At 50.4% G+C, this 120,446-nt stretch overlaps 1 protein-coding gene and 1 long non-coding RNA gene across 5 annotated transcripts; one reads left to right on the top strand and one right to left on the bottom strand.

Moving 5' to 3' along the window:
* The first annotated feature begins 13,903 nt into the window (after positions 1-13,903).
* Positions 13,904-15,565, top strand: LOC124968424 (uncharacterized). The gene is made up of 3 exons (XR_007105716.1): positions 13,904-13,997; positions 15,152-15,227; positions 15,486-15,565. It is a non-coding gene; the product is annotated as an uncharacterized LOC124968424 (long non-coding RNA).
* Positions 15,566-19,171: 3,606 nt separating this feature from the next.
* On the bottom strand, positions 19,172-116,774 carry Scn5a (sodium voltage-gated channel alpha subunit 5). Of its 4 annotated transcripts, none has more exons than XM_047530849.1 (28): positions 116,597-116,773; positions 99,424-99,748; positions 96,860-96,978; positions 90,310-90,399; positions 88,773-88,901; positions 82,177-82,268; positions 78,616-78,846; positions 77,123-77,186; positions 75,707-75,848; positions 74,986-75,183; positions 73,935-74,114; positions 72,945-73,316; positions 67,740-67,872; positions 67,113-67,351; positions 56,954-57,127; positions 55,303-55,659; positions 50,659-51,099; positions 49,134-49,295; positions 46,448-46,568; positions 45,388-45,542; positions 37,265-37,438; positions 33,318-33,440; positions 31,242-31,523; positions 28,727-28,780; positions 27,964-28,101; positions 27,191-27,295; positions 25,793-26,063; positions 19,172-22,704 (listed from the first exon to the last, which is right to left on the bottom strand). In XM_047530849.1, the coding sequence occupies exons 2-28, from the start codon at positions 99,694-99,696 to the stop codon at positions 21,464-21,466; spliced, it is 6,060 nt and encodes a 2,019-aa protein (XP_047386805.1). In that variant the 5' UTR covers positions 99,697-99,748; positions 116,597-116,773; the 3' UTR covers positions 19,172-21,463. The 4 variants fall into 4 exon arrangements, with proteins under 4 accessions (XP_047386805.1, XP_047386806.1, XP_047386807.1 ...); XM_047530850.1 differs by having other exon boundaries at positions 49,134-49,292; XM_047530852.1 differs by having other exon boundaries at positions 22,311-22,704; positions 25,789-26,063; positions 116,597-116,774.
* Positions 116,775-120,446: the final 3,672 nt, after the last annotated feature.

Raw genomic sequence — 120,446 nt, 5'->3', positions numbered from 1 at the left:
AGTTACCTCCTGTGCTCTTCATGGGATAGAGAAGAATGCTGATATTTCAGCTCAATAAATTAATGTCTTAGGTTTTTATTTCCTATGAAAGATCCTACCTGATCATTGTGAAAAATGAAGATAAGGTCTCTACCTTCTGTCCTGTTTACCCTGAGGCCCTGGTCAGAAGGGAAGGCTGCTCTGGAGGAACCACGAGGCTGGGCGGGTCCTTCTACAGAAGTTCCCTCTGTGGGTGAGGGGGTTCACTCCCTAATCTTTCTCGACCACCAGTGACACCTTCACACTCTTGTCTCTGGATTAAGGCTGTTTGATCTAAGGTGGGCTTTAAACAAGCTGCAAAGGTTAGGAGAGTGGGTGTGTCTTCCCCTAGAATACCTGTACACCTTTAAATAACTGTGCACCTTTAAACAACTGAAAACTTGTGTTCCTCCCGTAGGCCTTTGATTAGAGCCCAGCAGGAAAGACAGTCTGATCTGGAGGGAATGGCTTCCTGCAGAGCTGGGCTCAGCTTGCAGTCCTACACTTGGAATGATCCTGAGCGTTGCAATGTACGTCCCGTGTGTCCCCTGACCTTATCCTTGTGCATATGTGTCACTGACATCAACTCCATGAAACAGACTTCCCATGAGCAGCCCATCCCTGAATCTCTTGCACCTGGGGTCTACTGTTGTGTTCCCTGTTCACCCTCGTACCTTCCTCCCTCATTCTAGTTCATTCTGGTGGAGCTGATCAGGGCCAGCTCACATTGGGTACTCCTGCCAGCCTTCATGCCCAGCGTCTCCATCTGGACTGCTTTCCTTTTTATTTTTTTACTTTTAAAAAAATTTTTTGTTGTTGTTGAGAGACCTTTATTTAATTTATTTATTTATATGTGATCCTCACACATGCTAGACAAGCGCTGTACCCCTGAGCCCCAGCCCAGCCCCTGGATTGCTTTTCTTTATGTCATTGGAGATTGTCTTTTTCACCCCCACCTTCAGGAATCAACCCTCAGGTTATCTATCAGAAAGCGTTGGTCAAGCAGGAGGAATTGCATTTTGATGTGAACCCCCAGTAATTAGGGACTGTGGGGTTGTGGTAGTAAACTGGCTTCTCTTGGGAGGTCCTGAACATACCATCGCGTCCTAGGGACTGGTCTGCCCCTTAGTGCCCAGAGTACCTCTAGGGGTCACTGTGGCCTAATGGCACACTGCAAGACAGTCTTGGCTGTTGCACAGCTCCAGTGTAGAACCTGTAGCTCCACAAGCCATGAAGTACACAGCCAGCTTCAGATGCCAGGCTGTAAACTCTCAGGCCAGATGGAAGAGCGGAGGTTATCTCCTCCAATGGCCTTTTGCTTGATTCACACCAGAATAGCCTAGTAGTAGATTAATTTTCCCCAACCTCATTTTGAGGAATTTCAAGCATATAGAAAAATTGGAAGAAGAGTATAGCAATTGTACCTTCCCCTAATATTTTGTTTCATTTGCTTCCCCTTTTTTTTCTTGAACCAATTCTAAGTAATTTGTTGCTTAATTTGTAGTAGATGTAACACTTCTGTTTTTAATACTTCAACTTATATTAACCTAAGAACAAGGACATTCTCCTTATTTTCCTAAAATGTATTATCGAACCTAGGGAAATTACCAAGGATTCAATATCATCTAATAAACAGTTGCTATTAAAATTTGCTCACTACAAAATATCTTTTATACTTTCTAAAATGTAGGTTTCGATCAAGGTTTCTATTGTTAAGTCTCATCTCTTAATCTATGATGATCTACCTGGTTGGTGTCAGAGGAATTTTTAAGTGACCCTGGTGATTCAGATGGTCAACTAGCGTTTGGAGCCAGCCTGTTCACCACTCTGCCCCACCCTCTCCCGAGCATGCAGTCCCTAGTCGGGGGTCAGACAAGTGGTCTTTGAGCCCCTGAATATCTCTGAGGGAGAATGTTTCCATCCCTTTGTAGTTAAACTTAGCTGAATCCTTCTGTGTAACTCCTCCCTTCAATGGCAGGCCCAAACTGTCTGACAGAGTGGTTGGCACCTGCCTTCACCTGATAGTTCTTTAGAGAAAGGAAGCTCATAACGCTGTCGGGGCATCTCATTTCATGCTCAAGTGCTCATGGATTTCAGGCCCTTCACTGACATCATGATTTTATGTCCCCTCATGGTACAGCAGTCACGTCTGGGCAAAATGTTTAGGATGGGGGCTAGCAATGCTAAATTGAGTAGGGATTGAGTTCTCTTCTTAGGGACACTCTGCTCTTCTTACTCTACCATTGGTTCATGTGGAATTCACTCCAGCTAGCTGCTCAAGGTCTTTTTTACAGTGTCTGCTGTCAAATCAGTCCCCCCATTATGCACTTACGTAGTCAGTTTTTGGAACACAAATGTGGGATTTTATGTGTACGCCCAACTGTTAAGGTTTCCTCCTATTGTGTTTTCTACCCATCTTCGAGTGAGTTCACATTCTTGATGATCCTGATTTGGCCATCTGACATGTTAGCTATGCCTCTCAGCTTTGAGATTGCAGATTGTATAAACAGGCTTTCAGTGTGTTTGTTAAAAACAGTGAACAAGACAGAGCCAAGGAAGATCCCTCTGGTAAAACATTCATTATACACGGCAGCCGACATCTCACACCCTACAAGCTTCATGTGATAATGTGCTCTGGTAATTTCTATTAAATTCATTTGTTTCTTTAAAAACGCTAAGTTGACTGCAGAGTATAGAAATGAATCTCCATGACAGTTTGCCTGTGAGTCACTCTGGGGCAGGGAGAGTGCCTACTACATCTCTAGGTCCTCATGGCATGACTACGCCAATGCCTTGGATACCTGCAGCAGGGGGGGCGGCACACTTGGACTGGGTCCCTGTCTCATGTTCCCCCTCTTCAGTGTGGCAGCCTTGGCCAGTGACTTCATCCTTTTCAGGTTCCTCATCTAGGAACAAGTTTAGAATGACCTAAAGAGTGGTTGAGGATTGAATAGATGACATATGCAGTTTGGTGAACTCTTAATAAGTAAAAGCCAGTTATTAGACATTCCTGAGATTAATTATCAGGTGATTGATAAAAGTCATGCTGTCCTGAGAGGGTGAAGGACAAGGCCTGACCTTAGTACGATGTTAAGCTGTGGACCAGGTTGAAGCTGTTTTGTCTTCTCCCAAATCCTAAGACTTAGTATGATGTGCTGCTACCACTTCATCGACCACATCAGCCCTTTACAGTTTGTAAATCACTTTCCCAGCAAAGCTTATTCATTCCACCTCTTGGATAGGTGCTATTCATTCCATTTCACAAGTGAGGAAACTAAAACTCCAGGAATTTATCAGGGTTTTCAAGCACTCAGTGTTTACCCTCTACCCTGAAGGATACTTATTATTTCAATTTGCTTTATAATTCGGTCATTCGTGCATTTACTCAGTCCTGCAGTGCCCTGCTCTGGGGCCCCCATAGTGTTCTGCAAATAGTAGGTGATCAAATGTGAAATGTCTTAGAGGTACACAACAAGTCAGAAAAGTTGAGTGTATCCTGTCCTAACTATTCATTTTCCCAATGGGGGAACCAGAGATGGTTGGGACCAGGACCTGGCTCTGTGGTTGCGGGCAGATCTGTGAGTACAGCCAAACAGCAGGCCTATGTCTTGAATTGATAACACCAGGTACTAAGCTTTGCTGACAGTATACCTGGGTTTCCAGGGGACTTTGCCCCGTGTCTCCCACATTAGCTCTGTAGTCTGTGCAGTCTAGTCTGGTCTGAGGCAACCGGCCCGGTGGGAGGATGCGAGTCAGGAGGTGACAGTGTGCTGAGCAGGAGCTTTTGTGTGCTTGGGCCTAGGGGAAACAGAGCTAAAATTAGATCTTCCAGCTGTGTGCAGGTGTGAAACCCCTCCCTCTCCCTTACCCCCAACCAGGATTTCAGAATATATGTTCTCTTCCTCTTCCAGCCCAAGTTACTCCATAGGCACAAGATGAAAGATCTGTCTCTGGTGATGTCAGGATCCTTTTTACACAAATGTCCTCTAAGGATATGGGGGTGGGAACAGTTGCAGGCAGTAGCCTTGAGTTTGCTGAACTTTGCTACACTTCTGAGGCCTGGGCAAACTGACTTCTTAGACCACCAGGAAAACTAAGCAGGGCATTGAAGGGCTGAGCAAATACACAAATGACCGAATTGTAAAGCAAATTGAAATAACTGAACATCCTCCAGGGTAGAGGGTAAACATTAGATTGGGCACTTGATGTCACCACCCATGAGGGGTCACTGACTTCTGCTGACCTCGAAATTGATGTGCTTTGTGCCCCACTCACCTCACTTGAGAGAGAGCCTTGGCCCCCTTGCCAGCCATTGCAGTTCAGACACAGGTGCAGGCCTGGTCTGGGAGCAGAGATCCAAGAGTCCTGACCTGGGGGATCTTACTCAGGTGCGTGGAGCCCAGGGCAACATGACGATCATGCCTTCTCTCCTCCCTATGTGAGGCTAAAACTTGAATAGGCTATTACCGCTCGGGGATAAATGTGCCCGCCACCCTTCTTTACTATGCCCTTTGGGACCCTGCTCTTGTCCCCAGACTCAGATCCTTGCATGATTTTTGGTAAGCGGCATCTCCTTCGTCCCTAGTTTCCCTACCTGTAAAGAGAGGTATTGGGCTAGACGGTCTCTGGGGTCCCTTCCCATTTGGTGTCTTCATTGCACAGAGCAGTGCCTTCCCCTGAGAAAGGCAGCCTGCAGTGGTGGTTTGCAGAGGAGGCGTGGTGGGGCAGGGGCAGAGTGACCGAGGGCCTCTGAGGAGGTGTGAATGAGGGAGGCAGAGCAGGGCCGGTGTGGACAGGCCTGTCCCGGCCCTATCTCCTGTCTGAGACACCCTCTCCACACCCCAGCCCTGATAAGCGGGTGTGAGCCATGGCCGCCTTGTGACAGGCCCTTCGGCAGGGAGGGTGATGGTGGGGGTCCACTCCACTTCTGAATTCAGACGTCAGCATCTTTCTCCCCTCACCCCCATCTGCCTGCCAGATTAGACAGGCCAACCAACTAGGCATCCTCCCTGACACTCAGCCCTGGCCCTGAGACTTAGTTCCTGCTCCATGAGACCTGGTAGGCAACAGGCTCCTCCAGTCTTCTCTGGCAAAGTGCCAAACAGGATGCCCCCACCCCACCCAGGCCTGTTCCTGCAACCAGTGCTGTGCCTAAGGACTGGCACACTGCGGGCTGCTGCTTTTTGTTTTGGTGCTGGGGATTGAACCCAGGGGTGCTTTACCACTGAGTCATATTCCCTACCCATTTTATTTTTGAGACAGGGTCTCTCCAAATTGCCCAGGCCGAACTCTAACTTTTGATCCTCCTGCCTCAGCCTCCCGAGTTGCTGGCATTACAGGTATGCTCCACTGCTCCCGGCCCACCTGTGCTTCTTATCACTGGTGCATTTCAGTGGCTGGGTCCTCTTGTCTCCTTACCCCAACTCCTCAAGTCCATGTGGCCATCAGCTTCCAGCGATCCTCCCCCAGCTCCAGCTTTTGGGCTCCTACTCTGCCTGGGCCCACCCATACCCTTTCCTCTAAGTACCCCCACCAACCACTATTCTCCAGAAGATCAAGGCCCCTTATTTCTGGGTTTGTGGCCTACGGGTGCACAGAGACGTCTTAAAGGAAAAAAAGCTTGAAACTCAAGGAAAAGGAAGACAGATAGAGGCCACAGGAAATCCTCTTGTATTTAGGGTCTGCCCAGGCCCTTATCACCCTGCAGTCCAGGTCCCCAGACCTTAAAGCACTTAACTCTGAACTTCCTTTCACTTTCTGAATGAATGACTCTCTTCTGTGTTCAGAGCTGAAGATTTTTTTTTGGTTTGTAGGTTGCAATCATTCTGTATCACTCGTGTGTGTATGTGGGGTGGGGGGAAGGGTGCTTGTTTCCCTGGGTGTGCTCCTGTCTGTGGGTTCCATTCTCAACTTCTGCAGAGCAACAGAGCACACCAGCTAAGAGCACAGACCTTGGAGCCAGATGGATTGACCTGAGACCAAATCCCAGCTCTGCTGCCTTACCATGTGGGAAAGCTTGGACAAATAGTTTAACTACTACATGCCTCAGTTTTCCCATCTATAAAGCAGCAGAACTGTTGTAAAGGGTTTTGAATGGTGCCTCATACTAATAAGTACTGTGTAACTTTTGACTCATTATTTTTCTAAATTTCATTTTAATATAATGTCAAACTTACATGCAGAACGTTGCAAGAAATTCCCACGTCTTCTATGCACATTTGCCAATTGTTTATTTTTTGATTATTTAGTTTATCATTCTTTTTCCTCATATACACATATACATGTAATCTACTCTATATTTTACTTATGCTAAACATAGCATATCTACATATGCAAATGCACACATTTGTTTTCTATTTTTTTACGGTGCTGGAGATTGAACCCAGGAGATTGAACTCATGTATGTGAGGCAAGCATTCTATCACTAAACCACATCCCCAACCTGCACACAATTTTTTTCTGAATTAAATGCCTTTTTAACCCCAAAATGTGTCATTGTTCATTGGTAAAGACAAGGATATTCTCTTCAGTACCGCAGTCCATTATGAAAAGAAGGTAAGATTGATCTAGTACTGTTATCTAGTCTGCAGTTCATATTCACATTTCATCAGTTGTATACATCTTACCTTTTTTAAAAATATTTTTTTAGTTGTAAATGGACACAAGATCTTATTATGTGTTTATTTTTATGTGGTGCTGAGAATCAAACCCAGGGCTTCACTCGTGTGAGGCAAGCTCTCTACCACTGAGCTACAGCCCAGCTCCCATCTTACCTCTTTTATGTCTCTTTTTATTATTCAGTTTCAAGATTACCTGTTGCATTTAATTGTCATGTACCTTTAGCCTCTTTCATTCTTTGTGTTTCTTGAAGAGTGTAGGCCAGTTAGTTTGTAGAATGATGCTCTTAAACTCTGTTTGATGTTTCCTCATTACAATTTCAGGTTGTGCATTCTTGACAAGATTACTACAAAGGTAATGTAAATTTTTGAGTTACATCAGTAAGCAAGCCATGTCAATTTTTCCACTTGATAGAGATGTTACTTTTAAACACTTGGCGTTAGTGGCATCTGCAGGATCCCATGCTGGAGAGGAACTGTCTTCTCACATTTATTTATGTAATTAATACATAAATGTGATGGGATACTTCAAGACTGCTCCACATCAAACTTTTTCCCACTGGTTTTCACCCACTGGTTTTCACCCATTGATGGTTTTCTACTCCATCATTTCCTTCTAAACTTACTAGGTGTCCCAAACTGGGTCCTGTGTCCTTTGTCATATTTCCATCAGTCTTTGAGCACTTTCTGAACTTTCTGGCACAAGATATTCTAAGCTCATCTGATTTTTTTCTTTGCTGCAGTTCTGAATAGTTAACCATTTCACCAAGGAGTACTGGTTCCTTTTAATGGAGGATGGAATTAGAAACCAAGCTTTGGGTGCTGCGTGTGCTCATCAATACTGGCATGCTATTGCTTCTAGTTGACCACTTAAAAAATCTCTTTACTTAGATGTGAATGTGGGGGTGGGGGTACTGAAGAAAATATAACTTAGGGATGGAAATGGGAAAAAGGATCGAGATGAACTAGGTAGAGATCCCCCTTCTCCAGCTCTCTGGGTCTTTCCTGCCTTCTCTTTCCTTTCTTTCCCTCTCCGTCATGACCTCATCTCCCCTTTCTTGGTCAGAATTCCTCTGGAGGTTTCAGTGTGGGAATCTCTGAGGCCGTATCCCCAGCCACATGTGTGCTATCAGAGGCAGACAACTATGTGACCTTTGTGTGTGAACAGCCAAAGGCAAAGATAATTTACGAGAAAGCTTTTGCTTAGAACAATCTGGTGACAAGGTGATTGGGGAAGACACATTTGGAAGATTTCCACCTGGAAATGTTCCTTCTTCCTGCACGAAAGCACTCAGGCCAATGCCTGCGTGGAGGCTGGGGATGGGCCGCTGTTGGAGGTCTGCCGTCCAGCTGAGCCTGAAGGTTCTGGGGACCAGTCAGGAGGATTTAAATGCTGGCCCAGCTCACTCTCCTGTCCGCAGGAAGCAGGGACAGTTGAATGGCTTCCTTAGTTAGACAACTGTGGGGTGAGTGGGTAGCCTTGTCCTCCACTTAGTTAACTGTTTTAATTCTGAATCAAAGTTTTCTCTCCCTGAGATCGTGGGTATGCGAAGCTGGTCCCTGGAGCAAGTGCAGCAGTTTCTATAAGGACCTCAGAGTCCCTGGGAGGGAAGAAACAACGCCGGACTGCTGCTTCCTGGAATTGAGGAGCAGGAGATCTGTTGGCATGAAGTTGGGAGGGCACAATAAAGGCTTTGGGCCAGGGGGCTTCTGAAAAAAAAAATGATCTCAAGGATGACAAGAAAGTAGTGTGGTGACTGAGGTTAACAAGTAGGGCGAGGCTATTGTTGGGAGCTGCAGAGACTCTGCCATGCTGAGATTGTACCTGTGCTCTTGGCCTGGGACTGTGGTTATTCACAGGAGTGTCACCTAGAGATGGGTCAAACTGGGAGCCCTGGGCTCCCCTGGACTTTCAGGAATGGGACTGTCTTCTGGTAGCCTGGGCTGGACCCTGTGAGGTTGCAGTGAGTGTCCTCTACAGTGGCACAGCAGTGCTGGTTAGATCCCAACCCTAATTTTGTGTTTGGTTTTCTAATCAATTCAAGCAGAAGGTGAAAAGTCCCTCAAAGGAGGGACTGCATAGGTCATGTAAATTCTTGATTGGTTAACAGAAAAAATTAAAAGTGGATGGAGGCCACTGAACTTTGTGCTCAGGGAACAGCTCACACAGCTGCATCTGCAGCCACCAGAGGAGCCAGTGCTTTCCCCATCCCCAGCAGTTGAGCCTGCACTGCCAGCAACAGGCCCTGGGAACTTGCTTCTTTTAGGGCTCCTGCCGTGGGAGGCGGGATCTGGGCAGATGGGACCCTGAACTTATTCTTAAATGGAATAAGTCCCCAGTGGGTCATCCATTCACCCGTTGCCAAAGTTTAGTGGGGCAGATGGGAAGAGGCCTGAGGGACTGTCTGGAGGTGATCTGAGGAGGCCTCTTGTGGCACCTTCCTGCTATCCTAGCTGGAGCCCGGAGGAACCTCCTTCCCCACTGTCCAGTACTCTGCCAATTTTGCATCTGAAGTAGCTCCCAAGTTTCTCCCTCTCCACTGTCTCAATCCTGGTCTAAGTCACTCATTTCTCCCTGCAGAGGCCACCTGGCTGCTTTCCTGTCATTCATTCTTGTCTCCTGCAAACCTTTCCCTCAGAGCAGGGGGTGGGATCTTTCTAAAGTGCGAGTGTGATTAGCAGTCATACCCCTTGCCCCAAATAGTAAGAATGGAAGTGTAACAATCAACTCCTTCCACAGCTCTGCCTGCCTCGGGATCTCGGCACACGGATGCACCCACCTCAGGTCAACTCCAGTGCCACATGTTCAACAGCATTCCTCCATGACCCTGTCCACTGGATAGTCTTACTCATTGCACTTTCTCTTCCCTTCCCTGCCCAGTAGCTTAGTAACTATAGACATAGAGTGCTTTGTACAGAGCTTGAGGTTAACATGTCTCTCTACCTTGACTGTGAGTTACATAGGTCAGAGTCCATGTCTGTTTTGCTCATTGGAACTCCAGAATCTGTAAGAAGCAATGAGGAATGGGCGATGGATCAGTTTCCCCAGCTGGTTCTACTTGGCTGACTTTATTTGATGGCAATGAGGGAGGGAGGGAGGGGGCCTCTCTGACTCTGGAGCCTCCTGTCACTCACTCCAGGGGGGCCACTGGTGTCAGCCCAGCTGCCTGGGCTTTGACTCTGCTGCTTAGTACACATTTATCTTTCAAATGTCATTCTCTCCACAGAAGAGAGGAGTTGGTCAAGTGGCAGGTAGGGCTGGCAGGGGGCAGACCATGGCTGAACAGTGAGTCTATCCTTGGGGCTGCCTGGTCTTCAGTTGGGGTGCAGGAACAGACAGATTGGCTCTGCAGGGCTCTGTGGCTGAGGTCTAGAGTCAGTGGGTGGTGAGGGTGGCACTCAGGTGGTGGCTGGCCCAGGGAGAGGAGGACCAGGAGGGGCCAGGGTGCCAAGAGGCTTTTGGCGAGGGGTGGTAGCTGGGCAGGGCTGCCCACAATTGAGGAGGTGACAATGAGTGTGAAGAGCATGTTTAGTGGACTTAAGGGCTGGGAGGATGGGAAGGGCAGAGGCTCATCTCCCCCTGACCTCGCCTCTGCTCCTTGCCTCTCATCTTCCCCACCCTCCTGCTCTCTGGTCCTTGGGTGCCTCTGCTTCTCCCAGATCTGGTCTTCAAGAGCTCTGGGACCTCCAGTCCCTGAACCCCTCGGCCCTCCCAGCCCCTCAGCTCCCCGACTCACACCCCCACCTGACTCCTGCCCTGCTGGTGGCCTGGGCCCTGCTGAGTTGCTGTGCCCTTCTCTCATCACCTCCTCCTCGCTCCCTGTGGCACCTTGGCGCCAGCCCCAGATCTGTGTGCGCTGATTGCCCAGCACGCCTGCCCTCTTCCCCACCCCACTGGCCCTGAGGGAGGGGCTCAGGGACTTGAGACACTTCGCTCTTGGGTCCAGCTTTCCTGCAGAGGGTCGGGGTGGGTGAGGGTGGGTGAGGGTGGGGATGATGGTGGCCTGGCCCCCACAGAGCCGTGGAGCTGCCTGGGGAGAGGTCATGGGGAGTCAGTGGATGGGGAGAGCATGCTGAGCCACTCTGGGGCCAGGGAGGGACCCCACACCACCGCACTACTTTCCCCAGCCTCTCTGTGTCTCCCCGGTGTCACTGCCCTTCCCAGCTCTTCCATCTCCTCCATCTCCCTGGTCCTTACAGTTTTTCACGGTCCTTTTCATTGGCAACTGGGAAGCTGAGCCCTAGGCCATTCCTTAGGTCAGCAGTGGGGGATGAACCTCCCCTGCCGCCTGGTGTGTGTAACTCTAGTGCCCCACTTGCAGGTGGCTTCTGAGGTTGACCATGGGGCCAGGAAGAGACCTATGACAGTGGGTCAGTAAACAGAGTAATTCCAGGACTCAGTGGATGGAACTTAGAGATCGTAGCACCCCCAAACCCCTATAGTCATTTACAGATGAAAACACAGGGTCCGAAGAGGGAAATTGGATTGAGATGAACAAGTCACATAGGAATTAGGGATCATTGTCAACATTGTATCAAACATTTATCAAGTACTTACTGTGTACCAGGGGTTATCGTAAATTCTTTATTTATCTTAATTTGCACAATCCTCATGCTACCCTAGGAAGTAAGTGTTGTTATTCCCATTTCCCAGACGAGGAGACGGAGACTAGAACAGTGAGGGCAGTTTCATTTCCCCAGATCATACAACAAACCTGTGGCATAGCCCTGGGAGTGGTGGTCCAAGTATATAAGCATCTGTTGAGAGCTCTTTAGAAATAGAGGCAAACATTTCACTGAAGAAGATATAAGACTATCAATTAAACATTAAAATACACTCAGCATCATTAGTCATCAGGGGAATGCAAAAGAAAATTAGGAAATATACCTTCTGGAATGGCTAATGTTAAAAGAAAAAAAAGACTGATAATACCAAATGTTGGCTTGGATATGGAGCAACTAGAACTCTCATTGCTGAAGGGAAAACATACTGTATTTTTTTCTTAAAAAGTTTCATGTACACTTACTCATGGCAAAAACATTTGAGCTACCCAAATGTCCATCAGCTATCACACGGAAAGCAAACTGTGGTATCCATGCGATGGAATACCACTGGTTCCTTTGTAAAAAGGAACAAATCAACTCAGGTAACAGCATGGACAATGGCAAATGCGTTATGGCACAAAAGACTAAAGATGATATTGTTCCATTTATGTGAACTCTTCAGAAAAAGCAAGTCTAGAGGAACAGAAAGCAGAGTAGTGGTCCCCAGGAGCCAGGGGTAGGGAAGGGGTGGACTGTGAAGGCGGTGAGAGAGCTTCTTGTGTGTGGAGGTGTTATCTTATTATCATGGTGGTTATCCTGCTTATTCATTTGTCAGAACTTAACAAACTACATTTAAAAAGGGTAAACTCTCTGTTATATGTAAATTATACCTCACAAAATCTGATTTAAAAATAAAAACAGTCAGGCATGGTGGCACACGCCTGTAATTCCCAGGGCTCAGGAGGCCGAGGCAGGAGGATCGAGAGTTCAAAGCCAGGCTTAGCAACTTAGCCAAGCCCTAAGCAACTCAGTGAGGTCCTGTTTCTAAATAAAATAAAATTTAAAAAAAGGGCTGGGGATATGGCTCAGTGGTTAAGCACCTCTGAATTCCACCCGGGGTTCCCAAATAAATAAATAAAAATAAAAAATAAATTGAAACAGCCAACTGGTGAAATGAGAAGATAGGATTGTCAGGGTCAGCCTCATTGCAAAAGCGACATCTGCGAAAAGCCTTGGAGGAGGAGAGGGTGGCCAGCAGCTCCCCGGGGAAGAGCAAGCCAGGCAGAGGGAAGGTTCCAAGCAGAGCAGTGGTGTAAGATGATTAGATTTTAATGGTCCCACTGGCTGACCTGCTAGCAGTGGGGAGCAAGGCCCCGTTAGGAGGCCATTGTGAAGATCCAGGGGAGAGACAATGGAGCTTGGACACTGTGGTGGCAGTGGAGGTATTAAGAGTGGTTGGATTTGGGATATATTCTGAAGGCAGAGCCAACAGGATTTCCTGCCGGATTGGATGTGGGGTGTGAGACAAAGAGAGGAGGCAAGGATGACGTTAAGGTTTTTGGCTTGAGCAGCTGGAAATTCAGTCGGGCACCCCCCGTGGGCACTGTTGAGTGGTTTTAACCGTCTCCTGAGGCCTGTGGGTGAAGTCAAGATGGAGACAGGAGGGAGGGGCAGCTCGGCCTGCTACCAGCTCTGGGGCTCAGGGAACGGGCTGCACATTCTGGTTATTCCATTACCCTTTATTTATTGGCCTTATTGGCTTTTGTCATTTCCTCGTTGTCTCCTGTCTGGAGTGAAGGCTATAAATGTGATAGATTGACACAGGATACAGGAGGCCCAATTATCTCTGTTCAGCTGACCTCTCCTCTTGGGCTAGCCCTCCCCACCTTCCCTCACCCTAGCAGTGGCTCCTACAGCCTTGCCAAAGAGGCAGCCTGGCCCTGGCCTTCCAGAAAAATGGCTGCCCCTGGCAGGCAGATGGTCCCCAAGGAGAGACAGCTTTAAAGATGAATAGTGGAGGCAATCTCAGTCCCCTGTTAGTCGCACTTAATATCTCAGTGCACATAGAGGTGGCCACAGGGCAGGGTAGACAGGACAGGACATACTGCTGGTCGACCCACATCCGGGAAAGGGGGCTCTGCTGAGACCTGACACGCCTTTCTGGAATCTGAGCTGGCTTGTCTCTCCACAAAGGCTGGGATGATGGGGCTTTTTTCTCCAGCAGCAGGTGCCTGGCAGCTGCCTGGGGATGCCAACCCCGTGAGCTGGCATGGGAGGAAGTGCTTGTCAGGGTGGTCATTACACGTGTCAGGCTCAGGATGGCTCTGGCTAGACCCCTGTTGATCAGGCTGATTTGGGATACCCATGAGAGGGTGGCACCTCCCACTAGGTCCCAGGGGCCCTCTGGGATCCCCCCAGACAGAGCTTGGCACAGCCGAGACTTTGAGCATCATTTCTGAACAAATTCCCTTGCTTTACTTTCTGATGGTCCTCTGGCCTGTTTGCCTGCCTCTGTCCCTGGAAATGTCCCGAGGCTCTGGCCCCAGAGGGTTTGGGACAGGAAGGCTGAGATTCATTCCCAGGACTTCCGATATCCCCCTGTGCCTGACACAGACCCTGATTACCCACTGTGCCTTGCCTGTTCATGAGTGCCTGTGTGTGAGTCCACATGCATCTCCCCATCTGGGTGAGAATCTCAAATGACCCTGCGTTTGGCTTCCTTCCAGAAAAACACAGAGTGGAAGGTGGGCTGCTGGAGAGAGAAGGGAAAGGAGACGTCAGGGGACAGGAGGGATTCAAATGGAGAGGAGGATCCAGGTGAGTCTTGCAGAGTGGGTTGATGGATTGATAGATTTGTGTCTTCTGCAAAGCTTCCTGATGCCTGCTCTGCTGCGGGGCACTGCAGCGGGGTCTGGAGTCTGATCTGTTAACAAAGAGGCCTGGCCTGGCCATCCGTAGCCCTAGCCCCAGCGAGTGGCACAGGGTTGGTGTGCTCAGAGCACTGGGGTTAGGGTTGGCAGGTGCACAGGGACTGTGCCAGCACAGGCAGACTCAGAAGCAGCTGGTGTTGGGAGACAGCAGTCCCTGAGGCTTCCCGGAGCCCATCGGGGGTCTGCTGTCACAATCTTCCCTTGCTCTGGGTTGCTGCCCTTGTTTGCTGCCTCTACCTGTGGGAGTGCCTGGGCCTCTGTCTCCCTGCTCCTCCCAACCTCCTGGGCCTGAGTCTCGTGGCTGTCATGGCTGGTGGTGGAGGAGCTGCTGGTATGGGGGTAGGGGAGCTGCCAACGCTGTGGCTCCAGGGTGAGAGCTGACGTCTGTCCAGGAGCATCTCTCCCTGCCAAGGGCTGAGATCCTCAAGCTGCATGCCTTCCCTCTGACGTGGGAGCAGGCATCTGTCACTCACAGAGCCACCCGCCTGGACCCCAGCCTCACCCCAGCGTGGCCTGGGGTGACAGCTGCAGCATGGCCGAGAGCTCCGGCCTCCTCCCAAGGCCTTGGCCCCGACCACACTCCCTCCAGGTGAGCCTGCCCACATCCAAGGGGCAAAGACCCACCTCGAGCTCCCCGCGGAGGGGCCAAGAACCCCAGAGGCCAAGCCTTGGGTAGAGGAGGTAGTTAGTCGGGTCTCTTCTCTCACTACAGTGAGACCCCAACCCCTCTCAGCCTCGTGGTGGGGGCTGCACCTCATACGCCGCCTCCTGCAGTGCACATAGAAGACCATGAATAAGTTCCTAGCACAGGCCAGTCTCTGGGTGAGGTCCTGGCAGGCTATTAAGGAAAAACAGACATGGGCCTGACCTTGTGTTTCTTTTACATTCTGTCCTCTGGGGTTTCTAGTAAGAAATTCATTTGCCATCACTCACCGAGGTATGCACACAGGCCTGCCCCCAAGTTTTATATCTATCTGAAACAGCAGTTTCACAAACCAACACTCATCCCTCTTTTCTGTTCTGATGTTCTTTTTCAAAAAGCTGGTCACGGCCCACTACCCTGGGACACAGCCTGCCCCTTGAAAAGCCCTGGTCTGGTTGGAGGAAAAAGGCATAGGTAGGTGTCACAGGTGGTTAGAATGGACTTTTCCTGCCTTGATTTTGACCAAGGGACCAATGCCAAGTGTTCCAGGGTATCAAACCACATGTCTCTCTGATGCAGATTGTTTATAAGGGAAATATCAAAAGAAACAGTCACTTAAGTTGATAAAAAGGATTCTGAGAAAGCAGAGAAGGGCTGAGGGAACCCACACGTGGGTTTCTTTGGAGAAAACTGTCCTGTGTTGTCTCTATAAGGTCACCCACCCCCCCTTAGGTGCCAACATGGTGCTGGCCAAGCTTCTCTTCCTGATTTTACTCCTCATAACTTCTTCCCTCCGGCGCGAACTCGCACCCATTCAGTGCTTGACACCCCGCCCAGACCCCTGGCAACAAGGCTAACCCAATCAACCATCACCCCGTCCCCCAGCAACACGGCTCACCCAATCAGCTATCGCCCCGCCCCCCAGCAACAAGGCTCTCCCAATCAACTCTCACCCCGTTTCATGCCCCAACCAATCAGCCTCTTCCCGGCCCTATATAACTGTGTGCATTTTTAAAATAAAACGGGACTTTTCTGGTGATTAGCTTTGGACTGTGGCTCCGTGTGCTTCTTTCAGTCTGTAGGACCCCGTGACCTTTTCTTGGTGGGGGAGCTTTGGGGGGCATGTGCCACCTTCTAAACCCAGGTCTGGTAAGAGGATGTCAGAGAGGTAGGAGACATGATAGACATGAAGGACTGGACTTCTCTGGGCTTGAGATAGCTCAATGGATGCGTGACTAGGGTCTGACTCTGGCCCTGGCAACCCTGAATGAGGGTCGGGGGTCAGCTGCTCTGGGGGCTGGAGGTGCAGCAGAGTGTGCTGCTGTCAGGGCACAGGGACACGTGCTCCAAGTTTTTCCCATGGACCGGAGGTGGGCAGGCAGAGAGAAACCAGTGTGTGACACCACAGCATGGCTGCCTGGGGGAATCAAGGGTCTTGGCAGGAAGAGGCTGGGGGTTGACCCACGGGTATCTACGGGCAAGAGAAGAAGCCCCTGGAAGAGAGATGCACTTTCTTCCAGAAAGCAGGTTCAATAGGGAATCATTACAAAACCCCAAAGAAATGCCTGTGTGAGAATTCCCCCGATGGTCTGGCTGGCCTGGGGAGGAGAAGCCACTCAGCCACTCTGTCTGCTCAGGGTGCTGACGTTCTCAGCGGGGCTGAGACTGTATTTACAAGAAAAGTGACTGTTGACTGCTGTCGTGACCCAGGACTAAGAAGAAAAGCTATAGGATCTGCCTGGGTCTCATCCAGAGCCAGGGAGGATGCTCTCCACTGAATCAAGCTGAAAGGGACAGGGAGGGACAAAAATAAAGGATGGCGTCTCTCCCATCAGGGATCCCGTTTGTTCACATACCGGCTCTGCGAGCATTTGTGAGGAGGAACATTGGGTGCTGTGGAGCAAGGGATCAAGAAATGGGGAAGGGGTTGGGCCATGTCTGGGAAGATTCCCAGAGGAGGGGACATTCAGGTGAGACCTGAGGCTGGGCAGGAAGGAGAACAGTGTTCTGGGGAGAGGGAGTAGCAGCTGGCGAGGCTGGGGAGGAAGAGCCTGGAGCCTTTGAGGGGTTGGAGAGATGCGGTTACCGAGGTCGGCAGGGATGAGGCCTGGGAGGGATCGCCTTGATCCTGAGGCAACAGGAAGCCACCAAGCGGTTTTATCCAGGGCGTCATTATCTGGGATTAAAATATCACTCTGGCAGCTGAGTGAAGAGTTTGGAATGGATGAAGTTAGAGGAAGAAATTGCCCTGGTGGTCTCCGTGAGGCAAGACCTGACCTCTAAAAGGAAGGGGCAGCAACATGGAACCACGTGGTGGGATTTGGAGGACGCGATGAAGGTGAAACCAACAGGGGTTGGATGGGGGTGTGGCTGAGGGGAGCAGAGGGATGAGGGCGTCTGATGGGGTCTTCACAGCCAGGGCTAGATCAGAGGACTCAGTGTTGGACAGTTTGACCTTGAATGCTTTGCCGTTGCCCACGGTAGGCAGCTGGATGTGCTGGCTCGAGCGTGGTGGAGCAGCGGGGCTCAAGGTAAGGTTTGGGACTCTTGGACTGGGCATGTGGCTCAGTGGTGGCGTGCTTGCCTAGCATGCCTGAGTTCCTGGACTTGATCCCAGTGCTGGAGCTGGGGGTGGGGAGGGGGTGGTGGTGGTGAGATTCCAGTCGTCTTCAAACCCATGTTTTGAATATTTTTCACTCTTCCTAGGAGAGGGCCTAGAGCCCAGAGAGCTTGCATGTTTAGTGAGACCTGGAGGATATGCTCCTGAAGGAACTGAAAAGGCACAACTCAAAGGACAGTAGGAAGTGCAGGCCACAAGGATTAAAGAGGCAGACTGGATTTCATGCAAATACGGAAATTTTGTGAATCCAAACACAATATCAACAGAGCCAAAAGGCAACCCACCAAAGGGGAGCGACTACTTGCAGATGGTGTAGCTGGTAATGAAGAACTTCTAAAACAAAAAAACTGAACAACCTAATTAAAAAATGGCCAAAGGCCCTGGGTTCAAATCCCCAGCACCGCAAAAAAAAAAAAAAAAAAAAAAAAAAAAAAGAAAGCCAAAGGCCTTACATAGACATCTCTTCAAAGAAGCTATAAAATATGGCCATTAAGTATATAAAACATGTTCAGCATCAGTAATTGTTAGGAAAGTGTGATCGAAACTATAATGAGGTGCAATCTCATACCCATTAAAATGACCAATACCAAAAACCAAACAAATAAACAACAGAAAATGACAGGTGTCGTGAGGATGTGGAGAAATGAGTCCTTGTGCCCAGCAGGTGGGAATGTAAAATGGTACAGCCCCTGTGGAGAACAGCATGGTCGTTCCTCAAAAGATGGAATGGAATTACATGATCCAACAATTCCCCTTCTGGGTATACCCCAAAGAGTTGAAAGTAGGGTCTCCAAGAGATACTTATATACCATTTTCATAGCAGCCTTATTTATAACAGGTAGAATGTGGAAGCAGCCCCATTGTACATTGAGGGGTGAATAGAAACATAGATAAACAAAATGTGGACTATCCATCCAATGGAATATTATTCAGCATTTAAAAAGGAAGGACATTCTGACACCTGCTGATATGGGCATACTTGGAGGAGACTATGCTAAATGACCAGTCAGAACAAGACCAATACTGGGTGAGCCCACGCTTTCGAGGCATTTACAGTAGTCAAAAATCCTAGAGACAAAAATCCTAGATGATAGCGCGCACCTGTACTCCCAACAAATTGGGAGGCAGAGGCAGGAGGATGGCCAGTTTGAGGCCAGCCTCAGTAACTTAGTCAGATTCTGTCTCAAGAAACAAAAAGGACTGGGGACGTGGCTCAGTGGTGAAGCGCCCCTGGGTTCAATCCCTAGTAAAAAACAAAAACAACAACAAAAAAACCCCGAACAACAACAACAACAAAAACAGAAAGAGCATTCTAGGTTGCCAGTGGCTGGAAGGAGTGGGGACTGAGGAATTAGTGTTTAATGGGTACAGCGATTCAGTTCTACAAGATGAAGAGAGTCCTGGAGAGGGATGGTTGGTTGGGCAGGCAGCTGGGAGCCACAGTGGGCTGATGAGCAAGGGGGAGAAGAGGTGTGGAAGCTGGTGCCAGGTGTCACATGGGTACAGTCCACCAGCCTCACTCAAAGCCCCAGACTGTGAGTCTTGGAGGGCAGGGCTGGGCTGTCCTCTCATGGGGTCCATACTGCTGTGCCTGCACCCCATTTGTGCTGGTCGGGCCCATGCTTCTGGCCATTTTCCAAGGAATAGGATCGGAAGTCTTGGTGTTTGGCATCTCCCTTCCCCCACCCCAACACAATTGCTCTCTAGACTTTCTCAGGCCACGTCCTCCTCACAGCCTCCCTGAGCCTCTGCCACCGCTCCTGTTAAATTCCATCACAAGAACGGAGCCCAGACCAGGTCATGTAAGCCATTTATTGATTTGTTTTAAAAATATGTATTTTATTTATACACGAAGTTTGGTGAGAAGTGCTCAATTAGTTCAGACAACATCTGGCACTTGATGCATGTCCCTCTCTCCTTTTTCCTACTCTCTTCTTCCCTCCTGCTGGTCATTGTGTAGTTCTGGGAGAAAAAAAACGAGAGCCATGCTAAGCTAAGAAGTCAGGTCTACCTTGTCCTGCCCTCCGGCGTCGAGTCTGCAGCCAGCCCCGGAAACCTGTCGCAGGGCTCCCAGGCCGTCCATACACACAAAATCACAGTCTCTTTCCGGCCAGCTGGGCTGGCAGCCCAGCCTGCCGCCCAGTCACGTTCCCGCATGGGCAGCGGGCAGCGAGTGCCAGGGAGGGGCATTCACCTCTCCAAGCCTGGAGAGCAAAGCACAGAGAGCTACAAAAATAAATCTCCACTCACAGAAGTGTCACTGGGACAGTTAAAACCAAGTCCCACACTGGACTCAAAGGGAAAATGGGAGAAGTCTCTGGGGGGTGTTTGGGGCCCTGGGGTTGGGGCTGCCACCAAGGGAGCTGGGGTGACGAGAAGAAACATAATACTTTACTTGACAGCAGTGCCCCCTTCGGCACCGCCACAAGCGTGTGCCGTGAGCGTTGGGAACCTCCAGCCCTCCGACAGCTCGGCGAGGTAGGTTAGGAGCAGCCAGCCCAGAGCACAGGTGAGACTGAGGTGGCCTGTGAGCTGGATGCCCCCCGGCAGAGGGTGGCTCTGCTGGAGAGCTGGAATCGGGCAGCGGGGGGCCCCTGCCTGCTCAGGCTCGGCCAGCTAACCCTGTCACTAGGGTGACAGTTCCCTACGTTAAGAGATTTGCATATGCTAAATAGGATTGTCAGCAGCTGAAGAGGTCCTGGGGGTGATTGGACTAGTAAAGGTAGTTTTCCCTGAAAAAACCTTTTTCACAAGAGTCATGGGACAGCCTGGATCCTGCCCCGAGGAGGTCCTGTATATGGGTGCCACGGGTGCCTGGGCTGAGCCGGAGAAGCTGGCCCTGGGTCACAATGCTCCCTTTCCCAGAGGAGCTCATGGGTCCTTCCCCTTCTAGCACAAGAGAACCAGGCCTGACTGGCCAAGGGTCCCTTCCCTGCACAGGGCCAACCTACCCTCTCCACTTCCATGCCACTGCACCTGGAGACAAGCTGGGCACACACAGGAGCCCCTTCCTCATAGGGTCAGAGGAGAGCCTGGGAGATGGCAGCAGGTACCACATCTGGGCATGTTAAAGCCAGCGCCATGACTTGGCCTCTCTTCCCTTGACCTATAGGGCAGGGCCTGCCAGGTTCTAGGAGCAGGCACAAGCTGTGGAGCTGACTGTGAATGGCCGGCTCCCTTGTGCCCTGGGGCTTTAACATTAATACTCTTACTGGAGGAAAGAAAGGGCGTTAGTGCCAAAGTTCAGCTTGAGACCAAGGCCACTCCCTTCTGGAAGCTTTTCAGTTTTGTAGGATTAACCCTGCATAAGAAAAGGCAGGGAGGTGGGATATAGGACCCTGGGGACAATGGAAGGCCAGAGTAAGCCCCACTGACAAGAACCCACCCATGGGACCAGGAGGAAAGGCTGGTCTTCCTTGGGTCAGGTGGCTGCCTGACACTAGCCTGAGGGGAGCCCAGGCCCCTGTGGCCTGTGTCTGGCCTCCGAGTACGTGAGGAGTGTGTGCACATGCGTGAGTGGGTGAGGGGCTTTGGCCTTCCTGACACCTCAGCCCAGCAGCAGGGGAACCCCAAGCCTCCCCTGGGCAGAGAAGGCCTGTGGGAGCTGCACTGGATCCCACTTTTGCTTTGAGGACAGAGTTCTGGCAGCTCCACAGACACTCTTGTTCAGGGTTGAGAAGAGGCAGCATGAATTGCTGCCTTTGCCCATGGGAAAAAAAAAAGTTAGTTCTTTGCTCAAGTAAAAAAATATCAAATATAATAAATTTATGAAAGCCCATTCACAACATATACAGTCTGTTTTATATTTCGCCTCAGCAGCTGGGATGAAGTTGCTTTTCAGAGCCCCAGGGTGCTGCCTGAGCAGACAGGCCACTGGTACGTGGGGCCTCCAGGGACAGGCCTCCCGAGATGGTGGGCTCCTCCAACTGTCAACGCAGTGCCACAGAACTCTGCCTTGTGGATCCGCGGGGCTGAGACGCTGCTCACGCCCAATGCTCAAAGCCAAAAAGGCCCCAGCGGATGCTGGTTTTGACCGCATTCAGGTTTGTCCCTATACAACAGGGGATGTCCTGGCCAGCCGGGGCCAGGCTCACACTATAGACTCGCGGTCCCTGTCGGGGGAGGTGGGGAAGTCTGCGAGATCTTCACTGCTTCTGTAGTCAGACACCCGCACCTGGAGGTTATCGCTAGTGGCCCTGGTGACGCTGTCATAGGAGGGTGGGAAGGACGTGGAGGATATGGAGGAGCTGGAGGGTGGGCCAACGCGCTGGGAGAAATTCTCGTTCATCATGTAGGCGATGAGGCCCTCTCGCTCAGGGGCGTCCTCTTCGGAGAGACCACTGCTGCCCACCCGCTGACGGAAGAGGAAGGAGGCGTGCTTCACGGAACGCTGCAGCAGGTGCCTCCGGAAGGCCCGCTGGATGACCGTGGCTGACACCTCCTCATGCTTGCGCCTGAGTGTGGTGGTGATGGGCTCATAGGAGATCTTCGAGGGGTTGGCCGCCATGAACTTCTCCTCCATCTGGATCTTCAGGGCATCCATCTCCCCAGACTCCCCCAGGACCCTCTTGGTGAAGGCAAAGAGGATGTCCATGCAGTGGATCCGGTCCCCGCTCACCATGGGCAGGTCCATGTTGATGAGGCTTATCTGGTTGGGCTTGGCGATTCGGAGCGGCTCAGACAGGGCGTCAGCAAAGTCAGACAGGGCTGAATACTCGATGAACTGGGTGGCCTCTGGGTCGAACTTCTCCCAGATCTCATAGAACATGTCAAAGTCGTCCTCGCTCAGGGGCTCGGTGCTCTCCTCTGTGGCCACACTGAAGTTCTCCAGGATGATGGCAATGTACATGTTGACCACAATGAGGAAGGAGATGATGATGTAGGTGGTGAAGAAGAGGATGCCCACAGCTGGGCTTCCACAGTTTCCCCGGGAGCCATTGCTGTTGGGCAGATTGGGGTCGCAGTAGGGGGGTCCTGTGTTGAGGATGGGGCTGAGGAGGCCATCCCAGCCCGCTGACGTCGTGATCTGGAAGAGGCACAGCATGCTGTTGGCGAAGGTCTGGAAGTTGAACATGTCATCGATCCCGGCCTCCCACTTGACATAAGCGAAGTTGGCCATGCCGAAGATGGAGTAGATGAACATGACGAGGAAGAGCAGCAGCCCGATGTTGAAGAGGGCAGGCAGGGACATCATGAGGGCAAAGAGCAGCGTGCGGATCCCCTTGGCACCTCGGATCAGCCTGAGGATGCGGCCGATTCGGGCCAGGCGGATGACTCGGAAAAGTGTGGGGGAGAAGAAGTACTTCTGGATGATGTCTGAGAGCACGGTACCTGTGGGGAACAACAGAGATGGTGGCTGCTGGTGGCACCTCTGTCCTTCTGGGCCAGAATTACTCTGTACAGTGAGGAGTGAGGCAGAAAAGTCCCTTCCAGGAAGGGTGGGTCAAGTGGGTGTGCTAGGACCCTGCCTCCTCCCACCTCTCTGTGATCCAGGAAAGGAGGGTCTACATCCTTTGCAAAATGCCTTCTTGGCCCCTTTATTCCTTAACTTTTCAGGCTATCCCTGCACAACAGAGCTGAACTAGGCCTGTCTTCTAGATTGCGGGTTCTGAGGCCAGAGGGGACTTGCTCAGCATCTTGGCAGCCCAGCTTGGACAAGAACTCAGGCCACACTACTCAAAGTGAGATCTGAGGACCAGCAGCTCTGGTAGCTCCTAGGTACTTATTGGAAATGCAAAATCTCAGCTCCACCCCTAGCTGATTTCTTTTCAATAAGCCCAGATAATTTTTGTGCACGAGGGACAAGAAACAGTGACCTAGAATCAGTGCTCCCCTCACCATTCCAAGCCCCAGTGTCTTCTCTCAGCCTCTCTGTGATGGTTCCTGTCACTTCCCAACTCTGCCTCTCTCCAGGGGTTCCCATCCCTGTGTCTCTAGTGACTACATGGGTTTGGAATTTTAAGGAACACAGGTATAAACTGTAGAAGAAAGAATGAAACAACCTTGCCTCATATTGGTCCAAGTGACATTTCCAGACTCCTCATATAATAATAATGTTGCTGGCCGACACGTGTCAATAGGGCACTGGCCAAGCACTTTATAGCCATCATTTCATTTAGTGCTTCTCATCGCTCCGGGAAAGTGAGCTGACATAATCCTCCTCCCTTTCCAGAAGAGGAAACTGAGAGGCGAGGTAACTTAAGTTGCCATCGAAGTGAGAAGCTGGGATTTGACCCAGACACTTGGGCTCCAAGTTGACCTCTTAATCATGCCTCTCTGTATGGCCCAAGCTCCAAGACCAGCAGGTGATCCTGAAGTACGTGCTGCACCCCTGAAAGCCCTTCCTCAGTGGTTCCTTCCTGCTTCTGATGTCTTACCTTCTCTAAAGCTTCTCTCCAGCCTCATGAGGCACACTGCCATCCGCACTCCTGCCTGGGACTGAAGGGCATTCCTGACCCTGCTTCATGCTTTAACCACCTGCCCATCACGGTAGCAACTACTACCTGACCTGAACTACTGTTCAGTGCCTGAACTACTGTTTGGGTTCACCAGAGAGAGAAGGATGCATATGGCAGAAAGACAAAGGTCAGAGTTACCCCAAAGGCAGAGATGCCAACAGTGGTGGGGTCAAGAGTTTGGGCTCTGAGCACAAATGACAGAATAAAAGATATCAATAAATTAGACTTCATTAAAATTAAAAATTTTCATGCTTCAGTAAATACCAGCTCCCATAGACTGGGAGAAAATATTTGCAAATCCTGTATCCGATAAAGGACTAGTATGCAGAATACAGAAAATACTCTTATAACTCAATAATAAAAAGATAAATTTTAATGTGCAAAACATATATATATATATATATATATTTTTTTTTTTTTTTTTTTTTTTTGTGGTGTTGGGGATTGAACCCAGGGCCTTGCACATGCGAGGCAAGCACTTTAAAAACTGAGCTATAGCCCCAGCCCTGCAAAGCATATTTAAATAGAGATTTCTCCAAGGAAGATAAATAAATGACTAATATGCACATGAAAAAGTGTTTAGCATCAGTAATCACCAGGGAAATATAAATCGAAACCTCAATGAGATAGCGCTTCATACCCACCAGGATGGTTATAATTTTAAAAACACAATCACACATATCTGTGAGGAGGTGGAATAATGGGAATCCTTATATGCTGACAGTGGGAATGTAAAATGACACAGCCACTTAGGAAAAGTTTGGTACTCCCTCTGAATTATAGATTAGTGATTGCCAGGAGTGGAGGGAGAGGTGAAATGGAGAGCTACTAAGTGGGTAGTTTCTCTTGGGGTTGAGGAAAATATTCTAAAATTAGTGGTAATAGTTGCACGACCCTGTGAATATCCATTCATGCACCACATAACATTTCAGTCAATGACAGGACCACATATGTGACAGTGGTTCTATAAGATTCTATTGTCTAGTGATGTCATAGCCATCTCAGTTTGTAGTAAGTACATTCTGATGTTCACTCAGTGATGAAATTGACTAATGACACATTTCTCAGGACATGTCCCCATTGTTAAGTGATGTGTGGTGATATTAAAACACACTAATTGTATACTATCAACTGAATTTTAAATTAACTTTCTGTGAATTTTATGGTACATGAATTATATCTCAATAAAGCTATTATATAAAGCACTTGGGATCTGAGGCCAAACAGACACACCGAAGATTCTATCTGTGCTGTTCCCTAGTTGTATGATGTTCCTCCCTCAGAGCTGACTCTACAAGGTGAGTTGCATGAAGCAGGTAATGTCTGAAGGAAGCTGGCACACATCTTGGTGGACTCCAGAATTCTCCATTTCCACGTATTACTTTTTTTTTTTTGCGGTGCTGGGGATTGAACCCAGGGCCTTGTGCTTGCGAGGCAGGCACTCTACCAACTGAGCTATATCCCCAGCCCACCACGTATTACTTTTACCCTAGCAGGCCACCTACCTCCCATCCCTGGGGAACTCACCTCACCCTACACAAGTCTCTTCCTCCTTCAACCTAAGGTGGGGGCTTTCCTTTGGAGGTTAGAAGAACCACCACAGTGCCCACTCCCTCTTCTAGACTTATCCTTGAAGCTTTCTGGGCAACCAGAGAATATATTCAGGGTGCCCTGGAGGGTGGGATCAGAGAGAATACTGAGTTTTCTGTCATCTTGGATCCTTTGATTTAAGTGGGCCCTTCCAGACTTCCCCCCTCTCTGAAGGGGTGTGTGAGTTTGCATGTATCCATGTGTGTGTGTGTGTGTGTGTGTGTGTGTGTGTGTGTCTGTGTGTGCACCAAGGGGTGAAGATTACAGAGAAAAAAGGAGGAAGGAGCCTAGTGTTGGCATTAAGGAGACACCAAAGGGCTGGAGACCTGACCTGGGGAGGGCTTCTCTGTCCAGCTGACTTGCATACCTACCCACGATGGAGAGGATGACAACCACAAAGTCGAAGATGTTCCAGCTGTTGGTGAAGTAGTAGTGGCGCAGGGCAACCATCTTGAAAATACACTCGCCTGTAAAGATGGCCACGAAGAGCAGGTTGATCTTGGCCAAGATGTTGACCTTCTCAGGGCTTTGGTCATCTGTTTCCACCATCATGGTCACCATGTTCAAGCAGATGAGAAACATGATGGTGACATCAAAGGCCTGCTTGGTCACAATGTCGAATATGAAGCCCTGGTACTTGTTCTGAAAGGAGGAGGAAGTGGGATAAGCTTCCCAGACAGGCCGGCACACGGCTGCCATTGCTGCCCCTCACCCAGACCACTCATCCTCCTACTCCACCCTCTGGTGAGGCCAAAGCCCCCACCATACCACCATGATGAGTGCTGAGGAGAAAGTTGTTTCAGAGATGGAAACAGCTGGTTCTCCTGTCCAAACACTCCCTGGGCCTTGAGGAAAGCCCAGCCCTGAGGCTCCCTCCTCCACGATGTCTCCCCTGATGGGTCTTCAGGGAGAGATTTATCCCATCCTGAATTTCCTTAGCATGCTATTCATTGTGCTTCTCTTTGTTCCCACAGTCTGAAGGTCAAATTAAAACTTCAATCCTAATAACTGTATGAGACCTCAGATAAATATACTCTACTCTTTTTATGGGCTTGATTTTATTTACTCTGCCAAATAAAAGTATTCTGTATTTATCTGCACCTTTAATTATAAATCAGTCCAGATTATTTGGGGGGAGAAATAATATTATAATTATTAAACATAAACATACACACCCAACTAACCTAGGATAAAGCACGGTGAACAGGAAAGAATCAGATGAAAGTGATGAATGAGATTTAAGAACTGGGTTTGTCACTCATTAGATAGTGATTTAGGTTACATCACTTAATTATTCTGAGTATTTCTTTCCACTCATCCCCAACTTTTTCAGGGAATGACTTGGACGGGACCAAGAGAGTCAGCCTAGCAGAGAACACAGCACCCCCTCCTGGTTCCATTCATCAGGGGACTGAAATACAGCTCCCTGATTGTTCAGAGGGTTCCCAGGATGAGGCCATGAATGGAGGTGGAGCTGCAAAAGCTACCTGCTCTCCCTGGGGAAAACCTGTACCCCCTTAGTGTTAGGAGGGGACAAACGAGAAGCATATGCGTTCCTGTGAACATGTAGCATGGCCTGGAAGCCACAGCCTTCTTGTGCCTCTGCCAGCACCTGTGTGGAGCTGAGACACACACAGATGTCTGTGTGGGAGTACCTCTCAGCTGGCTGAAGATGATGAGGAGACCCTGATGGCTTGCTATGTGGCTGGGGCAGGCTGCCAGGGTTCCCCCAGAAGACCCTCCCCACTCTGCTGAGAAACCTGGCTCACCAGAGGCCGTGGGATGGGCTTCTGAGGCTTCTTGGAGCCCAGCTTCTTCATGGCATTGTAGTACTTCTTCTGTTCCTCTGTCATGAAGATGTCCTGGCCCCCTAAGTGCAGAGAGACAGGCACCAGCCTCATTTTGGGATTCTCAGAGGCCCAGCATGGAGGGCAATAGGGGTTTTGCTTCCTTGATGAGGGTGCTAGGGTCTGCCACCTCCTCATTTCCTCTCATGGTGCAGAAAGTATGTCTCTAACCTGCACCAGAAATTCTTCCCCAAACCTGCTTTTCCAGGATCCCTGTTGTCATTCACCTTGAGTTTTTGTTGGCTTTCTGAGCTGCAAATTCAATGCCCCCTATGACCTTTCCCCTTTCTCAGTTCAGTCTGCCCTGGGATTCTCTCTGCCCACCTGGTTGACCTGCAACCCAATCACGGCCCCTCTAATGGAGTTCCAGGAAAGACCTTGAGCCTCTGCATTTCTCCACGTAGGACCCCTAAGCGTGGACCAGGTGAATAGTCCCAGCTCTCACCCCAGCTTCTCCCAGGAGCCTCGTCTCTCAGGTAGACTAGGGCAGGCCTCTCACCAAAGCCCTTGTTACATTCTTACAGGCTGAGGCATACTATATTCATGGACGTCCCCCTACCTGATTCCAACGGGAGAAGGAAAAGGACCATCTTTAACAGGGGAGGTTAGATGGGCCCTGGAGCCAGAAGGCTCCTCCGTCCCTGGCACCCTGCCCTCCCTGCCTGGCCCTGGCGGGGAGCCAGTGCTCTACGTATCTTTTTCTTCTGCTGGTTAAAGTTGTCAATGATGACACCGATGAAGAGGTTCAGGGTGAAGAAAGACCCAAAGATGATGAAGACGACAAAGTAGATGTACATGTAGAGATTGTACTCCCACTGGGGCTGCTCTTCATACTAAGGGGGAGAAATCAGACAGGGAGGTCAGACAGGCCGGGCCCTTGGGGAAAGGCAGGCAGGGGCTGTGGCAGAGAGCCATTCTGGGGTTGGGGTTTGTCCAGAGGAAGATCACCAGTGCAGGTGTGTGTGTGCCTGTGTCTGTGAGTAGAGTGGGGACAGAGGTGGGTAGGACAGAGGTGAGGAGGGTGAATGGTCCAGGCAGGACAGCAGGAGTGTAGGGCTTGGGGCTGGCACTGTGTCGGCATGTGGCTTCAGTCTGTGGGCCAATGGGAGGTTGGAGTATATCTGAGCCTCTCTTTAATGAACTGTCAGTGTGATTGGGTGGGGCACAAGGACAAAGAAGAAACTTCATTTTCATCTCTGTTGCTTCTAGTCCATTCTGCTGGGGTAAGATCTGAGTATACTGTATTGTGTTTTGGGGACTTCTTGGGAGATTACCCAACTTTGCCTCAGAGCCAGGCCAGGGCATTCCAGGGATGCTGAAGCCCAGGTTGACACACTAGATCTTGTCCTTGCAGATCTTACCCTGGGCTTTTAGATGTGGACATAGATTCCCTGGTAGCTAAGCAAGTTGGAGCCTTAGGTGCCTCATTTGGTGGGAGAGGCCAGTGTGGCAACCTACCCCTCTGGAATCCACAGCCGCATACATAATGTCCATCCAGCCCTTAAATGTTGCCTACAAGAAAAAGAGAAGATTAAGAAAATCATTTAATTTCGCATCTTGCTTGAGTTAGGTAGGGCCCTTGTCTGGACAAATAAGGCCAGGCTTCTCCTATAAGAAGCAAGCAAGCCCCCATCACCTGTTCAGTAGTGTCCAAATGACTGGGCAGTCCAGGGAAAGATCTTTTTTAGGGTTAGGGGTGTGGGGAAGCAGCTGAGCAGACACTCCAAGGAAGCCATGTAGTGTGACGTAAGCCTCATGACTGAGCCAAGGGTGTGTCCTTCAGATGAGTACAGTTCAGATTCTAACACAACCCAGAGTTCCTAGGGTGGGTGTGAGGGATGGAGAGGTGGGCCTTGAGCTCCATCTCAGTTTAAGGTTCAGTGCGGCCCTGTTCAGGCACCTTAGAGAACCATGCAGAAGTTCCTGGAGAATCCCAACCTTGCCTCATACTTCAGGGGGTCCTTTTGCCAGTGGTGTGTTGGTAAAAGGCTAACAAATGAATTTCAGAAAGAAGTTCCTCGCTGTTGTATTTGCCTATTTCTCTGATACAAATATTCTCACCATGGCTGAGTTCAAGTTGCCAAAATGTTACGGAACACAAACACAGGAAGAGATGCACAGAACAGCATTACAACATTTGCTACTGTTTAGATATAAGAAATGAGAATAATTTCAACAGCACAGATGATAATACAAAGTAGTACTGAGATTTGAATATTATCTTTGTTTTAACATCATTTAGTTAATTATATGTTTATCAAATTTAATTTTTTTTTTTTTTTTTTTTTTTTTGCGGTGCTGGGGATTTAACCCAAGGCCTTGTGCTTGTAAGGCAAGCACTCTACCAACTGAGCTATATCCCCAGTCCAAAATTTAACTTTTTATAATGGCCGTGTTTAACCACCAGCTTGCAAAATTTCTGCAAATATACCAATCAGCTCTTGTGAACTGCCACAGGCTGGCCCCAGCTCACTACACCAAGGGAGTAAAAAGGAGGGAGGCTGAATGATGGAGATGGAGTCCCAGTGTGGTAAATGGTTGGCCCCAGGCTGGGCTGCTATGAAGATTCAGAAAGAACCCAAGAGACATGACCAACTGCCCAGAGGATCTCACTTGTGTTCTTGGCAAAATCTCCTGTCTGAGCCCCTTTCATGGCATAAGCTCAGTTACACAAACTTACTGTGTCTAAGAGTCCTCCTGAGACAGGCAGGTGCTAAAGTTTGGGTCTAGAAGGCCTCCACATGTCACATGTTAAAGGCTCAGTCCCCAGCAAGGTGCAATTGGGGGGGTGGTGGGATAATTAAGAGGTGGGGCCTAGTAGGAGACTTTCAGGTCACTGGGGGCGTGCCCTTGGCAGGACTGATAGAACTTCAGCCCCTCTTCCTTTCTTTTGCTTCCTGCCCATGCGGTGTGCAGCTTGCTCCACCACATAGCTCTGCCATGATGGGCTGCCTTGCCACAGGCCCAAAGGTAAAGAGGGCCTATAAGTCCATTATTTCAGGTATTTGTTGAATTAACAGAAAGCTGACTAATACAGCAGGCAGATGGGCAATCTATGCCATCTCTCTATGCCATGAGTCCTCACTTATAAAGAGAGGCTGGGAAGTGTTTTGGAAACTGTCGGGGACTTCCCAAGGTTATGAGGTGCTTGTGACTGAATTCTTCCCAGCCACAGAATGGTTCTGGTTGCAAAGGTGCGCAGTTATCAGTCTACAAAGGGGTTTTCCTTCCAAAGTTCTGACATTTGGAACAACAGTCACAAGGATGGACAACTCTCAGGGTTGGGCTCTAATCCCATCCTCCACCAACCATGACAGAGGAGTCTTTCTGGGCTACTAGTGGAACTTATGGGATGCATGAAGGTGTGAGTGGATGTGCAAACTTTGCAGGTGATACTCTGCTGAGTTTTCCTCTACTTTGGGGACTGGCAACAGGTGTCTGGACTTATGACTTGGTAGCAAGACATGTAAACTGAGGCTTCATACACTGTGCTTCTGTTTGCATTCCTGTTGTCAGAGTTAAGGGCAGGTTAATTTATGGGGTATGTAATAGCTACTGTATTCAAAAAATCAGTGGAAACTCTAGAAGGACTCTGTGTTTAAACATCACACAACTCACACATCGAAGACGAAAGCAAACATATTCTTTTAAACAACTCAAGAGGTGTCACTACCTTTTTTAAAAGAGGTGGTCAGAATCACAATTTTGCAAATAGTTCAGTATCTGGGGGAGCCTGTGGTCTTTTATTTTTAGCTAGATGATTGGCTGGGGAGTTGGTGCTGACCTGACCCCCATGCCCTACATCTTGGAGAATGTGACCTGCCAAGGAGCCAAGGCCCTGGAAAATCATTAGCTCCTTTTGGACCCTGTGACCATATGGTAAGGATCCAGTGGGGTCCCACCACCTCCACTCCCACCCACAGGGGTAAAAGCCTGTGTTGTTTGAAAGAAGTTCCTTCTTTCCAGGACTTACCACCTGCAGAAGGGCCAGGTACCCGGCCCCCACGTTGTCAAAGTTGACTTTCACCTTGGTCCAGTACAATTCGCCTGTCACGTTGAAGGACTCACACTCACTCTTGTTGTTCACGATAGTGTAGTTCAAAGGCAGGTCTCCCTCCGTCTGATTGATGCACCTTCCAAACTTCCCTGCGAAGAGGTTCACTCCCATGATGCTGAAGATGAGCCAGAAGATGAGGCAGACGAGGAGGACATTCATGATGGATGGGATGGCGCCCACCAGGGCATTGACCACCACCTCAAGTGGACAGAAAGGAGACTCAGTTCTTGGGGGTGCCTGGAACATATGCCCTTTTCAAGGCTTCTCACTGACTGAACTCCGGGGCTACAGGTGGCTGTGGGGTGGGGGTGCAAATCCTCCAGTCATAGGAGAGGCCATCTCCATGGCTAGGAGCCTTGGTGGGAAGTAAGGGCAGTGAGAGAGAACCCACTTTTCCTTTGCACCCTAAGTCTAATGCAACTCCAGAATACATATCTTTCTCTTTGGTCCTACCTTGCTCTCACTCATGATCAGGGTCTCTGGTAGTTGAGGAGGCCAGCAATATGATGGAAAGGACCTCTACGAATATGTTCCCAAGACATTAGGCCTCCTAGGAATCCCACTCGTTCTTACAGCCTCTAAGCTAAATTTTTAGTATATTTTAGAGTTGCTGCTACCGGGATGGAGGGGTGTTTTTCCCTGAAGTCTACACAGGGCACTCCCATGTGACGTGTCTGGAGGGGTCTGTGATAGTTCTCCAGATTTTGGTAAGAGCAGTGCTGGAGGGCAGGTGGCACGGGTACTCTCTGAGCCTCACTCCTTACTGAGGGGCAGCCTGACCCCAGGGAGCCCTCAGGCTCACAGCACCCAGGAGCGGACTCCCTGGCAGGTTTATCTGGGATACCCCACCCCACTCAGGGACCAAGTCCTCAGTTGACCATGAGCCAGGAAGATGTGCACCATACAGACTGGAGGTGAAGCTGGTGTGGGGTCCTAGGGTGTGGCCCCGAAGGTCCAGAAGCTAGGTTGGAAACGCTGCTCCCTAGCAGAGACGATGAGCCCCAACGCAGCTCTGAAGGGCACCGAGCTTCCTGGGGAGCGGGTAGGAGTCCTGGAAGTTTGCCCTTGGCTGGTTTCTGAGACCAGTGGCTACACCAGAGGCACTCCTGGCATCTACCACCTCCCTGTGTCCCTCTGGAATCAAATGTCCTTGCTTCCAAAGAGAAATTTAACTCTGGTCCGATTATTCACTTGTGAACGGGTATGTGATATGTTTCCCCAGGAATGGGGGATGTGGGCAAGGTTCAAAGCCACCAACCACATGGCAAGCTGTGCCATGGCGCCTGCCGGATCTGTGAGACAGCGGAAGTGTCTTCTGAAGTTACCCCAAATTGTGTATATTTTGTTTAAAAAAATGCACACGCCAATACACACATTCGTTTTCTTGCTATGTATTGTAGCTTATGTTCATTTGCCTTATAGACTCACATTCTTTGGTCATGTGTGATTACCAAAAATGCATCGGGAGTTGCACCAGGATCCCAGTGCAAAGGCATTAACACACATGTGACTCTTGCATTCTGCAAACTGGCACCTGATATGAGGATGCAGCACGCTTCATGCCACCTTCTCTCACCCCTGCCTGTGTCTGCCAGGAGGCAGGGGATGCAGGCCACATGCAGTGGGCACACACACACGGGACCCTGAAGCACAGCAGAAGTGGAGGGGCCCTGGGAGCCAGTGGGGCTGTGGTGTCACCAAGGCTTCTGAGCCCCAGTGAACTCTTGCCTCCTCTCCCTTGTTCAGTGACCCTGACCCTCACTGGACCCCACAAGACTGCAGGCAAGAGCCCTGGAGGGTGGTCTCTCTTAGCTGTCTGTCCCCTGGATAACCCCCAGACTCAGCTATACCTATCCTGGAGTTTCTGGATCATGCTCCTGCCAAGTCATGGAGGCCACTGTCCTAGCTTCAGCTGGTTCCCTAGCTGAGTCTGCAGGTCCCTCAGTGTGACTGCCTCCCGCTGCCTGGTGGGAAGGCAGCAGCTCCTCTTACCCTCATGCCCTCAAATCGGGACAGAGCTCTCAGTGGGCGGAGTGCACGCAAAGTCCGCAGCGACTTGATGGGGCCCATCTCGGAAAAGCCCAGGGTGTTGGCCACCAGGCTGACCAGTGAGACCTGTGGAGGAAAGTGGAGGGGAGGATGCGGGTGGCTCCAGAGACAGAGGGCAGGGCTTGGGCCCACGTCAGACAGGCTGGGGCCTCCCCATATCCAATCTTCATCATTCCCGGGCTTCACAGGCCTGCTATGCACTGGCCAGGTTTCCTAGAGCCTGAGAGGCTCGGGGAGACCCACGGGCGTCTTGTCTTTAGACCCTTCTAAGAGCTCACTATGTGCACTCCACACGCACGCTCTGAGTTGCCCTGAATTGCCTCTGAGTTGCCCCTAGTTGCATGCTGTTGGACTTGGTCACCCCTATCCTACAAGTGAGAAAACTGAGTTCCAAAGCCATCTGCTGCTGGGGCAGAGCAGGGACACAAAGCCTAGGTTTTGGGTCCCCATAAGCTTTCCTTCAAGCCAAATTCTAAGAAGCCTCTTGTGGAGAAGAAAGGGCAGCCCTGGGTTGAGTGTGAGCAGCTAGACAGCCTGAGGGCACTTCCCCAAAGCGGGACTTTGCAACTTGCCAGCATCTTCTAAGGAGCCAAGTGCAGGTGGGGACTTGGTGGCAACGGGAACCTTAGCACTCTGCTCCCTCTGCCCTGGCAGGGGGATTTTATCGCCCACCATGGGGATTTTATCCCTCTAAAGCTCTGGGGTCCTTCACTCCCTTCCTACTTCACTGCTGCCTGAGGTCATGGGCTGGAAATGGCTCTTGTCTGGCCTCCTCTGCAGGCACCATTCACTCCACCCTGGTGCTCAGGGGAGCCTGGTGTGGTAGGCGACCTTGGACAGGGACCTGAGTCCCACAGTCTCCTCCCAGACATGAAGTACCAGGTGGCAGGGGCTGGCAGAAAGGGCTTGGAGGAAGAAGACCCTGGGGTCAAGCTCTTTGCTGCCTCCACTCACCCCTTGAGGATGCTGCCTGCGAGTCCTCACTCCTGGAGAGACATCTCTCAGGGACCTCCTTCCGAGGGTGGGACCTCCAGAGCACCCAGCCTGGCCAGTCTGCCTGTCCTCTTTCTAAACGCCATCTGGTCACCTTTGTGCTTTCCAAAGCTTGCTCCACCTGCTCCATCCCTAACCTCCTCATCTCAGATGGTGACAGCCTCAACCTTCCAGCTGCCCAGGCCACAAGCCCTGGCGTCATCCCTACCCCCTCTCGGGTTCTGATGCCCTGTGTCTAACCCATCAGGATTTCCTGTTGGCCGGCCTTCAGAATTCTCCAGACCTCGAAACATTTCTCACCACGTCCACTGACGCCCTCCTGACCAGGCCACATCATCTCCCCCTGGGTCACTGCCAGAGCCTCTGACTCTTCTCCTTGCTCCCACCTGTGGTCCCCCTCCCCTGCTCCCAGGACAGAGCGACACTTTAAGAATGAAAGCTGGTCCATGTCACTCTTCCGTTCAAAGCCTGCCAAGGCCTCCACATTTCATTTTAAATGCAAGTCCATGTTTTTTCAAAGGCTGTTTCTCTTTTCCCCCCCATTTGTCCTGGTGCCTCATCTCCTCCCTTCCCTCTGCTCCAGCCACTCTAGCCTCCTGGCAGTTCCTCAAACATGCCAGGCATTCTCTTGCCACAGGGCCTTTGCACTGCTATTCCAATCTCTGCTTGGAACATTCTGCAAGACATCTTCCTGGCTAACCTCAACTTCTTTAAAATTTGCTCAAATATTGCCTCTGTGGGTCCACTCCTGCCAGAGGATTTAGCATGGCGACCTGCACCTTCCCTTCCCACCTGCCCCTGGTCTGGGCACTCTTAATCTACTTTCCCCTTCTTCCTTTTCTTCCATGCTACATATCACCTTCTGACATGAAGTGAAACAGACTTATTTCTTCTGCTTATTGTTTGTTGTCACCTGCCTCCAGGTGGGCAGGAGTTTTTGACTGTTTTATTCCCTGAGATCCCCAGAGCTCACAGAGTATTTGTACGTAGTAGATGCTCAACAGCATTTACTGACAGTGTGCGTGAATGGGTCCTGGAAACGTCCTTCCTGGGACTCTGATCCTGAGACCACCTTTCCTGGGTAGCATGGCCAGTGGCAAGAAAGCCAGATTCCAGCCAGCATGGTGGTGCACTCCTGTAAGTCCGGCAACTTGGGAGGCTGAGGCAGGAGGGTCACAAGTTTGAGGCCCCAAATCAGCAATTTAGTGAGGCCCTAAGCAACTTAATGAGACCTTGTCTCAAAATTTAAAAAAATACCAAGGACTGGGGATGTAGCTCAGTGGTAAAGCACCCTGGGTTCAATTCCTGGAGCCCATAAAAGAAAGGAAGAAAGAATGCCAGCCAGATTTTAGCATTTACTTCCTCTTCCCTACTACAGGTAAGGCCCCACCCTGCTGTCAACTCAGGTGCCTGCTCCTGGGCCCATTCTCCTGTCTTGGGCCTGAACCAGAAAGTCCTGTCAGCTCCCTTTACCCACCCTGCCTCAGCTCTGAGTTCCCCATGGTGGCAGTGGCAGTGGTGGGTGGCCTGTGGCTTGGGGGTGGACTTTCCCAGAAGTCTTTGCAGACGCTCTCAGCCTGCCTCGGGGGAGTTCCTCAGCAGGCCCAACTTCCAAAGAAGCTGCAGGAACAGCTGGCACGCAGCCTCCGGGGCCTCGGGCTTTCCCAGGGGCCCTCTCCTTCAACTTGCAGGGCTCTGAGGGTTGGACCAGGCTGCCCAGGGCTTCTGCAACTCTGCTCCTGCCCCCCCAGCATCACTCAACCTTGCACCCGCATCCTCTTGGCCTCTTGATGTGATAGAAAGAGGCTGGGACTGGAGGCACCAGCACCTGGGCTTGTGTCTTTGTGCCTATTCTCCAGCCCACAGAGCCTCCCCACCAAAGCCTCCCCACCAAAGCCTCCCACACAGGTTTGGTTGGCTCTGCCTGGTCAGGTTCCACTACTAGGGCTGAGTAGTGTGTGGGGACTGAGCACAGCCTCAGTCGCTTCTGTAACCACAGAGTCGGGGCTTCTCTGAAGAGCCCAGTGCCAAGCCCAGGAGTCACTCACGGGCAGCCCTGGCACCTTCTGGAAAGCCCTTTGCAGTCTGCAAATCCTGACCCCACTCTGTTCTATGGCACCCACACTGATCCTTCTGAGTCATTTGCCCCCACCCTCTGTGAGAGCAGACAGGGCTCTTCCATAGGCTGAGCTTGGACCTTGCTCAGGGGCCCTGTCAATCATTCTGACGAGTGTCCGGGGGCCAGGGAAGCTACAGGGTAGGGGCTCCCCCTTCCTCTGCTCAGATTAGGTGCTCCAACTAGGTGCTCAGAAGACAGGTCAACCTCATAGACAGGCAAGCCCTCGCAGCTACGGTGCCATCCAGGCAGCCACCCTTAACCCTCCTCCTCACGGGTGACTCCACCCCATCTCCTCTTCCCCAGGGGTCTTTGCTACTGGAGCCAGAGCCTCCATGGTGGCCTCTCTCCATCTCCTGTGTGGGCATGGAGGCCCTGCACTGCTGGCTGGCTGGTGGGCCTGAGCCACCTCGCAGACCCTGTGGGGAGGGCTACAGTACAGGCGTGTCTGCTCATCCCTCTCTTTTGGCCACCCCAAGAGAACAAGCCCCCCATTCTTCCCTGGCTCGTGCCCCTGCCTGAACTGCTAGTGAACGGACACTCCAAGAAACAGGGGCCTAGGTCTTCTCCTGCTCCTGCTCAAATGGGGGTTTTTAATGGCAGGGACCCTGAGGTCAGGGCCTGGGTCTCTCAGACGCATAGCCTCCTTCCCCTCTGCCTGCCCCACAGCACAGCTGAGCACCTCCGCTTCCGGCTGCTGACTCTTACCGCCCCTGTTCCTCCATCCCTCACTGGGCAGCGGGCCACCCCTCCTCTGTTCCCCACCTGTGGCCACACTCACATCCACAATGAGGAAGTCCAGCCAGCACCAGGCGTTGGTGAAGTACTTCTTGAAGCCGTAGGCCACCCACTTGAGCAGCATCTCCAGCACGAACACGTAGGTGAACATCTTGTCAGCGTACTCCAGCAGAACCTTGATGGTCTTTCGCTCCTCCAGATAGATGTCCTCAAAGGCCTGTGGGTAAGGACAGGTGGGCATGGGGTCCTTACCACTGCCATTTCCAGCCGGCAGGAGGCACTATTGCTAACAATTGCTGCTGCCAGGTGGGCGGGGACAGAGGTGACCAACGGGGTGTGGGGAGGTGGGGGGCCATTCTTCCTGTCAATGCTGGACTAGATTCCACTCCAAGGTGGGGGTGGGCCACTCTAGTGTCCTACAGGGGTGGGTAGGGAGCAAGTGTCAGTTCTGGTTTAGTGTGTGTTTAGGATTAACCTTTCTGAAACAATTTCCTCATGGAAAGCTTTTGCAGCTTTCTGCCAGACACAATGTACAACTGGTTTTGTATTCATTCTATTTATTTTGTGCAGCTCCCTAATTTTCATAGGGCATAATACTGGCCTCCAATTATAATAATGATTAAGTTTCCTGTTACAATAAATATGTCAACAAACAAAAAACCCACTGAGAGATGGTCTACAGCAGAATTTTAAATAAATGTTTGTAAGAGTGAAGTTAAGGAAGCATAGGACTAGATGGAGTCAAATCGCCTGTTATCCTCAGAATTGAGGAGGCGAAGTTTCCAGAATGCTGAGGTGGTTAGACTTTCCCCACTTCCTCATTCCTGCTGCCACCCAAGTTCCTGAGCCTACAGGGGCGCTCCCACAGATCCCAGCTGCCTTCTTCCACCTCCAGCCTTCCAATAAATACCTGCTCCTCTCCAGTTACTTCTCCATCCAGAGCACGCTCTGAGGCTCCCTAGCCAGGCAACTGAACGCGTCACTGAGGACTCTGGGGAGCAGCCTCCTTCTGTCACTCTTGGCCCTCCCATCTGACTACAGGGCCTCTGTGTGCTACACAGATCCACGGATCAATGCTGTTCACAATGCCCGGGGATGCAGTGCTGAGGCATGTATATGACTAAATGGGTCAATGTAGACAGCACAATGGTATAATTTGGGTTCCCAAATGGACTTTGAAAGTTGCTCACGATAAAAAGCAGGCATATATATGCATGTGTTAATTAAGATACTTATGTATATCTTAATACATGTATGCATACATATCTTAATTTCAGAATACATATATATGTATTCTGAAATAAAATGTAAAACTTAAATAATATAAAAATTATAAAAATTTTCAATTTCCAATTTCATGACCCTAAAGAAACCCCTGCTGACATTTAGGTGAATACTCTTTTTGACACTATTGATGTGTAAGTGTGCATGTGTACACCACATACACAATGCACACAGAATTTTATAAGATGCACTATTATTTTATAAGATACCCTAAATGTTTGCTTTGAAATTATTTTTCCAACAAATAATCTGTTAGGCGAACCTTTATTCACTTGGTAATGTGAATGCTTTATATAATACTTATCAATTTTTTAAAGAACTGCACATTTTAATATTTGCACATGCTACTATTTATTTAGCTAAAATCCGTGTTGGTGCACATTTCAGTTGTTTCCAGTTTATCCCGATAAACTGAGGTCAAAAATGTGTCAGATTATTTGTCAAGGATAAATTTCTAGAATTTAGGAAAAATCTAGAATTTTGGGGTGGGGGGCAGGTCGAAGGTGTGCTTTTGGTACAGATTGGGGACTGAGTTCCCAGAGGACAGTAATTTACACTCCATCTACAGAGCACCGAGGTGGCTGTCTCCCCCACTGCTCACCAACACAGGTGTTATTTATCCTTTTGCTTTTCCCAGACTAATGCATGAAAACTGTATTTCATTACATTTTAATTTCTTTTACTACCAGTAATGCTGACATTTTTCCTTTTGTGAATGGCCTGTTCATATCCTTTGTGTTCGAGTGTCCTGTGCATTTGGGCACATTAACTGTTTTTATACTTCATCCTACTTTGTTGTATGCCTTTGAATCTTGTTTACTTTTGTTTGCCCCACATCAGTATGGTTTATTAGTATAGTATTTAATATGGTTAAATAATTTGCTATAATTTTTTAAAGTTTTTTTATTTGTTCTAATTAGTTGTACATGACAGTAGAATGCATTTATATATTTTGATAGATCATACATAAATGGAGTGGAATCTCTCATTTTTCTGATTATACATATATATGTACACGAGGTGATAATGTCTGTTTCACTCTATTATCAGTCATATATGTACACGAGGTGATAATGTCTGTTTCACTCTATTATCATTCCTGAGTAAAAATCTTTGGTGTTCCAAGAAGCCCTTGATTATTCCAAGGCTAGAAAAATAATTTTTCTTTTTTTTTTTTTTTTGGTACCAGAGATTGAACCCATGGGTACTTCACCACTGAGTCACATACCCAGTCCTTCTTATTTTTTATTTTGGAGCAGGGTCTTGCTAAGTTGCTTAGGGCCTGGCTAAGTTGCTGAGGTTGGTCTCAAATTTGGGATCTTCCTGTCTCAGACTCCTGAGATGCAGGGATTATACGCATGTGCTCGTCTCCCTCCCCTTTTTAAAAGTTTTGTGGTTTCATTATTTGGTATTCCAATTTTAAATATCAATATGCTTCAGTAAAGAGTAAATACCTATTTTAACAAATTTTAAAAGTGATTTGACAATTTTCTCAACACTTTAATGAACCACTTAAAATCCTTGATTAGACCAGGGTGCATTGGCCCATACCTATAATCCCAGTGACTTAGGAGGCTGAGGAAGGAGGATCTCAAGTTTGAGGACAACCTCAAAAATTCAGTGAGACCCTGTCTCAAAATAAAAAATAAAAAAGGGTTGGGGTTGTGGCTCAGCAGTGGAGCACCCCTGGGTTCAATACTGAAAAAAAAAAAAAAACCCTACAGATTAGAAGTCGGTTTTATCATATGCTACATTTCTTTGTTAAATCTCCTTCAGTCCTCTCTCCATGTTTTTGTTTTGTTTGTGGTGTTGGGGATGGAACCCAGGACCTCAAGCCTGCTAGGCAAGTGATGTGCCACTGAGTTACACCCCTAAGCTCCTCTATGTGGTTCTGATGCTGTCTATTCCTGCATTAATAATTCACTAACATGAATTTCCTTGGAACTCTTTTGTAATTGTTAAGATAAACTTTAGCGGGGCTGGAGGTTGTGGCTCAGTGGTAGAACACTTGTTTAGCACAAGTGAGGTCTTGGGTTCGATCCTCAGCACCACATACAGATACAATGTAGGTATTGTGTTCACCTACGACTAAAAAATACATATAAAAAAGTAAACTTTAGCAATGTTTTGTCAAGTTCACTCAAGAAGTGTTAAAATTTATTGCTATTGCATTGACTCCATTAAATGCTTTAGGAACTAATGCAGAGTCTTCCTGAGACTGGGGTATGAATTCTTTTTGCTTTTTAAAATGCTTTAAGCAAAGGTTTATACTTTTTTCATGTACTTCTTTTATTTTTCTTTATATATATTTATATTAATATATAATATATATTTATATTAATATACATATTTCATATATATATATTTAGAACTAGGGATTGAACCCAGGGTCATTTAATCACTGAGGCCCACATTCCCAACCCTTTTTATGTTTTATTTAGAGACAGGATCTCACTAAGTTGCTTAGGGCCTTGCTAAATCACTGAGGCTGGCTTTGAACTTGAGATTCCTCCTGCCTCAGCTTCCTGAGTTGCTGGGATTACAGTTGTGCGTCACCACGCCTGGCTCTTATTATATTTATTCCCAGTTATTTTATGCTTACAGTGTCTGGCAGGTAAATATTTCAGAAATATTATTTGTGACTAAATGGTTTCTGTTAGTATAAAATAATAACAATAGCAATGATTCTTTGTTACTTTATAACTAGCCATATGACATTTTCGAAAGGTTTTACAATTGTTCTAGGTAACCATATTATCCACAAAACATGATATATTTCTATTACTTTTTAATTCCTTTTTATTTTTGTAGTATTGAGGATTGAACCCTGGGCCTCACACCTGCTGGGCAAATGCTCTACTACCAAGCTATATCCTCAGCCCCAATTTCTATTATTTTTAATTCTTGCTTTTATGCTCAACTGACTATATTGACTTCACATTCTTCCATTTTCCAATTTTTACACTGTGTGCTTAATTTTCTTGATTAATCACACTGAGGTACTTAAAGGCTATTATTAAATAATGAGCAAGAGCTAAAAAGTAGTTAAACGATCCTTCTTGTATTCTTAACCTTAATGAAAATGTTCAAGAGCTTTACTACTAATGATGATGATAGAATTTAATTTGAGAGTTTTTCACTAGATTAAAAAAGTATGCTTTATTTGTATTTTCACCAGAGTTTGAAATAGGCATTCATTGAGATAATTGTATGTTTTTTAAAATCTTTGTCCTATTCATATAAATAGATTTCCTAATATGCACCATTCTAATATTTTGGAATATAACTATGATATATTTAATCTTTAAAATATATTACTGGATTCTTTCTGCATGTGTCTTTTTTCAAGATTTTTCCATTACTATTTGTAAGAACAGAGTATGAAGTATGAAAACTGGTCTATTTCTTCCTTTGTGGTATACTGAAATTTTAAAAATCAGCATTCTTTAGCTTTCATAAAATAATTGTTATTCTTTCCATCTCTTTTAACTCCCTGGAATATTTTAAGTAGAATTGGAGCTATTTTCTTCCTTGGAAATGTGAAAATATCCACCTTTGGAGATGTGAGAGATGAGGTTAGCTAGTGGTTTATTTTATTATTTTAATTTTCAAGGAATCATTGAAATTTTATTTTCTAATTCAGTAATTCTTATGTTTATCTCATTAATTACTTCTCATGATTTAAGTTTATTATGTTATGTTTCTAATTTCTCTAATTTTGTTATGTTTCTTATTTACTTTATTTTTATTTAATGATAAAAGTGTTTATCTAAGAATTTTCCTCTTATTACAGCTTTGGCTGCATCCCACATGCAGCATTCTCAATGTTATATTCCAGGTGGCCCCATTAGGTTTTTCTCTTTCTCTATTTTTCTTTTCTTATGCTCCTAGGTTTCATGTAGACAAAGTTGGTGGAATAATAATCTTTGATTTACAGCACACCATCATCATTGGTCCATAAATGACCCTCTTTATTTTACTTATTTATTCATCTACTTATTTATTGAACATTTATGAACCTAGCACCAAAGTATTTTCTGTTTTATCCAAGGTCTGGTTAAGAATGACTTTTACATTTAAGTGTTTATTTTTAATCTATAATTTATTTATTATTATTATTATTTTGTGTGTGTGGTGCTGGGAATTGAACCCAGGGACTCACATATCTAGGCAAGTGCTCTACCACTGAGCTACAGTCCCAAACCCTATTTTTGGTGTTTCCAGCAGTTTCCTTATCTGTAAAATTGGCTTAGTAGTAGTAACCTACCTTTTTTTTTTTTTTTTGTGGAGGGGAGCAGGTTGCTGGGGATTGAACCCAGGGCCTTGTGTTTGCAAGGCCAGCACTATACTAACTGAGTTATAGCCCCAGCCCAATAATACCTATCTTATAGGCTTATTGTGAGAATTAAATGAGTTGATGTTTATAAAATGCTTAGAACAATGTCTGGAAATAATGCTATTTAGGTGTTAATTAATTTATTAGTATATATATTCTAATAAATTTTTAAATAATAATTAAATAAATAAATAAATAAATATATATAATTAAATATATATATATATACCATTGTCTTGTTCTTTCTACTTGATTTGTCAAAAACTAACAGGAGTATGATAAAATCTCCCAGTACTGTTGCACTTGCCATTTTTTCCTGTTTTTTCCCCAGTAGTCTTTGCTTTATATATTTCAGTGCTATGCCATCCTAAGCATTGTTCATTACAGTTATACTTTTATTGTAGGTTGGACGTTCATTATCTCATCTCAAACTTTTTAACTTAAATTCAACCATTTTTAATAGTAACAAACAAAACCTCTGATTTTTGTTGTCATTTTTGGCATTTGCTTGATACAGGTTGAACATCCCTAATTAAAAAATGCAAAATCCAAAATACTACCAAAACTTTTGATTGCTAACATAATTTTTGAAGTTTTGGGTTTGGGAACATTTCAGATATTGATTGGGTTAGGGATGCTAACCTGGTAATGTCTTTGTAAATGTTGTCAAATCCAAAAATATTCAAAATCTGGAATACTTCTGGCTCCAAGTATTTCAGATAAGGGATATTGAACCTGTAGAACTTTTATTTTATGTTTAATATTTCTGAGGCACCTTTGTTTCAGGTTTGTCATTCGAGAGCACATAGCTGGTGTGTATATGTTTATACTCCATAGTCTTTTTCTTTTAAAATATGAATTTTATCCAGTTACATTTATTATTAGAACATGTTTGATCTTGCCTCTGCCATATTATTCTGTTTTCCAATTTTATGCTTTATTGTTGCTTCTTTTCTTTCTTTTTTTTTTTTTTTTTTGTTGTAAGATCTGTTTTCCTTTTTTAAAAAACTTCCCTCAGCAATTTGGAAGGGATATAGTTTGCTTTCCGTTAAACGAGTTTTTAAACTTTAAATAAAACACTTCTTTTTCCCAATATATCATTGACATGGTTTTTTAACAACAGTGCTTGGCTCTCTCCCCTGATCAGATTCACCAGATGCTTGCCAAAACTCCTCCTCACTTACGCCAGGCTGAGATTTTCCTCCACAGCCCAGACTAAATGGCTCTGGCTGCCCTTGTTTGTGGCTGTTTAAAAACAAAACTTGTTAACATATTGTCAAATCATCCTTCTCTGGAACCCACAGAGATTTGGCTCTGGTTGCCAATGGTAAAACAGCAGGCAGACTGCAAATCATGGCTCCAGGCCCACTCTGAAATAAGGGAGGGGCAGTGTTGGGGGGCGGTAGTAGGACCAGAGGTTGAGATGGGACAGCCACAGTGCCTCCCTACAGGAGGTGGAGTGGAGACATATAGATTCGGATTAAAGTGCCCTTTGTCCCACTCTGTGGGCCAAAGTACTTCCTGTTAGTCCTTCATCTGTAGAGCTCTCACCTCCCCAATGACACAGGTTCTTGTTCCTCCTGGTTCGGGAACTTGTCCATTCTTTGAAACCCTTCTCCCTGCTCACTAGTACCTGCTAGAAACCTCTCCAGGGCTCTCCTGAAAGATCAGAGCAGGGTGCTTGAAAGCCAGATGGAGGAGCATCTCTGCAGGGTTTCAATACTCCTCCTGGCCTCAAAAGATCTCCCTGTCTTCCACAGTCCACTCCATCTGCTGCCTCCAGGAAGTCTTCCCTACTCGCTCCAGTTCCCTCTGCTCATCTCTCTCGTGTGCTGATTTTTGGCATCTCACACTTGCCGAATCTGTTTTCCCCAACTAGAGTAGACGCCCCTGAAGCCAGGGCTGAGGTCTCCTTTTCCTGTTGCTCCCCCATTGCTCACTGTGATAGATACAAGGAGAGCATAGAAAAGATCTATTGAACAAATGCAAGGTCAAGACAAAGGACTGTGGAATCTGACTGCCTGGGTTCAAATGCCAGATCTGTGGCTCTGACTGGTGGGAATCTGGACATATTACTTAATGTTGCCACAGAGATTTGTTGTGGGCATTAATGAAAATGTGTGAACCACACGGCCTAGCCTCCATAGAAGATGAACTGAGCGGAGCTACCACTGTTACCACTGTTAATAAAATGAAAACTGATGGTTTGAACTTTATTATAATGGCCAGATGGAATGCCTGATGCTCTCTCTACGCAGGAAGGTGAGTCACCAGAGCTCCAGTGTTGGGGGGCTGGTGATCTGGGGCAACCCATTTCTCTTTCGTGGAACTAGGAAGAGGGCTGGACACATGGTCTCTGCAATCCCTTCCTGGTCTGGCTTATGAATTTGTGAGCAGCATTCTGCTCCAGGAGCCTGGGGAGCACATTTTCAGCTGAGGTTCTGTCCCAGTTTCTGACCTGGCTTTCCAGCTGGAGACCTCCTTTCCCTGCCCTCCCCTCCTCCTCCAGCCCTCCCTGCCTCAACCCTGCATCCCCAGGAGAGTACCAGGGCTCCACTGCTAAGCAGGATCATGAAGATGATGAATGTCTCAAACCAGCTGTGCTCCACGATGCGGTAGCAGGTCTTGCGCAGTCGCCACCAGACCTTCCCTGGGGCCTGTGTGGTGTCCACTGAGCAGCAGGGACAGCGCCGGACACAGCCTATGGGGGAGGGTGAGAGATAGGCCCAGTTCAGGGCCTGTGAATGCCCATCACTGATGGCACAAGGCTGTGGAGTTGAGAGAATGATGGAGAGAAAGAGGTCGCAATGATGGGGTAAGGAACAGGGTGACATGGTGGGTGGGCCCCTGGGTGGGGGAGGGCTGTGGGTATTCCCTGTGGGGCCACACACTCAGCAGGTACTCTGTAGAGAGGATGAATGGACTAAGCATTCAAAGAGTGGGTGAACAGCCTGGTAGGTCTGAGCAGGGGCAAGACTGGAGTTGGCATGAGTTCCAGCTTATTCTCTGCTCATTTGGGACACCCTCCTCTAGAGAAATGTTCAGCAACTCCTAGGATACTCTGTTCCCAATCCTTCTCCATCTTTTCAGTTCTTCAGAACTTGGGGAATGGTAGACCTTTCTGTGACAGACTCTACTGACATGTCACATAAAGGAAGAAACCTCATTTTGTCCCCAGTTGCCCTCCAAATACACTTCCAATTCAGGAAAATTACGGATGTCAATTTTCCTAACACGGCTACGTGCCACACACGCCTTAAGTATTCGCCAAGGGCCTCCTATGTGCTGGGGCACCAGGGTAAGTCAGGCCCACTCCCTTCTGCAGTGGGGCATAGAGCTGGGCTACACACCACAAAGGCAGCGTCACCAGTCCTTGGTGCTGCTGCACTAAAGATGCCTGGCCCTGCACACCCTGGGCAGATGTGCCATGACTCATGTTGCTGGCAGATGGAGGAACTCCCCGGATCACAGAGGAATAGGGAGGGAGAGTGGTTCCAGGTCAGGGTGTGGGTGTGACGTGGCCCTGGGCTCTAGAGTTGCTGGTCCTCCTGTCTGTCCCCTCTGGGTGGGGCTGAGGATGGGGCAAAGGGCTTCCCAGAGGAGTACCTTCAGTGAAGCAGTCTTCTGGATCCTTGACGTCCTCACCCAGGTCAGGGATCTGTTCCAGGAGGTCAGCAGTGTTGGTCATGTCTGCTGTGCTACCCTCAGAGTAACTGTCCTCATGGGTCTGTGGGCAGGGGAGGTCAAGGGCATGAGTGTAAGCTGAGGAGCAGCCTCCAGCCTTGAGCCCAGAGTTGCGGGGAAGCTTGGGGCTCCCTCAAGGGAGGAGCCCCAAAGACCCCCTATTGCATACCTGGGGAATTTGAGGTTGGGGAGGGTGGGTGGGCACCTGCTGCACAGCCCCTTAGGGTCAGTCAGGGCTGACACAAAGCTGGACTCAGGGCTCCCGGGTCTGTGGTTCTGGTCTTTTGGGGTTTAGGTGTCAGAGGTGGTAACAAAGGGCTCTGGGAGAACACTGGGACAGGGACTGTATCTAGCTGGGAACAAAACAGACCCGGGAGAGCAACGGGGACACACATTGGAAATGTAGACACACATCCAGAACAGTCAGAACACGGTTGCGGGCACACACAGCAGCAAGTCAGACATGCAGAGAACAGGCCAGCAACCCAGCCCATGCTTCTTTCCCAATCCATATGGATGCTGGTGTGATGTGCAGAGCCTGGGGTAAAACTGAGAAGGTGCCAGAACCTTCTATTGACCAGGCAGGGAGTTGCTGCCCAGGCCTGATAGCTTTATGGTGCATGCATGTGGGTGTGCCCTTGTGTCTGTGCGTCACTTGTGGGCATATAAAGGTGTAGCAGTGGCCACTGCTGATCCTCTGCCCAGTTTCCCTCAACTAGGCCAGAGCAGCCATTTCTGGCTGCTGCGAGGACTGGAGGCTTAGCTGGCCTTTCCTCCAGAAAACGCCTGTTAGCCAGGGAGCCGCCATCCTGGAAGGGTCTCAGCAATTACCCGCTGAGTGGTCCACACCCAGAGCCTGACTAGCAAGACTATAGAAGGCCAGCCCCTACCTTTTGCTGGGACAAACACTTTGTTGCATTTCATGCTCCTGAGCTCCCCCAGGACAGGACAATGAAGGTGACTCAGTGAACAGACCTTTCACAGCTCCTTCCTGCGCCTCAGCTGCTTCTCCTCCTTCCTCCTGGGTTTCTCCTGAGAGCCCTCCCTTCACACACAGCCATCCCCAGCTCAGGCTCTGCAGCTGGGGAGTCCAAGCTAAAGGCAGATGTCATCAGGGGTTTCTCTGAAGAAAGGAAATCCCTCTTGGGCCTCACATCAGGCCAAGCCCACCTCAGTTGGCTCCACGTTGCGTCAGCCCAGGCCCACGCTGCTCCTGCTCCACTTAGATGCAGCTTTGATTCTCTGGCTGACTTCTTCATCCCTTCCTCTGAAAATCACTCAACTGATATCTCCACATCCTCTTGTGCATTTCTGAGGTTTGTGGTGGGAAAGGGCTAAGTTCCAGGGGAGGCAGTTGCTCTGGGTGGCCAGAGGGGTGAGGGTCTACCTTTTGTGTTCCCTGTGGTTTTGAAGGCTCCCTCCCCTCTCTCCCCTGCTCAGCTGGGCTATGAAAGGGGCGGGCCAAGAAGGCACTGGAGTTGCCTAAAATATATGGGCTGTCACGTGGGTGGACACCTTTTCAGGATCTTCCTGCAGGTGAGACATGGAAGTCCTTTCCTGGGGAAAACCCTAGTGCATCTCTTTCTCTCTTTCCCTCTCTCTTTCTGTGTGTCTCCCTTTTACAGATCCCATCATGAAGTGATCTGAAGAAAGGAAGACATTCAATACTTAAGGTCCACATGCTCTCTGGTGATTGTTTGTCCTTCATATCTTCCTGCTCCCATGCACCTTCAAGGCTCAGATCATCCAGGGGGAGGACTGTGACTTGCCCAGTGGGAAGGATGACTCCACTAGGCTCTCAAACTTCAAATTGGCTGTGACCACAAATCCTTCCCCAGGCCTGTCTCTCCGCAGGGAAAGTCACAAGAGCTGGGCTGAGGAGCAAAGTCAGGCTGCAGGACAATAGCACTGAGCTCTCTCCACTGCACAAGTGACTTCTACCTTTCACTTGACATGAGCGAAGCTGGGCAGCACAGTCAGCCATGCCACCATCCCTTAGCTCAGGAGCCACAGACTTGAATGACTATGGGGGCCAGGTAGGTAACCGTTAGTCAGGCAGGTGGCTCTGCAATAAATCAGAGACCTCTAGCCTGTGTCTGGGAGGTGGTGACCACTTTTCTTCAGCAGGGTGGCACCTATTCCAGTTCTTCAAGAGAAGCTAGAAATGCAGATTTTTACATGAAAGCTCTCAAATTTGAAGCGGTGGTAGCTGAATCAAAGTAAGACTTTTGTGTGTGTGTGTGGCCAGAACAAATCCCTGTGGCAAACAAGGTGAGCCTCCCATTTGTGGCCTCTGCTTTAGTGCAGGTGATAAGCAGCTGGTAATCAAGCTGCCAAAAACAGTTCTCAGAGCTCCCTGAAGGTCTCTTTAGATGGGAGATTCACAGGACAAATGTTTGCCAAATAGGACAAGAACACAGGAAGACAGTGAGGAGAGGGTGAGCACACGAAGGTGTTGGGTTAGTACTGCAACAGAGTCCTGGGCTGGCCACTTCCTGATGGCTGTCTCCTATCAGGACACAGTGCCCAGCCTCCCCTCTGCAGATGGGTCTCCCATCAGCAAATGCAGCAGCGCCCCGCCAACTTCAGGGACAAAGGCGTGCATTACCTCACTGCACCCTGGGGCCCGGGGTTCCGCTTTCTGTGGTTGCCGCCAGTCTGCCTGAGACACGCTGGCCTCAGCCTCGGAGGAGGCTGTCTCGGACACCTGGCTCCAGGCCCTGGGCTCTGGGTGGAACTCTGGGCCACTGGACAGAGGCTGGGATTCCTGCTGAAGAGACCCCAGTCTGTGAGTTGAGCCTACACACCATGTGGGTCTCCAGGGTCCACGCTTTGTGGGCTTCTAGTCCTACCCATGCAACAGGGGCACTGTCGTCTGCCCTCTTTATAGAGCCTCCATCCCACTGAAGACCCTCTCCCAGGGGCCCTGCCCAGGTGGGTGGGAAGCTCCCGGTAAGTCCAGGAGAAGGACCTATAAATCTCCCCGCTCCCGATTCCCTGGAAGGGTGCAGCTGGGCCATAATGCCCATCTAATGAGTGCTGCTGGCTCTGTGTAGGAAGGACATGCCGACCCCCTCCTCAGTTCCCAAGGCACCCTGGCTTGCTTGCGCGTTCTCTCTCCCTCACACTCACACGCATGCACACCCACACCCACACGTACACACGCATGCTCCCATGCTGGTCCCCGGGAGCCGGAGCTCATAGGCTCAAGAGAAGGAAAGGAGAAGGAAAAGGAAGGGTAGCCGCAATTCCGCTCCTGTACCGGGACGACCGGAAGCTGTGGTCCTGGCAACACCACGCTCCCCCTCCCCCAACTGTCACTGCCACTGTCCCACAGCCTGACTCAATGGGCCCAGGCTGGCCTCTGGGATCATAGGGAGGCAGGGGGAGACAGAACCAAGTCCAGAGCCTCAGAACAAGTTCCCCCCATGGAGAGCACTGCTCACCAGGTGAGGCACCCCCAGTGGTGGTCCGGAAGAAGCAGCCAGAATGGACTCAAGGAAATGGAGAGAACCATTGAACGCTGCTTGGCCTAGCAACCTAGGAGAAGCCACTGAAGGCTGGCTCGGGCCAAGGGAAAACGGAGGGGGAGGGCACTGTCTCTTTTGTCCAGACTCTGGTCCCAAGTGTTAAAAATAACAGGTCGGGAGATAAGATAGTGCTGTCTCTGACACCTCCGTCTTAGGGATGCATATTTTTAAATCTCAGTATTAGCCCTGGACATGGGAGGAGGAAAAGGGGCAGTCAGGAGGTCAGGAAACTACACCCTCCTTTGCCAAGACCTGCCATCTTGCTAGTCCTGGAGGTGGATAATGGCCAGGTCAGGGTGGGGTTGGGGGGCCAGGGGCCCTGGCTTTGTCTAGACACATGAGGAACTCCCAGCAGTATCTCTCCTGCTATGCCTCAGTTTCCCTGTCTGTATGATTGGTTGCCCATGACCAGCCAGGGCATGAATGGACAATAGGTAGTCGTAGAACCCCTCTGAGAGATCAGCCGTTGGGCAGAGGGTCTGTCCTCTACCCCCACCCTACTCCACTACTGGGGCAGTGTGCAGGGACTCTGAGTGAGGCTGGCTTTCCCAGACAGCAGAGCCTGTGGAAGAAGCTTCTGCAAACGTGTACGGCAGGACCCACCTGCTTGCTGGATTCTTCCTCAGTGCCCTGGCTGTTCTCCTCCTCCTCCTCCTGGTCATCTGTGTCTGACTCAGCCACAGCAATGGGCACACACACGGGCTCTGGATCCCCGGGCGTGCCCTGGCCTGGATGCTTGTCTTCCTCAAACCGTGTTTCTTTGCGGGTCGGTGGTGCCTTGTCCATCTCAGGGGGTGGTGGGGAGCTGGGGTTGGCAATGCAGCTGGGCAGCTGGCCGTGGGAGGCAAGAGCTGCGGGCTTCTTAGGTTTCTTGCGCAGCAGTCCACAACAGAAGTCCCAGGTGGTCCTCTTGACAAAGCGCAGGCCCCGCTGGATACGGGCCAGGGCCAGCTGGAGGTTGTTCATCTCTCCATCCTCGTCAGGGGCCGTAAGGTTGTCTGCACTGAAGGAGCTGAGCAGCAAGGCCAGGAAGAGGTTCAGGACCTGTTGAGGCAACAGGTCAGGCTCACCTGGGCACTGAACCATGCCATGGGCACTAAGCCTCAGCCCCAAGGGTAAACTCTGGGTCTGGCCCACATCCTAGCCCCCACCTCCATTCTCTTGAATGTGGAGGGTTTGTCTATAAAAGAAAAATAAATTCAAATTCCTCCTCCCAACAGCTCACCATGTAGTCTGAATTAAGGACCTTAGACTCAGGTCCTTCGTGTCCTAGCTCAGGTTCAATGGGAGAACCATGGTTCATCCCATGTCAAAGGCTATAGATGGGGATGAGACCCAGAGAGGGGCTTGCTTAAGGAGGTTGGTCAGAGCCTCGTCACTCTTCCTGACACTTCTGAACATAGGCCTCTCTCTTTCTGCTCCCAACTCTTCCTGCAGCATTGGGAGGGGGTCAGGGTGGGCATGGGATTCCTTTCTGGGAAATGGACATCCGGGAACAAGACAGATTCCCATCTGCAAGCAACCCACAGCTCGAGGCTTTCTCGGGAAAGGGGCCAGTGTGTCTTTGGTGAAGGAGGGGCTTGATCTGCCCGAGCTCCCTGCAGAAGCAGGCTCTCTGCTCTGAGACCTGTGGCTGATGTTATGGAAGCACATTCTACCTGTGTTCTAGGTCTGTGTTCTCCAGGCGAGAGACACAGGGGATTGAGCAGAGAAGAGAGTAATGATAGGAAAAGAGGCCAGGGAGGCATGAGAAGCCCTCAGGCATTTCAGAATAACCGTGGGGTCAGGCCACACAGAGGTGGCTGGGTCTAGGTTGTAAGGGTACCCCATGGGTGCTGTGAGTGGGGCCACAGAGCTGGGATGGGGGGCAGGCCTGGGGTTGGTGCTGGGGTCAGCCCTGGTTCTAAGGCCCATTCTGCTACCAGGGGTGAGTGGTTCCAGAAGGCACAGTACTTTATTCAAGTTATTTCTTAGGGGTTAGGGATGGGAGACTCTTTAAGGACAATCTGCATAACCCCTCATCCTTTGGATGGTTCTGGACAATTTTGTGCTATTAAAACATCCTGAAAATGGGAAGTTTTGTTTTTTTGCTAAGAAAGAAGATGTTGGCTGTGTGGCAAAGGGCTGGCCTGTGGTCCATTTCCCAGTCTCATGGAGGGTAAAGGAAGATGGTGGTGGACTTGTTGCACATGTGGATTGGACTGGCCTAAGAGCACCACCAGGTTGACAGCCCAGGGACATAATGTCCCCACTGAGGGCTTGATGTCTGCTCCTCCCAGCCCCCCAGGAGGGACTGCAGTTAAACAGGACCCTTGTCGCAGGTGGCTGGTAAAGGCGGGTGTACAGTGCTTATCAGAAATCCATCCTGAGCTCCTGCTCTGGCTTCCTGTAAGCCCCTAAGAGATGCCACACACCCCTTCCAGGGATGCCACCCTTGTCAGAAAGCTGGGAAGGAGATGTTGGTGAAAGTGGTGGTGAAGCAGGAGGCAGGCCTCTGGTCAACAAGTAACATGCATTCATGGAACCAGTACGGAAAGGCTAAGAAGCACACCTCTCCCCTGCCATCTGAGGGATGACCACTTTTGACAGCTGGAAGCCCTTTTAATGTTGTCACCTGTAATGTGAATCAGAGCTGCTGTTTACAACGACCTCTGGCATGGCCCCTGGCCTCTGTCCATAAGGGCCCAGGCACAGACTGCCTCTGTTCCTATTACCCTCTGTGGTCTCCCAGTCTAGCCCTCATGCATACCTGGCCCCACATCTTCTGATCCCAGGAGTCCTGGGCCCAGGCTGGGGGCAGGGCAGGAGGGCACCTGGAAGCCTTGTCCACCCACACAGGACCTGAGTCCTCCCTTGTCTACGTCTTTCAAAGTTCGGCTTCTTCCAGTGCTTCCCCGTCAATCATGCCGCGGCTCCCCAGCCCCTGCCTGATCATCACTTCCCATTTCAATGGCAATCTTGTTTCCACCCACGCCAGCCCGGCAGCGGCCCAATTCCTGAGGCGGCCAGGGAGGGGGCTGCGTGGGCTGGCGCTAGCTTCCCTCCTCCAGCAGCCTCTAATCTTCTCATCCCCAGGCAGATCCGCTGGGAAATGGCAGGGCTCTGTGTGAGAGGGGCAGCTCAGGCTGGCCCAGGGCTGAGTGCTCAGCACACTCGCATTCTTCTTAGAACAGACAGGGTCTAGCAGCCCCTGGGACTGGGCCAGGGGCTAAGTGAGGCTCTAGCCCAAGGGGCAGCAAAAAGAGCTGGGTTCTTTTGGCATTGATACCCTGGTTCCTCCTTGGGCTGTGAGCTCTACACTGGGGGGGGGTTTGACCACCGCTAGGCTTGTCCTATCCTATCCTGGTTAAGACACAGGGAGGAGAAAGCAGGCAGGTTTGGGGAAAGGCTCTGGAATCTATCACCCAAAGGCTAGAAAAGTGGATCTAAAACCTCTCTATGCGTGGATGTGACCCTGTGTTGCCCACAACAGAGACATAGCAGCAGCAGCAGAGTCAGACCTCACAGGCATGATGCCAGAGCATGTATGGGCCACCTGTGCACCCAGGAAGATGGCTTCGTGTCCACAATGGACACTGACTTGGGCCTGAACCAAAGACTCACCTCAACCTTGCCTCCTCCTAAGGTCCATCCTCTGACATTTAGACTTTGATCTCTCTTAAATCTGGACTTCTGCATGGTTTAAAGACACAAGGCAAGATCCTAGGACAGACAGGTGGCCAGAGGAACAAAGGCCTGGCCCCTCTTTATGAGCCAGCAGGAACTCCCACTGTAACTACTCAGGGTGGCTTAACAGGCTCCTACTGGACACCATGTGGTCCGCCACCAGTCCACACCTAAGCTCAATCTCCTCCGCATTAGCCGGTTATCAGGAAGACTCCAAACCCTCCTCCAGGAAGCCTCTTTGATTCCTCTAACTGGAGGGGAACATCCCCCTGGGCTCCTTTTTGATGCTCTGGACCATCTCCAACCCGTCTGAGAGTTATTTCAGGCCTGTTTGAACTCCCTGCCTCCCAATTCTCTCTGGGTAGTGGCCGTGTCACAGCTAGGGCTAGCTACCTTTACTTCAGTCTGTTCACTGGCATTCGGAACATTTTACATGCAACATTTTACATGGGCTCAGTGAAGATTTGCTAAACTTGACTGAAAATCATCTGGTAACTCATTGATAGTGACCGTAAAAGAATGTATAGATGAGTCAACAAATAAATGAATGAATAAAGTGAGTAAATAATGAATAAACAGGTAAATAAGTGAATGAATGAATGAATGAATGAATGAGCAAAATTCAATTAAGAGTGAGTGCATAGGTGGGCATGGGGGTGCATGCCTGTAATCCCAACGACTCTGGAGGCTGAGGCAGGAGGATCAGAAGTTTGAGGTTAGCCTGGGGCAACTTAACAAGACCCTAAGGAACTTAGTGAGACCCTGTCTCAAAAAAAAAAGGGTTGGGGCTGGAGATGTGGCTCAGTGGCAAAGTGCCCCTGGGTTCAATCCCTGGTACAAAAATAAATAAATAAGTAAATAAGTGGGTGGACGGATGGATGAGTCCATGAGTAAGGAGTGAGTAGCTAGCTGGATGGGTGAGACAGTAAATGAGTGAATAGAAAGGTAGATTGATGGATGGATGAGTTGGATGAATGAGTGGAGGGACAGACAGGTGATGGATGAATGGATGGATGAATGGTGGACATATCAAAGGATGAAGGTGTGTGTGTGTGTGTGAGTGTGTGTGAGTGTGCATGTGTAAGTCAGGGTTCATGGAGGGGTGTTTGATGGACAAATGAATAGATGGGTGAGGAGCGAGTGGATGGATGGATGAGTGAATGAGGACGTGGGGTTGAAGGATGACTGAGTGAAGGAGTGTATAAGGATAGAGAGCGGTGCATGAGTAGACAGACTGATAAGAGAGGTGCATGGTGGGTGCGTGACTGGTAAGTGGCTGGCTGACTGGATAGGTGAACGTATTTACAAGTAGGTAGATAACAGAATGAACGGGTAAGTGGGCGGATGAGTGGATGGGTGAGTGGAAGGATGGGAAAGCAAGTAGATGGATGAATGGATGGGTAGGTGGATGGATGAGAGATGGATGCATGGGTGGTTTGACAGACAGCTGGATGAGCAGGTGGAGAGAAGGAAATGTAAGTAAATGGAGAGGTAGATGACTGGGTTTGGGGTAGTTGGGAGGATGAAAAGTTGAGTGGGTGGGTGGGAGGTGTGCATGTGTGACGCCCTTGGCTGACTTACCACTAGGTTGCCAATGACCATAACAAGTAAGAAGACCAGCAGGCACAATGACTGCCCAGACACCTCCATGCAGTCCCACATGGTTTCAATCCACTCGCCACAGAGGATGCGGAAGATAATGAGGAAGGCGTGGAAGAAGTCCATCATATGCCAGCGGGGCAGCAGGCCGGAGTCACTGATGCGATGCCTCAGCTCGGAGTAGTTCTTGCCAAAGAGCTGCATGCCCACCACCGCAAAGATGAACACGATGATGGCCAGCACCAGCGTCAGGTTCCCCAGCGCCCCCACCGAGTTCCCGATGATCTTGATGAGTGTGTTCAGGGTGGGCCAGGATTTGGCCAGCTTGAAGACCCGCAGCTGTGGAGGGAGGAAGAGGAGAGGCCCACGTGAGGGGCTGTGGTTTCCACTACCCATGGACACCTTTCCCCTCCCCCAGCTCCTGCTTGAGAGCCCAGGGAAGCCTTGGGGGTCGCTGACACCCACCTCTCCCCAATTCTCCAAGAGCACACACTCGCACTCCATTCTCTCTGCATGACCTGAGAGTAGCCTGACTGGACTGTGCTCTGGGAGTCAGGTCAAGAGCTCCAGTCCATCTCCCCAGCTTAGCTCCTCTTTGTCCCCATACAGCTTCCTACCTGCCATGGTCTTACCTCCAGGAACTTCCCAATAGATGCTCCCAACCTGGAACATCTTTCCTCTGTCAGATCTGTCCTCAGCAGCTATCCTTCGGGCCATCTCAAACCATCTCTGACTCATACAATGACCTCCATCTCTCTCTCCTCTCAGTTATCACAGAGAAAGGGGGCACATGCTAATGTCTAGTGAATACCTACTATGTGCTGTGCCTGTGCTTAGGGTGCATTGATTCCTTCAGAACTCCCCAAACCACATGAAGTTGGCACTATTACTACCTCATTTGACAGATGAAGAAACCAACCCTTACACGTGGAGTAACTTGTAAACTCCTTGGCTCATGGCAATGGAGTCAGGATGATAACTCATATCCCCAGCTTCCTTTACTCACCCCACCACCCTGCCTTCCTACATCCCCCAATGGAGCCACCTACAGAGTTAGGACCTTCTGTAGAAAACCTGCCATGACCACAACTCCAGCCCCATGTCTGGACCTTTCAGGCATTTTGAGCTTTAAGTGTGGTTCACAGATGGGCATCTTTGGCATCACCTGAGACCTACTGAATCAGTCTCCGCATTTTAACAAGATTCCCTGGTGATTTGTGTGTGCACTAAAGTTTTAAAAATGCTCCCTGGATGAGTGATCAGCCAATCTGACTCCACCAGTTACTTCCCATGTGGCTTTGGGAAATTCATTTCATCTCTCTGAGTCTTAATCTCCTCATCTGTGAAATGGGGATGTGGTAATACCAGCCTTACTCCTGGATCCTACGAAGACTAAAGGGGCACTATGGACCATGCAGGGCTTTGCAAATCCTTAGGATATCACCCTGATTGCTCTTTTGGAAAGATGTCTCCTTCTGTCTCGTCCACCTTCACTCCTAGGTGCTAAGGGTTCTTAGCAAATGATTTTTGGCTGAAGGCATAACATATCAAAGCAGGGGCATTTGAGAGGCGACCCAGAGAGGAGTGTTCCCAGCCACCCACCCGCCCCCCTGCTGTGGATCCAGCTGGGTACCAGGCGAAAGGAGCGCAGCACCGACAGATTGCCCATGCGGCTCAAGCCCAGCTCCATGAGGCTAAGAATGACGATGATGCTGTCGAAGATGTTCCAGCCCTGCTGGAAGTAGTAGTAGGGGTCGAGGGCAATGATCTTGAAGGTCATCTCCGCTGTGAAGATTCCTGTGAAGACCTGAAGAGGAAGCAGGAATCGGGTTTCTGAGGTTTGGGTTGGAAGCCTGGCCTGCAAGAGCACTCTACTTCCTGACTCTTGCTCTGGCAGGGTCTTGCTCTTGCTGGCAGCTCTGACTTGTCATGGGCTCCCAGTGCTGCTCACTCAGTGCTGGCTCTCTTCTCCAGCCTGGTGTCCCAGCCCTCTCAGCTGCTTGTCAAGCATGACACCAGCCTGGGCCCACTGGGGGCTCTACAGACTCCAGTCTAAGAGGTACCTAGAGCAGGGGAGGCAGAAGTGGGTGGTGGTAACCCAGCCCCGGGCTCCTCCCAGCATGCTTCTCCCCGGGTAGCACTCCTGATGCTCATGATTCGGACCTGGCCCATGCTCTTCCTGATGCCCAGAATGTCCTCACTCCTTGTCCACATGCCAGCTCTTCTCACTGTCATGATAGCCACCTGCCATTTCTGAATGACTGGAGATGAGCCAGGTGCAGTACTAGAATACTCTGCCTGTATTGCTTCTTTTAATCCATTCAGTGACCCCATGAGGAAAGCATCATTGTACCCATTTATAGGCAAGGAAACTGAGGCACTGAGAGATTGAATAGTTGCCTGGGGTCACAAAGCTATCAAGTTCAGGAGCCAGAAGAACAGCCCAGGGCTCTTTTCTTCAAGTGTTTGAGCTTCCCCTCTCTCCAGGAGACATCCCTGAGTAGGAAGAGGCTAAGCTTCACCTGGTTTGTTGACTCATGAATCCCAAGCTGCCTGGCCTTGGCCACTGGAGCCTGTGGCCCATCATAGGGTGATGGGTCAGGCAGCCATGACCACAGCTAGCTGCCTCAAAGGCTGCCAATTGCTGTAACGGGGACACGGTTCCAAGAGTGGGGGATGTCTGGTGTGGGCATGGCTGGAGGGAAGTTGGAGGCCTGCACATGAGCCTACTTGGTCATGTTGAGGAGCTGGGGGCTATCCTAAGGGAGGTGAGGAGGCACTCGGGGTATTCTGGAAGGAAGGACTGTGGGCAGAGGACTGGGGAACCTTCTGGTTCTGCAGTAGCAGTGAAGACATGGGAGTTGGTGTCAGGCATGGCTGTCATCTCATTGGGGTCAACAATCAAAAGGGAGGTCACCCTGCCCTTGGCACCTAAGGGAACGCTGCACTAAAAGGAGAGAGAGAGGCATCTGCCAGTGGCCCCAGCATCTGCTGTCCCTTCTGCTCAGAAGAGGCCCTCTGGAAGTGGGCTTGGGGAGACACAGCCCTCATGGACCCAGAAGGAACTGTTTCTCCACCAGCCAGGTTCTTGGCGGGGCGTGGGGGACAAGGGGTCTTGAAATCGTCCAGCCTCTACCCAAATGCTTGGGTTGCCCCAGAAGCATCCTTGGGCTCTGCTTCTTCCCCAGGACCCAGGGCTATTTCTGTAGCTTCTCCGTCCCTCGGACCCCTTCTCCTTGCTCTTCCCTTCCCAGGCCTTTGCACTTGCTGCTCCCTCTCTCTAGAGCACCTTCTCCCTCATCCACAGGGCTCCCTCCCTTCAGGTCTCTGTCCAAAACACTCAATCCATGCGGCCTCCTGATGCTTGAAATCACGCACCCTCCAGCACACTTCTTGTCCCCTTCCTTGCTTTATTTTTTTCTTCCTCACATGCCACCATCTGTCAGCTGCACATTAATCAAGTCCCCTCTGTTCAGAATGTCCGCTTCTAGATAGCAGACTTTTCTATCTTACTAGACCTAGGACAATGCCCAGTATAGGTGGTCCACTGATATTGGTTGAATAAACAAGGGTTGGGTCTTTGACCTGCAGACACCGTGGTCACCTTATCTGGCACCACTCGGGTTCACTTTCCTGACTTCAGAAGCCTCCCCAGCCCAGCCTACGCCTCATGCACCTGTGCTCAGGGACCTCAGCCAGTAGTGTGCCCACACTAAGCTTCCCTGAGAGTCCCCAGTGGTGAGGCCTGGATTGTTCCTTTGAATCCCACCCTTTGTCTTCCCCAGCACCTTCCTGGGCACCTGAGGGAGGGTTTGCTCTTAAGGACGAGTACTAATACTCATTTCTGGGGACTAGAGCTGAGGAAAGGCCCTGCACTTAGGAATGCCTTTGGGGCAGTGATACAGGAAAAATTCTTTGGGTACCAATAGCATCTTCTGGGAGCTCTTTAGAAAAGCAGAATCTTGGATGATACCAGATCTGCTGAAATCAGAACCTGCATTTGTGCTAATTCCTAGGCCACTGGAAGTCTGAGAAATGCTGTTTTAGTAAGCATGGATTCCCTGACCTGAGAACCGGAATCACTTTGGGAGCATTGAAAATGCCGATGCCTGGATCCCATCCAAATGACTCCAGTTACAGGGAGTTAAAAAATGTCCCAGGTGACTCGAACGCATAGCTAAGCTTGAGAAGTACGTGAAGCCTGGGGCCTGCTCTTGCCACAGGATCACCCCAGCCGTCCGAAGGCCGTGTGATCACAGCTTATGGTTTAAGATGTGCAGAGAACGGCAGCCAGACCTGCGGTATAAAGCAGGGTCTGCCCTGTGTGATCTGGGGCCAGTTTCTCCATCTGTCTGAGCCTTGAGAGTCCCCATATGTAAAACGGGGATAATAATAACTCCACAGAGGTTTCTAAGAGTTAGGGCTAATGGATGTAAAGTGGACATTTTGTATGAGAGGGCAACTGTTATGACCATCAGCACATTTATTATGACTGCCGAGAGTGGCCAAGAGCGCCATGGGGCGGGGCTGCTTCAGATGGAAACCACTCTGCATGTTTGATAGGCTCCCTGGGATCCGGCAGATGGCTCTGAGTGTGGGGACCCACTTCCTCTGACTCCTGGCAGGAGGCCCACCATCAGTGCCAAGGGTGGCTTCCTAGCAAGTGGAGGGACTTCTGGGGATCCCCAAACTCTTCTTGACCTTGGCATGTGTCTTTAATGGGATCTACACACTGTAAACCTGCACTGAACATGTAATACCCCAGGTGCACCCTTCTGTGCCCAATATGCATTCTACAGCTTTGTTTCTTCTTCTTTTTTAAATAGCTGTGGCATATTCCACTGTAGGTGCCATAACCAGCTTAACCATTTTCTTGTGAATGAGTTTGGAAGGGTTCCCTCCTTTTCTGTTTCACAGAATAATTTGAGGAGTATTGGTGTTAATTCTTCTTTGAAGGTCTTGAACACATGAGCATAGTCCACTTAATATATAATTAATATAATTTAATATATAATTTTTCCCCTCTTAAACACAAATGAATACATATTTTACATTTATGTTTTAAAACATCTTTCCCAATTCTTTCCATAGGACAGATCTCTGGGAAGTGAATCGTGTAGTCAATAATCATTTGTAGTGCTTCCAACACACTGCTAAATGATCCTCAGGGGTAGGTTTTCACCAATTCCATGACCCACATGTGAGTAGCTGCCTCCCTGCTAATACTGGGTATCCTGTTCTTACTACCTTTCCTAAATTCAACAGGACAAGGCTATTTTGTTTGCTATTTCTTTAATTTTTTTTTTAAATTGCTTTCACTTGTTGTTCATATCCATTGCTTATTTTTCTATTAGGCTGTTTGCTTTAAAAAATATTTATCAACATACTTTATATATTAAGAATATTACTGTTCTGTCTTCTATATGAATTGCCATGATTTTCCAGGTTTGTCATTTATCTTTATGGTATATTTTAAATTATAAAATAAGGATGCATATTTTAAGTATAAAATAATCTAGTAGGTACCTTTGTACTCACCACAATCTCTGCCAAAAATTAACATATTACCACACTTGTTTCAAATCTGTTTCGTTTGTCCTCACAAAATAATAATAGTAAAGGCTTAAATAGCATTTGCCGTATGCCAGGGATTGTTCAAGTGTTTTACATATATTAAACCATTTAATTCTCACGATAAACCTGTGAGATATGTCATATTTATTATTAGCCAGGGAAACTGAGATACAGAGAAGTTAAGCCTCCGACCCAAAAGATGGCTTGGAAGGGTTCCCTCCTTTTCTGTTTCATGGAATAATTCCATGAAAATAATTCCATGAATAATTCCATGAATGGTGACTGCATTCACTCCAAGGCAGTCAGCATCCCAAGTCCGATGTTGATCATTCCCATACATGTTTTTACATTTTAAATGTACATAATAATATATTCAATTATTATATATTAAATTATATTAATTATATTAATTATATATTAAGTGGACTATGCTCATGTGTTCAAGACCTTCAAAGAAGAATTAACACCAATACTCCTCAAATTATTCTATGAAACAGAAAAGGAGGGAACCCTTCCAAACTTATTCTGTGAGGCTGATATTACCCTGACACCAAAATCAGACAAAGAGAACAAGAAAAGAAAACTTCAGACTAATATTCCCGATAAGCATAGATGCAAAAATTTTCAATAAAATTCTGGCAAATCACATCAAAAACATATTAAAAGGATAATGGACCACAATCAAGTGGAGTTCATCCCAGGGATGCAAAGTTGGTTCAACAAATTACAATAAATGTAATTTATCACATCAATAGACAAGAATCAGCTAATTGTCTCAATAGATGCAGAAAAAGCATTTGATAAAATATAGCACCCGTTCATGTTCAAAACACTAGAAAAACTAGGGATAGTAGGAACATACCTCAACATTGTGTAAGTTATCTAGGCTAACATCATTCTAAATGAAGAAAAATTGAAAGCATTCCCTCTAAAAACTGGAACAAGACAAGGATGCCCTCTTTCACCACTTCTATTCAACGTCATCCTTGAAACTCTAGCCAGAGCAATTAGATAGGAGAAAGAAATTAAAAGGATATGAATAAGAAAAGAAGAACTCAAACTATTACTATTTGCCTATGACATGATTCTATATTTAGAAGATGCAAAAAATTCCACCAGAAAACTTCTAGAACTAATAAATGTAGCAAGATATAAAATCAACACCCATAAATCAAGCCTGTTTTTATACATCAGTGATGAATCTACTAAAAGAGAAAGTAGAAAAACTACCCCATTTCCTTTTATTCTTAAGATCATGTTTATGAGATTTATCTATATTGATACACGTATATGTATTCATTTTAATTGTGTGCAGTATTTCATTGTATGAATACACAGTAATTTATTTCTTCATCCTTTTATGAATGGAGGAACATTTATGTTGATTCAAATTTCCCTATGGCTTATGCTGTCAAGAAATTTCTGCTTCCTTGTACAAAAGTGTGAGAGTTTCTTAGGAACATAAATTGCTGAGTTGCAGGTATACATGTCTGTTATGAACCAGATACTGCAAATTATTCCCCATTATGTACCAAATCCTTATTCTTATAGAGTTCCCACAGTACCACATCTTTGCCAACCATAGTTTATTTTATAGTCTCTCATAGGTGAGAAATAGTATATTAAGTTGCTCTAATTTTCATTCCTCTGTGTTTTCCTTCATGTGTTTTATAACCACCTGATTTGCCTGACACTTTATCTGTCCATTGTTATGGGTGTGTTTTTTTTTAACCAAAACATAATTTATTTGCTTTTGAATGGAATTACATCAATCCAGTGCTCCACTAATTTCTCATGGTAAAAAGAAAGTAGCGTCTAATAATGCAAAATGGCCTAATGGAAAGAGTATGAGTTTAAACCTGGCTATAGTAATTTACCATTAAATTGTCCCTCTTTCCCTTATTGATGTGTGAATATTAAATATTGTCTTAATTTCATGAGTTTCCATGGCTATCCAGTCAAATGCTTTCTCTAAGGTCAACTTCTAGTTTGTGGTAGTGATTTAACTTAGTTTATAGTACCATGTTGTGCCAATATTATAAATGTTCACACAGGTAAATTCAGCAATCTTTTCTTTAATGGTATAAACTTTTTGAGTTATTAAAGCATTTTCTCTTTATTTTATTCTAAAAGCTTTTAAGTTTTGCTTTATCATATTTAGGTGCTACATCAAATTACTCAGCATCTAATTTATGAATATGGTGTGAGGTAGGGATCTCAATTTATTTTCTTCCTTAAGAGTAACCATTCTTTCCAGCATCATTTATGGAATATTTCATCCTTTTCCCACTGTCTTATAATGTCATTTCTGTTAAGTCTCCAAATATGGATTCAAATTATAGCACTGGTTCATTTTTTTCTATCTCTATACAAATATTATAATGTTTTTAGCTTTATAATATATCTTAATATATAGAAGTAAATTCTTCATCTTATTCCTTAATTTGTCTTGATAAGCTTTACTTGTCCATATATGTTTTGGGATTACCTTGTCAAATTACATGAGATTTTGTTGGACTTGTACTGAATCTATAGGTTAATTTGGGAAGAATTGGTATTTCTACAATATTCAGACTTTCATCCACAGAAATGGCATATCTCTCTAATTATTATGTTTTCTCATAATTTCATATAAACTGTGCTACATGTGTATGTTAAGGGCTTTTTTGAGAGTGGATATTGAGGATTAATCCCAGGGGAACTTTACCACTGAATTACATCCACAGTTCTTTTTGTTTTTTATTTTGAGACAGGGTCTCACTGAGTTGCTGAAGAGGCCTTGAATTTGTGACCCTCCTGCTTCGGCTTCCTGAGCTGCTGGGATTACAGGTGTGTGCCACTGTGTTGGTATGTGTTAACTCTTAAAAGTTATGACAAGTGGATTTTCAATGGCTACTAGGTTTACACTTTGTGATAGTGAACTTGTACCCAACAATATTGCTGAACTCTCTTACTAGAGCTAAAGATCTCTCTGTAGATTTTCTTGGGTTACGTATGTAGACAACATATTGGAAAATGATGTCAGATCCTTTCTTCTATTTTCTCTGTTCTCTCTGCACTATACTCTGAGCAACTTTCTTAGATATAAATTTATATTCATTTGTCTCCTCAGCTGTATTCATATGCCATTGTATTTGAACACTAAGATTTTAATCTCAATGGCTATATTTTTCATTTCTAGAGAACTTATTTGTTACTTTTTCAAAATCATCTTATTTTCACTTCCTTCTCTCACATTTTTAGTTATTATATTCTTATTTTACCATTTCTATCCAACAGTTCTACTCTATGACATTTTAGAGGGTTAAGTCTCTCTGTGTGTGTGTGTGTGTGTGTGTGTGTGTGTGTGTGTGTATCTGTCTGTGTTTTTGACTCTTGCTCACAGTGGGATATTTCCTTAAGAGGTTTATAATTTGGGGAATCCAGCTTGGCCTGGGTGAAAGACATGTCCTTTCTGAGAAGTTCTGTTTGCCTCTTTCAGGGTCTCCAACAGATCATCCCAGGCACAGGCGCCAGGAGGGCTCAGGTATAAATTTGAACCCTGATTCTGTATAAGGTCAAATCCATACTCATAAGTGTCCATGGGTGACCTTTTCCCTCTCTAGCCTCAGCTAAGATAGGCCCCCTTTACCATCCCAGGGTCAGTGGGTAGACCTCTCTTGGTTTGCCATTTTACTAATTGTGCATGTGGTCACTGCTGTGGTTTGAAGGTCCCTTCCGAAACTCCTGTTGAAATTTAAGTGCCATTGTGTTGGTATTAAGAGGTGGGACCCTTGAGATATGATTGGGTCATGGGGTCACAGCCCTTGTGAATAGATGAGGACATTATTGTGAGGGTGGGTTAGTTATGAAAGGGGAGACTTTGGCCCCATTTCCTTTCTCTGTCTTTCTTGCTCTTTTGTCATGTGGTGCTTTCTTCCATGTGAGGACACAGCACAAAGGCCCTCACCATGTGTAATCCCTCAGTCTTGGGTTTCTCAGCCTCAAGATCCATGAGCCTGGGGCTAGGGTTGTGACTCAGTGGTAGAGCGCTTGCCTAGCATGTGTGAGGCACTGGGTTCCATCCTCAGCACCACATGTAAATAAACAAATAAATAAAGTTATTGTGTCCATCTACAACTAAAAAAAAATTAAAAAAAAATCCATGTGCTCCCCAAAAAGAAAATTCCATTTTTAGAATTTACCCCGTCTGTGGTATTCTGGGATAGCAGTGGAAAAGGGATGAAAGCAGCCCACTCCCCTGCCCATGGCTGCCAGACTGTGTCTTGGCTCCATGGCCATTACTCTCCAAGCCTCCAGATCTCTCTACTCAGCACCCACCCCAAGGCAACTGCAGAACCATTTCATGGGTTTAATGCTATGTGTGGCCTCTGAGCCCCTCTTTGCTCTGGGCACGTGGGGATTCTGTTATTTTCCATGTGCTTTATTTCATTATAGACTTTCCAGGTTATTCTGTCCATAACGTTATTGAGAACAGAAGTTTCAGTTGCCTTTTACCTTGGTTTATATCATGGACCAAAAAGTTAGTTGAAGCCATCAATCTTCTCTTTTACAGAATTTGTCTTTAGAGGCATGCTTGGAAAGCCTTTTCCAGTACCAAGATTATTTACCCATGTTTATTTTTGTGGTTTTGTTTCTTTACATTTAATATTTAAACCACTTACAATATATTAAATGCAAGAAACACAAAATCTTAGATATTAACAATAAAGCTATTCAAACAGAACAAAATAGAGCTATAACCCAACCGTATCTCTTGCTGCCAATAACTGAGATGCAAGTTTTGTACAACTGCCACTCAACCACAGCCTGATGGTCCAGGGAAGCTTCCAGAGCTCTGCATCACAAATGACTCAGTCCAACCCAGAGGTCACATTCTCATAAAACCACATCAACCCAAACCCCACATGACCACCCAACACCCGCAGCAGCGCCATGAGACTCCAACAGACTGAGACCGTAGATTTTACTTTTGTTTGCAAAGAGAAGAAGGCAAGTAAAATCACAGGCAAATGGGCTCAAAGTAGTGAGAGAATTGGAGTACACCCTGCAGAGAACTATCTAGGTTTGGAAAGTAATACAAGAAGAAAATCTTCATGCTCTACGGTGTGGGAGATCTGCTTGCCTCTGGGGGCCACCTGAGCAGTTGGGTCTGGGACGGGGGCCAGGTCTGCTGTAAGAGGGAAAGCTGAGACCGAAACTTGCACAGAACTTCTCCCACTGGCCTCAGTGATGATCCCCGGGTCATGCTGCTTCCTGAGGCCAGCCCTGCCCTAGGATTCCCTGGAGAAGGTCTGGTCTGTGTTCACCTGGCCAGAGCCAATATAGCCCGTGCCCGTGGGTCAGGAGGCACTTGCTACATGCCTGACTCCATCTCAACTATGTCACCTGTCCTGTCTCTGGGCCTCAGTTTTTCCTGTTTGTATGATGAAGAGGCAGGACTTGATTTTGTATCAAGAGAGAAAAAAAAAAATCAGAATAGAACATTAGACATTCTGACTTCCAGGTTCAGTCTCCATAATCACAACAATGAGAATAACCACAGCTATCATTTATTTTGAATGCTTATTGTTTATCAAACTCTGAGCCAAGCACATTATACACATTAACTTATTCAATCCTCATTAGCTTCCTATGAGGTTGATACTGTCATACTAATTTTACATTTATTAAATTTGACAAATACTTATTGGGCCAATTACCAAGACTAAGTAATTTGCTTGAGGTCTCATAGTTAGTAAGAGCTGAGTCAGAATTCAAATCTGGCTTTGCCTGGTTTACTCACTATGTCCAGCCATCCATGTATCTGTCCATCTCTCTGTTTTTCCCTTCCTCCATCCCTCCGTCCAAACATCTATCCATCCTCTCCCTGTCCAATGTCACCTATGCTCACCTGTGCAAGTTCTGACCATAAAATAATTGCTGCTTTTTGTATGCAGTCTCCTCCCTCTCTACTCATTTCAGACTTACCCCCAGCTCCCTGTTTTCCAGCCTCTGGGCATCTCCATAACCTTCCACTCCAAATCTACATCTCTACAGTCCTTAAAAGCTGACCCTGAGACCTGCTCCTCCCGGAGGCCTTCCAGGATGCCTCCCCTGCTCAAAAGACCCCTTGTGTTCAGGATCCCCTCCCCCTTACCCACGAAGGTCGCGCCAGATCACCCAGAGCCCCTTGCTCCTGGACGACTGCTGGAGAGTCGGCGGCAGGTGGCTCTTACCAGGTTTCCGACCTGCAGCATCTCCTCAAACTCGGTTGTCATGTTGTAGTGCTCCAACGCCATGAAGAGCGTGTTGAGCACGATGCACATGGTGATGGTGAGGTCGGCGAACGGGTCCATGACCACGAACTTCACTTTCTGCTTGATGGACATCCACAGCGGGCAGCACTCCCAGATCAGGTAGCGCTGGGCAAAGCGGTTCCAGCACGGTGGACACTTGCGGTGAGACTCCTCCAACTCTGGGGGACAGCCAGGGAGTTAGCTGGGTTTTGTTGTCTGGGTCATGCACATCTGGCTGGGATGGATGTGGGTTGCCAGGAATGTAGGAAAGGCTGGGCTGGATCAGGAAGGGCTGCTTGGGGTAGGGTGATTCTAAGGAGACTGGGTTTGCTTGGGAGAGTCAGGTATGCAACAGGTAAGAGCCTGGGACACAGCAGGACAGACGTGGGCATGCCTAGGAAAAAACAAGACACCGGAGTACAGGCAAGCACATTAAGGCTGCAGAGGATAGAAAGGCTGCTGATGGACTTGTCCAGCTGTCAGATGGAGGAGGCCCGCACAGGGTGGGATGGAGGTGAGGGGCCTAGAGCAGAAGTGTGGAGTGTTTGCATAACACAGGGCACTGACCTTCCAGAGCACTGGTGAGAACACTGACAGCGCTGAGGGCCCGCTGCCGTGCTCCCGGCTCCTCAAAGCCATCAACGCATGGAGCCTGGGGCGTCAGCATCTGGGGTCCACCTGGCTCCTCCGATGGCGTGGTCTGGGGGCAACCAGAAGAGAGGTGTCAGCCTGGTTTGGGTGGGGGGTCCTGCTCCCAGCTGTAGTCCTGCCGGGCCTGGGGTGGCCCGTCCAGGCTCAGGCTGGGGAGGTTGCAGGGGACAAGATGGAGGTCTTGATGGGATATTAGATGCTGTCCAGCTCTCTCCAAGCTAATAACTGCCCTGCTTCCATGCCTCCTGCCAATCATTATTGCCTTCATTTTTTTTTTTTTTTAATTCTTCACCACCTCTCATTGGCAGTGATTCTTGAGTGTGGTCAGGAAAGCACAAGTACAACACGGGTCCCTTCTGTGCCAAATGCTGTCATATACATTAGTACCTGCAAAAGTGATCTGGGAGTCTTAATTGACCACAAGCTCCCTGGAGTCAAGAGCACAAAGAAGCTGGAAAAAAAAAAAATCTAACATGCTTTAAGATGACATCAACAGAAGCAAAAAACAATACTGCTTAGATGTGGCTGGTAGGAGGCCATGTATTTTGTGGAGGCAGTTTGACTCTATCTACCGAGAAAATTTTAAATTGGCCCTGCCATTCCTTGTCTAGTAATCTAACTTCATAAATAATTATACACATGCACCCAAAATATACATAAATGATGTTCATGGTGGCACTGTTCCGAATACCATAAAAACAAAACAACCAATCAATAGGAAGAATATGAAAATCAATTATAGATACAACCCGACTCTGGACTCCAATATAGACAATAACAAGAATGAGGTGGTTCTGTGTATGATCCCATGGGAGCATCTCCAAGACAAACAGTTGGAGGGAAAACCAAGACGAAGGTCTGGAAGATAAATACTGACTGTTAAAGTGGCGATATCTGGGGAACTGGATTGGGGGCAGGGAGCGGGCAGAAAGTACCTGTTCACTTTGTGCAGCTCTGCACAGCTGGACTTGTTTCCAGCATGCACACATCATTTTTATAAGCAAAAGAACCAGGCCCGAAAATAGAGATGCCTGGTGTATGGAACTGGCTGGCAGGTGGTCCTCAGGCTTACACAGAGCCCCCCAGAACCCAGGAGGGCTCACAAGAACTTCATGTCAGCAGGGCCCTGCACAACCACGGTCCATGAGCTGGAGCTGGGGCTGCGGAGGGAACCAGGTTGCTCAGCATGCACTAGTGGAGATCTGTGTAGGGCAGAGGGGAGACAGGCAAGGGCCACTCAGCGTGGCAGAGCCAGGGTGTGGGGTAGGTTCCAAAGAGATCTGGGTTCAAGTTAAGTTCAATCTTCACAAGTGGTGGGACCTCTGTGAAATGCGCCCAGGGAAGGAGTGAGCTGCCAGTCAAGGAAGCATTGGAGCAGAGGTTCTGGAAAGGGCTGAGGTGGCTGGTGCCACAGTAGGTTCAACAACCATTTGAGGGTGGTGAATCCAGGGGAGTTTTATCACTGAGATCCCCAGGCCTTTTTATTTTGAGACAGGGCCTTGCTAAGTTGCTGAGGCTGGCCTCAAACCTGTGATCCTCCTGTTTCAGCCTCCTGAGTTGCTGGGATTACAGGCATGCTCCACTGCACCAGCTATAAATTTGGCCACTTTAACTCATAAGCACATTTAAGTCCTTCCAACGTCTCTGCTACTTTGTTACTATCTCTGATGGTTTGAGTTATCAAGCAAGTATTCTCTCTTTCCCTTTCTACTATGGGTGAAGGAGACTTTCCTGCCTCAATGAAGCAGACTTACTTTGGCCAAGGGGCTTGTAAGTGGATGCCATGTGAATAGAAGCCTAAAATATGCCAGTGCTGTTTGCCCTGCCCTTGGGCTCCAGGAATCCTCTGTGAATCCAGTCATCTACCCTTCCAGCCCAGGCCTCAGAACAAAGACAAGTGGAGCAGTCCCGACCTAACCCACAGTGTGAACAAATGGTTTCCAAAAGCAGAGTTCCCCGGCCCAGCTCAAACTAGATGGACCAAATCATGGCCAACGTGCAGATAAGGAGCATGAGAATTAAGGCTTATTATTGTCCATTGACGTCTGGCACTGTTTGTTACACAGCATTATGGTGGCAACAGCTGACTGATAAACCATCCTAGTGTGAGCCATCATGGTCTCTTTCACAACTACTGCAATGGCCTCCTCACTGGTCTCATCTTCTCTCTTTTCCCTCATGGCAGAAAGGGATCCCTACAAAAATGAACTGGATAATACCACTCTTCTGTTCAACCTCCCCCCCCCTCTGCTTCCATCTTACTCAGAGTATATCCAAGCTTTTCTATGACCTACGAGGTCCCGCGTACTTCAAATCCTAACTCCCCAAACTCATTTCCTGTCCCTTTCTGATGTTGCTGTCACACCTGGCTCAGCTGGGCCTCTTGTCCCTTCAACATGTCAAGCCCATTCTTCCTCAAGTCTTTCCTCCTGTTTCCTCTGCATCTTTGCGCCTGGCTCCCTAAAACCCTTTGCCTGTTGGTTTAAAGGTCTTCTTTTTGAGAAGGCCTTCCCTGAGTGTTCTCACCTACAGCCCCCAACCCCAACGCTCCCCAGCAACTTTCTGTGGTGACCTGAACATATTTATCAGTTCATGGTCTGTTTTCCTGACTCCAGATGAACTTCATGAGGGTAGAGGTCAGGTTTAATCTATTCACAGCTATAAAACTGGAGCCCCAATGCCACCTGGCACTCAACCCAGCTGGATGGCACTAGATAGATGGATAAATTAGTTGGGAACCAGGAGGCACTGGTTAGATGTCCAGCTCTGTCCCTAACTTGCTAGATGCAAGATGAAGTTCTAACATATGGAGGGAGAAAAAGTGGCTATTTAGTGTACTTCCCCTGACTCCATCTGGCCCTCTGGACCGGCATGCTCGTACAGATGGGGACAAAGTGAACCGTCACCCTTTCCCCCAAGTCTGGATAAATTGAACATGAGTCCTTGGTGGCCTGGCCCTTTCTCCCCCCTCCCACCCTGACCACAGAACTAGGCAGCAGCCACTCACTGGGGACCAGTGGAAGCGGACAAGGAATTCCCAGGGGCCTGCCGCCTGCTAATCTCTTGGACTTTTCAAATGTCTCCATGTTGGTCGATAATTCCTTTAACTTTGCAAATGACCCCGTCTTGGCCTGCTAATCCCTTTAAGGTTACAAATGGGCCCTACAGAAGTGAGAATGGGTGAAGTCAGAGTTCCCGGTAATGAAGTGTTTGAACTTAGATTCCTCCCGACATGTGCTGCACAATGAGATGATTTTCTCCCTAATGAGATTAGGAAATTCTATTAGTGTTCCAACTTGCTACCCCGAGGCTGAGGCTCCTGAGCTGGACCTGCCTGCTGCATGATGTTCCTGGACGCCAGACACCCACCCTCCAGGTGATGGGTCCAGAAGCTGTTCTGCCCCCAGGAGAACCACAGTTCCTCCCCCGCACACACCTGCCCCAGGTGCCCTGCAAAGCACCCCAGGAGGCTTTATTCAATAATACCAATGGCAGATAGTAATAATAACCACTTTGATCGGGAGCCAAGAACGGGCCTAAGCACTGCTCTGTTTTAACTCTCCTGGTCCTCACCACAACCTGATGACATTATTAACTTTTTAAAAACCTTTATTTTATTTATTTTTATGTGGGGCTGAGGATTGAACCCAGTGCCTCACACATGGTAGGAAAGCACTCTGCCACTGAGCCACAACCCCAGCCCTGACATTATTAATTTTATTTCCACTTTACAGGTGAGGAAATTGAGGCACAAGAAGATTAACCTGTACAGTCCCACCGCGAAAGTAAGTCTGTGCCGAGTACAGGGGACCATCCAGTGGGGGGCCCTCCCTCTTCAGGCTCACCTCCACCACCCTGACCAAGTCTCCCGGCCAGTCTAGTCATTTTTCCCTCAGAAAGCTGGCCTGCCTCCATCCCCTGCTGGCCTCAGGTCTGAGTCACACATTCAGCTTGTTCCTGGGCCCGCTGTTTTGGCACTGTGATGAGGGACAGAGATCAGTACAAGGATACTGAACAGCTGATGGGCAGTCATCAGTCTGCCTGTGGATCTGCTGATTGAGTGACCAAATCTCTCAAAGGCCTTTCATGATCTGGATGGTCCCTCCCCAACCCCTCTGACAGTGACCCCAGCCTCCTTCCTTTGCACCTCTGTTCCAGGCATGCTGGCCTCATGGCTCAACAGCCTAGGTGTGCTTCTGCCTCAGGGTCTTTGCACCTGCTATTCTTTATGCCTGGAGCACACTTCCCCAGATGACAGTAGTGACAGTGTCACTATCGTGTTCTAGTATCTAATACGTTCACATAGTCTGCAGGGCCTTGCCATATTAGCCCATGTCATCCTCACAACTTTCCTGAGATGGGTATTTTTTCACCCATTTTACAGATGAAGACACTTGAGGTACAGAGAAATAAAGTAACTTGTCCACAGCCATCCAACTGGTCACCTATGAGTTAGGATTCAAACCCAGGGTGTCTCCAGAGCTGGGGTGCCAACCACTCTACTGTACCACCCCTCCTAGTTTCAGAGAGCAGAGTGGCTCTTGGTCTTCTCCCAGTCCTTGTTCAAATGCCTCTTAATGAGTGGGGGGTTCCCGCTCCCCTATTCCTGCTCCAACCCCACAGCACTTATTACTTGGGCTGATACTGATTTGGCACTGGGTAAAGTACTGCTTATTTCCAACTGGGTGAATAATCGTTACCCAGCCCCCTTCAGGGTCCCCTTGCCACCCTAGCCCTTTTCCCAGAACCCCTGGGATGGCTTGTCCCTGACCCTGCAATCTAAAGAGCGATCACATGGCAGAGCACAGGGCCTCCTGGACACTGGTCGTGTACTGTTGTGACATCTCGGTGCCTAAACCTTACCACTGAAATATTTCAGCCTCATCCTGGTTCATCACCATTACGCACTTTATATACATTTACATACACCATTCTTCTTTCTTTGATCTTTGTCGGTCTGCCCGTATTGGCATGGAGGCGCCACACAGGCAGAGATGTCTTGGTAGTACAGCACGCAGTAGGTGCTCCGTCAATACCTGGCCAGTATTTTTGGGCCTGGTGCTGAAGGGCGGTTTGGGAGATCAGATCTTCCCTGGGGCCTGCATTGTGGGGCTGGCTCACCGTGTCTGGGGGGCGCTCCAGCATCATAGGGCGAAGCAGACGGCTGCCTGGGGACGTGGCCTCTGGGTCCCCTGCCCCCAGCAAGGAGACCACCCCGTTGCAGTCCACGGTGCTATTTCTTTTGCCATTGAGGGCGTGGCCAGGAGCTGAAGCCCCAGGACTGGGCTGTCCCTGGGCACTGGGCCTGCGCAGGGGCCAGGGCACCAGCAGGGACGTGCGGTGGCTCTCGCTGTCCCCCGCCGTGCTGTTTTCATCATCTGCAAAGTCGGTCTCGGAGCCCAGATCTCGCCGGCGGAAGGTGAAAATGCTCCCGCGGCTGGAGCGAGGCCTCACAGAAGTCCTGCTGAGGCCGTGGGCAAGGCCGAGGCGATTCTGAGGGCACAGGGAGCGGGGGCGTGACCAAGGCGGCTCCTCACGCGCTCCCAGCCCAACTCCAGTGCGCGGGGTCGGCTGGACTTGTCGGAGCACTGGGGGCTTTTGCCAGTCACCCAGGAACTGGGTGGGCTGAGCCCGAGGGTATTCAGAAGGGGCTGTGAGGGTTTAGAGGTATCCTGCACCTTCGGGCATCTTTCCTCACCTCAAGTCTATGCCTCTGGGGCTTTGACCCTGAAGTTCATCTGGGCCTGAAGGTGGGGCTGAGGCTGGGAAAGGGGAGGAGGAGGCAGGAAGCTCCTGGTGTAGACAGGCCAGCCTGGGGCACTCGGTCATGTTCCTTCACCTGCATGGCATGTCCTTGGGCTCCTACCAATCTATACTATGTGAGGACCCACCCATTGTCCCCATGAAGGAGGACTAGACACCCAGGTCGAGGCTACTCTAACACCCAAATCTAGTCTGTCCTCTGCCCAGGGCTCCTCCACACTAAGAATTTCCCTGGGAAACAAGAACAGGTGGAAGGGGGTCCGGGGATGCCTCAACCAGAGCCCCAGCAATATAGCCATCTGCAGCCAGATCTACCCTGCAAAGGCTGTGACCACAGCTGGGGTTTACCATTGCTCTGGGACCATCTTCCGAGTCAGATTTGGGGAACCTGTCATCCCCGCACTCCTCTGTCCCCGAAGACAATCGTTTTCTCCTCTTGCTCCTTCTCTCGTGGTTGGTTACTGGGGCCAAAGGGGACATCTCCAAGGAGCTACGGGACACAGTGTCCACACCCCTGATGGTGAGGGCCTAGAAAAGAGTGGAGGAAAGGACATCTCAGTCAAGTCATCGAGAGACTTTGTGCAGCCTCGGGCTTAGGTAGGCCAAGAACTCTTAGCAATTTGGTCTGCCCCATCAGTAAATGGACGTGCACCCTCAACCCCAAACGGGGGCATCTGGAGATAGTCTCAGACCAAGTCAGGGTGTTCTGAGAAAAATCAAGATCCTTGAAGGAAGAAAGGAATGGCTGCAGTGGGCAGCTCTTGGAAGAGGTGAGAGTGGGACAGGTGGAAGGGATATTGATCCCTTCATAAGCAGAGGAAGTAGCAGAACTGAAGGGCAGTGGATCAAGAAGAAGGTTCAGCTGGCCAGAGGATGCTGGAGGAGGCGGCATGGGGCAGTGAGAAGAACAAGTGGATGCCTACGATCTGGCTTATGATAAATAGCTGGCTCTATAACAGTCTCCTCCAGTCACCATGTGGAGGACAGTGGGCAGCCAGAGAAGCATTGCCAGGGCTTATTTTCTGAGTTGGCTCAACCTTGAGCCTTCCTTACTACCCAACCAGAGCTATCACTTGACCAGGATAAACTATGTCCATAGACACACATATCTCTTTATCCAGCATGTAATGTGCTCACAGGGACCACTTTACCCAGCATGCACCATTTTTATCCAGCTGGCACCACCTTCACCTGGAAGACATGATGGCCACAGAAAACAACTTTACCCAGCAGACACCACACTCACAGGAAATACCTTTACCCAGAAGGCACTGCTTTTTACCCAGTGTGCACCATGCCTCCAAGAACCAGCTCTACCCAGCATGCATCACACCTCCAGGTACCTACCCATCAGGTGAGGGCTTGACCTGGAGGCTCCTTGTCTGCACTGCTCACCCACCTCATGCTCTTTCTTGAGCATCTCCATGGCCTCCTGGAAGCGCTTTTCCTTCTCCTCCGTCTCTGCAATGGTGGCTTGGTTTTGCTCTTCATAGGCCATGGCAACCACGGCCAGAATCAGGTTCACCAGGTAGAAGGAGCCCAGGAAGATGACAAGCATGAAAAAAATCATGTAGATCTTCCCTGCGGACCTCAGGGTCTGGAGGAGCAAGGGTAAAGAGGTCATCCTCACTGGTGCCCCTTCTGGGTTATGGCATTTCCAAGTGACGAGACTGGTGTGCCAGGGCTTCAAAGAGCCAAGCCTGGGGGTCGGGGGGAGGTACAGAGCATGCCCCACCTAGAGAGAGGGCCATTGCTAACCTCCAGAGGAGAATAACCTACACACAGGACAGAATTCTACCTAGAGGGAAGCAGACGTCCCACCTGACTGGGGGGAACAAGGTGCCCACACAGGAGAATGTTCCACCCTAGAAGGTGGAGGAGTATCCCACTCTCAGAGAAGAGAGAGTCCTATATGAAGGGATGGTTACTTGGTCATCAGCAAGAGAAAGTTTCTTTGCTTGCTGAGCTCCTGTCCCTTAGATGCAAGTGTCGTTGTCTTCTGTCTCCTCCGCAGCTCTCACTGGGGGAGGTGCTGGGGCCACTTCTGGCTAGTCACTTGTGCAGCCTGGCTCCTGAGCCCACACCTGGCCTCCCTCTGCTGGCCCGGGGAACCCACATACCTGCTGGTAGAGGCGCTCCCAGCAGTCCTGTGTCATCAGGCGGAAGAGTGCCAGGAAGGCCCAGGCGAAGGAGTCGAAGCTGGTGTAGCCGTGGTCAGGGTTCTCGCCTGCCTTTAGGCATCGGTAGCCCTCGGGACACGTCCTGCAGTCAGACATGCACTCTGTCCCATTCTGGAAAGGGTCCTCTGCCCTTGAGACCCTTGCTGGGCCTGGCTCGTTTCCCTGGGCAGCCCAAGGTATGCCCCACTGCTCGGTGAGGCTGAGCTGCACAGCCCTGGGGCTGCACTGCTGGGTGCGGCCTCCACGCCTCCACCCCGGATGGACGCCATCTCCTTCTTCTCTCCACCTGTCTGTGTTCTCTGAGGCCTACATCCAGCCCCTCTCCCGCCCACACGACACACTGCTGCTGTCGGAGCTGCCTCTCCCCACCAAGCGTGAGTGCTAGGGTCTGGTTGATGCTCTTTCCTCTGCCTGGCCATCCCACAGGGGTGGTCACAGCATGGGCACCTGGGGAGGGGTACAGGAGACTTAGCTAAGCCCAGGGTAAAGGCAGGGCGGTGGGGTGGAGGAATAACCCTGGGGAGGACAGGCTGGGCCTAGCTGTGTCTGCAGAACACACCCATTTACATCATGGCTCACACAGACGTTTGTCCAGTGAGGCAGATGCACAAGTCATGGAGCTGGAGGTGGGAGACTCTCTCCCAGAGAGGTGGCCCTGGCTGCATTCCTGTGTGTATGTGTGTGTGTGTGTGTGTGTGTGTGTGTGTGTGTGTGTGAGAGAGAGAGAGAGAGAGAGAGAGAGAGAGAGAGAGGGAGATGTGGAGGGGTGCACTTGGCAGGGGGAGGATGCAGACAAGGGGGTCTGTGCCTTGCTAATGTCCTAAGAGCCTCATCTAGGGTTTTAGGTGAGTCCCTTCACTTAACAACCCATGGCCCAATCGCCTTGCCCCAGACCCCAGTGTGCTCAGAGCCCTGGAAACTGCACATGGAGTCTGGGTGTGTCTGGGGACCACAGTCAGGTGCAGCCAGGATCACGTCCTGCTTGGCCTTGAAGAGGCCAGGATGTTGGGGGAGGACATTCACCCCTCTGGGGCAGATGAGCAGGGAGGGAGTCAAGCCTGGGGCAGAAGGTGGGCCCTGCGGAGCTGATGGAAAATAAATGGAGTCAAGCTTGGCCCCTGCAGGGCCCCCATCGTCAGGGCTCTCTTGGCTCTCCCTGTCCATCTGTCCCTGACCTCTCTTCACCAGTTGTCTCCTCTGTGGTGGGAGTGGGTGGGGAAGCTGCCAGGGTCCTGGCAGGGAAGGAAGACAAGGGACGACCTCCCTGTCCCCAGGACGGGACACACACAGAGGGCACAGGCAGTCGAGAAAGCCAGGAGACAGCTGGGAGAAGTGCCCTGGGTGGGTGCCACCTACCCGGCGTCTGAGCTGTTCCCACACAGTAACACGTCAGAGGTGCCATTCTTGATCAGGTAGTTTTCTAAAAGGGAAACATCAGAAGGTGAGAGGCACAGTGGGCAGCCCCCGGGGTTCCCAGAGATAGAAACTTCACTGGTGGCTGCTTTCTGCTTTGCCCTTGCTGTGACCACTACCCTTGGCCTGGTCAGGCCCTGGGCAACTCTAGCTGCTTCCCTGGCCTCAGTTCTCCTCCACAGACGTTCCCCTGTTAGGGTCCCTGTGCTCTAGAAGACACAGGAAGGCCTGGGCAGGGCCTCAGTGGTCCCCATAGGGAGCTTCCCCCAGTCACTCAGGGGGCCAGCAGGTCAAGAGAGGCCATGAACCAAGAGGCAAGGGCCTGGGCAGAGTTCCAGCTTGGCTGCTGAGTCACTGCACAGCCTTGACAGGCTACTGCCTGGCTCTGGACCCTCTTCCACTGCATAAAAGGTGGAAGAGATGCCTCCCACAGTCACCATGGAAACACTGGTCTATTCAGACAGGCCTAGGGCTGGACCAGGTGAGACTCAGGACACGTGCCCTGTCCCCTCCTCACTGAGGCCATTGTCAGTCCCCATCACTCCCCATTACCTGCCTTTGTCTAAGGCAGCAGTTGTCAAAGTGTGGTCCCCAACCAGCAGCCTCAGCAGCATCTGGGAACTGGTTAGTTACAGCACCCCAAATGCCAGCCAGACCTACTGACCCAGAAACTTGGGCTGGGACCCAGCAGCCTGTGTTTTCTGGAGCCTTCTGGGTGCCTCGGGTGTATGCTGAAGTTTGAGAACCACGGCTAGAAGGCCACAGCTGACCCATAAACACATTTACTCATTGATCTTCTGTCCATTTCTATTTAACAGAGTGGCAAGCTGGCGTTCATGTAAGCGGCCCTAACTTCAGAATGGCCCTCTGGGTGCTTGTGGCCTGGCATCTGGCCTTGCCCCAGTGTCTCCCTTTGATCTAGATTGATGGCTGTAATCCAGAGAGGCAGTGGACATCAGCCTGGAGGATGGAAGTGTAAACCCTAGGACAGTGAAATGAGGAGCCCCCACAATTGCACTACAATCACCCACTTATTCTCTCATAGGGTTCTGGGGTACAAGTGCATGGAATCAGCACCAGGTAAGGAACACTGACATGGACTGGAAAGTCCCCACACCAAGGAGGTGGGGCTCTACCCTGAAGCCTCACCAAGGACCCCAGCTCCACATGGTTCCCTTTCCCTAAAGTGACACTCCTCTACAGGTCTCAGATTAAGCTCCTGGTCTCCTCACCTTCCTAGGTCAGCCCTCCTTCCAAACCATCTAACTCCATCCTTCCTATTTTTCAAACCTCATCTCTCTGCCTAGCCTGGGAACTCCAAGGGCAATCTGTCCTTGTAAGGCCCTGGGAGCCTGCCCTCTGGTGAGGCCCATGTAGCAGATGGATAGCCTTGATGGTCTCATTAAGTGTCCCCAGGTCACAGAGCCAGTCCACACCTGGATCATTGAGGTAGAGGTCCAGCGAGTCCCAGACCAGGCCGTCGGCCTCCACGGAGCCGTTGGTGCCATTGAGCTCCGTGAAGTTGCGGACGCACTTGTGCCTCAGGTTGCCCATGAAGAGCTGCAGGCCGATGAGGGCAAAGACGCTGAGGCAGAAGACCGTGAGGACCATCACGTCAGCCAGCTTCTTCACGGACTGGATCAGGGCCCCCACAATGGTCTTCAGGCCTGGCAAAGGCGAGAGAGGTGTAGGTCACCCGTGGGCACCCTGCTCCACACTCCTCTGGGTGGGAGCTAGGCCTCCCCGGGCCCCTGAGCACTGGGGTGGGGTCAGGGAGGGCAACTACAAAGTGGAGACAGAGTGAGGGAGGTTTCTAGACCTTTAAGACCAAAGCCCCCTTTCCTTAGCTGCAATTCTGTCCTGATTGCCTCAGGTGGGAATCCGGTCTAGTCTTGTATTTTTAATGAGGGACCAGGTCCTCTTTACTCTCCACTAGCCAAATATATGAAATGGTATAGAAAGTGCATCTTCTTGATAACTCTGGATGGTTCCTAGGTATGTGAGGACTGGTCCTGGCCCTTTTACTGTAGTCCATGGGAAGAGACCCAAGTCCTGGCTCACTCCAGAGGAATGTAGAGACCTCGGCCTGGGTGCCGAGATGGTGAGAGAAACAACTGTCTTGGTACCTGCTACCCTGCTGAGGTAGAGGGTTCTCCTACCCCAGCAGGAGGTTCTCTTTGATGACACAGGGGGTTTTGATTATTTAGAGGCAATTAGGGAACCCAGGATCTGGGGGTGGTCCTGGGCTAGTGTATATGTGCTGGGAACGTGAGGGGACAGGTTTGGCGGGACCGTGGTGGGTGATGTCCTAAGAGGCCTGCTCTGGCTTGGGCCCATATTTGGGGAACAGAAAGGGTTGACCTATGTTGTATCTTCCCTATCTGCTTGTCCCTCTGGGACCCTCCCAATACCTCCCATTCCCCAAAGCTGAGAGGAGAGGCTGTGGTCTGTTAGTTGCACAGCCCAGCTCCCTGCTGAAGCCAGCACCACACAGCGGGGTGACAGAAAAGCATGTGTAGACGCGTTCAGTCCGACCCTTAGCTCTAGACCTCGGACAAGTGCCAGCGGAGCGCCGGGAGTGGGGGCCCCTCTGCCAACAGCGGGGCCCCGCCCCCGCCCATGCGGCCAGATCTCAGATTAAGCTCCATCCATCCATTGTCCAGCCGGTTAAAGTGTTAGAAGCACCTGTGGCTACTGTGCCCAAGGCCCAGAAAGGAGGCAGCGATGGGAGGCCATGGGAGAGTGGTGCGGCTATTACTGCTGCCTGCCCCGGGCTCAGGCACCCCGCACTCTGTGGAAATTGTCCTGGCAGATGTTGGCAACTGTGGGGACAGTGGGTGGAGCTGGCAGGGGTCTGAGCATAGAGTGGTGGTAGGATCCCCCAACTCTCTGTAGTTTAGCGGTTATCAGTAGGAGAGGCCCTGGGATCCCCTGTGGGACATGTATCCGGGCTGCTCCCTCAGCCTAGAGACACTGCTCGTATCTTGTGGGCAACAAGTGAGGGCTGGTAGGCAGCAGCTTGAAAACCCAAAATGCCACTGTTAGGCTGACGTACTTTGGAAAAATACTCAGTTCGTGGATGAGGGTAACCCACCCCTTTAAACCTGTTTCATACCAATGATGGATTTCACTTCTGGCAAGAATGGCTCCAACCGATTCACAGGACTCTTTCTTCAAGGCCCAGGAAGAGGAGTCCTGAGGGTTAGGAGGGAAGTCCTGCTATCACAGAAGTTGTGACAGGGTGGGTGGGAGGGCCCTTGGGAGAACCTACCACTCTGACTTCACTCTGGTTTTAAAGAAAAGGAAACTGAGGTCCAGAGAGGGCTGAAGCTGTGAGGGCTTGGTCCTGGGGAGTCCTCTTGCGTGCCACCCACAGCTCTCTTCTGATGACCACTTCTGGGGTCTGTTCTCTGCTGCCTTGGTGAGCTGCTGGTGGCCTTGAAGAGAGCAGTGGTCTGGGCTGGGGTCAGTGGTCTTTCTCCTTTTCTCCAGGACTGAAATATTTTCCTGTGCAAATCTTTCTTTTAAAATAGACCAGGACATGGCTTTTTGTAATTACTGTGGTTCATCTACTCTGGGGTGGGAGTCCCCTGTGAGGTTCCCTGGGAACCTGGAGGACAGACTGGGAGGCTTCTGAGCACTTAAGTGTGTTCCTATCTTAATGGTGGCCTCACAGGAGTGGCTGAAGGGTGAGTGTCCTACCTGCTACTGGCTCTTGGTAAGAGTCTGGGTCACTCTGAAGGGCCCAGAGGAAGAGGTGAAAGGGCCCTGTGCCCATACCATGGTGGCTTCAGAGACCAGGAGGAACATTCTGAGGCTTAGTGTGAACACAAAATAGTTGGGGGTTCCTCTTACAATATAATTAACCTGACCAGGGAACTCCCAGGGCAGGGACTTCAGAGCAGGGCTTCTGACCCTCTGGGGGCAGTAGCAGATAAACTCTTTGGTAGATCTGGGAACCACCAGTGTTCCAAATCAGAAGTGGATGTGATCATCTAGTTTAACTAATCCTTTCTTGAGCTCTGACCTGCCTGCAGCCACTTTCTTAAAGGAAGAGCCTTCTCTGGTTCTGAGTGTAGGAACATTCAGAGAAGGCTTTGGAAGGAGCCTTTGGGCACTGTCTCTCCAGAGCAAGTTCTTCATAATGGGGATCTTTGTGAGTTTGGCTCTCATTACTCTGGGGAGAGTGAATAAAGACTTGGGGTAAGAGTCCCCTGGGTGGTACTCAACTTCAGCACTAGCATCTCACCCAACTTGGCCCTCAAGACTTGGCCATCTTTCAGTTTCATGAATGAATGGGCACAGTGGTTTCTAGCAAGACCTTCTGGGCTTAGATTTTTGGTGCACAATTGCCAACATCTGTCAAGGAGGATTTCTTCCCGGGTCTACCATGCACGGTTTGCTAAACCTCTACCGCACCATGCAGCGAGGGCTGTTAGACGCCATGGCCCAGTGATGCCTGTCCACAGAGCACACTCCCTTCCACCAAATGGGGCTGAGGTTCCAGCTGTGCACCTGTCACCAGAAGGGGCACAAGGCTGGGAAGGGGCACTCAGCCAAAAAAGACGGTGCCAGGGCTTTCCCTTTTGATCTGGCTGCCGATGTGGATTCCCTCAAACGAGGTCCTTTTGGTTTCCCAAAGGGGATGGACGCTTCAGCCTAAAGCAATGTATGTGCAAGCTTTTAGCTTTGCAAGCAGCTGAGATCAGCTGGAAGAGAAATTCACCCTTTGGAGAAGAGTCTGGGTTCAATGCAGGCCTTGTGGTGGGGTGCTCCGTAGCCCCTGGTGTCTGAGAGTGAGCCAGGCTGGCATGGGCAGCCTGAAGCCCATTCTGAGACTCTGGGGGGACAGGTGCATCCACCGCTTTGAGCTCTGGGAAGAGGTATTCTGGTGACAGGCACATTCACAGGGCCTTCCTGAGGGTCGCCTTGACTCCCAGGTGGTTGGAAAGTCCCAGGCATGTCCCTCCAGCCTTGGCGTTTAACCTGATTTTCACCTGAAATGACTGATATAGTTTTCAGGGCCCGGAGGACTCGGAAGGTGCGTAAGGCTGAGACATTGCCCAGGTCCACAAATTCAGTTGTATATCTGTAACAAGGGAAATTCACACACGAGACAGTGACAACACGCCAATAGAAGACACACGGTCATAGGAGGAGAAGGGTGGGGGAGACAGAGAGAGAGTCACTTGTAGCTGAGATCTGAGAGGCAAACCTGGGCATCTTACCTGGGATAACTGAAATAGTTTTTAGAGCTCTCAGGACTCTGAAAGTTCGAAGAGCCGACAAATTGCCTAGCTTTATATTTTCTGATACATACCTGCAGAATCAAACCACAGTTATTGGGAATTACAAAGCAGAACCTCAGCCTGCCCTCCCCAACCAGCCCTCTCCCTTCTCCCTGTCCCTCAGGGGAGCTGTGGATGGCCTGGGGCCTCCTCTTGGCTTTCTTCCTGATCTTAACTCTCCTGATACTGGACCTGGGCATGGGTGCCTCAAGGATGTCCATACAGCGAGCTCACAGGTGACTCTGTCTGTGACGCTCCCATGAACAACTGGCACTAGGAGGCAACAACTCTGTCCCATTCTCCAAGTCACTAGGGACTGAGATACAAAACTGTGTGACAGGTCTGAGGCTTGGGCCATATCAGAGTGAAGAGGGAAATTGTATCCTGGGAGGTAATATTGGAAGCAAGTGGGTTCCTGGTGCTGATTTTGTTCTGCATCTTCTGCTGTCTGTCATCAGCTTGTGCATGGCTGCTCTGACCCAGGAGACCCTTTGGTCCTGGCTGAGTCACCACAGTGGGGTGGCTAGGTCTCCAAGGCTGCCCACTTCCTGTTTCCAACTATGAATCTCTCTGTGCAAGGAGTGGTCAGGAGGCACTGATGTCACAAGGTGGAGGTGGCATGAGTACTTACTGGAAAAAAGAGTCCCAAGATAGTGACATTGAAGGGAAAGGAGGTTTCCTGACTATCTGTTCTTTAACTACTCAAGGCAATGGACAATCCAAGAAGAGAAAAGAGCAGAGAGGGTCCCTTGGGTGATGTCAGTGCCCCATCATAGGCTCATCCTTGTCTCCACAGGAGTGACATCAGGAGGTGAACAGCTCTCATGGTCTGTCCTGACTGGGTCTGAGTGATGGTCCTCAGGGTTGAGTGGCTGTGGGGCTCCCATCTAGAACCTGGACAGCTGTCCATCTCTGGCTCCAGAGTCATAGGAGGCACTGGTTTCTTGGGGGCAGGAACCTGCCCATGCAGAGTGTGAGGACATGCAGTGCACAAGTCACATGACCAGATGGATGTCTGAGAGGTAGATGGACAGTGTGTGACCAAAGCCATTGGGACAATGGCAAAACTCCAGTGATATTTAACCAAAGGCCTTGCATCCAGGGTGTCTGACATTTAACTGAAGGTGTCCAGTGTTTAACCAAGGACATTGAACTCAGGATGTCTGATGTTTAACCAAGTATTTCTGATCCAGGTGTCTGAATGATGTCAGACCCAGGACACCAGCCCTGTGACACTGGGCAAGTGTCAAGAGTAGCCTGACAGTGTGCACTCATTCTGCCAAACAGCCTGGGCCTCCAGGCCCCTATATTCTACTCAGACACTCTGAATTCCTCTTGAGGCCATTCTTCTTTTGGCAGGGACTCAATGTCCTGGTGTCGCTGGGTCAAGCCCTGACACTAGGCTGACACTAACTTCCTCTTCTACTCGTGGGGCCCATCCATCTTCATAGGGCCCTGTAGATGGGCCTTTCCCTCCTCACTCACATATCCTTACAAAGAGAGGGAGTCAGTAGATACATCCCCAGAGCTTTTCTGCCTCTGGCGACACCAGACCCTTCCTGTGGTGTGGTTTCCATTCCTGGACTCACTTCAGCTTGTAAACTCTGATGTGGCACTCAGACGCAACCCCATCATTCACGGGGGAGCAGAAGTCACCTCCCTTGTCCTGGCCCATGTGTGCCTGTTAATTTGATTCAAATTCCTTCTCAACTTTTGAGAGCCATTCCACGGTCCTCAATGGTGCAGAACCCAAAGCCTCTGTCCCACATTCTTCTTGGAGTCTCTGTCTAGATATGGTGTTGCCAAGGGACTGTGAACTTCAGCATGGAATATTACCAATGCTGCCATCTCACAGAAGCCGTGGTTCAGCCCCCCAGAGGCTGTGGGCTCAGTGTCCTGCTGCTGGTCTACTGGGTGGGGCTTAGTACAGCAGATTCTCTCATTCAGGACACTGGTTTCGAGGCTGCTCCTCTGGTAACGCGGAGTAAGTGGAGCACTGTGCAGGTCAGAGAGGGAACAACCACCCTTGCTTCTCTCCTCCTGCCCGATAGGCCTGGTCAGTCCCCTGGTGTCTCCAGCGAAGACCCTGCCTATCCTTACCTACCTCACTTTTAAGATCCTCAGCACAGACAGTACCTGCCCTCCACTCATCATCTGCCTCCTCAGCAGCTGATGCTGAGCACAGAGAAGCCAGGATCCCCAGGTGACAAGGACGGGCTGGTGCTAGAGCAGGGAGGAACACATCTGTGCTCCTGGCAGGCTTCCAAAGCTGGCCAAGTGGTTGAGAGTGGGAGCTGGGCCTGGTGGTGTGTGTGAGGGAGAGCAGTTGTGTTGGGGGGAGTCTCGAAGGAGAAGGCAGGGCTGGGTGAGGACATCTGGGACCACGTCGATGAGCGGGGACCTGCTGGCTGTTGCACTCTGTCCAAAACTCGGCATCTGGCTGCCTCCCATATTGGGACCCCAGACCCCACTGAGGCCTCTCCTGGGGCCCCTGAATAATGCAGGGCAGGAGAGGTTCTCTGTAGGGCAATAGGGCCAGCTTCAGAGGTGACATGGGTAGGCAGTGTGGGGAGCAGCAAAACCCTCCTCCAAGTCAGTCTACTCCTCTGCTATGGCCAAGCAACTAGCCAGGGACAGACAGCTGGGGTGAGGCTGTGGGCCCTGCCTCAGAGGAAGCAGAGGTGGCGATGAGAACGCTACCCTGTCACACCAGCCCCAGCACAGCGGGAACCTTTTTGGAGGTCAAGAAACCATGAGGAGGGACAGATGCTGCCCCACCCCTGTCTTGAGATGGCGAAACCCACACTGTTAGCAACTGCGGGTGACTGCCTCCCCTCCTCTCTACCCTCCCTCCTTCCCCTCCAGGTTTGGTTTCCATAACAACCCCAGAAGGTGGGAGGCTGTGCTAACTAACAGGTAATGCCCAGCCAAGAGGGGGACCACAGGAAGAGCTCTGGCTGGAGGGTTGCAAGCTGAGTCTGGCAGGCTTCCAAGTACACCCCATTACCCCTAAATTGGGTGGTGAAGGGCATCAGGTTGATACCTGCCCAGAAACATCAGACACAGGGATGCTTCTCCCATCCACCCCTGGCCAGGAGGTAGGACACTTGGTTCTAGTTGCAGCACTGCTGCTGATTCATTTGGGGCAAATGGTAGATTCTTTCTGAGTCTCAGTTTCTCCATCTGTACAATGGAGGGTGGATGGAGAGTTTCATTGAATTGAACTTTTCTGCCACCCAAGACTCCTTTGATCATCCTAGTGCCCTATGGTATGGAACCATTTCATCTGTAACAGAATGCACTTCGGAGGCAGGCATGAGTTGGATTTTGTCAGGCAGAATCACTGTCAACCAAAGCTGTGGGGCCAGTCCAACCAAGAGCACAAAGCTGAAACTCCAATGGGTCCACACAGACTCATGGAGAGTGAGTATTCCCTTGCTGTGAGATGCTCTCCAAGCCTCTGAGGTCTTGTTCTGCTGCCGTGCCTGGTTCCGGTGTAGTGTTTGGCAAGGAAGGTGATTCCTTTACCTGGGGTCTGAGAGTATCTCTGTGGTGACATTACTTTGTTGAGGCTCCAGGATGGTGAGGTAGGAAAGGTTCAGGCAGATACTAATCCCTCTCCTGCTTGAAGCCCCCTTCCTTCTTTGTCACCTGGCCCACAGGGCCCTGTGGATCGCTGCCCCTGGCTCATAGGGCACCCTAGGGCCACAGCCCAGTCTGGCAGTCATACTCCGTCCCCAAGTCAGTGCAGCCTCCCAGCTGTGACACAAGGTTCTCCCTGCTGCAAACCTCAGGCAAGTACCCCATTCTCGCTGATGATCCTGCTTATTTCACGGAGAAAATAGAAGCAATCAGAAGAGAAGTTCCTTCTCTCATCATCAACTCCATCAATATATCTCCATCTCCACCTGAGATTCTGCCTTCCCTAGGCTGAAAGTCAACCTTCCACCTAGGCACTGGATTCTTGCTCTCTCCGGAAGCTCAAGGGCTTTGTTCCTGCAATCTCCACCCCTTGCCTACACTCTCAAATGTCCCCTCTCTAGGGGATAATTTCCATTAGCCTACCTTCTTTTAAATTCCTCCCTTGACCCATATTTCCTTTTGGCTACCATACCATTTTCTGTTGTTTTATAGAAGCCCCATAAAAATGATGTCTATACTTCCATACTTGCCCTCCCCATCTTTCTTGAACCCTCTTTAACCAGGTATGTGTCCTTCCGCTCCACAGGAACCTCTCTTTTCAAGGACTCCAATGACCTTCCTGAACCCAACAGTCCATCCTTAGTCTTCGGCTTCCTCAGCCTCCTCCAGGTGTGCTTCAAGTTGGACCATGGTCCTCAGATGTCTTTCTGGATACCACTCTCTTCTGGTTCTTCTCTGCCTTCACTGGCAGTTCCCTCCAGTCTTCTGCTTGATCTTCTTCTTTCTTGACCTCAAGAAGTTGAAGTGTCCCAGAGTACAGTTCACATGTTCTCTCCTACATAACCTCACCTGGTCCTGTGGCTTTATATACCATCTGGATAGCCATCTCCACCTTGGACCTCTTTCCTGAACTCCAGATGGGAATATCCAGTTGCCCGCTCAATATTGCATCCTGATGCTTCTCAACATATTCCAAACCAGACTTTTGATTCTCTTTTTCCCTCAGTCAGTGACTCCCTTCAATTCTGCATTTCAACAAAGGCTAACACCATCCACCCAGACACTCCAACCAAAGAACAATAGCTTGATCTTCATACTTCATCCAGAATTTGACCAGATCTCCCATTTTCTGGGACTCTGGTCTCAGTCACTCTCCCCTCTCCCTTGGTTACCAAAATAGACTCCTAACTGCCGTGTCCTTTCACCATTCCCCCATCCAGTCTGTGTCCCACACAGTAGCTGGGGTGGACTCTACAGAATGTATATCAGGTCATGGGTCCGCCTGCTCTTATCCTCCAGTAGCACCCATCACTCCTGGCTCTTAATATGACCTATGAGGATGGTGTAACATGTCCCCCATCCCACCATTCTGCAACTTCATCTCCCACTACCCTTTCCTTACTCACTCAGCTCCACCTAAGCCTGGATCTACACTAGGGCAAGCAGCAGTCTTGCCTCAGTTTCCCTACCTGTAAAATAGAGGGCTGGAGTGAACTCACAAACAGCATATCCAGAAACAGAGGTTCTGATGCATTTTCTAAAAACCAGGATCTCCACCAAGCTTGAAAGTGTCCCATCATCAGAGTTCAGCCTCCCTCTTTGCCCTGTCTGTCCCACCACAGATGGCTGAGCTCAGGGTTGCCCATGTCTGGGGTTAAAGACTTTGTCAAGAATAGGTGAATTCAGTGAATCCAAGAATCTCAGAAAGTAGGAGTTAATTGAGCCTCTGATCCCACCAAGCATGACACTGTCCTTTTACATGTGGGGAAATCAAGGGTTTGCCAGGGTAGGAGTAGAACCTTATCAGTTCTTTCCTTGCTGAGATGCGGTGCTCAGCCCTATACCTGCTGAGTCCTCAGCTTGCAGAAAGGGTTGATGGCTGAGCCCTGATCAGGATTTCTGCACGGCAGGGTCATTGACCTGATCGGTTGTCCCATCTAATCCCCGAGACATCCTGGACAGAGCACTGCCCTAACACTGACCCCTCTGCAAAGATCTCCTGGGAAAGGAAGTGAGGCCTCATCTGGGGTTGCAGCAGGCTGGGTCACGATCACTTTTTGGTGAGTTCCCTATGCATCCTTGGCATTAATTTTCTCATTAGCCCCCTCCAGTCTACCTCTCTGGCGAGTGTGAGGATCCACTGGATTGGATCAATGGCCGGGTGCTTTACAGTGTGCCAAAGGCAGGGCCTCTGAATGGAGACAGCAGATGCCCTTGTTCACCTGGCACAAGTGCCTGGGGGTGTCCAGTCACTTCTCAAGGCTCCTTTACTGTAATTTCATTCTTAATCACCTTGGAATCCAGGTCACTGTTCACAGTGGGCCAGGGATTCAGGGCTATAATATTGGTTTCTTTTGGTAGAAAGAGAAGAGGATGCTAAAACAGAATCTTAGTAATGTCCCTTGAGCATGGAGCTGTCGTGGCCCCTAGACATGGAGCCCGACCACTATGGCTGCCTGAGCTATTGTAGATCTGCTTTTCCCCACCAGGATGAGCTGAGGGCCTCTGCCTGTCCTGCTGCCACAGTAGCAAGGCGGGTTGCTCCACAACCTGAGTGCAGAGTTGCAGGAGGACTGCAGTGGGGGATCCTGGGTGGGGGTGAGTGCAGAGCCCACAGTGTGGCCTGGCATGGCACAGCTCGGCACAGCATGCAGGATACTTACGCCATGACAATCACACTGAAGTCCAGCCAGTTCCATGGGTCCCGAAGGAAGGTGAACGCGTGCAGGCAGAAGCCTCGAGCCAGAATCTTGACCAGAGACTCAAAGGTGTAGATGGCAGTGAAGGTATACCTGGGGAGGAGAGGCGAGTCGGGGTTCTCAGGGAGGCTGGAGCCCATAGGCTAGGCTCACCAGGTTCCCCAGGTGGTACGAGTCACAAGCAGTGCCTCACACCAGGGGCTATTGTGTCAGGCTCTGTACAATACCCTGTGGCAGAGCTGAAGTTGGGGACTGCAGCTGTTCCAAATATCTGGCTAACTAATCCATCTTCCCATTTATTTTTTTGAGTGCCGGCTTTGTGTCCAATGAACTTTCCATCTTCTCTCTTGGTTGTCTTGGTATAAGAAGATCCCTATCTATCTCCTCACCCTAGCCCTGGGGGTCCACGTGCACAGGCATATGGCAGCCACCAGTTCTGCACCATGGGACACCATAGACAGGCAGAGTCACGGCCTCTCACCCAGGTATATGGATCTTCAGTAGCTAGCAAAGGGAACCTGTCCACCCTCAACTGCCTACAAAGTAGGTGGGTCCAGCTGTCCACCCTGGACTTGAAGGGTGTTGATGTCCCAGTGTATGAGGCTGGGTGGGAGCTACTCAATCTGCTTGGGGAAACTTGCAGAATCTGCAATGCCTGGATGCTGGGACTGTTTCACAAGGCTAGAATGGGAGAGGACCACATCTCAGGTCTCAGGGCAGCTGGACACAGCCCTGGCACCTTCAGCACATCTTGGTCCTGTGTAAACATGAAGAATAACCTGGCAAGTCACTTTTGTAATGAAGGGTGTTGGACATTCTGCGGGTCTCCTAAGAACAGGAGCCAGGTGCAATAAACTGCAAAGTGTTTAGTCAAATGCTTAGAACCTTCTTAGAAACTTTTCTTCCCTTTAATTTGGGAAGGAAAGGCCAGAAGCACTTTTCTCAAACTGTGCAAATGGTTCTAGAAGGAAGGACTTGAAAAAAGGCAGCAGAATATGGTACTGAAATGGGAACAGCTCTGGCCTTTTCCTGCTGCCATGCTGCCTCACTGCATGACATCAGGCCAGTTACTGCTCCAACTGAGTCTGCTCTTCTGTCAAATGGGGACAGGGCCTGTACTTACACTGTTGGATTGCCAGAGGGTTGAGGGATATGATGTTTACTGTTCTTTTGACAGTGCCCGGCATGTGCTAAGTGCTCAATAAATTACTCTTATTATTTCAGAGGCTTCTCTAATGCCATCAAGTCTTTTTAGGGGTTGACAAGAGAAGCTCCCCACTTTGCCAATCAGGGGAACTTCCTCCCCTGAGGGCATAACTTAAAGCCAGTGCTTGGCAGGATTGGAAAAGGCAAAAGAGGAAGAAAGCTGGTTCAAGCCTGGAGGTGGGGTGAACTTTGGTTCTGAACACAGTCCTCCTCTGGAGTGACTTTAGGGACCATGGCATGGAGTGGAAAGGAAAGGGGTGGGGCCAAGTGGAGGACAGGTGCTGAGGATACTTACTCGACATACTTGGTCCACGGCGGAGGGTCATGCTGGGCCATGAACACGCAGTTGGTCAGGATGGTGCACATGATGAGCATGCTGAAGAGCGTGGCGCGGGGGTCAAGGAAAGCTGTGGACAGAGGGCCAGCCACACCACCACCACCGAGGGTCGTGCCCCTGGGGCTGTCCCTGCCAGCCCCGTGCTGCCAGATCAGTGAGAGAGACTCCACGGGGACACACTGGGGCTGTGACCCATCCATGCCAACGCCTCTCTACTGAGGCTGGTCTCTGACCACTGCCTGGCACTTGTTGCTGGACCCCGTCCTGCTCCACAGCCCCTAGCAGGTACCAGATACTTGACACCACATTTTTGGCAGGGTTCTCTGTAGGGTGCAATATAGAAGAAAGGGAGGAGGATGGCAGATCTCAGACTTCAGAGATTTTACCCAGTTGTGTGAGAGGGAGATGGGTATTTACAAACTGCTTCTTGGGGTGGGAAAGGCCAGTTGGGCAGGGTCGGGCCCTTAGTGCCCTCCCTCACTTCTAGGGGAGCAGCCCAGGTGGGCTTTTGCCTAGGAGCACTCTGCTGCCAAACAACTTACTTCTGGGATCCATAGATCCTGGGGAGCAGAGGATGCTTCCCTGGCTGCTTCCTCCTGCTGTACCTACTCTTCACTCTTGTCCTCTGTTCTGTCTAGAAAACTCCTTCTCAACAGAAAACTCCCAGCTCCCAGCAGCCTGTCCCAACTCCTTGGCCTCAGCACCCCCAGAACATCAGGCATCCCCCTTTTAGCCATCCTCTCTTTGTGGTTGCTCAAGGAATGACGAAGCTCCTGTCTCCCCACCGGAAGGGGAACTCCTCAAATACCAGGATAGTGTCCTGGACATTCTTGTGGGCCCTGGGCCTTATAGCAAAGGCCCCAGGCTTTGTGGAACCCCTAACCCTGGCTGCTGTTTCAGGCTAGACAGGGCTCTTGCCGACCTCCTCCACCCCTCCCTCATCTCTGCAAAACCTGCAGAGGAGCAAGGGGCAGAACCTGGGCCTCATGGGGCTAGGGGACTCTCAGGGGCCTGGCCATGGGCAGGAGCACTAAGCTGGCTTCACGAATCTCCTCCCCAGCCAAGTGGAGAGGTACCTTCCACTCCCTGTGGCTGCCCCCAGGCTCACGACACCATGCCCCAGCCTCAGCCTGGAGCACACAGCTGCCAGAGGCAATTCCCACCGGCAGCCCAGGAGCGGCAGTAATTGAGCTCCAGGGGCTGCCTCTTTCCTCCCTTGCACAGCGCCACTCACCTGGTGGGGCGGCCCCTGCAGACAGTGCTGGGGAGAGGCAGGCAGCCCTCATGGAATCTAACCAGGCAGATGCTCTTCCCACCTCCTGTCCTCCTTCTAGGAGCCCAGGCAATCAGGAAGCCAGCCTCCAGGACCCAGCCTCCAGGGCATAGTGAATTCTCCTATTTCTCATGGGAGCTGATTGGGCTTGGTGAACACCTCTCAGCCAATCAGGGTTGGTCTACAGGAATGCTCAGCTCTGGTGCCCTCAAGGAAGCCCTTGCTTCACCCTGGCTGGAGGGCACCTCTCCAGGCACTGGGGTTCCTCCCTCAATGGGCATCTGCCCAGCTCTCTGCCTGCAAGGGTCTCCATGGCCAGGCCTAGCTCCTCTTCCAGCTTTCAGAGGTGGATCAGAAACTCACCTTAGGACCCTCCTCCCTTACACATGTTCCCGCACCCAGGCCACATTCCAGAGCTCTCCTCACTGGAAAGACAGTCAACAAACTCCTTAACCAGCTTTATTCAGCCCACAGATCCACTGCCAAATGGCCTACTGAGGATCCAGATGATTCCTGAAACAGGTAGGTAACGGTGCCAAGAGCAGATACTTATTGAGCCCTTCCTGGGAGCCGGACTCCGCTCTCTGAGTCCATTAACTAATCTGATTCTCTCAACAACCCTATGACAACCTGTCTCCATTTTAAGAGATGAGAAAACCGAGCGAAAAGGTTAAGTTCCAGTTTACTATTATAGGCAGAATAATGGTCTGCTTAAGGTTGACCACTTCTGAATCACTGGAAACTGTGAATATATATTGCAAAAGTGATTTTGCATATATGATTAAATTAAGGATCTTGAGGTGTAGAGAGATTATCCTAGATGCTCCAGGTGGGTCCAATGTAACCACAAGAGTACTTATAAATGAGGGGAGCAGAGGGGTGAGAGTCTTGTTAAAGACACAACTAACCATTGCTGGCTTGAAGATGGATCGGGGGCAGGTCCTGATCCATGGAATGTGAACAGCCTCAGAGGATGGGGAAAAGCCTAGAAAACAGGTTCTCCCCTAGAGCCACCAGAAAGGAACACAGTCCTACTACTGATCCTTGATTTTAGCTCAGTGAGAACCTCCAGAACTGGGGGTGATGAAGTGTGCTGTTTCAGCCCTCTGGGTTTGTGGCCATCTGTTCCAGCAGCAACAGGAGACTACTGTATACAGTGCAAAGCTGATGGGGGTGGGGCCGGCCCTGAGTCTCACTCTTCCTCCTCCCATTAAGGCCTCACCTCTGAGGCTCCCTCTCTGTACAAGGACACCCAGAGTCACCTGGTCCACTCTCCTGTCTCCGGACTGATGGGCCTGCGTGAATCACATGGCTTCAGGCCCCTCACCTGCCAAGCAGGTATGCTAGTCCTCACCTGGTCTCTGTTGCCCATAGGAAGTACAAACACCAAATGAGGCGAAGGGTTCTATTAAGAGTGAGGAAACTGACAGCGGGAGGGAGGATAAAATGGAGTGTCATTTTAAAGAGCAAACCTCACCTGAGCACGAGTGCCTGGCCCTGTGTGGGAGACCACAGAGTCATTTCCCTGAAAAGTCCCCAAACGGAACGTTATGAGAAACCAGACACAACTCTGGCTGGGCTGGGCAGGGAAGCTTCTGGAGGAAGCTTAGTTAGGTACCAAGGCTGGCCACAACTCCTCCATCAATCAGTCACCCAGCTAGCCCGGGGAAGCAGTGGGGACTGAGGACTGCCAGACCCTCCCTGAGCAGCCGGCTCCTCCCAACTCTAGGTGGCTGCTCACTGCTCTCCTTAGAAAGGAGTCTTTGCCCTTCTGCAAAGAGCAGAATGGTGGATAGGCTGCCCGGGACCAGAGGACTTGGCTGGACACACAGAGGGAAGGGAGAACTCTAGCATGAAGGCTCAGGCGAGAGCTGGGCTCAGAAGCTGGTCCCACGTGGCAATCACAGGAGATGTCTGTCTATCAGGATTTTTTTGGTATGTGTAGTGCTGGGGATTGAACCCCGGGTCTTGTGCCTGCTAATACCATTGAACTACATCCTCAGTCTTCTCAGTTTTGTCTTTTCTAGACCCAGTCATGACTTTGGAGTGAGATGAGGCAGCTTCTCATCCCTCTGCCACTTGACTGCTCAGAATCTTGCCTGGTTTCCTGACCTTGAGAACAGCACTTACACTATTTTCAGTCATTCCTCTGTGTGTGTGTGCATGTGCGTGTGTGTAAAAGGTGTCTTCCTACCTGAACTGAGCCCCTAGTCCATGTGAGTCTGCCCAAACCATCCCGGGTCCCCCATGGAGCCCAGCATGTGGCCAATACCAGACAGATGAGTCAATTGAAAGCCTGGCCAAAGCATACCTGTTTGCACTGCCTGCTAATTTCAGGCCGATGATCAAGCTGGTCCTTTGTGTGGGCAGAGGCAAAGGCCAGCTCTCTAGGTCTGAGCTCAGCTGAACATCTTCAATCCTGTCGTGTCATTGTCCCCAACACCCACTCCCGGTCTCATGATTAAAATACCAGCAAGGACTGCCAGCACTGGTTGTGGGGAATGCCTGAAACTTCAAATCCCAGGGAGTCCAAAGACTTCTAAAGAGAAGGGAATTAACCATGGGGGTATTTTCAAGAGTGTGTGCTATTAAACAAACATGTATGCGGGTGCCCATTGTGCGCGTGCACACACACACACACACACACACACACACGTACGTGGTTTGATGGTCCATTTGAATCTGGTAGAGAAATGTGGGAGGGTTTTGTGAGCAGATTCTGGGCACCCAGGAAAGCAAAACTGCTTCTTGTTGTGAATACGAGGCCTCTCTGAATGTGACTGCTGTGGAATTTGGAGACCAGTAGGTTTCTTTTATTTAATCCCGGCAGGAATACATTTTGCAGGATTATTACAAAAATATGTAAGAAAAAGTAATTCTATGTGCCTTATTTACTTTTTCAGCAACTTCCCAGGGACGTGTTGCAAGTGCAGAGCAGAGAGCAAAGCGAAGGGGAACAGCAGCATGTGGCTAGCCGTACCTCTCTGGGGGCCCCTTGGTTGTTACAGGGAGCAGGTCTCCTCACCAGGCCATGTTCCTGCCCTCTTCTAAATTTGCCTTTGCCCTGCCTGCCCTTTCCAAAGAGCCTGGCATGGAACTTAGCCCATGCAGGGACTCAATAGATGTTCGAGTGAATATAAAAACTTAAGCAGAGTGAAAGTCCACAATTCAAAACATGAAATCTGACTGCTCATGAGAAATGCGCTGTGACTACCAATGGGCACAGGGGTTCTTTTTGGGGGTGATGAAAATCTCCTGTTAATAGGTAATGGTGATGGCTGCATAAACTTATGAATATACTAAAAAAGCACTAAATTGTGTGATTTAATGATACATCGTTTGCTATAGAAACTTAGATTTTAAAAAGGAAATGTGGGAAAAGCTTGTAGATTCCTAGGCCTTGCACTGGTGGTTCTGGTCTGGAAGGGCCTAAGAATCTGCCTTTTGAGCAAACCTCCGTGGTGCCGCTGAGGTGGCCCTCACATACTGGCATTTGGAAGCAACCACCTCAGCAGTATGCTCATGAGGTCCTTGCTAAAACACAGGTTCTGGGGTGGGGCCTGCGATTCAACAATTCCTACAAAATCCCGGTGATGCCGATGCTAATGATCAGTACCGCACCCAGGTGTGCAGCTCTCAAGATGTTAGGGCTCAAGGCGGCAGAGGGGCAAGCCCCACAAATCTGGGTCCCCTTGGTCCCCCAATGCCCACTGAGCCCACTAGATGGTGCTGGTGAGGGCCAACAATGTGCTCTCATCTCCAGGCAGTGGAGGGCCAAGACAGCCACTGGGAACCCAGCACAGGGCCTCCAGGATGCTGATCCCTTCCCTGGGGCAGCTGCCTTGGGGGAGACAGGCCGGCTCAGAGTTCTTAGGATTGGTCTTGCCAGGTACAATCAGCACCGCATAGACTCAGAGTCACTGCTCAATGGACCCGCTGGCTAGGCTGGGGACTCCACCATCCCCACTGCCTCCTTTGCCTGCCCATCTGTCTCCCTGACCTGTCATCGGCCCTGTGGCCCAGCCCAGCTCCTGGCAGGGGCTCTGGGATTGCTGCTGCATCCCTGGGGGTTCTATGGCTGCCAAACAGTGCCGGGTTGGTTAGATACCTGGAGGAGAAGCCCCAGGTGAGAGCTGGAGGATGCTTTCAGGGAGGCCACGCCCTTGGAGTAAGGCCAGAGCCAGGCTGGGAGCACAGAAGGAGCTTGTCTTTCCTGCTGCTCCACTCTCACTCCGCTGTGACCACAGTCTGGCAGGAATGACAGCTATTTGTGTAGCTGCCCTATCACTCTTAAGGGGACTGTAAAATTCCCAAGGGGAATGGCCATTCCAAGAGGAAAGCCGTTGGGGACCTTGGGGAGCTCTGCTGGGCCAGCTTACCAGACCCACCAGCAGGCAGGCCACTGAGTCCAACAGCGTGAACTCGCCCTGGTCCATGCCTCTCCCTCTTTGAGGCTCTGTCTATGTGTGAAGCCTCTTCTCTGAAGTTCAGAGAGCAGGCGCTATTAGTGCCTAGCGGCCCAGTCCCTGTGCTGCCTGAACGAGGCCCCTCTCAGGCCCAAAGCCAGTACGGGGCCCTCACCCCACTGCAGCACTCCGCTAGCTCTCTCCGCAGGCTGGAGCTTTTTTAGGCTGTGGTTTATGTAATTTAACGCTAACCAGAGTTCTTTGAGATGCTCTGAAACTGCAAACATTTTGTCAACACCTCGTCCAAAAGCAAGTGTTGCCTCCCTCGAAAGATGCCCACGTGAGATAAACTGGAGGCCTCTTTACTGGGAAATGGCTTTTCCTTGTCCGAGCCCGGGGAACCTGCTTGAAGGTCACTGCATGTGGGTGAGATGGTAGAGGGCCCAGGGGCCATGGTGGGTGGGAACGTGTGGAGCCAACATTGGAGTCAGGGAATGCTCACGGGTCTCATTTATTCTGGGGTCTTTCAGGAGCTTAACTTCTGGGATGCTCTTCTCCTAAAGAATCAGGAGGATTTCTCAAACTTTCATATGCCCAAGAATGCCCTGGGGGTCTTGTGAGATGCTGGCTTGGCAGGTCTAGGGTAGGGTCAAGGTTCTACGTTTCCAGTCAGCCCTTAGATGGGGGCTGAGCTGCCTGAGGAGCAGTGGGGAGTCAGCCCCACCTTAGGATCTAAACGAGGATAGGGGCGGGTGGGGGCAGCACCCTATGCACATTCCCAGTGAAGGCCCCCTGGATGCATACAGCAGGGATTAACTGCAAAGGATATGAATGAACCAGAATCTTCACTGCTGCTCTGCGGACAGGGTGGAAGGGGCTGAGGATATACAAGGCATTGGTGGCACTGAACCGGAAGATGGTCTTGCCTTTATTCAGCACGATGAAGGTCTGTGGACAGAGAGCCATGAGAGGTCAGAAGCAGCAGCCCCTTGGCCCTGCAAAGAGAGGCTTTTGGGGGAAGCTGTCAGAGCCCTAGGACTATGGCTAGCTAGGGAAGGAGGAGAGGGGGTGAGGGAAGGAGGAAAGGATAGCCAGCGCACCCAGCAGGTTCGTGGCCACCATTGCCTCACCCATGGGTGAGGTGGGCAGCAGCCTCATTAAGGGTAGGGTCAGGTTGGTTGAGACTTAGTTTAGATTCAGGATTACAGCACCAAGAAGGGGCTTTCCACGGTCTTTGCCCAACTATTGTCACAGCAGAGGCCCAGACCTGGGATGGTTCCTCCTTCCCCTTCTCCCTCCACTGACTCTTCCTGGACCTGCATAGCTTCCCTGCCAAGCTCCCTGGGAATGAGAGTATGGCTGGGGGGCTGGATCAGTTGGGAGGACATATGGCTAAGGAGGAGGGAAGGGGAAAATACTGAACCTTCCTGGGATAGCTTTCCCTGAGACCCTGTCTCCTGGAGTTCAGGGCAAATGACAACCTAGTGTCTTCCTCTGGGGAATCATGAGCAGCTCAAGGGAACCCCATCCCTTGGCTTCTAGAAGATCTCTGCCTACGGGCAGAGCAGAGCAGCAAGAAGTGAGGGAGCAATGAGTGCTGAAGGTGGAGCCATGAGCACAGCAGGTGAGAGTCTGGCTCAGTAGCCCAGAGGACAGAGGTCTTCCCAACCTGCCCAGGTGTCTGATGGGCACAGCTCTGGGATCTCACTTCTCCAAGGGCTGAGCTGGTGACACAAGGTTCCAGCTCATCTGGGCTGGGGAGACATGTTGGTCAGATAGATTAGAACCAAACGTTCTGCTGCACTGTCTCCATCAGCCCACCGGCTGCCGGCAGAGTGGTCAGGGGATCAGCAAGGAGAGATAGGAAGTTCAAGGCCAGGACCACACCTGGAGCCACTATTCAAACATTCCCAGACACAGGGACAGAAAAGATGGTGTTCTCAACTCCTCCCAGGCTGACACCAGTCTCTGAAAGCCCACCCCTAATCCGACCTCATTCAGGTTCTTCTGCCTGCCCCAGCTAACTCCAACCTAACCACCATCCCTTGGCCCACGGTGACCTTGACTCACTACCAGCTGTGGCCCAACCCAACTCCAATTCTTACTTCTAGCTCTCACCAACCATGACATAAGACCACCCACCTTCCAGCCTAATGATCCTGACCCCAGCTATACCCATCCCCCAACCTTCACCCCACTTGAGTCCCTTGGAACCAAGGGGAAGTTCATCAGGTCCTCCCTGGGAGCAGGCCCAGGTTCAAGGTCTCCTTTCCTCCTGTTTAGGTAGACTGGGGGAGGGGACTCCCTCATGCACGCCTCCATTCACATATGCTTTCGTGCACACACCACGGCATGCACTCAGCACTTGCTGACGTAGGCATTGGAGCTCACACCTGCCATGTGCTCACACGTGGGCACACTGACCACACTTGCCCTGTCTGCCCTTCAAGTGCCTCCTCAATCTGAGACTGACGGCAGAAATGGGAGCAGCCACCGTCGTCCTTGGTACTCGGCTTTCTGGCAGTTCCCATCCTGCCTCCCTCCAGGAGTGAGGCCTGGAAGTGTGGGCAGCGAGTGGGAGTCTAAGCCTCTGAGGAGTCCTGTGTGCCTGTCGTCTGGGTGGGTGCAAAGTGGGGCACATGTCCTGACGGAGAATGCCAGGGCAGGGCAGGGCAGGGCAGGATATCCGGATGGGGGAATTTAGCTCCTGGGTAGAAGGGGAAACTGGAGTCACCTGCCCTACTGGACAAAAGCTGCTTCCTCTCCCTACACTCAGGAGCGTCAATGGCAGAACGACTCCCCCACCATCCTCCGCCCCCAGCAGTCCCACCCTATTATACCCCTCCAGACTTCCCAGTGGCCTTCATGGCCCCACTGCAGGTCCACAAGGCTCAGGGGCTGTGTCTGTGGCCCTGCCTGTGGGATTCTCCAATGCTTGGATTTCACGTTGCCAGAGGGGTGGGGTTTTGCACTGTCCCTAGTTAGTAGAGGTGGCCGCACCCTATGCCCTGGGCCCCTCACTGGATCCAGGCAGAACCTGGGGCTTGGTTTCTACTCACGTGCACACCTCCTGATGGGGAGGACTCTGAGGAGTCCCCGGGAGGTGAACACCCAGTCACAGGTCATTCTCAAAGGAGGCCTGGAGGCGAGATGTCAAAAGAAGCTGCTCTCTTTGTTTCATAGCACCAGACCAGCAGCTTGGCTGCATAATGCCTGTCTTTATTTTAGAACTCCAAAACTAAGGTGACTGGAATATAGATTGACAGTGAGTCATTCTCCTAAAACCCAGGGGAGCTTGCCCCCCACACGGCCCTACAGAGGCAAGGGCTTCTCTCTTCTGCTGTACTGCAGGGAGGTGCACGGAAGGGTGGGGGTGGGGAAGGCGGCAGTCACCTTTTGGGTGCTATAGAAGGGGTCCAGGTCCTCCAGGGGCTCCCCAATGAGCTCTCGGGGTGGGTTGCCATAGAGATCCGGCAACTTTTTGGAGGCCTGCAGGTCCAGCTGGGGCCGGGGAGCCTCTTCCTCGGGCAGCCCCTCCCGGCTCTCCTGCGAGGTGGCCGAGCCGCGGGCTTGCTTCTCCGCCATGCGTTTCTCGATGGCTGCCAGGGACTCCCGTGTGAACCTGCGGAAGCTGCTGGTGCCCCGAGGTAACAGGAAGTTTGCCATCTTCTCATCCTGCTTCTGGGGCACAGGCTCTCCTCAGGCTGCGTGGGGGAAGCTGGAAGACACAGACAAGGGGCCTGATGGGGTGCCAGGGCCAAACCTGTGACGAGTGGCTGTGCAGGTGGAGCAAAGGGCCTGACTTGTAAAGAGGCTCGGGACCCCAGGCTTCCAACCACAGCACGGGCACACTGGCTGACCTAGCCTGGGTAGACCCAGAGCCTATGGAGTACTGGCAGGGAGGTCACCTCCCTGACAATCCTAGATGCAAGCGAGCATCGCGGCTCCATGATCCTGTCCCATGCAATACAGAAGGAAGGTCACTCTATGAGGCAGGGATGGGGTCTGCCATCTTTCTACCCCAGATCCCTGGCAGAGCAGGCCCTGAACAAATGAATGACTGAAAGAACACTTTTAGTGCATTAGAAGGTACCAAGTCCTGCCTCTCCTCTCCAGGGGTTGTGATGTCTGGTCCCCCACAGCACCAGGTGTCTACATGGGGCACAGTGGGCAGATCTCATCTGGGGCATCAACTGATGTGACTTCTGCATTTGCCGTAGGAAACCCAGGAAAATCCTGTGGATTTTTAGAAACAGTTGGGCAACAACTTGGGAGCTTTCCTCCAGATGTTGGCAGCCTGGTGTACACAGCTGTGACTAAGCCCCTGCTGAAGCTCTCAAAGGAATCCCCAAGATGCCACATCCTCCCAAATACTCTGCTGCCAAACATGGGAACTGCTGAGGGAGGACCTCTGGCTCCTCATGTGGCTTCTTGCTGTCCTCCTCCCAAGTGGACAAATAAATACCAATCCCAAGGGACGGCAGAACCGGAAAACGGTGACCACCATCCACTAGTACGTCCAGCCAGCACATGCGTGTGACGTCAAACCGGGAGAATGTGGCCCCGGGTGGCCTCAAAGGATCCAGAACCTGGTGTGAACGTACTCTGCCAATGACAGCAAGGCAGAAGAATGCATTCCCTACTGCCCCACCAAAACAGGATGTGGTCAGAAGGGCTCCTGACTGTGACACCAAGCCAGGAGGCTGTGCTGCTAATTACCACATCAGACCGGGAACGCCGGGCACCAGCTCAAGAGGGCAGGATGGACACCTGTCGGAGATCTCTGCCAGGACAGAATCCCTTCCTGTCAACCAAAGGCTTTGCCCTGATCTTACTCCTGCAAAGCACGTCACCCATGACCCCATGAGCTGCTGCTGATGATGAAAGGCCCGGACTTGGGGCTGCCCTGAGCACCATGGGTTGCAGGCACCTGGCCAAGTGGCAGGTAAGCAGTGAGCAAACACAAGACAGCCTGGGCCTCAAAAGGGTGCCTCTGGTCCCTAGGGAAGTGCAGCCTGGAATGTGTGGAGGGAGGTAGAGGGCAGAAGCCATGGACCTAAGCTTTGAGAGCTCCCCCATCCTCTGCAGCCTTTTGGTGTTTCATTCACATGAAGTTAAAGGAGCATCTCTGTTAAAAATAGCAGGTGAGGGAGTAGGTTTCCACTTCATAGAAGCACTTCCCTGTCTACCTTCCTTCTCTGAGTGAACACAGAGACTTCTATAACCCTTGTCACCAAATGTGAATTTCACCTTTCTTTTCCTTAGCTGGGGAGAAATTTGGGAAATTTAATACTTTCTTTGTACTTTTATTCACTACTTGGTTTTGTTAATGATGAGTTTGCTAAAACAATAAGGTCATTATTCTTTTTTTTTAAATAAAACAAAACAACAACAAAAAACCCAGGCTGGTTGGCAGTAGCCCCTAGCAGGGCAACCCTCTCCACGTGAGCAATCACTAGTTCTGTATGTTGGGAAGCCACTCCTTAAGCTTGGAATTGTTTGTTAAAAATAGTGCTCTCTGTCTGACTGTATCCATCTGTGTACATATGCCTGCAAGGGTTCTGGAGACACGTGAACACCTGTGGATGTGCACAGGCTCACTGGTACACACGGGCAAAAGGTGTGTGTGTGTGTGTGTGTGTGTGTGTGTGTGTGTGTGTGTGAGAGAGAGAGAGAGAGAGAGAGAGAGAGAGAGAGAGAGAGAAAGCTTGCACCTGCACATATATCTGTTCTAGCAAAGATGTGTTTGTAATTTGTATTGAAATAAACGATCCATGCAGATAGGTGCATGTTAAGTGTACAGGTGGATGAATTTCCACAAACTGAACACACCTGGTAACCAGAACCCAAAGAAAGAGATGGTTCCCAGCCCCTCCCTCCTGGGTTCCCCTCCAGTCACTTAACTACCCTACTTCACCGAGGGTAACCACCCTCCTGACTGCTAAGGGTATGGATGAGTTTTGCCTGACTATGTAGTTCAGGGGCTCTAAACAGATTCCTTGGAGGGATGGGGAACAGATTCTGGGGAGAAATCACATCTCCTTCTTATTCACCTTCAACTCAAATACAGCATTTCTTTCATTTATGAACGTAGGCAACAAAACAGAGGGTTAGCAGTATCTGTGACCAAAAGAAGCTGCAGCTTCCTCTGATCCATCACAGTGGCTGCTAGTATCTCAAAAATTATTCATCACTACTTTAAAATTACAGTACTTAGACCGGCAGCTCGATCTTATTTAAGACATTAATAAAGAAGCACACACATTATCGAAAATTGGTTCTCAAGTGTTCTGATAGCTGCATTCAATACAATTGGTTTCCTGTGTATTTTATTCTGTGTCTTTTTCTTGAAATGCGTGATTCTGAGCTGGGCTTCACCACCTGCCTTAGTCCCTGCTCAGTTGCTGACCCTTGGGTCCCCTCCTCTGCACCTCACTGTCCTTATCTGTGTACTAAGGGAGGAGAAGGAGGAGACCCTCAAAGTCCTCCCTGGGATTCTCTGATGTTTCACCATGCTCTCCCCACCCCCTTCAGCTTTTCCCCTGGCCACCCACTGGCTGTCATTCGGACTGTGTCCTTTCTGGGCAGGGATGGAGAATAGCACTGAAGGTTGTCCCAGGAGGAAGCCTGGCCTGAGGGCCCCAGCCTGTGCCCCCTTGGGCCTGACAAATTCCATTCTGAGTCTTGCATTACCCCTGTGGGAGAGGCAGAGCAACCTCAAGGAGCCAGGCCCCGGGTCTTAGGAGACGCACAGAGACCATGGGGCAGGTGTGTAGGTTCATGTGCCCAAGTACTACCTCACCCTCTTTAGTTCCCCTCCACTGGAAACCCTGACAACGGGGTCCTGGGTCCTGAGAAGGGTCTTATTTCAGCTGGCCTCCAGCACAGCATCCACACTCTCAGGCCCTTGGCCTGGGAGGGGTATGGGCCTCCTAGGGAAGCAGCTGAAACCAGATTCCAGATGAAGTTCCCTGCTCCCCAGCAGCCAGGCAGCTTCAGGTTCCAAAGTAAACCTGCCAAGAGCCTTCTTTGTCTCTGGCCACTCCTGGTGGGTGGCAGGATCCATTTCCCCCTTGTTCTCCTGTTCCCTGCACCTGGCTCTGGCCCGGCCCTTCCTTCAGCAGCCCTGGGCCCACACCCTGCTTTGGCCACGCCTGGCTGAGCCCCACTGCAGGGTTTCCAGTGATGTCAGGGTGAGAAGGGCTCAGGAGGCCAGAGGATGCTCAGCCACGCCCCTCAGGCCTGGGAGGTCAGACCTGTGGATTAGGAAGGCTGCAGGTGGACCCCATGTGCAAGCCTCTGTCTGCCAGCTCCCGCCACTCTCCTCCCAGAGGCTAGCTTGGCACGCTGCTCCCCTGGCCCAGGCCAGCTTCTCCCCCTGCACCAGCTCGATGGCTGCTCTCTAGGCTGGGACAGCTCTTCCATCTGACCACTCTGCCTGGGCCGGCTTCCCCAGTCCTTTCAGCTCACTCTAGGGAAACCCCACTCCATCCTGCCCCACGTTCATCTACCTCTGGTTACTGGGCACATCCTTCCCTAGGTCTCACTAGCTCTGGAGAGTTAGCGAATCTTCTTTCACAAACTGGTTCCACCTGACGCCCTTTCTTCTAACTCTGACCACAAGCCTCCAGTCCCACCAATTGTTATCACTTCCATCCCCAAAGCCACTGCCCTGGGACAGGCCTCCTCACCCTGCCTGGACCACAATCAGTGCTAACCACTGCCTTTCTCTTTCCTTCCACTCCACTCTGTGACTCAAACATTCCCACTCTCTGGGCCCTATGTGATCACAGAGTTACCTAATGCTCTCCTCGCCACCAGACCTCCTCCAAGACACCTCTGACTATCCAGCCATCCATGGTCCCCTCACTACTCTACATCCCCACACCCAGCCTTTGCCCCTTCCTGGTCTGGCCTCTTCTTAGGGCAGGGCAGGGAATCCCCCTAACCTGCTGGACTGCAATATGAGTATTCCCATCAAGGCAGAGATGACCATGGGGACAGAATACTGTTTACAACAGGAACTGGCCTCCTGGACTGTCTTCTCAATCAGCCTTGCTGAGGTGGGGCATGTAGCTAGTGACCCACAGATGGGGCTTACAGTGCCGTGACATGGAGCACACCAGCCGGGCAGTCTAGAGTGCAGCCGTGAGCACCATCCCGGGTGGGAGACTGATGTAGAATGAGTAACTTGTCCAGATTTGCCTGGGACTTTGGCAGTTTTAGTACTAAATACCTGCATCCCAGGACATCTCTCAATTCTGGGCTAAACCAGCATGGTTGGTCACCCCAGGGGCCAAAAAGGAACCAGCTCTAGTCTTCTCTATCTCTCTGAAGCCCCTCCCTGCCCACTTCAATCCCAGATCCCCAAGGCAGGCACACACCAGCGTCCTGAGTCACGTCTGGCATTTTGGTCGCCTTGGAATCAGAGCCTTTGGAACCCAGCATGCAAAGAATATTCTTTGCCATGTAAATTTATGCAAAGCACTTGTGGAAGTGGCTCCCAGGCTTCCTAGGAAATCTCTGCTGGCTTCCTCTACTTTGGGCTCCTCTCTCCTGTCTGGCAGTCTGGTGACTTTGGACCTGGACACCCACCACCCTGGCCCGCAATCGCATCTGCCTCAGGACCAGGCAAAATGCCTGATTCTGTGGCACTTCTCTTCTGCCTTCTCCTGGCTCCTAAAGAAGAGGTTCAGGGAGAGGATGTGCATATCCTGGGAGCAGGTACTCACCCACCCAAGGTGGAGGTCAGGGCACCAGTGACTCCCTGGGTACACCCTGGTCATATGCCACATGTGAGTATAGAGTCCTGCCTTCTGCCCAGGTTGATGGGACACACTGAGAAGATGGGCACTTCTAGACTGACCACGCCAGGGACAGGAGGATGGAATTGAGGGAAGTCTGACAAATCATCCACAGGATCCCAAATACTGACCTGAGAACTAGGAACCTCCTTCACTCTGGGCCCTCAATGCCTGAAATCCCATGAAGATGTGGAGCCCTTGCAGACCTCGGGCAACGTCATGTCTTATTTGAGGAGAACATGGTAACGAACGCTTCAACTCAGACTCATTTGATTAACTGAATGATTGAACATTTACTTAGCATCCTCTGTGAGCAAGGTCCTACACAGGACTTCACAGAATACTTTTCTTCTCTACGTGATAGATCCCAAATCAACAGGTGGTGATGAGGAAATGAAGTCAGCAGAGATTCCACGCATACTTGCTGAGAATGGCAACGAGGAGACACCCTGGGCCAGAGAACTTGCCCCTATGTCCATCTCTGCCTCCCCTTCTGGTCTCCCACTTCCTTCTCTTGAAGATTTCCTGTCCTTCTGTGGGATGAGGAAGTGGTTTGGGCTGTGTCTTGGAAGCCAGTGAACCTGGGCCCTGGCCACGTAATGGCCACGTGTTCTTGGGCAGGTGAATTGATTTTCTCCAGCTTAGTTCTCCCATTTGCGAAGTGGGGTTTTTAATAGTGCCCACTTCACAGGACTGTTGTGAGGCATAAGTTTATTGATATTTTTCCAGCCTTGGCACACAGCACATGTTCACTGGATATCGGTTGCTATTATCATTGTGGTTATTGCTGTCATTACCACCATGTGTCACTTCACAATGAAGATACATTCTGAGAAAAGCATCATTAGGCATTTCTGTCATTGTGTGAACACTGTAGACTGTATTTACACAAACCTAGATGGTGAAGGTCAATCATTATACACAGCCTCTCCCCTACTCCTCGACCCAGGTGCTGGGATTGAACCCAGGGTCTCGCACAGTTAATGCACACACTGTACCAATGAGCTGCACCCCCAGCCCTTGAACCTCCTAATGTGGCCTCTTGATACAATAGAGGAAATAAACGAGAACTGCATAGCATAATATGGCATACTGTTTTAGGGTAATCTTTCTCTTATAAGTAGAAGTTCACTCTAAAATAATGATAAAAGTATGGTAAATACCTAAATCAGTAATGTGACCCTTGGCAATCAAGTGTCATGCACTGCACATAGTTGTATGTGCTGTACTTCTATGTGACTGGCGGTGCAGTAGGTATTGCGTTCTGTAGTCTCTCTGCACATGTGACGCCGGGGGCTGCTAATGCAACGTCTCCAACACCACTAGGTGATAGCTATTTTTCAGATCCATTATAAAATCCCAGGACCACCACCATTTATGTAGTCCGTCGTTGACACTGTTATACAGCACATATCTATATTATTATTCTCATTTGAGATCCAGCTCATAGGGCCTTCCTTCCACACCAGCCCTCCCAGCCTGGCTGGCTCTTTTCCTGTCTGTGCTTCTGGCACACTTGAATTCCCATACCCATTTCATTGCAGGGTAGATTTACTTCTACATATGCTTGCCCTCTTGGTATTTGTACTGAGCCCCCTAAAAGGAGCCCAACCCAGTGAAATACCTGTAAGAGTCTGATGGATAAAGGCATGAACGAGTGCCAGATTAAGCTTCCTGTGTCCAGCCACAAACCCACACTGTGACCCTGGTCTCCTTTTTGAACCTCAGTTTCCCCAACTTTGAGCTGGGGTGGATACTGATGAAGGGCTGTCCCCGTGCACTGCACTAAGTGCTATTGTGGATCACTTTATTTCAACCATGCAATAATCCTAGGAAGGGGAGAGTGCTTATTATTCTCCTTTTACAGATGGGGAATCTGATGCTTAGTGAGAATAAGTCAGTGTCAGTCTGTTTGAAGTCTAACTATTGCATTGCATGGCCTGTATCTCAGAGGGCACAGAATTGGGATTACAGGGCCTGGCTTACTTGTGGCCACCAGCTGGGACTGAGCAGGTCTGGAACACCCCCGATTCCAAGGCTAAGAGTTGGCTACTGGCCTCAGCAGAGGCTGGCCTGGCCCATGCCCATAACTGGGCAGAAGCTCCCAGGGAGACCTGGCCGATTTCTGCCCATGCCCAGAGTCAGCAGTTTTCTGAAAGAAAAGATTCCCTAGCAGTTTTCTCTCCAGCTCTGGCACTGTCCAACAGGGCAGCCACTCACTCTGTGTGTGGCTACCAAGCAATTGGAACGTGGCTAGCGTGGATGGAGATGCACTGCTGTGACCCCATACCAACTGTGGAGGCTTAGCAGGAGACAACGAATGCCAACTAGTTCATTAATAATTTTTTTTTGGTACCAGGGATTGAACCCAGGGGTGCTTAACCACTGAGTCTCATTCCCAGACCTTTTTATTTTTTATTTTGAGACAGGGTCTCACAGAGTTGCTTTGGGCCTCGCTAAGTGGCTGAGGCTGGCTTTGAACTTGCCATCCTTCTGTTTCAGCCTCCTGAGCTGCTGGGATTAGAAGTGTGGGCCACCATGCCCAGCTCATTAATAATTTTTAATACTGATTACAACTTAAAGAGCTAACACTAAACTTGATAATATACTGGATTAAATAAAGCTTGTTAAAATTGATTTCACCTGTTTCTTTTTACTTTTCTAAATGTGGCTGCTAGAAAATCTAAAATTACATGTGTGGCTCATATTATATTCCTGTTGGAAGCCACTGCCATAGCGTTTGGGCTATCAGACCCTAAAACAGTATTGAAAGCCACCTGCTCTGGGGCCTTGACTCACGCTGGCCTCTGGAGATGAGGTGGGGGTGGGAACATAGGAGGGGGGAAGATGGGTTGAAGAAGAGTTGTCCAGGCAGACCAGGAAGTGGACACCCTGGTTTCTGGCAGTGGCTGTAGAGGCTCAAGCCACAGGTTGGGGTGGTGCAGTGGAAGGGGGAGGGGTCTACAGCATGTTCAGACCATCCTTCCTGCCCAGGCAATTATCTGCACTTCCCGGCTCTCCTCTCCGGGGTAACAGCTTGGACAAAGGCTCCGTGGGGGTGCCAGCTGGTGCTCGTGGCCTGTGCATTCAGGTCCTTGCTCCCAGATCAAAGGCACATTGACATATCCTTGCACAAGGGCCTCAGCTAACTGGCTCCCTGCAGGCTGTATTCCTTTGAGAAGGCACAAGCCTTAACCCTGTCCGGTCCAGAGCCTGCTGGAGCCATCTGAAGGGGCTTTCCTTCCGTGGATCCAATCCTACCTCCAGCAATCTTGGGGAGTCCTGCAGAATCAGCCCCATCCCTCTCTGAGGCGAACACGCCCACCCCAGAAGCTGGGGATGCCCTCATTTACACACATTTGCATCTCATTTATTCCAACACTCAGGATGGAGCTGAGACTAATTCAGCAGACAGGAAAACCCCGCCCACTTTAGCCCTGCCAAGCGATTCCCCTACAGGGATGAGCAGGGGGCCTGGAGACCAGAGTCCTCTCCAGGGGTGGAAGCTGAGGAGAGAACTGGTCAGCTCCAGCCCTGCATTTAGTCCACTTCCTAAGGACAAACTGGTTTGAGTTCCCCTCAAGGGCTGCTAACCCCCTTTTCTCCTCCTCACCCCTTTTTCCCACAGCAAGCATGGGTGTGGGGGCTTGACAGCAGCTCATGCACTCCATCCACCATTCAACAGTGTCTGCGTGCCAGATCAGGGGACCGCAAACTCCCCAGGTGGTCAGGAGCCCCCTCCACAGGGCACTCAGTATCCTCTTCCTCCAGGCCCAAGTCTTCCCTGTCAGCCCCTTTACTGATCCGTGCTCAGGGGATCTACCGTGTGCTGGGTGGCACCGCACCTTTGCCCAAGACCCAACATTGCCAGGTCCTAGGGCTCCAGGATGGGGACCTGGAGGATCTAACATGCTGAGACCAGAGTGGCCCAGAGGTGGGGAGCCAGCTCGGCCATCCAGGGGCACTTTCATTCCAGACCCCAAACCAGGTGTCTACACCCACACAGCACACATAATCAAGGCCAGAACTGTTCCCAGCAGAGAGATGCCCCCCAAACTCTCTCGGCACACTGGTGCCCACGACGGCACTCAGCATCCTGACTCTCTCTAGCCCAGTTCCTTCCAACTCATTTTTCTTTATACCTGAGCTGAAAAAAGGCCTTCACTGGGGAACTGTGTGCTGATGCCATGGCAACAGAGACATTTATGAGGCACCTACTGTGTGCACTGAGGGAGTGAGTTGTGCCCCCAGAGAAACCTGGGAGGCCTAGCCTCTGGGGTCTCTCATCGCCTAGGAGATAAACCAATCCAAGACATTAAATCTCTGTCACAAAAATGTCCATGAAACAGTATACCTCAATATGCAGCCCCTTTTTCTTAACATGGTTTAAAATTAAGGTATAATCTAAATACAAGAAAATGCACAGTTTAGGTATATAGCTGGATGAGTTTTGATGAACACATATACCTGGTAACTGCCACCATGATTAAGATAGTAAACACTCCCCTGACCCTAAAAGTCCCCTTCTGTCCCTTTCAGACACCTGCTCTGATTTCTAGTTCCACAGATGAGTTTTGCTTGTTCTAGAACTTCACGCACATGGGCTCTTTTGTGTCAGGCTGTTTTTGCTTAACATAATGTTTTTGAGATTTTTACTTTTCATTTTTTTGCAATGCACTGTGAGCACCAGGGACTCATCTGGGGACAAGTTCTTAATTGGATCATAAAAAGCGAGGACTGGAAGGGACCCAAAGTCCAGCTATCTCTGAGGACGGTAGGCCCCCAAGGATCCTCAGAGAGTGTTTTTTTTTTTTTTTTTTTTTTTTTTTTTTCCTTCTCCTTCCCTCAGACAGTTCTTGAAGCGGAAGTGCAGCAATTATACCTCTAATAGGCACCCGGGCTCAGGCAGCGAGTGGGGGCTTTCCCTGGGTTTCCAGTTCTGTTGGCAACTAGCTGTCGCTTTATTTAACTGGCAGTCTGTGCTGAATCCGACCCAGCACAGCGGCGCGGTTGGAGCTGCAATCGGCCTGCGGCTGAGAGCCTGTGCATCTTCCGCTGAGGTCTACTCCGGGGGTCAGGCCTTTGTCCCTCAGCCTCCCTGCATCCCCACCCCCCACCAGCTGGTGTCCCCTGGGTGGGGACAGCAGGGAATGGACTCAGGGTCTGGGGTCCTTCCTGGGAGTAGCTCAGAGGCAGCAGAGCTGAGCAGCCACCTCTGCTCTGAGGGGCTAGTCTGGGTCCCTTTCCTGCTCTTGGTTGAGTTGAGGAGGAGGCTGGGGCTTTGAAGGCCAGCAGGCAGTATTGATTGGCTGGGCTGGTCCCTCCCATGGTCTGATCCACCCCTTAGATCACCCCGGCACGTCCCCGCCCGGCTCCAGGTGTGGGGGATGGCTAATGTAGCCTGCGAATGGATTTGGTGCCTGAAGTCAGATTCCCTCTCCTGCCCTGCCATCTCTTTGAAAACTGCCTCTTGAGCCAGCCCCTTCCTTCACTCAGGCCTTCCCTTCGAGGAATCAATAACCCGCCAGAAAGGCCTTTACCACCCTCTTATGCCAGGAGGAGCCTTTCCACTGTTCAAAATCCATTCCCAGAAAGCCCAGGCTCCCTGGGCAAAGGGCGTGGCCCTGGGCTGAGCTCCGCCCCCCGCATCCCCGTGTGACCTTGAGCCTACCGGGTGGGCCGCACCGGCCCTCAGCCTCCCAGGGGTGTAAGGCCAGCAGCGAAAGCAAGCCTGCGAGCCGGTGGGGACAAGGACAGAGGATTCCGAGTGGGTGAGGGACCTGCCGGGGCGCACACAGACGCCTCTAGAACGGCTCCATCCTTCCCCTCTGCTAATACTCCTGTGGGCACTCTGACTTTCCACTGCCTCCCTGGGAGATTTAATCAGGAGGAACTGAAGAGGAGAGAGAGAACTCAAGCCTCAGAGCATAAACACTCTCCCGACAACAGGCTCAGAGACAATCGGATCCCTTTCCAAGCCTTGTGCCTCCTCCACAGCTCGATTCAATCCCACCTCCTCCAGGAGGCCTTCCTGGCTGCTCTGAGCCACACCGACCTCCCACCAGGGAGGCCCAGCCCCTAACTTTGAGCTGTCCTGGGCAGATCTCTTTCTGGCCCATGGGGTAAACCTGGGAGGACTCGTGGGTCCTCTGTATCCTTGTCTGCCCCTCCAGAAGATAAAGAAGAGATAAAGAAGAGAGGGGACTGGACAAAACAGGCTGACAAACTATCACATCAGACTGTGGTTCCAACAGTCACAACTACATTTTCTGTTGGGGGCGGGTATATGAGCCCCCCTTCAGGAAATGAAGTTGTCAGAGGCGGCTTTGGTACCTGGCTCCCCAGTCCACAGTGGTGACTCTGCAGGGAAGGGGTGAGGGCAGACCCAGCAGAGGAGGTGACACAAGGTGCAAAGAATCTATGTCAGATGTCCCCAAGGTTGTGCCAGCTGTGGTGCCGTCCCCACAAAGCCTGGTCCTTGGACTTCCTCCCCTATCAGGGGGTCCCAGGCCTCAGGATTTGACCTGGGGTCTCTATAAATAGTGCCATTCCATATTGATCATCTTAAAAAGACACGGTATGTTCTAGGCCCACGGAGAGGAGAGTTGTGTCTAAAAATAGACTCATTCCCAGGAACGGCTGCCAGAGAGGAGAGTGGTGTAAGCTGTGTGTAGCCGAAGGGGCAGTCCACCGAGAGGGTGGGGGTTAGGAGTAAGTCACAGCACTTCTCCATCCCCACCCCATCTCCTCTGCTCCTGCCACAGCAGCCAGCCCACTAGCTGGTTCCTGCCTCAGGGCCTTTGCACAGGCAGTTTCTTCTTCAAAATTCTTTCTCCAGATCTCTTCAGCATTGTTTCTTTCTTGTTATTCGGGTCTCAGATCACTCTCCTACTAAAAGAGGCATTCCCTGGTCAACCAGTCTAGAATCATCCCATTCTCTCCAAACCCTATTTCATTTCCTTCACAGCACTTGTTACTAAAATTATCTTCTGTACCTATTTGTTTAGTGATAGTCTGTCTTACCCTACTACATGTATAAACCTCATGAGAGCAGTTATTGTATCTGTTTTGGATACTTTCTAGAACCTTCCACGGCACAAAGTAGGTACTAAATGTCCCCTCTGGGCTCTCCCTCATCATCCCAGGCTGAACTCTACTACATTAGGCCATCCTGGGCTGGAAGAAGGCAGGGGCATTCATCCCAGGCTCACTCTGCCACCTCTGCCATCTTGGTAGTTGCTCTGCTTCCTGGCTGCCCAGTCTCTGTCCACAGGAGCTCTCTGGGCTTCTCCTCCCTCTGCCTCCTCTGCCACAAAACTTTTACCCCAGCCCTTCCACTCCCAGATCTGTCACCCTGGATACCTGCCCTAGACAACCTCATCTTGTCCCTCTGTCTCTGAATACACGTTTCTGGAATACTCATCTCTTCCCAGAGCAAGGACTCCTCCCGTGTCTGCCCTCATCGGGAACCCACCATTGCAACCTCCCTTTTGGGGTTCACTTAACTAACCCTGGGCCTCCCTGACCGGTTTCATGGACAAACGACGACAACCGAACACCCCTCATGCTCAATTTTAAGCCACAGACGTCGGGCCCCTTGCTCTGGGGGAAAGGCATTTTCCCCTAAGTGCCTGCCACAGACGGGCTGCAGGAACACACCTGTTCACGTCGGGGTTTCCCTACAGCCCTCCCCAGACCCCACCTCTGGTCCTCCTCCCTCGTCAACCATCAGGCCCCTTGAAAGTGCTGTCTCCACGTCTCCACCTCCTTCTCACTCCTCAACACGCTCCCTCTGGCTTCCCTTCCCACCAACTCACTCACTCATTCACTCATTCACTCACTCACTCACTCATCATCGAGAACTGTCTGTCAGGGAGGCACCACGTTCTGTGGCACTGAGAGTGGACTTTCTCCTGCCAAGGTCGCTAGCACCTTCACTGTCACTCAGTCTCATGGGGACTTCTTTTTAAATCACTCACTCTTTTTTATCTATCCATGAACTTTCCGGAGGCATTTTAAAAAAGTTTTATTTATTTATTTATTTATTTATTGGGAATCGAACCCAAGGGGTGCTGTACCACTGAGCCACATCCCCTGTCCCTTTTATTTATTTATTTATTTTATTTTGAGAAAGGGTCTTGCTAAATTGCTTGGGGCCTCACTAAGTTGCTGAGGCTGGCTTTGAACTTGCAATCCTCCTGCCTCAGGCTCCAGAGCTGCCAGGATTAGAGGTGTGCGTCACCCATGCCTTGGCCTCCAGAAGGTATTTTCTTAAGTCTTTCAGTAGGAAAGTCAGGGGACTCCTAGTTTTCCTGCTGCCTCTCTGGTTGCTCCTTCCAGCCTTCTTTGCCCACTTCTGCCTCCAATGCTGAAGTGCTTCTGGGTTCTTGATTCCAGTCTTCTTCTTCTCACTCTCTCCACCCCATCGGAACCACTTGGAGGCTTTCAAGCTACCGATGCCCAAGCTCCACTCAGAACAAATGAACTGGCATGCGTGGGGGAGCAGCCTGCACATTTTAATATACAGCTTTTCAAGTGTGGTGAATGTCACCAGGACTGGAATCAAGCACTCTCCCTGGGCAATCAAATTCACCACCTCTGCTGGCCACTCCAAGTTCCCACCTCCAGCCTAGATCTCCTTCTGGAAGATGCTTCCTTCCTGGACTTGCCCTCCAACTCCCTGCCAAATGTCGGCATTGCTCCCTGGAAGTACTACAAGCTCAAGGCAGAGGCTGAAATGTCACTTTTCCTTTGCTCTTTACCAAGTTTGTCAACCCAGACTTCGTTTGCCCATCCCATTCACAGGGTGATGTGGGGACAGTACACCTCACTGGGTGAGCCATCAAGAGTCAGGGATGGCAGAGAGCATATTCCTCAGTGGAGAAGGAAGATGGCTCTGACACCTGTGGTAAACTGCCTGTCACCTTTCCTTCAACTGAAAGACTTTGGATGGCACCTATGGTCTGCACTGGGGAGGTGGCACATTGCACAGCAGACACATCGACACCGGGGCTCAAACCCAAGGTCTGCTATTTAGTAGATGTGTGACAGTGAGCAAGTTTGGGCCTCCAGTTTCACTATCTGCAAAATGGCCATTATTGTTGTCCCTGCTGCCAGGGTTTACGCACAGGAGATTCAGTGGATGAGTCTTATAAAGTGCGCAGCATGTTCCTGGCCCAGAGAAAGCACTCAGTGAATGTTACTATTTTTAGTACCATTACTGAGGATAAATTCCCAATTCCTGAACAGAGCTCAGGAGGGCCCCCGTGACCATGACCTTGGCTTTTACTCCGCTCTTCTCTCCCTCAAGTCGAAGGACCTGTCACTCCACTAATAACTGTGTTTTTTCACATCTCTGCACTTTTGTACATACTAGTTCTGGTGGCTAGACTGAGCTGGCCTCACCTTAAAACTCCTATTCACCCTTCAAAACCCAGGTGAAAAGTTATTTATTTATTCTCTTTTCCTTTCTTTGAGACAGGGTCTTGTGAAGTTGCTTAGGGACTCCCTAAGTTGCTGAGGCTGGTCTTGAACTTGTAATCCTCCTGTCTCAGCCTCCCAAGTCACTGGGATTACAGGTGTGCACCACCAAACCCTGTTTGGAAGGTTATTTTTGTTAGAAAGATAACCCTGACTTTCCTGTTCAGAGGTAGTCACCCCTCCTTTGAGTGGGCTCTGGGAACACACTTCTATCATTCTATCAAATCCTTCAAACAACCTTCCCAAGGTTCAACAGGAACTAGTCTCCTGTGAAATCAAGACTGCCACTTATCACTATCCCAGGCTGCCCTCTGGACTCCCTGCTCTTTGGATCGATTGGGTACCAGCCTCTCCTGCTCCCCCATTCCCAGCTGTCTCTGGTGCTTCCCACCATTCCTTCAAGCTCGTTCTTCATGCCGAGTGAGTCAATCCTGGAATTTTTCCAGAGTAGCTTTGATCACCACACAACACCAGGCTGAGCGGCCTGGAGTGCAGCAGCTGCCCATGCCACATCAGGCTGAATGTGGTTCTCGGCACCTTGGGGACAGTTCTCTTTCTGCTCAGATCCTCTTTGGTCAGTTCCAGGCCCATTTGGCCCCCAGGAAATAGATTTCAAGGACTCTTCACTATGAGTGGTGTTCCCAATCTAGTGCTTTCTCTGTGACCTTGGATAAGTCCTTGACCCCTCTGGGTTTTGATTTCCCCACTTTTACAAGGTGGTGGTGACAGGGTTAGATGAAAAAAGTTTAATGAGGCTCTTTTCAGCACTTCTTCCATTCTAGCGATGAATCTCTGCTCCACACCCTGGTTGTCCGCTGACCCTCCATTCTGCATGCTCCTGAGATAGCAGCCTGTCCCACCCTAATGCCACCTTGCCACTCATTACCACCACTCATGTGCACCTACCTAATTCTAACTGGGAGGAGGTAAGGTCAAGGAGACGGGAGTGGAGGGCAGCACTATGGGCCCTGGCTCTCCTTGGCCTGGACCTTTGCTGCTTAGGGTCCCTCTAGGTCCTGAGGGATGGTAGGAACTTGGGAGAGGGCTGTGGTGCCCTGGCATAGTGTGGGTCTGAGGCATGCCTGTCTGGATGGTTTTGTCTTCTCTCACCGGGAAAGGTGCTTGGAGTCTCAGACATAAGCAGAGCTAGGGAACGCAAAGCCAGTCCAGGACCTCAACAGGATACCATGGCCCAGCCAGACTCAAGGCACTAAGAGGAGTGAGTTCTGCCATGGCCGCCACTGTGCCTGTGCGCTGCCCTCCAACAGGTGTCTGCAAGGCGGGCCTACAGCCAGGGCCTTGGCCCCAGCCTTGCCCCCATCACCACCACCACCACCGCCGCCGCCGCCGCCGTCGCTGCCGCTCCCGCCGCCACCCACACCTCTGCTCCCACCAGACCTTGGCCCCTCAGACAAGGCTAGGCACTTCCACTTCCTCCCAGGGCGCCACCAAAGCCGATCAAATAGCACAGAGGTCGAGAGCCGCCTCCTGTCACGGAGCATCAGTCTGTTGGGGTCAGAGCTAGGAGGGCAGAGAACTCTCCCGAATCTCAGCACCCAGAGATCTCTTCGCTTTCGCAGGGCAGAGATCAGATGGCAGGGATGCAAGTACTTTGGGGTGTCAAAGGGTACCGAGATCTCTTCGTGCTCCGAGCGCCCAGAAATGGGGCACACACGTAGATCTCTCCCCTATTAGAGCTCACAGAGATCTCTTGTCAAGACGTTCAGTGATCTCGTCCAACAGAGAGAACAGACCCAGCGGACCGTTCTCCTGGGCCCCGAGAAAGGGTGCTTGGCCTTCTCCCCCATTCCCAGTACTACTCTGTCAGCCCCCTCATCCCCGCTCTCTGGAAACACATTCATTGCGCGCCTCATCGCCGCTCTGACCTTGGGGTCTCCGGCCTCGGGAATCCGGGTCCCAAACCCAGACTGTCCCCGAGCCTGCGCCAGGGATGGCCGGGAAGCCGGGGCCGGAGCTCCCCCTCCCCCGGCCCTCGACAGCGCACAGGGAAACCCGGAAGGAAAGGGAAGGGGAAGGGGGCACGCGGCGATCAGAGACGCCCCCCGGGGGTTCCCCTCCAGCCAGGGCGATCTGCGCCCCTGCTTCCCCGCTTCCACTCTCTGGAGGAACCATCCGGGAGGGAGCCGCCGGCCGGACCCTGGGCAGGGGAGGGGGCGCGCAGGGGCTGGAGGCTCCGGCCCTCGGGTAGGAAAGTTGGGCGGCGGCAGGCGGAGGGGGCTCCGGCCGGGCCAGGGCTGCCAGGAGCCGGGGCGCTCGCTCACCTGCTGGTCCCCCGGCCCGGCCCCGCGGTGGGCAGCTGCGGCTCGGCGCGGACTCGGCTCGGCACGGGCTCGGGGCACTGGGCTCAGGCTCAGCGGCCCCGGGGGCGCGATCCCCGCATCCCACGGGCGCCGCCGCCGTCTCGGCTCCGCGGCTCGGCTCGGGCTCCCGGGCTCGGCGGGCGGCGCGGGCTCGGGCTGGGGGCGGGGTCGGGGGCGGGCCCCGCCTGGGCTCGGCCTGGGGCTTGGGGCCCCGGGCTGGCTCCGCCCCAGAGCGACGCGCCCGGGGCTCCGCACGTGGCGCTCCGCCCGCTGGGAGGGTGAACACGCCGGCACTCGCCGGGGCGCACACCCCCACACTGACCCGGGGACGCCCTGCCATAGACAGCCGCCCACGCGGACACAGACAGACACACGGACACAGGCACACGCTGGCGTACGCACACTGACCTGGGGACGCTTCGCCACAGATAGCCACCCACGCAAACACGGACAGGCACACGCCGACAAACACCGGCAAGCACCCTGGCGCAAGCGGGAGTGTGTGTACACACATATGTCTCCTCGCTGATTTAGGGACCCTATGCCAGACACCCATCCACGTGGACAGACACACTGACATCCATGCTGAGACAGACACACTGACATCCATGCTGAGACAGACACACATCTGCATACCTGCACTGACACCCACACGGAAACAGACAGACACATCATTGACACACACTGACACTGAGGCAGACACACACTGATAAACTCAGTGACACCCACCCAGCTCAGACATACATCCACTGGCACCCTGACACACACACACAAAGAACCACACTCTCCTGGAGACATGCAGTTCAGCACAGAAAGCTGCACAGATACCTACATGGACACACTGACACACATGTGCTGACAGAAGCAAACACACGACCAGACCCAGAGTCAAGCTCACAACTAACAAACACAGAGACCTATCCCAACACAAACGCACACACTCACACCCTCTGGAGTTGGGTACAGCCTTCTCCTTGGCACACACACAGGTAAAGAGTCACTTACTGACATGTACAGTCTCTCACAAGCAAGGACAGTGTCACAAGGATGCACGCCTGTGAGATAGGGTCATTCACACGTGGGCACAGATTTACACACAGAGAAACATTAATTTACACACCCAGGCAGATCCACAAGGTAACACTCGGAATAGGTAGGAGCACTCCTCTCCTGTTTAAACGAGACAGGTCACCAGGTTTTGTCCATAGACCATTGGAAAGGACACGCATGTCTCCCTGGGACTTGGCCACTGTCCAGTGCCTTCACAGGAACACACCCACATACACACACGTGCACACACAACCTTTGTTATTTTTCTAGTAGCATTTTACTTTCCTGTACATTTTCAAGGCTCCTAGAAGCTTCTGTTTTGTTGGGCAAAACAGGTGCTGGGTTCTCAGAGGACACTTATGTGCTGGTTTGGAAACTCAAAGACTGGAGCCAGATCTTCTATTATTGGGATTTTGAAGAAGTGGGGGTGGGGGAGTGTCATTGTCCATTTGGGACCTGGGTATGGGGCTCCAGGGGTCACGGGATGCCTTATGTATTATATACAGAATGGCTGTGCATGCTTGCAGAGGGGATTAGTAAGGAAGTCAGCCTGCAGGAAAGTTCAAGACAGAGGCCTCTGGCTCTGAGTGGGGCGGGATGTCTCGCAGTCAGACAGATGGACCACAGATTTGCTGCCTGCCTGTAGCCCTTGCCTGGCCTCAGGTTGGCCGGCAGCTCCCACTTGCGGTGAGAGTGAGAAGCTCGGTCCATGTCGACATTTCAGTTTCGAGCTTGGGACCTGCCTTTCCAAGCTCAGACCTACTAGGAGTGAGGAGAGTGTAGAAGAAGGAAGGTCCCCGCTTCCCGGAGATCTTCCACCACCAGTGTCTGGACCCAGAATGAAGATTCAAACTTGCAAATGGACTTTGGACCAAGAAGACGAGAGGCTGGAGCAGAAATGCTGCGGGGTGGGGGCAGTGCCCAAAACTGGCAGAGAGGGGGTTTCCACATCCCTTCTTAGTGCTAGGGATGGGATGTAGTCTGCAGGAGAGTTGGACTAAACTCGTGATCGACATGCACTGGGATTTAAATGGAGGTGGGGGAGTAGTCCACCGGAAGGGAAGTAATCAAAGCTGTGACCCCATGGAGAGTCAGCCATAAAAACACAACTGGTGGGCTGAGAGAAGCTGCAGAGTGCAGGAAAGGGCAATAGGCACCTGGAGATGGTGCCTGGAACAAGTAACCCATGCCAAGATCTAGCCTACTCTCCTCTTTATGTCAGACCCTGTTTAATTAAGGCAGTGAGAAGAATATGCAGTCTGTCACAGAGTTTTTAAAACCAGTATTCCCTTTCTCCCACCCTTCCCTTCACCTCAGGCCCAGAGTTGGATTAAGCACATTGTTGCTGTGGATCTGTGCAAGATTCTTCTCTTGTATTACTTTATTTCTTCCCCATTACTGCTACCCCACTGCTAATTTGCTCCCCACGCAGGTGTCCTCTCTCATGGATAAAAGTAGGTCTTCAAGAATATACATACCCTTGTAAAATATATGTTGTTTGTGCATGCATTTTTTGGAACTGTCTGTGGTTTTTTTATTTATGTTTTGCTTCTATTGAACCTACATCTGGAGAGGTATACATCCTCAATATTCAACTGTAGGGCTTTTCCCCAGTAGAACACATCTGTAAAACCAGCATATGCCTCTCTCATTTCCTCTTCCTGTCACTGTTATTACCCCCCCAGGATTAACTACTACACTATCATCAAATTCCCTCTGCTAGTTTTGCCTAGTTTTGATGATTATTTAAAAAGGAATCATGAAGCACAAACTCTTTTATGCCTGGCTTCTTTGGATCAGCTTTATATTTGTGAGAGTCACCCGAATTACTGTTTGTTGTAATTCATTTGTTCTCATTGCTAGATAGAATGCCATGATAGGAATATATTGTCATTTATCCATTTTATTGATGATGAAGGTCTGGGTAGTTTCTGGCATGGGTTCACTATGAATATTGCATTCTGCATATTTTAGTATGTAAACAAGAGTGAGTGTTTGTACCCATTTCTGCCAGGTACATACCTGGGAGTAGAATTATTGAGTCATGGGAGAGCAAGTATTCACTTTTAGGGGACACTGCCAGTTTTCCAAAGTGGTTCTACCAGCATGTCTCCCTCTGACGCTGAAAGTGCATTATGTGAATGTGTACTAAATCTGGTTCATCTACATTCTCCAGCACTTGGTATTTTTGTCATTTTCATTGTAGTCACTTGAGTGGGTGTGCAGAGGTTTTACATTGTGGTTTTAATTGGCATTTCCCTGATGACTAATGAAATTGAGCACTTTTCATGGTTTGTCGGTCATTTGTGTGCATGCACTTTTCATTTATATAAATGGGTATTGTTCTAGATTTCATTCTTTTCTTATGTTTCTCCCTGAATGCTCTGTTTTTGAGCTCAATCCATGGTGTGGTGTGGGCAGCTCGTTCTTTGCTTCTGATAGCTGCTGAGTGTTCTGAGTTATGCATCCACCATCCTTTATTTATCCCTTCTCCATAGGGGTGAGGGGCTGAAGCTGGTACGTGGATGAAAGAGTAGTAATTGTTTTGTTTCTGATTTCTTCACTGCTAATTCCTGAGTTGGAGATGGGCAAACAAGCAAGTGTATTCGAGTCTTAGAACCCAGAAACACTGGACCAGGAAGCATCTTAGAAGGCAGAGGGAGGTGCAGGGTGGGGCTAGTGGAGAGTCCACACAAGGTCCAAGCAGACAAAAGGACACCCCAACCCGGTCCCAGTCAGGGGCTGGTCCTCCCCTATTCAG

This window comes from Sciurus carolinensis, chromosome 17 (genome assembly GCF_902686445.1).
Source record: "Sciurus carolinensis chromosome 17, mSciCar1.2, whole genome shotgun sequence".
In the NCBI taxonomy this organism is placed as follows: Eukaryota; Metazoa; Chordata; class Mammalia; order Rodentia; family Sciuridae; genus Sciurus; species Sciurus carolinensis.
The sequence above is the reverse complement of the archived record's forward strand: the minus strand, read 5'-3'. Positions and strand labels throughout refer to the sequence as shown.

Bases quoted from the DNA above. Each gene is read 5' to 3' on its own strand.
- Scn5a (XM_047530849.1), bottom strand. From the start codon at position 99,696: ATGGCAAACTTCCTGTTACCTCGGGGCACCAGCAGCTTCCGCAGGTTC. The intron at 96,979-99,423 runs GTGACTGCCGCC...CTCTGTCCACAG, and splicing joins CCTTCTATAGCACCCAAAAG to ACCTTCATCGTGCTGAATAA. The intron at 51,100-55,302 runs GTAAGTCAGCCA...TTGCCTCAACAG, and splicing joins TGGTCATTGGCAACCTAGTG to GTCCTGAACCTCTTCCTGGC.